The 144,179-nt window shown below is 42.5% G+C and overlaps 1 long non-coding RNA gene across 1 annotated transcript; it reads right to left on the reverse strand.

Annotated features, from left to right (window-relative positions):
- Positions 1–22,455: 22,455 nt before the first annotated feature.
- Positions 22,456–117,008, reverse strand: LOC142494378 (uncharacterized). The gene is made up of 3 exons (XR_012801404.1): positions 116,949–117,008; positions 104,200–104,297; positions 22,456–22,584 (listed from the first exon to the last, which is right to left on the reverse strand). It is a non-coding gene; the product is annotated as an uncharacterized LOC142494378 (long non-coding RNA).
- Positions 117,009–144,179: the final 27,171 nt, after the last annotated feature.

The raw sequence follows: 144,179 nt of genomic DNA on the forward strand, positions 1-144,179 counted from the left end.
CTCTCGGGTGGTGTCGCGCTGCCGTCTGGGGTTTGGCTGCTTGTATCCTGGCATCCTGCTGGGAGTCAGCTTCCTCCCTCCTGCCACTCCACTACGCACTTCCATTGTCAGGGGGCGGGCTACCGGATGCTCGGAACTCCCCTCGTTGTGTCCACCCAGTCAAACAGGCTAGAGTCCCTGGTTTATGCAATCTTTATCTTGACGCTCAGCGGGCATCTACCCACTAGTAGAGCCTCAGGTGTATTAAAAATCATTATTCAATAATCCAACGTGTTTCGGCGTACCTACGCCTTCTTCAGGGATCATTTTGGAACAGTGCTCTGCAAACCTTAAATGTCTGCAATCAATTCAGATAGAGTCTTGCTGATTGGCCAAGATCTTAATGAGTAAATTACTACCAGCCGTTTAACCCTATTAAGGTATTGATGGCTCAGTAGTTTCCAATAGGGATTATGACTAGACAAACAGATTAAAAGAGCAGTGTCCCAATTTACCAGTCCATATCATTGCACCCAGTAAATTAAAACATTTTATTGATATCACATAGTGCAATCCTATAGACCAACATAAACAACTTTATACATGATACATATTACACATTTATTAAAATCCTAACTGCTATAGGGCTACCTGCATTAAAATCCTAACGGATATAGGGATAGATGCCCCTCCTATTTTACTACTGTTATTGAAACGCCAGTAAATCTAGCTCTTCATTCAAGCCTTCAGGTGCCATGGTGTGTAGTTTGAAAATCCAGTAAGATTCCCTCTGTCTTAACCTCAGGAACCTATCCCCTCTCATAGAACTTATGCTGACACTCTCAATTTCCAAAAGTTTTAACCCATGGGGATCCCGTGCATGCTCCAACGTAAAATGTTTGGATATACCATGACCCATGAACCCCTTGGTGATATTGCGTTTATGCTCAAGGAATCTTTCCCTCAATTTTCTTAGTACGCCCAACGTATTGTCGCCCGCAGGGGCACTCTAGAAGGTATATAACATGAGTACTGTTACAGTTAATAAATTGTTTTATTGGGAACTTGTCTTGTGTCATTTTTTAAGTGAATGTATTTACTTTATTGCTGATATGGTGACAGGTTAAACATCTATTCCCTCCACATTTGTGGCAACCCTTCGGGTTTCTCCTATTCCAGAAATGCTTCTTGTCCAATCTTTATTCCTACGTAGCATACTAGGTGCAATAATGTTTTTCAGTGCTTTAGCTTTTCTAAAAATTATTGATGGTCTTTCCTCGAGTCTATTTTTTAGAAGATTATCATTCATCAGGATCCCCCAGTGTCTGTTAACTATTTTTTTGATGGTGTTAGCCGACCTGTTGTAATTTGTGATAAACATTGTCTTGCTTTCTATTTCTTTGGTTTTATTTTTTACCTTATTATTCACAAGTGTGTTTCTATTCATATTTCTTACTTTCCCTAGGGCTTGTTCTAGATCTTCAGTCCTATAACCCTTATCCACAATTTTTTTCTTTAATATAATAGCCTGTTCTTCAAAGTCTGCTTCTTTGGTGCAGTTTCTCTTAATACGCAGGAATTGTCTATAAGGGATATTTAATTTCCACTTTTTCAAATGATTGCTCTTTGAGTGTAGATAACTATTGGCATCAACTGTTTTGAAGTATGTTTTGGTGCAAATTTTAGCACTCTCACTGAATAGATTAAGATCTAAGAAATTTATAGATTTTACATCATATGTCACCGTGAATTAAGATTCATGTAATTAGTGTTAGTAAAAACAATAAAATCATTAAGACTATCCACTCCCCCCTTCCAAATAAAAACAGGTCATCAATAAATCGCTTATAAAAAATATATATTATCTAAAAATAGGTTATACATTGTGCTGCCAGTGTACACAGCACTTTACATGCAGTCACAATGAGTCCATGCCCTGTATAGCTTACAATTTAATTTTGGTAACTTTGTTAGAAATGTGGTGTTAAATAGAGATGTTTCAGGAGGAGAGAAAGGGAGACTGATTAAGAGTGTGAAATTACACTCACAGCATTATTTTTAATAGACAGAAGAGTAGAAAGCTGTGGGACAGGGAGGCAGTAAAGAGATAGTTGAAGTCTCAGTTGTCAACAGGGCATGCATTCCCATTTTAGTTGTAGGGAAAAGTTTGTATTTTAACAATGTTAAGAAGAAATAAGAGGCAAGATGTTGCAATAGCATTACAGTGAAGGGAGAATGAAACCAAAATAATGGACTTGGGAAAGTAGATGGGTTGTATGATGGACTATGATGGAAATGGACCCAATAGGGTTAGATGTAGGTGGGTTTATAAGCAGCTCAGTTTTTAACATACTGAGTTTGAGGCGGCAAGTTGCCATCGAAGATGAGTTTGCCAAGAGACAGTTGCAGACCTGGGACTCTACTGCAGGTGAGAAGTTTGATGTGGATAGATACAGGTGTGTAATCTGCAAGTGATACTTAAAGCCACATGAAAATAGATTGGAGACATATTTGCTAAAGTTGGTGAACTAGACAAGATTTGCCATTTTTTATCAGTTGAGCAAATCAGTTATCTGAGGTCACTGCCATTTCCATGTACAGTATCATCTCACATTGTTGTGCATGTATTACATTTTGCAACATTTTGGAAAATTTTGAAATTTAAGAAAAATTGGCAAAAAATTCACAACGTACATTTGAAAATATTCACTTATCTCTACATACCGGTATGAATTAATAAAGTTACCAATGTAGAGTGTGCTCAGAACAAAGGCTTGATATACACCAACATATAGATCAACAGAAGAAGAATAGTTAGCAATAGGTCCCCTAAAGGAATGATGAAACAGGTAGAAATAAAGCCTGGAGAGGGCTTTATCAAGAATTCCAAGGGAGAGGAGAGTGCATAGGAGAAGTGTGTGGTCAAGAGTATCAAGTGTTGCCGCTAGGTTGAATAAAATGAGAGTAGAGAAAAGGCCTTGGAATTTAGATATGTGTAAGTCCTGTTCTACTATGAGTGCTGTTTCGGTGTGTGACTAGTGCAAACACTGAATTGGGGGGGGGCTCTAGGAGAGCATCTGAGCTGAGGAAAGAAAGCATGTGGAAAGATATAGTACAAGCCATTCCAGAGGTTTTAAGGAAAAAGTCAAAGGGAGTCAGCGAAAGTTGAGTTAATGGTAAGACGAGTTAAGGGTGTTGTTTTTAAGAATAGGTCTCACAACCAATGTTTAAAGGGGTAGATTGGAGGAAGGGTTTACACCCATAGCATTTATGCTACAACGATGCAGATAAGTGGACGTATAATAAGCAGTAGAGTAATACACCGCAGCAACAAAATATAATGTCCAATAATATCAAAAAACCTTCTATAATGAACCCATAAACCTAGATGGGGGGCTTTAAAGCATGGCTGGTAGAAGTACAGCGGAGCCCTGTCAGAACAGAGCCCCACAGTAGGTCAAAATCCAGCTACTGCTTGCCTCACCTGCATCTGGTAGTCGAAGGGTTAAGTCAGCTGGCCCACATTACCGATCAAGCTGTAGATCTGCCAGGTGCTGTTCGAGAGGAATATTGCTGTTGTTGCTGAGAGCGGTGGCGTGCTCCTGCTCGCAAGTGGTAAACAGGTGAGTGAGGAAAAACGGCGGTCACTGCTACTCCACAAAGAACTCCAACCAGGCGCGTAAAAACTAAATAATTATAATGATCAAAAACAAAAAAGAACTTCCACATGATATTATACCTCTGACACGTTTCGTTCTATTGTAGAACTTTATCAAAGAGTGATGGTAAGACGAGTTAAGGGTGTTGTTTTAAAGAATAGGTCTCACAACCAATGTTTAAAGGGGGAGTGAAAGATACCAAAGGACAGTGAAAGTTGAAAATGTGAGTGAGTGCAAATATCAGAGAGGGAGTGAGAGGTCTGAAAAGATGGGAAGCATTGGGATCAAGTTGCAGGTAGTAGAGAGGAAAGAGAAGCGAAACTGAGATACTTCCTCCTCTGTCACAGTGTAGAAAGCATCTAGAGTAGATGAAGGGAGATTCAGGAGAATAAGTGCATTTGAAGGCACAGAGGGGATCTCTTGTTAGATAGAATCCACTTTGTCTTTGAAGATGCCAGCAAGCGTTTGAGAGGAGAGACAGTTAGTAGAAAGTTTAAGGAGAGAATTAAACACAGAAAAAATGTGTCATGGATTAAACCTGTAAGTGTTTATACGTGTAGAAAAATAACTGTGTTATGGTAGAGGGTTGTAGCGGAAATCGTGCCTAGAAGGGAAGTATGCTGGTCCAAGTAGTTGGAAAGGATGTATAGTTCTATGTCATGGCAAGATTATCAGGGGGAGGACAGAGGTAACTTGAGAGCACAGTAGGTATTACAGAGCTTGATACTCCATGAATTGTACATTTCTGCAATCATTTATGGACATAGTATGTGTGTTGGAAAAGAAATCAAGGATAGGAAAATAGATGAAGTGATGGTCTGTGAGTGGCAAATGGGAGATAAAGAAATCAGAAAAAGAACAGTATTTTAGTGAATACAAGGTCTAAGTAGTGGCCATCATTATGGATGCACGAATCAGTATATTGGTAAAGGGTAAAAGAGTAAGTAGGGGAGAAAAAACAGGAAGCCCAGGAGATAAGAGGATGTGTGTATCCATATGGAAATTTAAGTCCCTGGGGAGGAAGGTTGGAACGTTTAGTTAGGATTTAAACTCAGACAAAAAAGTGGAGGCAATGGAATTAGGAAAATAATAGATTACAGCAATTTGAAAAACTTTGGAGAAAGGAGACAGAATGAAACTGAAATGATAAGAGGGACAGAGAAGCAGGAACAAATAATGCCAAGAAATTACATTGGGGAGGTGTCACGGGAGACCAGGCAGTTACACCTTTTATACCGGGATTATAACACTCAGCAAAACGAGTTGATTAAATAAATTCCGGTTTATTCACTTAAATAGACAAACACACAGTGAAACACAAAATACATGAGAAATGCACACTTACTGGGGGTCTGGGGCAAATAACTAGACTATCCTAGTTGAAATAAAAGAAGAACCAAAGATTTTAGTTGACCGGGACTCAGCCCGAAATGTCCTGGAACTCAAATCGACATGAAGTTCCTGACGCCACAACTCTCTTTCTTCCGGAGGTGCTGAAATCCCTTGACCGGGAGGTAGCTCCAAACATCCTGGAACTGTTTTCGGTTTGCAATCCTAGCCACAACCGCTACGTTCAATTCTCAGAACTTGGCCCTGAAAAGTGGGACTTTTTCCGCCTTGAAATTTCTGAAGCTGGCTCGCTGCTATTTCTCCAAGAGCATCTTTTGGTACATTCAAATTTGCAGCTGATGTTCTGCCGCTTAGAATCTGCTCTCTGGACTGGCTGTGGGTTTCTTATAGTATTTCAGAGTTCATTCATGAAATACTTTGGCCAATACGAGTGTGGGAATTTTCTACCAACCAATCAGAGCGATGCCAATTTTTTCAAGCCGGGAAAGTGGATCTTCTGCATTAGTCAAGGGCATGCGCAAGCTTGCCACCTCAGCCACGTGGTATGCAGAAGCTACCCGCTGGTTTAGGCTCCCCACAGACTGGGAAGGGCAAATGGTAGTCCGAGGACTTCCATTCATCCCAGGACGTGAGTGCTAAAGCCTAACCCTCCTGCCCAAATGCTCTTCACAACCTGGCATCCTCTATGGCTTTCATGTCCGATGTCTCGGTAGACACAGAGTCACCAAGCTGGTAGTCCAGTGACTCACCCAGAACATCGGTCCGGAAAGATCCAGCTCATTATACTGTGCACAAGCATATATGTACTTTAAACACACTGTTTAATAAACCATACAATTTATACTTTCCTAAGTCTTATGTTTATGGAGAATAGAATAAGAAGTTTGCACTTTATTCCTTACTAGCCACATTCCCCACACACTATAACTAGACTTAGACTTAAAAATCCTCACAAACTTTTCTATGGTTGGAGCACACCCAGAACCACTATACCGGGTTCTGGGTGACCTGGGCATTAACTGGGAATCCCCCCTTAACCTAAGGACCCCTTTACCATTCTAGGGACACCTCACATCCCTGTGCCCCATTTACCTTTCTGGTCTGTGCTGAAGCAGGGAATCCTAGCGGTGAGTCGCGCAAGCATTATCAAGGGGAGATTTTGCCAGAGCAATGTGTCTATATGTATCCGGGATTTCGTGCTGCTTCCCGGGTACATTTTTGGGGTATTCAGCAACTCTGAACCCCGACTAGCTAGGCACATTCTGACAACACTTTCTCTGTAAAACCCCCCTTGAAACTCATAGCCTAGTAATCTCTGCTTACTGGCACTCCTGGAAAGGTAAAAACACATACATTCTTTATTGTCGCATAATTATTCACAATGCATATACAATCACTGGGCTCAAGAGCTGACACTCCTGAACCCCAATACATGGATCAGAGGTAACCAAATGGGCTTAAGCTTTATTATTGAGCATGGTTACCCCCTCACCGTCACAGGAGAAAGAGGAAATCTCATTTCTCCACCACAACAGTGCAGGCGAGGAGTATGAGGGAAGGAAATGCCACCTTATGAGAGTATCAGTAACACTATAATTAAATGCCCGTACTGAGTATGCAGAAAGAAAAAGAATTGGCCTAACATTTGTACCGCCCTCCTCCCTATACTGTATGTGGTATATAAAAGATATGTGTAAGTTTTAATATTTCACACTAGGGTGTTTGTGCACCCACAGTTCACCTTTATAATAAGGGAACTCTGATACTGGCTTTGGCCAGCTTTTAATGGCACTAAATCACAAAAGCATATGTTTCCTTTATTTAACCATACAACAGAGATGGTGCTGCACACCTATATAATGCAAATATGTAGCAATATAATACTTGTGTTTTATCACCGGTGCACCTGGTTCAGGGAAAACCTATCTGAAAAAATCCTGTATATAGAGGTAAGAAGGTGATCCAGGGCACAGCGGATTTCAGTAAAAAATGAAATGTATTTAGTCATAACACGACGTTTTGTCCCCTAAGAAGGCCTTTATCAAGCGACTGGCATGTGATACAGAGAGAAATGTCCAATATAAATAGTCCTCCAAATTAGTGAAATAAGCAAACACCCCCCCCCCCCCCCCCAGTGTGACACAAATCATCCCATGTGAGTCCAATGAAACAAGTTCCATCCTCTTCCATGCTGTACTTGGAACGCAGGTGCGTTCCAGCATCTGGTGACGTCATCATATCCTCTGCTGATCCTGATTGGTTCCTGTAGTCTTGCAAGACATCGGTCAGCATCTGCGTCATCAGGAGGATATGATGACGTCACAAGATGCTGGTTCGCATCTGCGTTCCACGTACAGCACGGAAGAGGATGGGACTTGCTTCATTGGACTCACATGGGGTGATTAGTGTCACTGGGGGGGTGTTTGCTTATTTCACTAATTTGGAGGACGATTTATATTGGACATTTCTCTCTGTATCACAGGCCAGTCGCTTGATAAAGGACTTGTTAGGGCCGAAAAGTCGTGTTATGACTAAATAAATTTCTTTTTTTACTGAAATTTGCTGTGCCTGGATCACCTTCTTACCTCCTTTATTTAACCCACATATTTTCCCATATTTTCACATATTTCACAACATTTAGGCCATAGGACAATAAGAAATTGCATATCCAGTGTAGGTACTTGCTAAACAGAGTCTACCTTGATGAGGTTTGCAGGCTAGAAACATGTTTTGGTCAATAAATACCACCAAATGACTCCTTTGTTACACCGACTTTGGTTCTAAATGTAAACATGTCACTAGTATATTTTAGCCCAATTTGGTAGGAGCGCAGGATTTGTTCTTTTGTTTTCCACATATGTCAGGCCAATCCTTTTACCAGCAGCAAACTTCTAGAGCGCGGTAATATGTACAGTCTTCCACCTTACGAGAGTGCAACCTCTGTAGCAGAATCAGAATCAATGATCAAGTTACAGTCAGAGCAAGAAGATTTAGGGGGCGATAGAGGTCAGGCGCCATTAGAACCTTGTTAAAAAGGGAGCAAGCATTGCAGAGGGCACATGAAAAAAGAGATAAGGGGGTGAGAGGCAGAAATAGAATAAATATGAGGTTATCAAGGTGACTTCAGAGACCCAATTAAAATCAACCAAGGCAAAAACAATACTACAAGTGTGCATTTCTCTTGCAGGCAATGTATCATTTCTTTCTGCAACCTGATTTTTTTCTGCAGTCTCTTTTTTTAAACAAACACATTTACCCTAACACATTTCATCACTACGAAGAAATACATTTTATCAGTACCCCCCTCTGAAGACGTAGCACAATGTCAAAACGAATGAGGGTAGAAATTCAATAGGGTCACACTGAAGAAAGATGTATGTATGTTAACCTTTTTGCTAATAATGTGTTTTAGTGTTTTAAGACCATATTACTTAAAGGTTTCACTGGGCAAGGTGCGCCTGTGGAGTGTGCATATGCATTGCACAGTGGGAGGGTCAAGAGCATGACTAAAATCAATATTGGGAAGTAAGACAGGAAAACACTATGTACAATAATAAATAACGAATGGGGTCAAGCAGCACTCTATAGTACATTAAAATCTCTGAGAGGTTGGATAACAATACTGTGGAATGGTAAATAGACAAATAGTGTGTATAAGAGATTGGGTCTCCAGCATTCAAAAGACATGTAATCACAATACACATTCTGTATGGAATGCATATTTTTTTTTATACGGTACTGTATATGGAAAAGTAACAAAACAAAATGATTGCATCCAACAGCCAATAGGATCACATGTTGTCACAACACAGAAAGCATAAAAGTATCCACTTACTACAGAACACCACATAAGTATGTTAAAAAAAAGAGGAACAAATCCAATTAAGTAGTTATGAGTCCCTGGGGAGGCAAAGTTTAGAGCACTTATTGGCTCTTTATCAATCCTTTTCCCAAAGTCAATAAATCAAGAAGATGGTATTTCCCTTGCTCCACGTCTGCTTAGCTGAACTCAGTCACTGCTGCTGACTGCTGCTGTAGCGTGATTGGCGTGAGGCATCCCTTTCGGGAATAAATGCAGAAAGTCCATAACATTATCGTGTCCCAAAGCACGCGCAAAAGATATGGCAAGACGCAAAGTCCATACGTTTGCCTAGATAATGACAGTTACACAGTTTTAAGTCACTCCCTTGGCCGAATATAACTAACTCTAAAGGACAAATAAACATAGCAACTCTAAATCCATAATAAAAGGGTGTTTATTTAAATAGATATATATATATATCTCAGTAATGTAGTACCCTGACTAATGAGAAGCTGTAAGGGGAATCCTTCCTACCAGACTCTATACTCTGAACTACAGTTCCATGTTTTAAGAAAAAGATGGAAAATTTGAATAATTCTCTAATTCTTCTGAGTGAATAGAATAGCGAGAGGTCTGAAAAGATGGGAAGCATTGCGATCAAGTTGCAGGTAGTAGATGAGATGAATCAAAGGATGCCACAATGTCATGATTAAGAGGTGCAAAAGACAGATCTCTGTTTCTCCTATAAAATAGATGTTAGGCTGTCAAATGTTAGATGCAAATGTGCATATTAAGTAAAAAGACATAAAAGTGAAGATGGCATGTGTCTAAGTACTGTGTGAAATAAGGGGAGCACTAACTAATATTATAGGCTAAAGCAGTAAAATTCCGGGCATTTTTGAAAATCCTGCTCTCTGATTGGATAATGCCCGGAATTTTAACCAATCAGTAATGTCCGGAATTTTAGCAGCTTGCAAACTGCAGTTTTCAATGTGTTTATTTCCAGCCAATCAGCTTTCAGAACAGCTGAGACAGGACAGGGGATTGGTTACAATGAAGTAACAGCTCTGAGACAGGGCAGGGGATTGGTCAGGATGTAACAGCCACGGGTTGACTCCTCCCCCTCCCGAGCTGACTGAGATTTTCTGAGCAGATTCAGTTGAATTGCGAGGGTCTGCAAATAAGTATGTGTCTGTCTGTAGTTTGTTTGTGGCTGCAGTTTGTGTGTGAGTGTGTCAGTAGCAGTGTGTGTGCTGTGCTGTGTGTTGTATATCTGTGTAGAGGTGGTGTGTGTGTGTGTGTGTGTGTGTGTGTGTGTGTGTGTGTGTGTGTGTGTGTGTGTGTGTGTGTGTGTGTGTGTGTGTGTGTGTGTGTGTGTGTGTGTGTGTGTGTAGAGGTGCTGTGTTGTGTGTAGAGGTGCTATGTTGTGTGTAGAGGTGCTATGTATAGAGATGCAGTGTTGTGTGTGTGTGTGTATGTGTGTGTATGTTGTGTGTGTAGAGGTGCTGTGTTGTGTATAGAGGTGCAGTGTTGTGTGTGTGCGTGTGGGGTGTGTGTGTAGAGGTGCTATGTTGTCGCCTCGGGCCTTCAACTCTTGCAGGGGAGAGAGAGAGAAGAGAGAGAGAGAAGAAAGAGAAGAGAAGAGAGAGAAGAGAGAGAAGAGAGAGAAGAAGAGAGAGAGAGAAGAGAGAGAAGAGAGAGGAGAGAGAGAGAGAGAGAGAGAGAGAGAGAGAGAGAGAGAGAGAGAGAGAGAGAGAGAGATGATATATATATAATTTTAAAAAGCAATTTATAAATATTATACGATATTACATATTAAGAAAGATGCAATCTCTCCATATATATTGTAATTAATATTCAAATGTATTTATATAAGATAATACTTAAAATCCTACTGTAAAAATTACATCAGTTCTATTGTATGTATAATAAACAATTACAGATTAATTAACCATTAATAACTTAATATTCATTTAAAAAAATTCTACATGGCAGTTATAACTTGTATTACTCCACATAATTTAAATATAACAGATGAACTCAATATAATATATGGGGAAGAAAACAAGGGGAGCATGAAACAATAGAAATTGATTAGCATATATAATACTTTAATATCATAATACAATGTGTTATAAGGAATTTTAAAATATTTAAAAATACCTTACAATTAAGAACCCTAAATAACAATAATGTATTTGCATTCGAAACATATACAAATAAGTTATATACAATACACTAATTTAAAATTTAAATAATTTAAAAACAATGTTTTAAAAGGACCAGGTTTCTATCTCAGTATTCAGAACATTAGGTATTAAAGTTTTTAATTTAAAAGTCCAAAATGTTTCCCTCTGAGAGAGTGTTTGAATTATATCGCCACCTCTCATTTTTTTGGGACTTTTTCAATAACTCTATATTTTAAACCTGTAGGGTCACCATTGTGTTTTTTTTTTCACGTGTCTAAGTATTATAGAAATAAAGTTATGAGGTCTTTTATATATTGAGTCAAATTTTAAAGTTGTAAAAATGTCAACCATGTAGCTGATATATGACAGGGGTGGGCTTATGTTGTTTCAATGAGAGACGAATAGTACATAAGTCTCAACAAGGTACAGTACAGGTAATAGGAAAATAGATTTCAACTAAGGGAGTGTGCGTGCTGGAGCACGTGCAATCTCAGTTTCCACTGGGAAAAGATCTGATCAATGTTAGATGGTAATGTAAGTTATATGTGTAGCCTCGCGCTCCTGCAGCTCCTTGAGACCCCCCTCCCCTTGAGCAGCTCGATCGCGGGTGCCGAAAGACCCGACGGCTGCTTCCAAGGGTGGGGGCTGGAGCAGGGAGCAGCGCGGCTTCCCCTGCCTGCGGCCGGTTGCCGGGGACGCGATCGGGCCGTTGCTAAGGCCGTGATCGCGTCTCTAAGGTCCCGGCGGCCGGTGAAGCAGGGCGCCGCCATTGGGATGCGGGTTGCGCATGCGCAGGGACGCGTAGGCGTAGGAAGAGCCCCAGAAACAGGGCAAAGTCGCGCGAGGTCGAGACAGCCCGGGAAAGCTTGCGCAAGCGCAGTGCAGGGTAGGAAAAGCCCGCGAACCCCTTGCCTACCAGGGAAGGCTCTGAGCTGGGACTACATATCCCATGAGCCTCTGTATGCCCCACGTGACACCAGGGAGCCAATAGGGCTTAGGAAGGCCAGGCAGGCAAAGAGATACATTGTTTGGGCTGCAGCACGTTTGTCAGTTGGAGCTGGGGAGCTGTGAGGGAAGGAAGGGTGCAGAGAGCATGTGCAGCTCCTGCATCGAGTAAGGTCCCCCACATCCCAAGTAAGGCCCCAACTCCCCACCAGGTTAGTGGGTAAGTGCTGAGGGACGGCCCAGATAGGGACGCTGCCATTAGTGCGTGTGTGTGTGCTGTCTTGTCAGGATCACGGCTGGCAGGGCTATGAGGCCTGACAAGAAGGCATAGTGCTAGTGTGCAGCAAGTTGCTGTACGCGTTACGAAGTTTGCAGTGCGTAGCTGCTAGTGCGTAGCTGCTAGTGTTAGCGAGTCACACCTAAGATGGCGGCTCCCGCCAAGTCGGGAGAGCACCAGGACTGTGCAAGAAATTGTTGCAGAGTATTGTCCGGGTTGGGCGCGAAAACCTGAACCCCGCCCCTGCACGGTGAGTGACTCAGCACAGAGCCACCACCACTCCCTTGTAGAAAGTGCCCCTCCTTCAGATTCCACCAGGGGGAGCAAGCACTGTGACTTTCAACCAAACGTGGATGAGACAGACTGTTCTAGGGAGGCATTGGCGTGGGAGCCTAAATGTGACTGTTGCGGTGCCCGGTTATTGAAGTCTATTGTGCCCCAGCCTGTAGAACCAGCAAAGGACGATGAGCCGGTCAGTATAGCTAACCTGTCTACCCCTCTCATAGAAAATTCTGAGGATCCGATCGTGATAGCCTCAAAACCGGAGGAGGAGCCTGACCTCTATATCACTATGAGTTGTGCTGAAGTTAAGTCTGTCTTCAGGGAGAAGTTACTTAGGGATTCCCGCTACCAACAACAGGTTGTGGAGGGCCCGTGTGCCCGAGTGAACATTTCAGATCCGGTTCCTGAGCGGGACGAGGTTGAAGTCCCATCGGTGGCGATGCGCCTACCGGCGAACCACCCCAGCGATGATACAGAGGAATCACAGGGTAAGGTGTATATACCCCCACCTTCTTCTAGTGAATCCAGCGACCAGTCACTTGTGGTGATGCGCCTGCCGGCGGACCACTTTAGTGACAGCAATGAACACCCTATCTTGGCGGATGTTGCGGACCCTGCTATGGGCCCGTGCGCCCTACAATGGTCAGTCCGACCTACTACCGAGGTACCATCGGTCCTAGAATGGGGACCAGTACCAAACGACGATGAGTGTGAGTCGACTGCCCCAGGGGTGTCGGGGGTGAGCCTCCAGGTGACCGCGGAGCACGATGGCTCCTTAAGTCTGGTCACCCGGGCAAAGGGCTCCCCTCTGCATCGCATCCTGGCGGAGGTGTCTTCCTTGGGAGAATCCATCCCAAGCCAGTGGAGTGGTAAGGAACTCCCTAACTCCCCACAATCTCTGATGGAGGTGGCCGTGAAGAAGGCCAGAGTTGCGGCTTCTGAACGGAGTATGAGCCCGTGCGCTCCGACACAAGTGGTCCCAGGACTGGGATCCAACGCTCCCGAGTTTTCCGCGCGTAAGCGGACTGCCCCAGAAGTGCCGGGGGCAAGTCCCAAGACAGCCGAGGTGGGAACTGACAGCATCCCCGAGGACCTGTTGGCCACCGTGAATCACCGCAGTGGTAAGGTGTCTACTCTTTACCCCCTGCCAGGTGAAACAGAGACATTGTCCAGTGCTCGCTTCTCAGTGGAAGCCTCGCAAGTCCGTATGGACAAGGACTGTGTAAAGGAAGATCCAGGGAGACTGGCCTCCTTTAAGCCCAAAAAGGAGCGTGCCATTCGCCAAGTAGTGGACCGCGGAAAAGGTCCTGGCCTCCTGGTCTACCGCATCCCTGCCGCGGGTGACCGGGTAACGGTCTGCTTCAGAGACATTGTGGTACTCCTTCCACCAGGGGGAGGAAGTAGCGAGGAACCAGTGACTTTTGCCCTCCGGTGTGCTCTTCAGGAAATTTTTCTGGGGGAGGCTCACGGACGCAAAAGTGAGGTACCCCCACATGATCAGTTAGGGGCACCCCACAAATGGTCTCAGCTAGCCTCGGGTATAGTATGGTGTGAAATGCATTGTAATCGGATGTTTAATGATCACATGATAAGTTGTATTTTCTACGCCCTGCATTTTGATTATATAACTATTATGCTGTGTGTTGTCGTTCCCCAAGCGGGGACGTTGGATTTTCCACCAGGGGGAGAGTGTAGCCTCGCGCTCCCGCAGCTCCTTGAGACCCCCCTCCCCTTGAGCAGCTCGATCGCGGGTGCCGAAAGACCCGACGGCTGCTTCCAAGGGTGGGGGCTGGAGCAGGGAGCAGCGCGGCTTCCCCTGCCTGCGGCCGGTTGCCGGGGACGCGATCGGGCCGTTGCTAAGGCCGTGATCGCGTCTCTAAGGTCCCGGCGGCCGGTGAAGCAGGGCGCCGCCATTGGGATGCGGGTTGCGCATGCGCAGGGACGCGTAGGCGCAGGAAGAGCCCCAGAAACAGGGCAAAGTCGCGCGAGGTCGAGACAGCCCGGGAAAGCTTGCGGAAGCGCAGTGCAGGGTAGGAAAAGCCCGCGAACCCCTAGCCTACCAGGGAAGGCTCTGAGCTGGGACTACATATCCCATGAGCCTCTGTATGACCCACGGAGAGCATGTGCAGCTCCTGCATCGAGTAAGGTCCCCCACATCCCAAGTAAGGCCCCAACTCCCCACCAGGTTAGTGGGTAAGTGCTGAGGGACGGCCCAGATAGGGACGCTGCCCTTAGTGCGTGTGTGTGTGCTGTCTTGTCAGGATCACGGCTGGCAGGGCTGTGAGGCCTGACAAGAAGGCATAGTGCTAGTGTGCAGCAAGTTGCTGTACGCGTTACGAAGTTTGCAGTGCGTAGCTGCTAGTGCGTAGCTGCTAGTGTTAGTGTTAGGGTTCAGTGAGTGTCAGGACTGGGATGAGTTAGGGGAGTGGGGCAGGTTATTACCCCGCAGGCCCTAGGAGTTTCCCCAAGCCACCCCAGGTTGCGGTTCATCAGGGACAGGCCTTAGGTTAGGGTTCCTGTCGCTTTAGGGTTAGTTAGGGATAGACAGGGATAGCGGCGGTTGCTGTTCCCATGATGCGGTTGGTGTTGCCGTGATTCGGTTGTGTTCCCGTGAAGTGGTGGGACCCTCGTTGGGGTTCCTGGAGAAGTACCTGGATAGGATCAGACGGATGCATCGCACGTTTGACCCTTTTAGAAGAGTGTTGCAGGCCCGAGCATCGGAGTGCTCGGAAGGTATTCAATATATATGTGCACCAACAGGCCTAACACATTAATTAGTGACTGCGCAGTCACCCACGTTCTCTACTAGAGTGCGGGACATTGGGTGGGGATTCTCGGGACACTGGGTGGGATCACCTGGTGTTGGGAAGCATCCTGCGCGACGCAGTAAGTGTCTCCTCTAGAGAGGGACACAGGTTATGATGATATTGCCGTGATCTGTTTCTTGCATGTTGAGTAAAGTCCCTAGTTAATATATATATCTGTGTGAGTATCGATTATTGTGATTGTCCTGCGAGGAAACACTCCCCCTATGGTGGGAGCCATCGCAGGTGGAGGCGCTGCATCGTTGGAAGTAAGTACCCCTAGTATAAATGCCCCAGGTTCCCCATGGCGGAAGCTCAGCCCTCCTGTGAGCCAACAGGTATAGCACCACACTAGAAGTAGTCAGATACACCTACACACCCCAATCTCACTTAGGGTGGGGGTAAGAGGGCTACATATGCTTTGTTTACATTCTTTAATTTTGCTGAAACTGTCTCCATTTATTTTAACTTCTACTGTGTGTTCTTGTCTGTAATCTAAGCACTGTATTTTATCATATTAAAGTTTTGTCTTTAATAAGTATTGCTTTGGGCTTTGTTAAACTTTTGCACGCTGTGTAGAGTAAAGTACATTTTTCGAAACACTGCTACAACAGATTTTTGTGGGTTTAGTGCACAGTTTTTCTTTATAAACAGGGACCTTAGACTTTTACATTTTTTTGGTGATGGCAGCAGTAGATATGAGTTCATCCGAGTATGGGTAAATGTTAACTCATTTGAAGTAACTTGCGAGAAAGGTGAAGAAGGAGAAAGGGGAGTTGGTTATTTTAGCTGTGTGTATTAACCCTGGTGTCATATACACTATACGTTGTGTATAAAGAGCACTCTGTCTCCTCCAACCTTTACAGACTTAGATACAGTTGTGTGAAAAAGAAAGTACACCCTCTTTGAATTCTATGGTTTTACATATCAGGACATAATAACAATCATCATTTCCTTAGCAGGTCTTAAAATTAGGTAAATACAACCTCAGATGAACAACAACACATGACATATTACACTGTGTCATGATTTATTTATCAAATATAAAGCCAAAATGGAGAAGCCATGTGTGAAAAACTAAGTACACCTTATTATTCAATAGCTTGTAGAACCACCTTTAGCAGCAATAACTTGAAGTAATCGTTTTCTGTATGACTTTATCAGTCTCTCACGTCGTTGTGGAGGAATTTTGTCCCACTCTTCTTTACAACGTTGCTTCAGTTCATTGAGGTTTGGGGCATTTGTTTATGCACAGCTCTCTTAAGGTCCAGCCACAGCATTTCAATCAGGTTGAGGTCTGGACTTTGACTGGGCCATTGCAACACCTTGATTCTTTTCTTTTTCAGCCATTCTGTTGTAGATTTGCTTGGGATCATTGTCCTGTTGCATGACCCAATTTCGACCAAGCTTTAGCTGTTGGACAGAAGGCCTCACATTTGACTCTAGAATACTTTGTTATACAGAGGAGTTCATGGTCGACTCAAGGACTGCAAGGTTCCCAGGTCCTGTGGCTGAAAAATCCCCTCCACCACCATGCTTGACAGTTGGCATGAGGTGTTTGTGCTGATATGCTGTGTTTGGTTTTCGCCAAACGTGGCGCTGTGCATTATGGCCAAACATCTCCACTTTGGTCTCGTCTGTCCATAGGACATTGTTCCAGAAGTCTTGTGGGTTGTTCAGATGCAACTTTGCAAACCTAAGCCGTGCTGCCATGTTCTTTTTAGAGAGAAGAGGCTTTCTCCTGGCCACCCTTCCAAACAAACCATACTTGTTCAGTCTTTTTCTAATTGTACTGTCATGAACTTTAACATTTAACAAGCTAACTGAGGCCTGTAGAGTCTGAGATGTAACTCTTAGGTATTTTGCAATTCTCTGAGCATTGCACGGTCTGAAGTTGGGGTGAATTTGCTGGGATGTCCACTCCTGGGAAGATTGGCAATTGTCTTGAATGTTTCCTACTTTTGAATAATCTTTCTCACTGTAGGATGATGGACTTAAAATTGTTTGTAAATGGCCTTATAACCCTTCCCAGATTGATGGGCAGCGACAATAGCTTCTCTAAGATCATTGCTGATGTCTTTCCTCCTTGGCATTGTGTTAACGCACACCTGAATGCTCCAGACCAGCAAACTGCTAAAACTTTGGCTTTTATAGAGGTGGTCACACTTGCTGATGATCAATTAATCAAGGACACTTGATTAGCAGCACCTGTCTGCTACTTAGCATCTTAATTCCTATGGAAGCAGTAAGGTTTACTTAGTTCTTCACACATAGCTTCTCCATTTTGGCTTTATTTTTGTTAAATAAATCATGACACGGTGTAATATGTCATGTGTTGTTGTTCATCTGAGGTTGTATTTACCTAATTTTTAGACCTGCTAAGGAACAGATGATTGTTATTATGTCTTGATATGTAAAGCCATGGATTTTAAAGAGGGTGCACTTTCTTTTTCATATGACTGTGTGTGTGTGTCTATAATATATATATATATATACAGTGGTTGACAAATCACCAAAAAATCTACTCGCCACACAAAAAAATCTACTCGCCACCTAGTACCAAACGTGTGCTGCTTGGGCCAATATTTACTCGCCCGGGGGTTAAATCCACTCGCCCGGGGCGAGCAAATGTATAGGTTTGTCGAACACTGTATATATATATATATATATATATATATATATATACATATATATATATATATATATATGTATATATATATATAGCAAATGGAAATACAACTGTATGCTCATTTGCATGTCTTAGGCAGGTCTGCAACCCCGCCTTTCAGCATTACCCAGCACACAGCACTTCCACTGCAGCAAGGGATTCTGGAAAATGACATGTAAATGAGCACACAGTGCCACTTTTTGCTTCAAAAACCATTTTTAACATGGTTCCCTATAGACATGCAAATGAGCATACAGTTGTTTTTCCATTTGCTATATGCTTTGCTGTGGAGGGTTTTTGTGACTTTTTTTACTCACCATAACTAAACTATATATATATATATACAGTGGTCGACAAATCACCAAACAATCTACTCGCCGAACAAAAAAATCTACTCGCCACCTAGTACCAAACGTGTGCTTCTTGGGCCAATAGGAGCTCGCCACGATGTTAAATCCACTCGCCCGGGGCGTGCAAATGTATAGGTTTGTCGAACACTGTATATATATATATATATATATATATATATATATATATATATATATATATATATATATATATACACACATATATATAGACACACACACACACACACACACATATACATATATATATACATATATATATATATATATATATATATATATATATATATATACACACACACACTTCTATTAATGATTTGATTTTATTGTTCACATATATGCTAATTGCATCTGACACAGATAATTAGATATCTGGTTTTAAGAGTACCTGGTGTTTTTTTCTGCTTTGTGTTCATATTAGAATTCTATAAGCATAATTTCCTAGGCATCTGTGTGGACTTTCTTTAGTGCTTACCGTTGCTCCGGCATGCACTTTGGGACATATGACATCATGGACTTTCTCCATTTTTACCCAAAAGAGATGACTTGCACCAATCAAGCTAAAACAGCAGTGGACAGAGTCCAGCTGAGCAGACAGAAAGCAAAGGAAATACTATCTTCGTGATTTAAGAACTGTGGGAAATGGCTCGGTAAAGAGCCAATAGGGGCAGGAAATGTTGGGTCCCTGGTTTTCTGTAGTGAGAGGATACTTTTTGCTTTCTCTGTTGTGACAACATGATTCTATTGGCTATAGAATGCATTGTTTTTGTTCCTTTTTCCTATTCCTTATATAATCAATGTTTTATTTGTGCATTACACACAGTATGTGTATTGTGATAACTTGACTTTTTGAGTGCTGGAGACCCCATGTCTATTGTGCATATCAATTTGTAATTTACTTACATTTACTCCTGTATTTGTATGTTTCCCTCTACTTCACTTTAAAAGTCATTGGAGCAAAGATTACCTTTACGTTCTGTTTATTTTTATGGCTTCTATCCAACATTGTATTGTAAACCCTGTAAATACAATACTGTATAGTAAACACTAACCAACTGTGTTTAAAAATTGTACTGTAAAGAATAACATCTATGGTTGACTTTACATAAAATTTAATCACAATAAGAAAAGAGTGATGTACCAGAGCCAGGACTTTTGTTTATAGAACACAAATAGTACATAAATGACTATAACACTCGTTAAATCTTGTAACATGAGCAGCAATCTCTCCTAGGAAGAAAATGAACCAATGACAGTGATATGTTTGAGTGGGTATTACATCTACAGTAGGTGATTAAAACCGAATAGATATTTTTTTACATATATTTCTTTAAGGTGGTTTCCAAACATCATAGGTTTACCTGTGGGAGAAGTTTGATTTCATCTAGCTGTTCTCTACTATCCAGTTTTGTGTGATATCACTAAGTGCTGAACAGTATTTATACACCTGCCTCCCTCCAGGGTCTTAACAAGTACTCCCAATTCAGAAGCAAAAGCTTTACTAATTTCCAAAAATATAAAAACAGACACTTGTTTAGTTTACATTTGACCACATTTGTTTAAGGAATACAATGACATAAAGTTGTTTTCAAAAAAAATTTTTTGTAAATCTACTGGGATTTTATTACATAAAAATGGAATCTTTGTTAAAGCGAAACCTTCCTGAATAAGCACAACTTTTGGAGCCATATTGGTCATTTCATAAAATTGTGATGAAGGCCTTTTTTGTGTGGAGGCAAAGACGATTACACAGAAATGAATCTTGTCGTAACACCCCTATCCCCCCATAAGAGAGATTTGTAGGTAAGGTGGTGTTAATGGTGCTGTGGTGCTCTGTATATACGGAGGTGAATCTCCAATGTAGCGCTCCAGAAGATCCCAGCTAATCCACACAGAGATACAGGATAATGATTTCCATAGATAGTAGTAGTCCGTCAGTATGAGTATTTCTAAATGATAGTTGTACAGTACCTCCGGATCAGAGTTATGAGTCTGCTAGAGATTAACACCAGGTAGAGCCCTGCAGCCAAGCTGGATGACAGATGGGGTAAGAAAAAACACCAGCAGCTCTAAATCCAGGTAAATAGCCACAAATAACACAGCCGCCATAGATAGAAAATCAGCACAGAAGGTAAATGATCTACTCACAGACCCATGTTGCTTGAAGTAGCAAGTAGATTTATCCCGGTGTGCATCCCGTTCCGGCATGCATCCTGTAAGGAGAGATCAGTAGTAGTAAACAAAATAGTGTGGAGCACAGCAAAAATAGAAAAGAAAACTAACTAAAGAGAACGTTTCCTGCCGTTACTGGCTCTTTGATAAAGCGCCAGTGACGGCGGGAAACGCGTCAGAGTTCCTTCTTCAGTTTTTGTACGGGCACTATGTGTTAATACATTTTTATTTTTTTCACTCTTGATCCTGCTCCCAGTTCTCTTTTCTATTTTTGCTGTGCTCCATGCTACTTTATTTACTTGGGCTGTGGTGATCACCTGGAGGACTGAGTCTCCGCGATGGTGTAGGCAGGAGCACACAGGCCATTCTCTTCTGGATGGTGCAACGCCTCCATTCTGCAGGGCTCTACCAGAGGCATGGGTTTCTCCCCACAGGAACACTCGTAGTAATTGCTGTCACAGGCCAGGAACAGTAAAACTGCATTTATTTGTGGTCCAGCATACAATTCATATTGCTCTCATGCAATAGAGGATGCATTCCCTGAATCTTTCCTCAGTTCAGGCCTCTGACACCTCGTAGCTTGCATACCTTTCAATGATCAGAGCTGTGCTCGCAGGACCATTTCCCTTGGCTAGGTCACCAGGGCTAGTTTTAACCTCCTTACCCCTTGATGGAGCAAGGTAGAACCATGCCTACTCCCTAAGGAGCAGGCTACATTGGGACAACCTCCTAAATTTGGAAGGGAGCCATCTTTTATACCAGGGGTGTGTCCCACTCCTCAGCCCCAGTAACTGGGCAGTACCACATGAGTGAGCCCAGCCCCCCCCCCCCCCGGCACATGCTCCAACATTTTCCAGACTAGCACCTTGAAAACACAACAAAATAACATCCCACTGGGGTGACTCACATGCTGGGCCACGTGCGAAGAGTTTAACCCCAGCACTGCCTGCACCTATCAGGATTTACAATACTGAGGCCAGGAATATATACCATTTTTAAAGATGCAATTTGATTCTGGCTATGCAATTCTGTGCAACATGCAAAGCTTTAAAAATTAGGTAACAAGACACTTCAATAAACTGTGCATATCTCGGATGGTCAACGGGAGGGAGAGTCCATTATATTAAACTCCCTATCTTTTGATTTAATCCTAACATAGTTAAACCCTTCAACTCTTGGTGAAAGTAACCAAATATTTCACAAGACCATTAATGCCATTATACACATTTTATATTATCTGTATTATGTACATTTTTATAACACCAATCTAAAGAGAGCGAAATGAGTAGCTCAGTGGCAATGTCACTGCATATAAAGTGTGAATCTGGTTCAGATCCCATTGTCAGTTCTCCTTTTGACCTTGGGCAACTCACTTAATCTCTCTGTGACAAAATTAGATTGCAACAGGGCAGAGAATCATTGTACTTGCGAAATCCATTGTATAGCACTATCAGTGCTATATACTGTATAAGAAAAAAGCTACACCCATTTATCTATTTTAATGAGATTCTGAATTTGTAATGGAAAATTGGAAGATACGGTGGTTGAGCTAACTAGATAAAAGGAAATAATTATAGATGAGCAGTCGCCCATGTCCTGATTCTTAAAGGAATCAGGCAGGTGTTTTGTACTGGACAGTAGTATTTATCATTGATGTTTCTGAGGCAATTCTTCCACATAGATATACAGATGTAGCAAGACTTACTGTCCTTCTGACCGCGAGAAGCTAACTCTAAATCCCTGGCATTTATTTGCATTTTGAAGTTTAAAGATGGTCGCAGTACTCTGCAGGAATGATAGGCGGCGCTAGTGTGTCTGTAATCTAAATATGATATAACCTATCCCTTATTCCCATTTATTTCATATGATATATCCCATTTATTTCAACGTAACCCACTACATTCCCCTAAAAACTTCAGATGACGAAACCTTATTTTTAAAGTATGAAATTTCTTTAATTAGAGTCCAGTACATAACCGTTTAGAGATAAATAACAGAATTTATGAAATAATAAAACCTTTGTCAATCTTTTTACAAAAATACAATCTTCTACAATCGACATCGTCTCCGGCTGGCTCTTTTCTGCTTTCACCTGTAAAAGAATTGTGAGAATGGTATTTATTAATAAGCGAGAAGAAATAGATGCATGAATTACACTGTGTGGCATGCATACTCTTGAATAGAATTCTTCAAGACTTTTTTGTTGTTGTCGTAGAATGGGTACTTCATGGAGATATACTGATAGATGTCAGAGAGAGTTGCCCTCTAATCTGTACTGTATTGAAAGGCAGAATATATCAAATAAACAGCTGAAAACAGGTCTCATCTTTCATTTACTGTATGTGACATCTTAAACACAGACTCAGACAAATTTGTTTAATGCATAATGTTTTGAGTAAAGTGTTAAACTGCTATTCAATGAAAAGTACAAGGTCATATTAAACAAAGAATGGCAGTGTTTAAAGCGAGACATTTGTACAATGTATATTGTATTGAAACATGTGAAGTTTCTTTGCATCCTTGGGCAAAGATAGAGTAGACCCTGTACAATTCTGTATGCCATCTGCAATAAATGCAATACATGAATCCTACTGTACATATCTAGCAAGACTTACTGTTTTTGTGCTCTACAAAACCAAGTGTAAATCCCTAGCATTTATTTGCAATTTGCGGCTCCCTTACTGTTACGGAGTATCATAGCCAAGATATTCAGTGTGCCCACACATGCTGAATTGTAATTACATAAATTACCGCACAAATAATTCTGCTGACTGACCGTAGCCGATCTGCGGGAGAGCCGCGGGCGAGCCACAGTTAACAAAGAGCTCATGCGGCTGTAATCTTGCACCCTGCTGCTGTCGTGCGGAAAGTAAGTCTTGCTACATCTATAATTCATATACTGTAGTTCAAACAACATAAATAATCATGATTTATACTCCAGTTTTAAAACTGTTTTGTGGTGTAGAGATGTTATCAGTTTAAAAAGATGAAAATATTGTATTTACATAGTACAGTAAATGGTCCATAAACATTTTCAGAACCGTTTTAAAATGGGAGTGAAAAGTAATAAGTCCAACTATTTATCCCAATATTCTCTCAGTTTTCTAACTACCAATATAACAACTGCATAAGTATTATTTGTTCACACTAGTGAATAAAGTTACAAAAAATACCAATCATACTGAATTTAATTTCATTTACTATACATGATTGTTTGGTATATGCCATGTGATTCCTTCCCTTTAAGGTGACCTCGTAGTGCCCAAGTTGATTGATGTACACACACACTCAGACACACACACACACACACACTCAGACACACACACTCACTCAGACACACACACTCACTCAGACACTCTCACATACACACAGGGGAAATCGGAACGGGGGAGTGAATCGGAGCAAGGGGGGAATCGGAGCCAGGGGTGGAAATCGGAACGGGGGGGGGGAGAGAAATCAGAACAGTGGGGGAATCGGAAGGGGGGGGGAAATCGGAACGGGGAAATCGGAACGGGGGAATCGGAACGGGAGGGGAATCGGAACGGGGCGGGGAATTGGAACGGTGGATAATCTGAGCAGGGGGGAATCGCAATGGGGGGAATCGGAGCGGGGGCAATCGGAGCAGGGGGGAGAATCGGAGCAGGGGAGCAAGAGGGAAGCAAGAGAGGCATGGAGCAGTACTTACCACTTGCTCCATGCAGGAAAGGGCGGGCCTCGCTTTGCAAGCTCGGATAGAGCTTGCTGCGGACCAAAATAAAATCCTGGCAGCGTGCCAACACGCGCCAGCCAATCAGGAGAGGGGGGAGGTTTTTTTTATCTTCTCTTTGCAGAGAAGCGAGCACTGCCTAGCACATCGCGAGCGCGCTAAATCCTGTCACCCCTGGTGACCGGGCGACAGAATTTATTGAGGGGCACGGCCACGAAGGGGGCCCAGGCGGCCCTGAATATGGGCATGATAAGCCACTATAGCAGTCAATGGCCAACCTATACAAAAAAATTATCAAGCACAACAGAACACAATTAAAGAAATATTCAAGCACCTAAACACCACAACAATAAAATAACTAAAAAGTCTCAACTACACATCAAAATAAAAACATGAAAACCGGAAAAGAATACAAATTATGTTATACCAAAATACTAGAATACAATTAAATAAACACAGAACAAACCAAACTATGCAAGAAATAAAACCGCTAACCAATCCTAAAATATAATAAAAACAAGCCATCCAAATACCAAACAATTTAGTGAAAACAATAAACAATAAACTATTGCAGGATTGGCAATAGTGCCCAAAGTCATGCAGTAGCTGCAAAGGCAAACAAGATCTTATCTTGCATTAAACGGACAATGGATGGAAGGGAAGTAAACATAATGTTGACCCTTTATAAAGCATTATTAAACCACACCTTGAATATGGAGTACAGATTTGTGCACTACTCCTTAGAAAAGACATTATGGAACCAGAGAGTGCAGAGAAGATTCACCAAATTAATAAAGGGGATGGACAATCTAACTTATGAGGAGAGGCATCTAAATTAGATGTATTTACATTAGAAAAGAGGCGTCTAAGAGGGGATATGATAACTATATACAAATATATTCGGGGACAATACAAGGAGCTTTCAAAAGAACTATTCATCCCACGGGCAGTACTAAGGACTCGGCGCCATCCCTTAAGGTTGGAGGAAAGGAAATTTCACCAGCAACAAAGGAAAGGGTTCTTTACAGTAAGGGCAGTTAAAATGTGGAATTCATTACCCATGGAGACTGTGATGGCAGATACAATAGATTTGTTCAAAAAAAGGTTGGACATCTTTTAGATGGGAAAGGTATACAGGGATATACCAAATAAGTATTCATGGGAAGGATGTTGATCCAGGGATTAATCCGATTGCCAATTCTTGGAGTCAGGAAGGAATTAATTTTTCCCCTTAATGGGTTTTTTTTGTTTGCCTTCCTCTGGATCAATAAGTTAGTAAAGATATAGGATAAAGTATCTGTTGTCTAAATTTAGCATAGGTTGAACTTGATGGACCTATGTCTTTTTTTCAACCTCATCTACTATGTAACTATGTAATTATGTAAGGGCAGTACAAATGCCACAGGTTGGCAAGAAAGGAGTTTTCACCAGCAACACAGGAAAGGGTTCTTTACAGTAAGGGCAGTTAAAACGTGGAATTAATTACCCATGGAGACTGTGATAGCAGATACAATAGATATCTTCAAAAAAAGGTTCGAGATTTTTGTAGAAAGGAAAGGTATACAGGGATATATCAAATAAGTAAACATGGGAAGAATGTTAATCCTGGGACTCCCTCTGGATCAAATTACTGAAAGTACAAATAAAGGATAAAGTATCTGTCTAAATTTAGCATAGGTTGAACTTGATGGACGTATGTCTTTTTTCAACCTCAGCTACTATGTAACTCTGTAAAATTAATTTATGGGTATTTGGCCTTTGTTAAAAAAAATAAAGAGAGAATATGATAATGATCAGATTCATTGTGAAATCTAACCATTTATTTCTAGAAAGGAGTCAAATTTCCAGTGAACCATATTCAATATGCTAATAACTGCTTTGACTGTATCCAGCACAATGACATTCAATGAATTTATAAATAACATAAAATACAATTTCCGCAGTCAAATCATATGGGCTAATGTTAAATTTTTATACATTTTGTCCCATGTGATAAGTTTATTAAAGCTTTACTATATTATTAATCCGGTGCAAGAATGACAGAAAATTATTATCTATTGTCAATAGTAACTGACACAGCCAGTTGATTTGAAATGTATGTTTTTTTCTTCAAACATTTTATGGCTATACCGAATACTATGTCCCCAGCATCTGCTGTGTGATGCTCTTTCTGTCCAAGTTGCTTAGGGAGGATTTATTCCTATAAAGTACACCTAGTTTACCATAGGTCTTGAATGTCGGGGTTTCAATGTGCATCCCAAATGTTAAATGTGAGTCAAACCATATGCCCAGATATTTAAAACTAGTTACAGGGGCTAGAAAGGTGTTAGATTTGGTTCTCAGTTAGAGTCTGACATAGATAGATGTTGGGATCTACCTGATGGGTAGGAGTTAAACCAGTTTAAAGCATGTTCCTCTATTCTAGAGCACTGGAGTGTGTTTAACAAGAAAACACAATTAACAGTATCAAAAGCCGTTGCAAGATCTATGAACATTGCACCAGTAAGTTGTCCCAGTTCCATTCCACACCTAGCCATATTGGAGTTGGCTAAGGATATTTGTCTTGGTATAGTAATCGCTTAAAATTAAGTGGACCCATTTTTCCATGACTGGATAGTATTGGGAGAGATTGGCCTGTAGTTTGAGACAGTGTTTTTGTCCCCAAGTTTTAAGATTGGAACAACTCTGGCAGTTTTCCAAGTCTCTGGGATATGGCCTATAGACAAAATAGAGTTGATTATGGAAGCAAGTGGTATGGCAATGCGGGGGCACAGAGTCATAAAGAGCCTTTTCCTTTCTTGCTGGTGAAATTTTCTTTCCTCCAACCTTAAGGAGTAACCACTTGTAGTTTGTACTGCCCATGGAGTGAATAGTGATTTTGAAAGATCCTTGTATTGTCCCCAAATATATTTGTATATTGTCACCATATCCCCTCTAAGATGCCTCTTTTCTAATGTAAACAGACCTAAATTAACTAGCCTCTTCTCATGGCAGAGTTGCCATTCTCTTTATTAATTTCGTTGCTCTTCTCTGCACTTTTTGTAGCTCCATGTCTTTTTTAGGAGTAGTGCCCAAATCGATACTCCATATTCAAGGTGTGGAAATACTAAATGCTTTATACAGTGGTATATTTATGCTTATTTCTCTTCCATCCAATCCCCATTTAATGCAATACAACATTTTATTTATCTTTGTAGCTACTGCCCGACATTGGGCACTATTGCTATGCCTGCTAACTACAAGAACTCCTAAATCCTTCATTAATGATTCACCTAATTTTGCCCCATTTAATATGTAAATCACCTGTATATTTTTGTTTCCCATATGCATAACCATACATTTATGTGTATTAAACCTCATCTGTCATTTACCTGACCAAGTTTCTAGTCTATCCAAGACCTTCTGGAGAGAAATTACATCCTGCTCTGATTGTACTGCCTTGCACAATATAGTATCATCAGCAAAGATGAAGACTTTGCTACCTCAAGGTCATTAATAAAGAAGTTAAAAAGCAGGGATCCCATTACAGATCCCTGAGATACTCCACTTACAAAATTAGCCCAACATGAAAAAGTTAAATCTATGACAACTCTCTGTTGTATCCATCAACCAGTTTTCAATTCAGGTGCAAATACTGGATATTTGCTGAGACCAATTTTTTTTATTTTGCTCACTAACCTCTTGTTTGGCACTTTATCAAAAACATTTGCAAAATCTAAGTAGGCCAAATCAATTAAACTAATACAGTTAGTTGGCATGACCTATCCTTCATAAATCCATAATGACTATTACTAATAATTTTGTTAACCATTAGGTATATTCCCCGGTTGTGATTTAGCTCCCTTTTTAACTATAGGCATAACATCTATTACTTCTATATTGTTTCATATTACCAAATCCAGTCTTGCCCTACTCTTGGTTGGTTCCTCAATAATTCAGGTCATGTAATTGTCTTTTAGCATCCTCAAAAACCTGTTTCCTTTAGTTGTAAGCCTAATATGATTGCTCCAGTCTGTCTGGATAGTTAAAATAACCCATTATGAAAACACGACTTAGTTTTGCTGCCTTCTCAGTTTGCAAAAGTATGTTGTCTTCCTCAATCTCACAGATATTTGGTGATTTATAGCATATCCCGACAAACATTTTCTATGTAATTTTACTTCCAATGCTATTTTCTATCCACAAAGTCTCTACATGTTCATCATTCTTTTAACTTACATCTTCCCTTATAATAGGATTTAAATCTTATTAAACATACACAAATATAAAGTTGTTTTGCTGAAATCTAATACTTTTTTTTTTTTTTTACATATTTTTACATATTTAGTACACTTTGGTTTTGTGTATTGGTATAGTTCTGGATTAGCATGACATTTCTTTTTGTCACCATAAAGATCTTTAAATAGATTTAGAACACTAGGATTATTTTTTTATTTTATTGTTGTAATGCGGGAACCGCTATGATACTGAAGGGGTTAACCAGTCCTGCTACACCCTGAAAGGCCTAAACACCCACCCTTGGGGCTACTACCCCCATCACCAACTACCTCTACCCCCAAGAAACAATTATAAACATAACAAGCCTACTACCCACCTCCTCTACCCTCAACAAACCCCCACAACACGTACAATACATTAATGGGCAACATAACTATTATCCAGATATGGATAATAGCTCATTTGACCATTATAAAATCAAACATTAGCCATCCAGCATAAATAATGTAAATAAAACTTTATTCTTACCCCTGCCATCATGAAGGGTGTTCTCATCAGCATACTCCAGGTCCATGTCCTCCGATGCCAGCAAGAATACACGAAAAATTCCAATCTAATGGCCCCTAACCACTTAATCAAGTTAGCGGTTAATAACCGCTATAGTAGTTAAGGGGTTACCCAATCTCCCTCGCTACCCACTTCAGAGACTTAACAACCCACCCCGGACCCACTATACCCACCCTCTACCCATTGATTGGTATAGTGGTATATTATACCCATATAATATGGGCATGATAAGTCACTATAGCAGTCAATGGTAAACCTAATAAAAAAGCATAAAGGCCAAAAATACACAATAATAAAATATATCCGCCAGCACCTAAACACCACAATTCAAGAAATAAAATAACTAGCCAACTTATCAATTAAAAAATAAAACCACTAGCACACAAAACAATTAATTAATTTAAACCACTAGCCAACAAAACAATTAATACATTTAAACAAATAGCCAACAAAACAAAGAATTAATTTAAACCAGTTGCCTACAAAACAAAGAATTTATTAAAACGAGTAGCCAACCAATCAATTAAAGAAATAAAACCAGTAGCCAACAAATTAATTAATTCATTAAAACCAGTAGCCAACAAAACAAAGAATTTATTTAAACGAGTAGCCAACCAATCAATTAAAGAAATAAAACCAGTAGCCAACAAATTAATTAATTCATTAAAATCAGTAGCCAACAAAACAAATAATAAATTAAAAACTCTAACCAATCCTAAAATGTACTAAAAACAAGCCATCCAAATTCACAAAAATTTAATCCAAGCAATAAACAGAAATAAAAAAAATAACAATAAATAGAAAACAAGCATTTTTCAAAAAATGCATTGACTGTCACTGTTTTGATCTGTCTAGTCTCAGGGCTACTGGCACCTGAGACACTGCCTCTTTTCCTGGTGTCCTGCTCCCTACTAGCGTGGTTGCTGATTCGCGCCAAACCTAACCCTGCTTTCTTGAATGAATCCAGGAACCCTATTGGCTCTCCTGCTCCACATGGTATACTGCCCAAAGTGTCCTGGAACGTGTAGTCCCGTGCGGAGCCAGTCTCAAGATGGCCGCCACACTTCTAACTGCAATGGGCATGCGCCCCCTTCCGATCACGCATGTGCGGCTATCAAAATGGCCGGGTCTGCCTGCAGCACCGGTTGCATCCGACACCTCTCTGCAGCTCTACCAGCATAAGCAGAGGGAATGTGGGACAATGTTGAAACAAACGTAAAGTGGCAGCTTACTGTGGATTGGAGTACACATCAAGTTGGAGTATGGTAAAGCCAGACAGCTGATCCCATTAAGGTTTGAGGATAGGGATATTAAGGATTGTTACCTAGCATGGAGATTGGTCAAGCCACACAGCTGGTCCCAATATGGTTGGAAAGGGGCTGAGCGGGGAGTTAGATGTTAAAGTTTGTCATGGGCAAAATATAGGGGGCATTTAGGGAGGGATAAGGGGGACCAGCATCATTCAGAGCTTTTTACAGTAAGTCAGCAAGGATTTCAATTTGATTCTGGAGGATATGGGAAGACAGTGTAGAGGTATGCATAATGGAACAGCAGAAGTGGAGCAGTGAGTGAAGTAGAGGAGTCTAGCAGCAGAATTTTGGATGGATTGTAGTTGGAACAGGTAGAAAAGGGGAAATCCAACTAGGAGAAGGTTGCAGTAGTCAATATTAGGAGCTACAGGAATTGCAGTTGTAAAAAAAAAATGCGAGCTGGTGCCTTTTTTGACAAACCGATCAGATTGACAGAGCCAGAGTGAAACCGCTTCTAAAAGAGCTTTCTGCACACGGATTGACCATGCAGTAAGGGTTTACAGAATAGCAAAGCCTGCCAATCCGATTTGAAATTCCTCTTTAGAAGAGACTTGACACACTTCGGAGCAATGAAAATAGCCCTCAATTGTACAGTATATCCCAAATAACCAATTTCATCAGTAATATCGTAGAAGTCTATACATCCAATCCCACTCCCAAGACCCTCTGGTTAAGCAGCTTGTGTGCAGTCCTTATATGCAGACATGGAAGACTCCCTCTCCGCCTTGTATATGAGCCTTAATTTTTATTAAAAGTCAGAAGGGGGAGGGGAAGAAAGAGGAAAGCTCCCGCATCAGCCAAAGTACAAAGCACAAATAGTATACAAGTCAATAAAACCGAACACTGGTGCAAAAGGGGACTAGAGTATGGACAAAAAATGTCACTTCTTCAGATCCAGTATCAGCAGCCTCCTATGCATGTAGACTGTTGATTTCTTAGTAATAAGGGCTATTGACTCATGATTGGGTTCTCTACTCTGAAGGTTTCTATATGTGAACTATCTTGCTATAAGGCCGATTGTTAGTTGATGTATCCAACTTTGCATCATCTTCCCTACGTAATTGTTTAGGAAGATCCTTTGGTGTGTCATCAAGGGCTGGCCAAGGACTTCTTGAACCATGCCCTTCTTTACAAATTATTTTATGACTTTATTTGTGATTAAAGGTTTTTTAATATATCAACCATATCATTTTCACTTACCGACCCGAGTGCATTCAAGGGGGAATCTTGTGTTTTGTTTTTTTGTCCTTAATTTTTATTCCACTTTGTGTGTGTGACTAATACAGTATGTGCTTTATATTAATACCTTTTTTCATATTACACTAGATATTCCTTTTCTTCCCTCATATATGTTCATATACATCGAATGAGGAATTAATTTGGAAGACTATTAAGGAGATCATGAGCCTATGGGATTATGTCCTGTTTGCTCATTTTTGGGCACTCCATGTGAGAAGGTTTCTATTCATATTGCATTTATTTTACCTTTTAAAAAATACTTCACTCTATACATTATATATATTTTTTTCACCCTTTTTTTTCTACTGGACAACCTAGGATTTGAGCAGATTTTGTTTACATTTTGTAAAATTTTTCTTTACATTTTGAGTTTGAACTAAGTGATTGTTCTCCTGTTGCAGGAATTCTTCACAATCTGCTAGGGATAGTTGATGGTTTAGTTTATTGTAGTTGATAGTTTATTTTCCTGTATAGTGTTCACATATGTACAATATTATATATAATAATAATAATAATAATAATAATAATATATCTAATATATAATATTAATTAGCCACTTTATAGTGATTTAAAGCACCTTCTTTTGATTGTGGTACTGAAGAATCTACAAGCCTCTTTTTAGGATTGCTTTCTCTTCCATAATAAACATGGAGCTTCCTATCTGTACTGTACTCACCCTTACTACACTAAAATTAGTATGGCATTAAACTCACATTAAAAACATATTGCAAAAGTGATCCTAAAACAGTTTTGTCATGAAAGAGAATCGATTGGAAATATCATCCAAAGCATTTGGTTATAATTAAAAACATGCATTGTATTGTATTGTATGTCTTTATTTATATAGCGCCATTAATGTACATAGCGCTTCACAGTGGTAATACATGTGGTAATCAAATAAATAACAGTATAAATAACAGGTCATGGGAATAAGTGCTACAGGCATAAAAGTAACATTAAGGAAGAAGAGTCCCTGCTCCGAGGAGCTTACAGTCTAATTGGTAGGTAGGGAGAACGTACAGAGACAGTAGGAGGGAATTCTGGTAAGTGCGTCTGCAGGGGGCCAAGCTTTATGTAACATGTCCAGTATTATACCCAGTGCTATTCATACGCTTCTTTAAGCAAGTGTGTCTTAAGGTGGGTCTTAAAGGTGGATAGAGAGGGTGCTAGTCGGGTACTGAGGGTTAGGGCATTCCAGAGGTGTGGGGCACTCAGTGAAAAAGGTTTAAGGCAGGAGAGGGCTTTAGATACAAAAGGTACCCCCTTTGAAAGAAGACATCCTTGAGAAGAACGCAAGAGTCTGGATGGTGCATAACGAGAAATTAGGGCTGAGATGTAAGGAAGGGCAGAAGAGTGTAAAGCTTTAAAAGTGAGAAGAATGGAGTGTGAGATGCGGGATTTGATCGGAAGTCAGGAGAGGGATTTCATGAGGGGAGATGCTGAGACAGATCTAGGAAAGAGTAGAGTGATTCTGGCAGCAGCGTTTAGGATAGATTGTAGGGGAGACAGGTGAGAGGTTGGAAGGCCGGACAGCAGGTGGTTACAGTAATCAAGACGGGAGAGAATGAGGGCCTGAGTCAGCGTTTTAGCAGTCGAGCAACAGAGGAAAGGGCGTATCTTTGTTATATTGCGGAGCAAAAAGCGACAGGTTTTATATATGTTTTGAATGTGAGGGGCGAATGTGAGAAAGGAGTCGAGTGTGACCCCTAGGCAGCGTGCTTGGGCTACTGAGTGAATGATCATAGTTCCAACAGTAATGTGGAAGGAGGTGGTAGGGCCAGGTTTGGGAGGAAGTATGAGGGGCTCTGTATTTGCCATGTTGAGTTTAAGGCGGCGGAGGGCCATCCAGGATGATATAGCAGAGAGACATTCAGAAACTTTGGTTTGTACAGCAGGTGTAAGGTCGGGTGTTGTGTGTCGTCAGCATAGAGGTGATATTTAAACCCAAAAGATGTTATTAGGTCACTGTGGCAGGACGGCCTGTAGCCGAGGTCAGGGAACAGTCCACACGTGTAGTTTCAGGATAATGAAAAATTTTCAATGGCTTTATTTCTCCACAGTAACATAACATGCGGGTACACTGTCCCTTTAACAAAAATAAATCCTGCTCCGTGATGGGAGAAAAACTGACTAACACAGCAGACCTATCTAGCAGGCTGGCTGGCTAAACCATAACCAAACCTTCAGAGTCTTTTAAGCAGTCATAAAAACAAATGAAACAAATCTTACTTTGGCTGCAGTAAGTAGTGTTGTATCCTTCTGGCTAGCAGCACATCTATCCATGTGCTCTTGTCTGAGAGAGCCAGCTACTGCTGGTAACAAGATCCTTTTCTACCTTTCTGGCTCTCAGGTGTCAGCTTACTTCCTGACTATCTAAGTTCCACCTGAGTTAACCCTTATGAGTGCTGGATGAAGCACTCAGACATATGTCTCCCAGGCGTAACTGATAGGAGTTGACTTCACTCTGTCACATACCTCCCCTGTTTGTGTGTGGCTAGTGTCCCACATGGCTGAAGCCCGACCCTCCACTCCTTCCCTTGACAAAAAATCAGCATTTCCATGGTCCTTTCCAGGTCTATGCTGAATATCTAACGAGAAGGGTTGGAGGGCAATATACCACCTGGTCAACCTTGGATTTGTGTCCTTCATGGTGTTTAACCACTTAGAGGGCGCATGGTCAGTGACCAGGGTGAAGTGTACTCCGGCGACATAATGTCTCAAGGCCTCAATTGCCCATTTTACAGCGAGGCACTCCTTTTCAATAACGGAATACCTCACTTCCCTTGGGAACAGCTTCCGGCTGATGAACAGTATGGGGTGTTCAACACCATCAAATTGCTGAGACAGCACTGCTCCCAGTCCTACCTCTGAGGCATCCGTCTGGATGATGAAGGGCTCTTTAAAATCTGGGCTCCGAAGAGCGGGGCCTTCTGATAGGCACTTTTTTAGCATGTCAAAGGCGTCTTGGCACTCCCAAGACCATTTAACTTGGGTTGGGGCACTCTTTTTTGTCAGATCTGTTAGGGGTGCAGAAATTTCCGAAAAATTGGGGATAAACCGTCGGTAATACCCTGCTAACCCCAAAAGGGAGCGGACCTGTGTCTTTGTCTGTGGGGTGGGGACTTCCTTTATGGCGGCCACCTTGCTAGCTAGTGGCCTTACTATCCCTCCCCCAACGGCATAGCCTAAGTACTTTGTAGTGGATTTACCCAGGGCACATTTTTTTGGATTTGCAGTGAGCCCTGCTTCTCTTAAGGACGTTAGGACTGCCCTTAACCTTTTTATATGAGACTGCCAGTGTCTGCTATAGATAACAAAGTCATCCAAGTAGGCCGCGGCATATGCCCTATGGGGTCGTAGTACCTTATCCATTAACCTTTGGAACGTGGCTGGAGCCCCATGTAACCCAAATGGCATAGTGACGAATTGGTATAAACCGAGAGGGGTGGCGAAGGCAGTTTTGCATTTGGATTCTTCCGCTAGAGGTATCTGCCAATATCCTTTTGTGAGATCTAGGGTGGAGATATACTCTGCTTTACCAAGCGAATCAAGCAATTCATCCACCCTAGGCATTGGATATGCATCAAATCTGGATACAGCATTTACCTTTCGCAGATCTACGCAAAACCTCACCTTCCCATCTGGTTTAGGGACCAACACGATAGGGCTACACCATTCGCTGTGGGACTCCTCGATCACGCCCAATTCCAACATGTCTATTATCTCCCTCTCTACCAGGTCTTTTCGGCGCTCTGGCAATCTATAGGGACGGGACCGTACTTTTACGCCAGGTTCTGTCTCAATCCTATGGGACACTAAATCAGTCTGCCCTGGCAGCTCAGAAAAAACATCTGAGAACTGGTCACATACATCAAGTAGGTCTGACCTTTGTTCCGTTGTTAACTGCTCTCCCATGGGAACCTGATGGTCAGTGTACATACTACCCTTTGGAAGCTTTGGACCCAAATCCGTCTCTCCTTCCCGAGGGTGAATGAACAGCGATCTCATCGTTTTCCAGGGTTTCGGGAGGTTCACGTGGTAGATTTGTTTACCCTTCCTGGACCCTGGTTGAGAGATCTCATAGTTCACCTCCCCGGTGCGGCGGAGAACTTGGAAAGAACCCTGCCACTTCGCAAGGAGTTTACTCTCTGATGTCGGTAGTAGTAGCATCACTTGGTCCCCAGGTTGGAAGACCCTCAAGCGAGCATTTTGGTTGTACTGCCTCTCTTGACGTTCTTGAGCAGATTTGAGGTTTTCCTTCGCAAACCGAACTATCATGTCTAGGCGGTTTCTAAGGTCTATGACATACTGAAGGGTACTCTTGGAGGGGGAGGGCTCCTCCTCCCAGGATTCCTTCAGTAGGTCGAGAATACCCCAAGGTTGGCGTCCATATAGGAGCTCAAACGGGGAGAAGCCTGTGGATGATTGGGGAACTTCTTGTACCGCAAACAACAGGAAAGGGAGAAGTTCATCCCAAGCTCGCTTTTCAGTGTCCACAAACTTCCTAAGCATAGATTTTAAAGTACGGTTAAACCTCTCTACCAATCCATCAGTCTGAGGATGGTAGACCGAGGTCCGGATGGATTTTACCTCCAATAACTTCAGGACATCCTGCATTAACTTTGCCATGAAATTTGTTCCCTGGTCAGTTAACATTACTTGGGGAAGTCCTACCCTAGAAAACAGTTCTAACAGCCTGTGAGCAACCAGTTTAGCAGTGGCTGATCTCAGAGGGAAGGCCTCCGGATATCTGGTGGCATAATCAACAACAACGAGTATAAATTTATGTCCCTTCACAGAGGGTTCTAAAGGTGCGACCAGATCTACCACAATTCTCTCGAATGGGATGGCTACCAAGGGCAGAGGAACCATGGGAGCTGGCTTCTGTCCTTTTTGGCTAGTTAACTGGCATTCAGGACATGTCTCACATAGTTTCATGATGTCACCATGTATGCCTGGCCAGTAAAACCGGGACGAGATGCGGTCCATGGTCTTATCTCTGCCCAAATGACCACCCCATGGGAGAGTATGGGCTAGGGTGAACACTGTTTTAATCAACCCTTTAGGGACTAGCACCTGTCGAATGACCTCCCCTGTTTGTGTAACCTTATTCACACGATATAGTATGTCATTCAACAGTTCAAAATGTGGATACACTTTTACACCTTGTTCATCTTTTATCTTGTTGTTGACCTGTACCACCTTCTCATATTGTCTAGCCAGAGCTGGGTCCTCCCTCTGCCTCTGACGGAAGTCAGGAAGATCCAGGGCTGGCAATACTCCCGTATCTATCTGTTCCCCACCCTGGTCACCCCCGGCCATGACCTGCAGTCCTTTGGGCTGACTAATGTTACCAAAAGTCCCAGCCTTTCTTAACCAGTCCTCTTTTTCCGCACGTCTCTGTTTACGTGTCTTTGGGACATGGTGTCTACGGGGGAAAATCTCTGGGGAAAAAGGGAACAAGTCTCCGGGCTTCTCCAGTACCAGAGAAGTAGGCTCTGTAGGAGTAGGGGCCAACAATGTTTCGAGGTAAGGCCAGTCTCGGCCAAGTAGAACAGGAGCAGGTAGCCAGGGGGCAACTCCCACTAGTAGGCTAGCCTCTTTATCCTGGATACGTAGTAGAACGTTCGCCGTCGGGTATCTCTTTGTATCCCCATGGATACACTCGATATTCCAAGGAGAATCATAAGATAGTCTATTGCTTGGAATTAGGCCCTCTAGGATCAGGGTTTTTCCAGAGCCCGAGTCCAGCATAGCGTTTAATTTTGTCCCCTCCAGAGATGCTGGGACTAACCACAGATTGTGGTCCCCTCGGAGACAAGCTGTGGCAGTGGTTCTGCCATATGAACAGTCCATCTCCTCATCTCCTGAGTCCACAAACTCGGTCGTCTGCGGAAGCTCTCGACGGGGCTCGGTGTTTGGACCTCTCCGCTGTTGGATGGGGTCCTCCCTTCTGGTTGGTGGGGTTATCCTCTCCACCGGGTGGGTGACAGGAGTCCAGGTTCTCAGGGAATACTGTGGGTGGCGGCCTCCCTTGAGTGATCCAGTGGCCTCGGACCCAGGATGGGCGTCTCTGCGGGAGTTTTTACCAGGAACCCTCCGAGATGGGAAAGGGTCTTCCGATCGGGTTGACTGGATCTCCCGAGCTGGCGGGTTGTAGACCCCTTGATTGTCTGCTATCCTGCCTCTAGCATCACCGGAAGCAACTGGTGTTTGCACGGACCGTTCCCAGCTATCCTGTTGGGTGTCGTCACCAAGGAAGTTTTCCACCAAGTGGACCGCTGAATTCAGGGAAAATGCAGCATGTCTTTTTACCCAGGAGCGGGAGGAGGGGGGCAGTACCTGTATGAACTGCTCGAGCACAAACTGTTCAAGGATCTCTTCCTTGGTATGCTTCTATGGTTGTATCCACCTGGTACATAAGTCTACTAAGCGGTGGGCTACGACCCAGAGTCTGTCTTTGTTTGCATATTTGACTGTCCGGAACCGCTGTCGGTAGGTCTCTGGAGTGAGGCCTAGGCGATCCAGAATAGCAGCCTTTAGTTTCTGATAGTCCATGGCCTCGTCTGCTGGAAGAGCCTGGTAGGCTGCCTGAGCTTCCCCTATGAGGAGTGGAGCCAGAGTCGTTACCCAGCGATCAACTGTCCAGCCGTGGGCCGTGGCTACCCTTTCAAAAGTGAGGAGAAATGCCTCTGGGTCTTCGGTTGGCTTCATTTTATGCAGCATCACCGGTGGGTTATTTGGAATAGCTGGTCTGCCTGGGGCTGGGCCTTCAACTAGCAGTTGGAGTAGCTTTTCTTCTTGCCGGGCCTGTTGCTCATCTTGCTGGACCTGTCGCTCATCTTGCTGGGCTTGTCGCTCAGCTTGCCGGGCTTGATGTTCTGCTTGCTTCTCTGCTAGCTGGAGCTGTTGCTCAAGGAACTGAGAAAAAAATTTCTCCATTTTTTTTTTCGTGTGGCCTTTCAGATACAGGGGCCGTCCGACATCCCACTTCTTACACCACTTGTGGCAGGACGGCCTGTAGCCGAGGTCAGGGAACAGTCCACACGTGTAGTTTCAGGATAATGAAAAATGTTCAATGGCTTTATTTCTCCACAGTAACATAACATGCGGGTACACTGTCCCTTTAACAAAAATAAATCCTGCTCCGTGATGGGAGAAAAACTGACTAACACAGCAGACCTATCTAGCAGGCTGGCTGGCTAAACCATAACCAAACCTTCAGAGTCTTTTAAGCAGTCATAAAAACAAATGAAACAAATCTTACTTTGGCTGCAGTAAATAGTGTTGTATCCTTCTGGCTAGCAGCACATCTATCCATGTGCTCTTGTCTGAAAGAGCCAGCTACTGTTGGAACAAGATCCTTTTCTACCTCTCTGGCTCTCAGGTGTCAGCTTACTTCCTGACTATCTAAGTTCCACCTGAGTTAACCCTCATGAGTGCTGGATGAAGCACTCAGACATATGTCTCCCAGGCGTAACTGATAGGAGTTGACTTCACTCTGTCACAGTCACCTATAGAGAGTATGTACAGAGGAAAGAGAAGAGGTCCCAGTACAGAGCCCTGTGGTACCCCCACAGAGAGATCAATAGAGGAGGAGAAGGAGGAGGAGGTGTTAGCAGAAGAGACACTGAAAGTACAATGGGAGAGGTAGGATGAGATCCAGGATAGAGTTTGTTCCGAATACCAAGAGTATGGAGAATGTGAAGGAGAAGAGGGTGGTCCATGGTGTCAAATGCTGCAGAGAGGTCGAGTAATATGAGCAGAGTGTAATGACCTCTGTCTTTAGCAGCATGGTGGTCATCAGTTATTTTAGTGAGGGCTGTTTCCGTGGAGTGAGCAGTGCGGAAGCCAGATTGTAGAGGGTCTAGGAGAGAATAGGTGTTGAGAAATTGGAGCAAGCGAGAGTATACAAGACGTTCAAGGTGTTTAGAGGCAAAAGGCAGGAGGGAGACAGGTCGATAGTTAGAAAGACATGTAGGGTCAAGCTTGCTGTTTGAGTAATGGTATAACTGTTGCATGTTTGAAGGAGGATGGAAAGGTTCCTGAGCAGAGGGAGGAGTTAAAAACGTGTGTGAGCATAGGGATTATAGTAGGACCAAGAGGTTTTAGGAGATGGGAGGGAATGGGGTCAAGAGAGCAAGGGGTAGAGGGAGAAGAGGCGATCAACAGCGACACATCCTCCTCTGAGACAGTGGAAAAAGAGTCAAAGAAGGCAGGAGGAGAGTGAGGAAGAGGTGTAGGATGGGAGGAAGAAACAGAGGGGATGTTCTGATGTATGGATTCCACCTTTTCCTTAAAATAGTCAGCAAAGTCCTGAGCGGAGATGGAGGAAGGAGAGGCAGGTGGGGGTGGTTTGAGTTGAGCATCAAAAACAGAGAACACTCTGTGTGGGTTAGACTTGTGCATGTTGATTAGTGAAGAAAAGTAGGCTTCTTTAGCTTGCGAGATGGCAGAGTTGAAACAGGATAGCATACATTTGTAGTGAAGGAAGTCTGCAAGAGTATGAGATTTCCTCCAGAGGCGTTCAGAGGAACGAGTGAAGGAGCGCAGCATGCTCGTGTGGGAATTTAGCCAGGCTCTAGGGTTAGAAGGGCGAGGGCGGCAGAGAGAAAGCGGGGCATGTAGATCAAGAGAAGAGGACAAGGCAGAGTTGTAGTTCCTGACCAGGTTGTCAGGGTCTGTAGCAGAGCTGAGAGAGGAGAGGGAGGAGCGTAAAGTGGACTCAAAGTCAGGTAAGTGAATAGAGCGCAGGTTTCTGCAGAACCGGGGGGTAGATGGAGGTGGAGAAGGGGAGAAGCGAGATAGAGAGAATGAGATGAGGTGATGGTCAAAGAGAGGAAAAGGGGAAATGGAGAAATCGGAGAGAGAGAAGTTTTTAGTGAAAACCAGGTCTAAGTAGTGGCCATCCTTGTGGGTGCTGGCTGCAGTCCACTGTTGAAGGCCAAAAGAAGAGGTTAGAGAGAGAAAGCGGGAAGCCCAAGGGAGAGAGGAGTCATCAATGTGACAATTGAAGTCGCCAAGGAGAAGAACAGGGGAGTCTGAGGAGAAAAAGAAAGAGAGCAAGGATTTAAAGTGAGAGAGAAAGGCAGAAGGAGGATGAGTAGAGGTAGGTGGGCGATAGATGACCGCCACATGGACAGGGAGAGGAGAGAAGATCTGGACAGTGTCAGCCTCAAAGGAGGGAAAAGCAAGAGATGGAGGAATAGGAAGGGTTCGGTAACGGCAGAAAGAGGAGAGCAGGAGACCCACGCCTCCACCCCTGCCATCAGGGCACGGAGTGTGGTAGAAAGAAAGGCCACCATAAGAGAGGGCAGCTTCGAGAGCAGAGTCAGACTGAGTGGGCCAGGTCTCAGTTCTAGCAAATAGGAGCAGAGAGTGAGAGAGAAAAAAGTAATGTACAGAGATGCACTTGTTAGAAAGGGAGTAAGCATTCCAAAGGGCACAGGAGAAAGGGAGAGAGGAGGGAGGGTGGCAGGGGATGGGTATGAGATTGGAGGGGTTGACAGAAGGAGTAGAGGTTGCAATTGGCAGGCGAGGATGAGAGCATGTAGGAATAAGGCAGGGACCAGGATTGGGAGAGATATCCCCAGGAGCAAGGAGGAGAAGCATGGATAGAAAGAGGATGTGTGAGGATGATTTGTAGGGATGTTTTTTATTGCAGGGGATATAGCTGTGTGGTGTCAGAGGACGCAGGTAAGAAAGGAGTTCATGTGAAAAGAGAAGTGGTGAAGGAAGGAGAGATGGAGATATATGAATAGAGTTAGAGACATACTGAGGCTGGTAAAAAAGAAGTGCATAATTTGAGAAGAAGTGAAGTCACAGCAAATATAAATGGTAAAGGCAGCATCACAGCAGTAATGATGCAGCCTGGTACAGATGATATCCTCCTTTCCAGCGTAGTTCAAATGCGGGAATCAGGGCCAGTTGGGGGTGTCCACTTCTTCTGAACTTCCTTTTAAACTACAGTTGTCCTGCCACTTATAATGTGCCACTTAGAGATGGGCTGCAGGCAGCATAAATCTGTTCTACCTGGGCTTATATGGGCCTAGCAAGTCACCTGAGTTAGGTTCTGTCTGCTTAATTAGCACATCTGAGGCACATTCAAACAGATGGTTTTCTACACAGGGTGTTCCCTGCCTAGGTGTCAACACTTAATTTAATTAAGGGTAGAATGAAACAAGATTTAGAGATGTTTTTTACCTAGCATTGTATCACTTGCATAAACTATAATACACACAGCAAAGGCTTCAATGAGAGGATTTAAAGATGGTTTTTACCTACAGCTGCGGCCGAGTTTATTCGAGCATTTGCCCGTTCTCGGCCGCAGCAGTAACCTGGCGCGCGCCGGAGGGTGCCGGGCGCGCGCCGAAGCAGCGGAGGAGCGCCCTCCGATCGGGCGCTCTCCCTCCCGCTGCCGGGTCCGCCGGGTCCCCCGGAACCCCCTGCCGCCGTCCCCCACATCGCGGGACACCAGGGCTCCCTCGGGGAGCCCTGGACGCGCGTGCAGGGGGCGCAGGCACCCGATGACGCGTGACCGCACAGGGAGTGCGGCTAGCACGCCGGGGCATCCCCCGGCTTGCGGTGCTAGCCGTGCTGCAATAAAGTGTGTCGGTAGTGTAGCATTGTATCACTTGCATATACTTTATGAAATGCATCACTCACCTACATGTATTCTATTAAACATCACAACTATTACTGTAGTTCACTCCGAAGTAAGACTGCCCCTTAACAAGTACTGTAGGTACCACATGTCCCACTTCTGCTTCTTTATATCATATGATTCCTGCAGCCCCTTCAATCTTCAAACAACACTTTAACAAATAATTCTACTTTTCATCCTCTCAAAAGAAAGCTCTGCCCCCATAATTGAAACTCATGGACAAGCTTTGCATGATTTCCCTGGCCTGCAGGAGTAACTGGTTGCTATTACAACTTCTGACTGCCTCTACTCTGCCCCTACTGTTATGGAACTTGAAAAAACTATAATAAAGCGCAACAAATATTGTGATATACTCAAGCTGCAGCCTAAACACCAGCGGTTTTCCCCAAAACCGCAAATTAAAAAAAAAACTTATTCTGCAAGCTGTGATAGCTCTGATACAGAAACTGTATGCAGTCTGTATGCAGTCTGTATGCAGTCATACAGAAACCTTAATTTAAGTCAAATAAAGTGGGCTACAACACTGCTGTGAAACCAAACATAAGCCCTTATTTTACAGTTTGAGATAGCGCTGATCCAGTGCTGTCGCACGGAAAGTCTCATTAATGTCAATTTCTGTGTGATAGCACCGGATTAGCTCTGTTGCAGCTTGCAGAATAAAGACCTACAGTATGTTGAGCTGCTCTGCAATGCCAAGGCCCACTTTACCACAGCTAAAATAACTGATGAGTATTTGTGACAATACAGTATGTACATATCCTTGTTGGCTAAGGTACTGTGCCAAATAAACAAAACTATTTTGTATCTTGAAAGAATAATATGGTAAATAATTTTTATATATAACCTTAGGATAACAATAGCATTGGTCACCAACACACGGCCTGGAACCACCATCAACATTTAGCCACTATTATTTGTACGAACAAATGCTGGAATAACAAGTGCTTCATACCTATATTTAGATATTAACTAGATGCCAACATCACAGCTCGACTTGTCTTGGGATAGTGGCCAACTTTCACACAGAGAAGAGCACATATTATCATGTCCAAGTCTACCTGGCAAAGAATGGAGCCAGAGAATGTCTCAGCTCATCAATCAAGAAGGTTCAAAAATCCTATAAATGACTAGGTGTAAAAGTCTGTGTATGTACACAGACAATTACAAAGAGGTACTAATGTCCCATTTGCTAAATGTATAATACTGCAGATCAATACTGTACTTTGAGCAGATGTATACAAAATGTACCTATGTTTGTGTAGCTACTCTAGTTGTTTTGGTGTACAGGCCCTTATACGGAATCATGTTATTTAGTGTTAGGGATGTTAGATTAACGTCTTTATTATTCCTGTAGTACATTATGTCTTATGGGGCAGCTAGACAATTTTGTACTTAGGATACTAAGGAGTTAATATAGCAAATTGTAATAAAATATTTATGCAGTGTATTTTTAGCCTTTATTCCAGGTTGCTTCATGTAATCTTGATATGTATATCACAGCCATGATATACAGTGCATAGTCAATAGGTCTAACACACGCCTCAGATATATAAGAGGTGATATTCTTTGGCAGAAGTCAGATTTTAGTTAATAGCATGAGAATGTAAAAGGTATTTGGAGATAAATTACTTATTTACATACTCATTTACATATGCCAATAAATAGATTGTTAAAATGAAATAGAGATTTTCTCCTTAGTTACAAGAGATGTATTGGGAATGTAATAAACAAGCTTTCAGGTGATGATACCCTTCACCTAACAAACAGGTAAGCTGACCCATGGAACATTGCTTTACTGAACTACTTATAATCTCCATAAACCTAATGTTAATTCTAGGTAAATGCATTTTGCGCACATGTAGAAGCAATACTTATGCTGTTCTGGACCATATAACTGCATGCTAGGTTTGTACATACTAACTCTCATTGCTTTGAGAGAGCTTTTAACACTACCAATATAAACCATTTACTGGTTTACATTTCAGCTTTCCTTTGTGTCAGTGACTTTATTTTTCATTGTTGAACGGGTTGCAGTCGTGCAATTATCTTTTTGCGGAAAACAGGACTGTTGTAATACTGTATTAATAAATAAACCAAGTGACAAATATTGAGAGCAGAAGTGGTTCCATTAAAAGCCATCAATATGGAAATCTATTATCCACTTTGACTATTAGAGCATTTGTGAAATTGCATGCTATTTTACCTGCAGAGATAATGATGCTAGGTCTGTTACTACAGTATATATTCACTTTAAGTGACTGGTTATCACGCAGTCCAGAAATACCATTTTTTTTTCATAGTGCATTATTCTGTTTAATTCACAGTAATATTTACAACAATACCAATTACATTTGAACTAATTGCATTGTTTATTCTTCTGTGCACTTTTATCAGTTTGTGAGCTATAAGGAACATATTTTGAAAAGTCATGTTAATGAGTTAAATAAATGTACAGAAATGTTTAATACATTTGCATTATCCTGCATAATAAACCAGTGCAGCTCAGGCCCGTTATTAAAGCACAAATTACTCCAAAAATATTAGTTGTCACTCAGTATTATCTGCCAGTGCTCTATTATGCTTAATTCAATTAATGAAGAAGCAATTGATAAAGTGCTGATGAAGCAAAAGCATCCGCTAAAGTTAAGTCAAGTCTTTGGAATAGAATTGCTTATAGTTTTACAATATTTATTTCCTTTCTTTGAAACTTGCATGGAAATGAGTAGGAATGGGAGAAACTGTCAAAACCGTTTCCCGAAATTCCACGGATCATTTTGACAAAATCCGTCCCGCCAAAAAGAAACACATGCACACCTTTCTAATTTTATTACCAGTCGCCAGTCGTATAAATATCCGCTCAAACGTCCCATCAAATAAATTAGGGAGACATGCCTGTGCTGAAAAAGGAGCACACCTGAGGTAACGAGCTGGGAGATATGCAAAGTATATTTAAATGAATCCTACAGTTCCTGAAAGGATTTCCATACCAACTATATAGAGTTGACAATAAGCCTAAGACACTAAACTAATGACTGGAATGGTGTCAAATGTAATTACTAGAATGGTGTCAGACCCAACAGTCCTAGAACCCATAACCATTGCTTTTCTAGGCCACAGCTCTATCAGTGTGAGCTAAAGCAGCTGATAGGTAGTATCACTGTCACATCCTACTTTTGAGCTGCTCGCCTCTGCTCTCTCATGTAGCTAATGTGGTACATTTAAACCACTATTTCGATAGCCCCACATAACCCCTTCTGTTACCAGCACCCCTTCCTGAGGTAAGTATCTTGGGAAGCAGTGGGCCCCGGAGCTGAAATGAATGCGATTCAGGTCCGCAGACCCCTAGCTTCAATTGTATAACTCTAAAAAAATAAAAAGGAAATGGAAAGCATGATTTCTGCTTTAAAACTTGTTGCACTTGTAACGGAGTTTCCCCCACCCTGTGGGAGATTCTGCCATTACTGGTCATGTGGTGCATGGTACCTGCTGGTAACTGGAGGGCTAAGTCATCTGCTGATGGTTGTGGGGACACAGGACTAGGCTTCTGGGGTCATACCAACATATCTTTAGCAATGTAGCCCCTCCATCTGCCGTAGGCTCCAGGGAATTGAAGATGATCTCCCACGGTAGAACCGATAACCTCTCCTCCCAGTAAGATCAAACACTGGGCCGGAGATATACCAATAGGAATGGTTTATTGTCTGTCCACCAACAGCAGAACACAGCAATCTTCTGCCCAATGCAGTCCCACTCTCAGCTACCCACTGAAGGATGGTCCCTGGACCTTCACTACAGGCGAAGGGAACCCGCAGCAGTCCCAGCTCTTCCATGCCCCTCTAGCAGAGGCAGAGGTATGGTACACACTCACTCTCCCCCGATGGGTAAAGGACCAGAGAAGGCCCAATAGTGAGGCTCTTGGCTGTGTGACCTGCCTCTCTCAAGGGGGTAGAGTCACACCGCCCTTAAGTACAGCTAGGAAGAGGGCTTCAGGTCTGTCCCATGATTGGACATGCTCAGGCCTGATGTCACCACCTCCCCCTGTCACTCAAGTGCAGCTCCAGTGAGTGTGGAAAATTCATATTGACAACTGGCAGAATACACAAAAGACACAGCGCACAATGCTCATAGTGCATTAAAAATTATATTAAAAGTAACCATCAAGTAAGGTAAGTATTGTGCGTACATAAAAAAGAAATTGAACAGGCATGTCAGGGGTTAATGTTAACCATGCACCAGACAGAACGCCAAGTCAGATGTCATCAATGGTGGTAGAAACAGTTCCTTGATCTCTCGATTCCACGTAGGGGTATAGGAGTCCTCAAAAATCCCACTCACATGGGTAGAGAGTCCAACAAGTTTGGGGTGCTCACGAGAGGTGTCGCAGCATCAAACAGGTCTTCACGACGGCTGGATGCACGCTCACAGCCCTCTGTTCCGGCGCTTCCGGGTCGGTGACGTCACTGGAAGGCGACACTGCAACTCGCGTCGCAATCTTCCCTCCGGTAGCCGAATGAGCCCACAATAATAGGACAAAGTATTCAATAGAGTAAAACAAATAGGACTAATCCAACACGTTTTGAAATCTTATGGTTTCTTCATCAGGGTCAATAATAAGTGGTTTAAAACATACAGCATTGAAATACCCCACGCTTGCATCCGATTGGCCCATCAATCAGATGCTCCAGCCAAAAAGGTGAAAGCGAGGGGGAGTCAATGACCCAGATCATTACAGCATATGGTTGCTATAAGCAACATTGACAACAATACAAACTTTATTCAAACAGGCAACAGTACAATGTTAAAAATATGAAAAAACGGCTCTAGAGTAAAAAAGAAAAAGAATGTTAGAGTATATTCGCACATAACTGTAATGAAATAAGAATAAAAGTAAAAATAAGAATAAACCGCCTATAGAATCAACTAAACATGAAAAAAATCGAAGATTACAAATAAACCTTGAAGAAGAAGCATGAAGCATATCATTAAAAATAACAAATGACATAGGCACTAGGAAAGGCATAAATAAATAGATTAATAGAGTGATAGGCGGATTTTACCCCAAAATGGGACCATAGATCATAATGGTAAAGATAATCAATAAAGGAACCAGATATCGATGTCCTCATTTAGACCCCCCGGATACAGAGTTCTCAACTTATGTATCCAGAAGGTCTCTTTTACAGATAACTCTTTAACCCTATCACCTCCCCTTCTATTTGCTTTTTAAGGGTATCAAATATATCCCTAGAAATAAAAGGGGAGGTGATAGGGTTAAAGAGTTATCTGTACAAGAGACCTTCTGGATAAATAAGTTGAGAACTCTGTATCCCGGGGGTCTAAATGAGGACATCGATATCTGGTCCCTTTATTGATTGTCTTTACCATTATGATCTTTGGTCCCATTTGGGAGTAAAATCCCCCTATCACTCTATTAATCTATTTATTTATGCCTTTCCTAGTGCCTATGTCATTTGTTTTTTTTAATGATATGCTTCATGCTTTTTCTTCAAGGTTTATTTGTAATCTTCGATTTTTTTCATATTTAGTTGATTCTATAGGCAGTTTATTCTTATTTTTACTTTTATTCTTATTTCATTACACTTATGTGCGAATATACTCTAACACTCTTTTTCTTTTTTACTCTAGAGCCGTTTTTTCATATTTTTAACATTGTACTGTTGTCTGTTTGAATAAAGTTTGTATTGTTGTCAATGTTGCTTATAGCAACCATATGCTGTAATGATCTGGGTCATTGACTCCCCCTCGCTTTCACCTTATTGGCTGGAGCATCTGATTGATGGGCCAATCGGATGCAAGCGTGGGGTATTTCAATGCTGTATGTTTTAAACCACTTATTAAACCCTGATGAAGAAACCGTAAGGTTTCAAAACGCGTTGGACTAGTCCTATTTTTTTTACTCTATTGAATACTTCGCCCTATTATTGTGGGCTCACTCGGCTACCGGAGGGAAGATTGCGACGCGAGTTGCAGTGTCGCCTTCCAGTGACGTCACCGACCCGGAAGCGCCGGAACAGAGGGCTGTGAGCGTGCATCCAGCCGCCGTGAAGACCTGTTTGATGGTGCAACACCTCTCGTGAGCACCCCAAACTTGTTGGACTCTCTACCCATGTGAGTGGGATTTTTGAGGACTCCTATACCCCTACGTGGAATCGAGAGATCAAGGAACTGCTTCTACCACCACTGATGACATCTGACTTGGCGTTCTGTCTGGTGCATGGGTAACATTAACCCCTGACATGCCTGTTCAATTTCTTTTTTATGTACGCACAATACTTACCTTACTTGATGGTTACGTTTAATATAATTTTTAATGCATTATGAGCGTTGTGCGCTGTGTCTTTTGTGTATTTTCTCTAAACTTCTAGGGGGTGTTTTGAGCCATCCCTGGTATCAGAGCTGCAGATGCTCCAATTACCTAGTGTCCACAAGGTCACATATTAATTATATTTTTCACTGAATATCACTTCCCGTTGTGTATTGATTGTAGTTGCACACTTTATTTTTTCACCTCTTGACAACTGGCAGGCCTGCTTTACCAGGGCTTACTGCCAGGAGTAGGGCAGGGTAGTAGCCAGAGGTGGCATGGCTACACACAATTTTTTGTTTTTCTTTCGCTCCATATCTGACCTTTGGGAGTTGCACTCTGTTTTTGGCTCAAGTGTTAAAGGGAGTCAATTATGTTCTGGAATATGAGTTATGATAAGGTGAGCAAAAATCTGTAAATTTAAAGGACACAAATATTCAATGAGGTTGGGAAATGTGAGTCATTATGTTTTAACCTCTGTAGTTTACTGATAATAAGATGAACACATATTTTTTTTGTTTTTGTAAAATAAATATTGTAAAATATAATCTTTCATTGTTACCAGTTTTTGAAAAAGAAAATTAGATATAAATACACTAAAGCAAAACATGCATTCTTTCAATTAAATATCATGCTGTTTTTACCCCTCAATATTTGCTGGGTACCTAAATGATGCAATTTTCATATATACTGTAGAGTTCCATTGAAACTGCTTAGTCCATTTTTTTTTGTTACAAATGATTAAGCATCAATCAGTATTATTTGTTACTTATATTGCATAATATACAGCACATGCTTTTAAGGAGATAAGGCACGCACTGGAATTTTAGTTGTAGAATGACAAAACAATGGGTGGATTCTGGCAATTTTGTAGAAGAAAAAATCAGCAAGATTTAGCAATGACATGAACGTGAGAGGAGAAGGAGAGGGAAGAGTCAAATGTTACATTCAGAGAGTGTGCTTTGGAGCAGAAAACAAAGGCCCGGATAAATCAAGCTGTGCTAACTTAAAAATGCCGTATCTTCGCCAAATAAAGTGCTTTTTTTTATCGTGGTGTTAAAATTTTAATAAAACCCCCACGATCGCCTGTGATAGGCGCACAGTTGGAGTGACTGATTCAGCCTCTTACTGCACGTCTCTTACAGACAGGCAGACCCCGGTAGGACTCACAAAGCAGGGACCCCTGCTCTGTTAATCCGATGGGCCATTATGTCTGCAACGGAACATCTCGCAACACCACGTGGCATAACGCATGTTTCAACGCGTGAAATGTTCGAATAACGGCCGCTGCATCTGTACATTATCTTATTTTCACTCATGCTTTTTAAAGCTGCAGACCAAGCAATATCCTACATGCGTGTTTTTTTTTAATAAATCAGTTCTGTACTATGAGAAAATACTTGTAGTTATCAAATTTTTTATGTATTATAATGCAACAAGCATTATTTGTTTCTGTAGCAACCTTTTACAAAGTCACACCCCTTTCCTTTTCTGAAAAAGGCTCTAGCACACCTCTTTTTGAGCCCTGCCCTCTCTCTAGCAGTGCACCACTTGGAGCAGCTTGGGCTTCTGCTCTAAGCCACATTATGTAGTCACATGTGCCACTGGCCTTCACTACTGTGTACATTTAGTACGCTGCAACCCTACTTTTTTTCTTTTAGCACCTTTTAACTGTTACAGCAAATAGAGCAATTACTGTATGTCTGATTTAAAGAAGGTGGAATTATGATGAGCTCCGTTTTAGACATTGTGAAACCCAGTGATTTAGAGTGGCGCTATAACACAGTAATTGTGATCTTAGATAATATAAATTATATTAATTGTGAAACTGAAAAAACTCTCAACCTTCCAGGGAATATACACTGATTCCCTCACGAAACGTTAGGATCCAGGGCAGGAAGGGAGCAGGATCGTCAGGATACTGACGATCCCGCTCCCTCCGTTTTAGACATGTCATGTTTAAGGCGACAGAGAGCCATCCAGCATGAAATAGCAAAGAGAAAATCAATGGCATGGGACTGGATGTCAGGAGTTAGCTTACGGTTTGAAAAATACAGTTGTGTGTCATCTACACAGGGGTAATATTTGAAACCAAATAAGAAAATGAGATCACCAAGTGACAGTTTACAGTATATGGTGAGAAAAGGAGTAGCCCCAGGAAAGAGCCCTGAGGCACGCCGACAGACAGATCAGCAGGAAAAGAGGAAAAGTTAGCAATTGATACACTGATCGAATGATTAGGAAGGTAAGAGGATAACAAGGTACTTGTTACAGATAACAAGGGAGTGAAGAATTTGCAGGAGTAGAGGGGGGTCAACAGTATCAATAGCAGCAGAGAGGACAAGCTAAATTGGAAGGGAGAAGAGCCATTTAACCTGCCCAAGCTGCAATTTTATCGGTCCTTCTATAGAGAAGTACATCCTGCTCTTGTTTTACTATCTTATATAATTTACTGTTGAAAGCAAATATGGAGACTTTGCTATCTATACCAAACACTAGGTCATAAAAAAAAAAGTACTGAACCTTGATGTACCCCAATCTTAAGAGGTTCCATTTATGACAACTCCCTGCTGCCAATAACTACCCTTGAACCCGTTTTGAATTCATATGCAAATATTTTAATCAAGACCAATATCCATTTTGTACACTGACCTCTTGCGTGGCACAGTATCAAAAGCCATTGCAAAAACTAAGTAGACCACATCAACTGCATTGTGTCTATTTCAGGCTCCAACTCTATCATTTTGGATATTACCATTGGTGTTTCCCAAAGCTCTGTTTTGGGGCCCTTACCTTTTTCTGTCTTTATAAATGACCTGCCCACAGTTTGTAAGGCAACGTTTTTCCATATGTACAGGATGCTGATGATACTATCTTATACTATCTTATATGTACGCCGTCAAAGCCTCTCTAACCTTAAAAATGTGCTGCAATCTGATTTTTCAAAGGTTGAAAGCTGGATCACTAAAAACAAACTGTTTTTATACACTGACAAAACAGTAACTTGGGACAAAGGTTACATTTTTAAGGCTTCCCATGACAGAGATACTGAGAAGAATCAGCTCTAACACTAATCTTGCCTCAGTTACTAGTTATAAATTTTTCCATATGTGGCTAGACTCCCATATAACATTTGGTTTGCATATTAACAAACTGACATCCAAAATCTATTCTAAACTAATTCTAAAGATTTAAATCCTACATGAGCCCATTAGTCACAAAGTTCATTGCACAGCAGATGCTACGGCCAATTATTGACAATGGGGATATAGTGTAAGGTACAGCACCCCAAATTCACCTCAGCAAACTTGACATTCTTTAAATTAAATATTCAGTTTTGTTTAATTATGTATCGTTGAACTAGGTTGGCTATCCCTTGACTGTAGATGCAGACATTGGGCAGTCTTTAAAAAAAAAAAATAGGAAAGCACACTTACTGTTTCAGTGTATACCTTTGGACAATAAATATAAAAGAAACAAGTACAAACCAAACTAGCTAAAAAAACAGGTAGGGGAGGAAATGTAAAAGGGGGAGGCATTTAGAGTCTTAGGGACCTATTCAAGTAGCCTTCATTTAAAAAAATCACTGGGCCGGTTACACCGCCAGTTTTTCAGTGTATTTATCACGGTATTCAGAAATCTCCAAATACCTGTGATTGCACAATGACCAAAACTGGCGAGTAGCCAGCGATGTGATGTTCGCCTCTCTCGAAAGTACTTACCCGGCAATCTTCAGCGATATGGGTGGGCCAGCTGCACAGAGAGAGTTACCTCTCCCTGCGCATATGTCACCAGCGATCGCAGGCTTTTAATGAAAAATGTTATACTGGTGTACATGAGCAGGTGGCTGGAGCAGAACCATATTGATTTCAGGTCCAGGGACCCCCTGCTCCCTGAGATACAGACCCTGTTATAGTGTGCCGTTATCTCCTATGCATTTAAATGTCTTGCGTCAAGTGACCGTGGTATTTAAATGCATAGGAGATACCGGCACCCCATAATGGGGCCTGTATCTCGGAAAGCAGGGGGTCCCTGGACCTCAAATCAATGTGGTTCTGCTCCAGAGTCCCCCTGCTCAGGCACACTAGCATTAACATTTTTTTATAAAACAGCTTCATTACCTTAGTGGCTAGCCGCTAAGACAATGATGGGGTTCAACCTCAATAGCCTGTTTATTGGGGGCAGAGAGGGTGAATGAAGGGTGTAATAGCCCCAGGGTGAGTGGTTAAGCCTGCCTAGAAGGTTGAGGGAGGAGTTAACCCCTTCACTACCATAGCGGTGGGAACTGCTATTATAATGAAGGGGTTAAAAAGTCCTGCTACTCCCCGGTAGGCCTAAAAACCCACCCTTGAGGCAACTACCCACTTCACCCAATCCTTCTACCGCCAAGAAACATTAAAAAACAAAACAATTATACCCACCTCCTCTATCCCCAACAACCCCCCCAACACATAAAGTACATTATGGGCAAAATTACTATTATCCACATATGGATAATAGCGCATTTGCCCATGATAAAATCAAACATTAGCCAGCCAGCATAAATAAAGCAAGAGTACAAGAAAAAATACAATCTAATGGCCCCCAACCCCTTAATCACCTTAGCGGTTAATAACTGCTGTAGTAATTAAGGGGTGAACCAACCCTCCCTGCTACCCACCCGGGAGGCCTAACCACCCACCCCACGGCCCCACTATACCCACTGATTTGCACAGTGGTAAAACATACCCATATAATATGGGCATGATAAGCCACTATAGCACTCAATGGTCAACATAATACAAATCATTAAGGCCCAAAATACACAATAGCAAAATAAATACACAAGCACCTAAACACCCCAACAATGAAATAACTAAAAAGCCTAATAGTACACATGAATAAAATTTATCTATCACCAAAACAGCAAAATAATTCAAATTATGTTATTCCAAACCATAAGAATTCAATTAAAAAAACACCTATCCAACCAATTCAAGAAATAAAAGCACTAGCCAACAAAACTATTAATTAATATAAACCGCTAACCAACCCTAACATGTACTAAAAACAAGCCATCCAAATTCCAAACAATTTAAGCAAAACAATAAACAGAAATACTGTAGAAAAAAATAACAATCAATTCAATACAAGCATTTGCCAAAAAATGCATTGCTTGTCACTGTATTTTTTTACCCGAAAGGGGCACAGATTAATACATTAGCAGTCAATGGGCAATCAAAAACATAAAAAATAAATAAATACAATATAAAAACCTGATTTTTTTTTTTTACATACATTCAATATTTATCTTTCCTTTGGAAGTCTTCACCCTCAGAATCCTGGCGTATCAGGAAGCTCTCGACCTGCAACGTCATCCACTGCAATCCGTCTCCATCCACCTTGAAGATCAGCATCAGGTACAAAGATCTTCTTTCTTTCATCTTCTTTCTCCTTCTTCTATCTTCTTCTGTCATTCTTTTCTTCTTTTCTTTAATCTCCTATCTTCTTTCTTTCAATCCAAAACCCCATGGTAAATCCAAAACGGATGTTGCCACGTCGAGATATTCCGCTAAAATGAGACGTACAGGCCTTATATAGAGCCTGTGACGTCACATTTTAGGGTCAGATGGTACAGCCCCAATCCGATTATGGTACCACCTTCGCCCACCCCCGCTACCCATAATAAACATGTCACTGGTAGTTAACCCCTTCATTGCCTTAGCAAATAGCCGCACAGGTAATAAAGTTGCCTGTAAATGCATTTTTATTGCATGGGATTCATGCCGGGGCCCCCGGTGCTGATATTAATGGGTATCAGCTCCAGAGACTCCCGGCATTAATCTGATGCTAGAAAAAAGCATTTTGGTTTTGGGTCTGCCTTGTCGTGGCTCGCAGGCTTACAATGCTTTGGCCAAAGGGTTAAACTAAATTACCCTTTTTCAAGAGAATATATAAATATTTTACTGTGTATTTTTGTCATATTGGATGTAGCATTGGGCTTCTCTGTTGCTTGTTGAGTATCTGTTTGCTATTATTTTGAGTAAGGAAGGACTTATTTTTTCCCCTTGAGAGACATCATTGGATGATGTTTCACTGTGGTTTTTTTGTTTGCCTTCCTCTGGATCAAAATACTCTAATTACAAATATAGCATAAGTATCTGTCATCTAAATTTAACATAGCTTGAACTTGATGTTCAAAACATGTTTTTTTTTCAACCTTATCTACTATGTAACTAATGTATGTAACTTACTGCACATCTTTCCTGTCTTACCTTTCTAGACACATTACCCAATTATCAGATGAGGCTTCTTACCCCCAGTGTACGGAGCACTTATCTCCTTAGATCCACCTCCAGAAACCTAATTATGGTTCCAAGGGTCAATATAGGATCTGGTCGCTCTTCCTTCTCTTACCGAACACCTTCCTGTCTATGTTCTTTCAAGATTTTGGCTGGTTCCTACTTTGAACATGTTTGTAACTTGTAATGTTGTGAATATATTACAGTATATTGTACCCAGGGCATACTTGAAAATAAGAGGTAACACTGATTTTTTTTTTTTTTTCTGGTAAAATATTTTATAAATAAAAAAATGTTTTTATTGCCTTGGTCTGAGTTCCTACTTACAGATGTAGCTAACATTACTACTCCCATTGACATGATAGTTCACTTTAAGGCTGCTGCAATATTTCCAGATTTGAGGCGGCTCTATTTAAACAAATAGTAATACTGTATGTGTCATCAAAGTGACTCAGCAATAGTGGAATAGTGTTGGCTATATTTGTACCTCCTCAAAGTAGCAAATACAGTTAGTTTGGTATGACTTATCCCTCATAAATCTACAGGACTATTGGTTATAATGTTGTTATCCAAAATGTTTTCCTGAATATTATCTTAAACCTTCAAGTAACTGCTACATACTGTAAGAATACATGTCTATAATTCCCTGGTTGTGATCTAGCTCCCATTTTAAATATAGGCATCATAACTGCTTTACACCAGTTTTGTGATATTGAGCCTGTAGAAATGGAATCCTAGAATATTATAAATATATTATGGTCTGGCTTTGACAGATATTAGCTCTTTAAGAACTCTTGGGTGCCTGCCACCGGGCCAGGTTCTTGCCTTATCTTTACCATGCCACCTTTGCACTTCTTCCTATGTTAGCAAATGTTAGCAAATGTTGAGGTTGTGGCTTCCTCTTGTCATTTTTTTTTGCAATTGGCTCCTCCTTTGTACATACAGAGGCAAACAATGTAATTATTTCTCCTGTTTCTCCTTATTACCAATAATGTGCCTGTCTATCTCAAACTGAAATGGTCCTACTTTCTCTTTTCTATTCGTTTTGCAATTATTCTATGTGAATAACTTTTAGAATTGATTTTACTTTACATTGCAATCCATTTTCTCCCTACAGTAATTTGAGTGCCCTTTTGCAAGCTTTGTTAGATGTCTCTGTCCCTTCTGGATTCAACAATCTAAATTACTGCCATTTTCTTTCAGTTTAATCCCATAACTCTTTATTTAGCCCAGTATAACCATTCCCCCATTGATGAGATCCAAAAGGGTGAAACAGCTTGCTGCGAGTAGGTTTTATTGGTTATGCTGAAAAACTGTGTAATATGGCAGGTATATATTTATAGGGGTCCATGTTAAAATGGACATGAAGCAGAAGAGGACACTGTGTTCTCATTTGCATGTCATTTCCCAGAATCCCTGGCTGCAGTTGAAGCATTGTATGCTTAGAGATAATGTTGATAAGCAGGATTACACACCTGTCTGAAACATGTGAATGTGCTCCCAGTTGATATTTACTCAAGTATTCACTGTTTAGTATACTCATCTAACAATTACTTGAAGGCTGCCCATTTATCTTCTGTATTTTTTCTTCATTAGTTGACTAAAAGTTGCCAATCAAAAATTGATTCGTTTTTGTTGCTTGCTCCTATATAATACTGTTGTTGATCAATTATTTCAAATGAGATCCTGTTATGATCACTGTTTCCAAAATATTCCCTCACTTATATATTATAATTAGTAATGCCTCTTTCCTGTTTGGTTCATCAATAATTTGGCTTACTGTATGTAAGTGTCTTTTAGCACACCTTAAAACCTGTTTCCTTTAACTGTAATGCTAAACTTATTCATTCAATTGATGTTCGGACAATTAAAATCCCTCATAATTAAAACCTAACCTTTTCTTTCTGCCTTTTCGGTAACCATTTCTCATTGTTTTACACAGTTTATATCTCCTTACAGTAAGTAATTCACTTTTTTTTCTCCCCTCCTACTGTATTCCAGATCCCCAGATTTTAATTCCATCGAAATGGTATGGCACGAGTTCAAGGATTATATCAGAAAAGTGTGGAAACCGTCAAAAAAGGATGAATTGGAAAAAGGGATACTGAATTTCTGGAACAACATACTCACTGTAGCCAGATGTAATAAATATATCGATCATATTGCGACTGTGTTGCCTATTGTTTTATAACGTAATAGCCAGGCCTTAGGAAAGTAATAAAGCACAGGTAAGTATGATACAGGTAAGTATGGCCGTAAAAATAACCATGTCTGCATTAATTGTTTCTTTTCATTTTCAGAACTGCAGCAGTGAAAAAAGGAAGGGGTGGGGGATGTGTAAGATTATAGTCCTGTGTTCATGTACAAACCACCCTCTCTCCCCCCTCTCCTATCAGTAGTTACTGTATATAAATTGGTTTGGGAAAAAATATATATAAAAACAAAAAATATGTTTTATAAAAATTATTATATTTTTATTGTTTTAATCAATTATTTCTGTTAATAATGATACAGGTACAGTAAGTATGGCTGTAAAAATAACCATGTCTGCAGTAATTGTTTTCATTTTCAGAACTGCAGCAGTGAATTCGTTTGTGCAAAAAACAAACAAAAAAAACATGTGTTTTTCTTTCTCTTTCTGTTTTGCATGTCTGTACAGTATTTTCAGAGCTGCAGCCCCCTCTCCCCCCGATCTCCCCCACATCTCGCAATGCCATAACGAAGAGAAAGACAAGAGCTACTGTATTTTTGTACTGTATTAGGCATTAAAACATAAAATGTATTTTTTAACCGACCCCTTATTGCAGACCTGAAATTCTTATGAACAGTTCAACAAAGCATTGCACTTCACATTAGTTTGGGAAAAAATATATATAAAAACAAAAAATATGTTTTATAAAAATTATTATATTTAATAAGCTGTGAACTTCAAGTTGACTTGTTTTGTTACAGTACAATAGCAGTTTAGAAGGGCTTATCGCACTTGCGCAGCGCAGCCTGTATCTCACACAACATGTTAATCTTATTACTAGTGGGGGGGAGGTGTGTTGTGTTACAGTAAGTTGTTGTTAAGTCCACCGCTTAAGAAAAGGCAAGTTTATCGCACTTGCGCATGCGTGGCGGGCAGAAATGTGACAGCAGGCTCGGGAAGATTAAAGCCACAACGCCAACAATTTGAAAATGAATGGTTTGTGAGAGGTGTCGATAAGAAGTTGAAATCCTTGAGCCCTGTGTGTGCGGGGGGGGGGGGGGGGAGAGGGAAGCTGTAGAAGGATTACCTGTAGTTCAAAGACATATTTTCTACAGGTCATAATAATGTTTTGATCCCCACACACCCAAATAAAAATCACAGTACTATGCCAGTACTATGTCAGCCCATGTCAATAACCAAAAAAAAAATAATATATTTTTAAAACTTGAACTAACTTCTAAATGAATGGGAAGTTATACACACATGCACATTAATAATCAATAAGGTCCCACCCAAAGAGAATTACACGCAGGCATAGAAATATGAGAGCAGGCTCGGGAAGATTAAAGCCACAAAGCCAACCATTTGAAAATGAATGGTTTGTGAGAGGTGTCGATAAGAAATTGTAATCCTTGAGCCTTGTGTGTGTGCGGGGGAGAGGGGCGGGAAGCTGTATGAAGGATTACCTGTAGTTCAAAGACATATTTTCTACAGGTCATCATAATGTTTTGATCCCCACACCCCCAAATAAAAATCACAGTAATATGCCACCCACCTCATAAAGAACGTACAGTACATGACTAGTGTGGAATTAAAAAGCAACAATACTGCTTGATTCTCATAATATCCAGAAGTGTTATGCAAGCCCATGTCGATAACCGAAAAAAATAGATATTTGTAAAACTTGAATCTCATAATATCCATAATTGCTATGCAAGCCCATGTCGATAACCAAAAAAAAAAATATATATATATTTTTAAAACTTGAACTAGCTTCTAAATGAATGGGAAGTTATACACGCATGCGCATTAATAATCAACAAGGTCCCACCCAAAGAGAATTACACGCAGGCGCAAAAATGTGAGCGCAGGCTCGGGAAAATTAAAGCCACAAAGCCAACCAATTGAAAATGAATGGTTTGTTAGAGGTGTCGATAAGAAGTTGAAATCCTTGAGCCTTGTATGTGTGCGGGGGGGGGGGGAGTTGTATGAAGGATTACCTGTAGTTCAAAGACATATTTTCTACAGGTCATCATAATGTTTTGATCTCCACACCCCCAAATAAAAATCATAGTACTATGCCACCCACCTCATAAAGAACGTACATGATTAGTGTGGAATTAAAAAGCAAAAGTACTGGTTGATTCTCATAATATCCAGAAGTGTTATGCAAGCCTATGTCGATAACTGAAAAAAATAGATATTTGTAAAACTTGAATCTCAAATTGCTATAAAAGCCCATGTCGATACCCCAAAAAATATATATTTGTAAAACTTGAATCTCATAATATCCATAATTACTATGCAAGCCCATGTCGATAACCAAAAATATATATATATATATTTTTAAAACTTGAACTAACTTCTAAATAAATGGGAAGATATACATGCATGCGCAGGAATGTGGTGCCACGCTCGGGAAGATTCAAGCCAGAAAGCCATCCATTACAAATAAATGGTGTGGGAGAGGTGTACAGTACAGTAGATAAGAAGTTGAAATCCTTGTGCCTTGTGTGTGTGCAGGGGCGAGGGGGAGAGCGCTGTATGATGGATTATCAGTTCAAAGAAATATTTTCAAAATGTTATCATGTTTAATGCGCAGAAATGTGATACTGTAACACGCCTATGCGTTTCAACGCTGCTCTGTATAATACAAACGCTGCTCTGTGTATAATACAGATACAGTAAACACGCTGCTCTGTGTATAATACAAATACAGTACACACGCTGCTCTGTGTATAATACAGATACAGATGCACACGCTGCTCCGTGTATAATATGGCTTATCGCACTGGCGCATGTGTGGCAGGCAGCTCAGCCGATTTCAGGCAACATGTTAATCGTGACATTGAATTGCTATTGGATTTTTATGACAACAACTCGGGATTACCTACTTGAGTTTCTCGACGGTATTGCAGGCAACGCTAAAATGCCCTTTTCTGATCCGGACAAAACGATAAAATAGCCGCGTGTTTAAGTCGGCACGATTCCAAAAAATTGCGCGCCATCGCATGGGTATTCCGATCTACACACCGCGCGAACTGTTCGAATAACGGTGGCTGCATCAGTAACTGGTATGGTTTAAAGGGATTAAAACACTTCCCATGCCCCACCACAATGGGCCTAACATCCTCTTCAGCGCTACAGCTTGTCATCCCTGCTGCTGCCGGACCTACAAACAAGCACATATTTTATGGATAGGCGGGGAAGCCTCCCTAAACTGAATAGTCCCAAAAGGGTGTGACCCATGGTATACCCACCATTACAGTTTATCTCTCCAAAATGTTGTACCCAGCCTGAAAAGTCAATTCTTCCACAAGCAAGGGCGTTACAACTCTTAAACTTGCCTTGTCGTCCCACCAAATGAAACAATTTCTTTCACTCTTAAAGTTTATCAAGGCAATTCAGGTCTTTTAAGCCAAAAATGTTTACTTTAATATACTCTTGTTCCAAATGTTATAGTAATATACTCCACCAATTCTCCAAAATTTTGGACATGGCCTGGTTTCACCGGCATCCTTAATACTATGACGTTTTACAATTCTTACGAATAATAATTTCAGACAAAACTGTGAAATTAAATGTAGGTAACTTCCATTCTCACAGCATGTAGCTGTATGTTATATCACAAACCATATGAATTCAGTTGTACAAGATCATTGCTTTCCATGTGGGGTAAATAAATTATATTCAGGTGATTAAAAGGTGCGTAAGGCTTAACATCTATGAATGTACCTCAATCCTGTCTAAATTGAGTTGACCTTTTTTTTACATAATTGGAACCTGGCTTTGGAGAATTCATTTTAGAAAAGCAAATTTTAGTCAATTAATAAAGAAATAATACAGAAGATAAATGGGCAGCCTTTTAAATCGTCTATGGGTGTTGAAGGGTACACCTTACCACTATCAAAAATGCTTTATCAAACGTTATCTTTCTACCAAATCAGGTAATAGATTTGGAATCATTAGCTTGTCGTCAGGCTGTGAAACCGACCTACAACCAAATGGGAGCTCAAAAAAATGTACAAGCATGTGAATGTAATAGTGACTAAAACAGAAAATGTGTAAAAGATCCAAACAATACAATAAATACTGGGTACTTAGGGGCCTTATTCTAGTAACTTCGATAAAATTGCTGCCATCTCGAAGGGTTTAGCATGCTCCCATCGAACGGTTTGACATTTGTGTTATCACAGTATTCAGAAAGAATCTGAAAGCATTTCCACAAGTTTCAAACTGTGAGGTAGGAAAGTGTGGGAAAGCAGCAATGGTATTTCAGCCTCTTTCTCAGTTCTCTCCCGTGCGATCTGCCCACAGTCTGTAAGAACGGCATAGAGAGCTGCACAGAGAGAGCTTCATCTCCCTGCACAGCTCTTACAGGCGATCACAGTATTTTTATTTAAATTGTGTTAACAGTGTACTGAAGCAAGGGGTCTCCGTAGCTGAATCACCTTAATTTCCGGTCCGGGGACCCCCTGCTTCCCACGTTTCAGGCCCCGGAATGGGGTGCCGGTATCTCCTGTGCGTTTAAATCTCCAGGTCAGGAGAAAATAATGAAGAAAGAAGAAAATAATGAAGAACTCAACGGGTACACATCTCTTCAATCAAGATTTGATCACAGATCTTTGCATCGGCTGTTGAGGATTATTGCGTTGAGGGTCAAGAGTTGCTGCTCACGTGGGACAGGGGGCAAGACATCATTGATAAGAAAAACATTTATTATTTTGCCCATTACTGTACTGTATTTGTTAGGGGTGGTGTTGTTGTAGCGGGTAGATACCCATTCATTGCCTTTGGGTAATTCAAGACTAGACATCTCCAACAGGCACAACTAAAGGAACCTACCGACTGGAAATGCAACACTTAAATATATCGTAACACAACCTCAATAACATGAATACGGATAATAAGGGGAGAAAAGAAAACAAATGTGTACATCTCATTATAAAAATAGTATATATATATTCCCCTCATTATAATATTTATAATGAGTTGCATACTTTAAATGCGAGGTGGATGCTATCCACAAGGACTTTAATTCTGTATACCCCTCCTCGCTGCTTGTACCTAAATTTCCATCTTCGACTTTGATTCCTTTTCCCCTATTACAGAGTTTCAAGTTTCTACTGTATGCTGATTTTCACTTCTCTCACTACTACATGCTCTGTTGATCCTATCCATTCACACCTTAACAGAAGTCTTACTCCTGTCTTAGTCCCCACTCTCACCACATCTTCAATTCCACCCTGTCCTCTGGCATTCTCCCCTCTTCCTTTAAGCATGCAGTGGTCACATCTATTCTCAAAAATAACCTAGACCCTACATGCCTTACTAACTACCGCCCTGTATCCCTCCTGCCCTTTGCCTCCAAACTGCTAGAATGTCTTGTGTTCTCCCGTATGATCAATTTTCTTACTTTCAATCTGGGTTTTGTACAGCTCACTCTACAGAGACTGTGCTGACTAAAATAGCTAATGATCTACATTAAGCCAAATTCATGGTAATTTTGCCTACTAATCCTGCTTGATCTCTCTGCTGCCTTTGATATTGTCAATCACCTTCGTCTCCTTCATATTCTAAACTCCCTTGGCAACCGCAACAAAGCTCTATCCTGGATCTCCTCATATGTCTCCCATTGCACATTTTCATTCTGTGTTGTTAAAATGTCTTTGTTTCCTGTTGATCTATCTGTTTGTGTACCTCTGGGCTCTGTTCTGGGACTTCTCCTTTTCTCTCTCTATACACTATCACTTGGTGACCTCATCAACTCGTTTGGCCTTAAATATAATCTCTATGCAGATGATACACAGATATATCTATCCACCCCTACCCTCACACCTGCAATCCAGTCCCGTCTCTGATTTCCTCCTGACTATATCCTCGCGGGTGGCATTCCACCACCTTAAACTTATTATGGCTAAAACTGAGCTCTCATATTTCCCCAAAAACCTGGTTACATTTCCCCTTTTTCCATCACAGTAAATTGTTCTACCATTTATCCGGTTGTAAAATCATGTTGCCTAGGAGTGACATTTGACTTCCATTTCCTTATCCATTTACATTCACAGCATGGCTAAAACCTGTTGCTTCTTCCTCCGTAATACTCGAATCCCCAATATTCAAGGTCCACTCTTTCTGCTCTGTCAGGCTAATGCTTAAACTCTAATGTATGCCCTTATCCTCTTCCGTCAGGATTATTGTAACATACTGATAACAGGTCACACTGCCACACAACTTTTTCCTTGGCAATCTATCCCAAATTCTGCTGCTAGAATAATTTCCCTTTCTCCCAAAACAGTCTCTACTCATCTCCTACTTAAACTCCCTCCTTGCTTCCCATCAAGTTTCTGGTCACCCACAAATTTCTCCTCCATACCTTCAAAGCTCTCCACACATCCACTCCTCTCTACATATCAGCTCTGATCTCTCGCTATTCCCTTGCTCGTCTTCTGCATTCTACCACCAACTGTCTCCTTTCCCCCCTTTCACCTCTACTGCTCTCTCTGCCTTAAACCTTTCTCCTCTTTGCCCCTTGAAGCCTTTCATTAACATAGGCCTCGTCCATAGTGCAAGATACGGAGCGAGCTACATAGCTAGCGCTACAAACAAACGTGTGTATTCCAAATCGCATGGTCATAGTGAGTGCAAGCTTGCACGTGCATGTGAGATACAAGGATACCAAAAGCTGAGGAGACAAACTTGTTTGCTATTGGAGCAAGACAGCCTGGTCATGTGAGCGGCTAACAGCCAATGAAAATGTAGTAAGCTATTCTGCCTGGATACTGTTCAAATTACTTTTTGTCAGTTGAGTTGTGCTTGCTTGCTGTGAGAATATGGACAACTCAACTATTGAAATTTTGATTTCTGAGGTTTACAAACATGAATCTTTAATTCATACAATGACAGAAATATGAATGATAATTTACAGAAAGAAATTTCTGATGTATTGTCCATTACTTGTATATAATTGTTAATGCTTATTTCAATGCATCACATTTTATAAAAAATGTTTAACAAGACATGATTTAATGCATGACAGTGTATATATATATATATATATATATATATATATATATATATATATATATATATATATATATATATATATATATATATATATATATATATATATATATATATCGGTACCATGTTAGCCGAGCTTTAAGTCACAGATAACATTCTTACAGTATATGGTACATTTTTTATTATCGTACTATTCTTGATTTATTAAATATTTAATAATAAATATATCAATTATTTACAATTTTTTATTTTTGATATATATATGTTATATATTTTTTCCTTTATTTGTATTTTTATTTATATTGCAAAACACAATTTTTTATTATTTATTGTATAAATTATTGGTGTTGTGTTGTTCCCATCACACACAGGAAGCTATAAAATGGTTATATATATATCTAATGGTATATTTATTTGAGCTATGTGATAGGGTTTAGTATATGTTAGCTTAGATTAATTATAGATATAGGTTCCAATTATATATGGTTTATTTTTTCATATTCGATGAATGTTAGATTGGAATCAGTATGCTATCTTTCTGGTACTGTTTAGTATTAGTAGAGATTAAATTCATTTAATAAATTAGTTGGGTAATTCTTAGTGTATGATGTGATCAACACAAATATTGATGAATTGCTGTGTAAATTTTATAATGTATTTGTGTTTTTTTGATGTTGCAAACCTCCGTTTTTTGGTGAATCAGTAATTTGGTTAAAGAATAGCTTTACATCACTCAGCCTATTTCATTGGCTGTCCCTGACCAATCAGACATCCCCTGACCAATCAGACACCCCTGACGAAGTTGCCTTTGTGTGACTTAACGCGTAGGTTTGGTGATGTCATTGCACTGTGGGTGTGTCTACACTGAGTCCTGGGCGTCCATGAGATCTTACTAGTTGAATTTTCCAGCGCTGGCAACTATCCTATGCAGGAGCAGAGGACGTGGAGGCACTTATTGACTCAGTCTCCTGGCGCCAACTTGTGACAGCAGTTGGTGGTGGCAACAAGCTGTGCAGATATACCTTGCCTACCTTGGACCCTCTCACCCCTGCAGATGACTACACACAGAGATTTCTCTCCCACGTATGGTTGCTTTTTTTAATCCTGTAAATGCATTTCCTTTGGGCTGCAGTTTTTTAATAAATGTACTCTTTTGTTTAAACAGTTACATGCTATGGAGCTTGCGCTTCTGTTTGTTTTTTGTTCTTAGATTCATAGTTGTTGGCTATACAACTTTTATCTGAAGCTGCAAAGACGCTCCGTGGATCATCAATTGGGACCTTTATCTCTCTGGATTTTTCAAGTGGAACATTTATTTTGGACTTTGTTTTTTTCACTATCACTTTATGGTTTGAAGTTATATGTAGTTAAAAGTGTGTTGATTTTTATTAGGATTTTTATTGATTCATATAATTTATTATCATTATTCTATATATATTGTCACTATTATCCACCTGAGCGCTACTTAATTTTGTGTTGGTCTTTGTTTTTAAGTTTATCCTTGCTTGCTTTATTCAATGTACCATTGCCGGAAGAAATCAGTGTATCTCGAAAGCTCGCACAAATAAAAGCATTTCGTTAGCCACAGAACGGTATCGTCTATTCATTTTTGAATTTTCTGTTCCTTCTGACTACACCTAGACTCCCTCCTTCCTTAGCTCATGCTCTGGAAGCATACATTCTTATCTTTCAGTTCTGCTTTGCTGAATGCCTGTCCTGATAATCTCATCAGTGCCTCCAAATGTAATCCTGTCCCCCCCCCCCCAATCGCAGATAGGGTCTAGTACTGGGAAAACTATACTGTTACCTGGAGTAGTATGGTGCATACTGTGACTCACTGAGCTGCAGAGGTGTGGGGAAAACCCATGATTACTCCTGGCAACCTGCCCTTACCAGGGATTACTGCCAGGAGGAGGGAAGACTGATAGCCCAAAACCAGCCAGGGCTATATATGTTTGCAGAATACTTCTGTAAATTGCATGGCATTATGCATTTTATTATTTGCTAAAGGCGTGTTTTCATGCATGACACTTCCTTGACACCCCACCCTCCCCCCCCCCCCCCCCCCCACAGTCATGACCGTGCCCCTACAGTCCACACATTGCCGGAGAGGAATGCTCATGCGAGGCATGTAGCACTTTAGCGCTCTCACTCGCTTTCACATGGACAAAGCCTTAGACTCATGGCTACTGTCACACACCAACAGTGACTCCTACCAATGACTGCCATCTACTGTGCTGCACTTATTCTCTCACCTGCTGTCTCTGTAAGTTTCCCATCATACAATTTAGATTATAAGATCTCTGGGGCAGGGATTTCCTTTCCTATTGAATGATCTTATTTGTTGCACTTATTGTATTATAATTCTCTGTACTGTATTTTCTCTGTTGGAAAGCACTAAATACAGCTGTGGACACTATATACATAAAAATATACATACCAAGCCTGGTGATAGAAATACTCTAGTTTTCACCCAATTCCCCTTAAAAGGGATTACCTTATTTGCAATTCCTTAAAGTGGCATGTGTAAGCAAAACAAAAGATAGAATCCAACAACTCGACACCATGGCTAACAAGTATATTGCTAAAGGATATATGAGAAAGGAAGTTGAAGCCATCGCATTGAAAGCTTTTAAACTCAATAGAGAAGATCTCCTACAGAAGGCTGTTGAATATCTGAATTACAACTGTTTTTGTAACTTCTGCCACTTGTCTCAGACATTGATATCCTTGCCATTTACACGTATTAGGTATTTGTACCAATAGTTTACCTCTTTCATAATATATCATTTTATTCTGTTTGACATTTGCCCTGTTGCACATCCTTTCAATATCACTATGACAAAATGTGACTTTTAACACACATTCATTTTTGAGAAAACTCTGCAGGTTCCGATATGGTGTGGGTTAAACTATAAATGTGTAAGTACTGTCTGAGACACTACTACAGCACATCACGTGACTAAAGTTACTTGATTTAATTGTCTGACGCCATTTGGATAAGTGCAATAGTATTGGTAGATATTAGTAACCTCAAATAAGTTACGTCGCTTGTAGACAACTTTACCTTTTCCCTTCTTGTGATGTTTGTTGTAGTCTTCAAAGACAACTAGTTATGCAATTTGATCCTCATTTACAATAGCCATTATGAGCAATTTATGAACTGTGGACAAAGACCTTAGAGTGTGGTATGCATTAGCTCACTTATACTATGGGCAAACAGTTGACGCTGTTACTTCAGTACCTTTTTTTTATTGTATTTTCCATGTGAAAAGAATATTGATGCAAAATCTGAAATAGGTATACTGTACGTTTCTGGGAAATATATAAAGACCATTTTTTCTGCAAGGATGCCCTGCTAGATATTTTTGTCTTGTTAGAAAGGCATGTTTTCAAGGTCCAAATTCCTTTGGGTGTGTACTTTTAGAAAATTTATACTCTTGGGTGATATTTTTATGCTAGAGGATAGTTTTGCCGTGCCAATGATAGGGTGTGCCTTTTGCATTCATCTCTGAAATATTCAGATGGGAACAGCCTTTCTAATTTGGAGTCTGCACTTGCCAAAACATTATGTTATCCTTTACATATCTGGGATGAGTGAACTAAAGGGACACAGGGAAATAACATTTAGTATTACAGGTAAACCACATTATAACGCGGTCCTCGGGGTCCACCCCGAGACCACCGCGGTAGTAATGGGGTCGCGCTAATTTTAAAAAAAAATGGCCGCCGCGCACCTGATCGGTAGGGAGGGAGTGAGGAGGGAAGGAAGATGTCTGCACAACATGCGGGCCGCATGCGGCCCGTCTGGCCTCTCTGTGCGGCCCGCGATGACTCTGGCCGGGAGCCAGTTAATTAAATAAATAAATAAAATAAAAAGTTAAAAAAAAATGGCGGCAATTCATCCCTCCTTCCTCCCTCTCCCTTCCTCCCAGCCCCCTCCCCCTCCCTCTCCCTTCCTCTTCAATAGCAGGCTGCCGGGGAGGAGAGGAGAGAGGAAAGCAAACTGCTGGTGTGAAACAGAAGATAGAGGGTAAAAAAGCTGATAGGAGACAGAGAGCAACAGCTGATGGGAGACAGGACATATGGGGAACAGCAGACATGTGAAATGAAAACCAAAGGCGCGACTGACAGCAGCTTAACTCCACACTACATCAGCTAAGAGGCTGTGATCAATTGCCCTGAATCACTTCCATTTCTATACTCGTGTCTACCGGCCCACGTGAATCTCTAAAGCAGGCAGATATACAGTTCTTCACTCATTTTCCCTGGAAGTATTTCTGCCACCACAATGTCATCGTTGAACCTTGCACCAGCTGCGACACTGTCACGAAAAGAAGCACGCACAAGCAGGCATGGTTTCCATGGGCATGGGGGGGGGGTTGGGCTGCTGACATGTATGGGGGGGGGGGGGGCTGGGCTGCTGACATGTGAGGGGCAGGGGGGGGGAAGTGATGTGAGGTGCAGGGGGAGTGTGTGCGTGCAGTGGGAGTTTGTGCGTGCAGTGTAGAGTGTGTGCGTGCAGTGTAGAGTGTGTGTAGTGTGCAGTGTGTGCAGTGAGAGTGTGTGCAGTGTGAGCAGTGATCAGTGTGTGTGCAGTGTGCAGTGTAGAGTGTGTGCGTGCAGTGTACAGTGTGTGCAGTGTGCAGTGTGTGCAGTGAGAGTGTGTGCAGTGAGAGTGTGTGCAGTGTGAGCAGTGTGTGTGCAGTGAGAGTGTGTGCAGTGTGTGCAGTGTGTGCAGTGTTTTTTTTTTTTTTTAAACGGGAGCCACGGGAAAACCGCGTTATAACCGATTCGCGTTATAACGGGGTTTATCTGTAATTTGAATTAACTTATTTACATGATATTGTCCCAGAGATATCTGGGACAACAGCAAGTAAATAAGTAGGGTTGTTTCATGTTTATGACATCATATCTTGGTCAAATCAAGCTCAACTTGTGCTGAAAAAAAACCCCAATATAAAGTTGTCATAGAAAGTCTCTCCCAGGAATCATGAGTCAACACGAATAGCATTTAAAATATATATATATATATATATATATTTGCCAATCAGGTGGTATCTACCCCTGGTAGCAAAGAGGTTAAAGGGTCTGCTCCCTCTGCCCCCAACCCCACACTCTCATGATATAGCTGTTATAATTGTGCAGCACCGTAGAAGAGTTTTAAGTCAATAACGACTGTGTGAGGCAACACAAAAGGGATTAAATAAAACTAACAGAGTTTAGTGAATCTGGCCTTAAGAGTGTGCAAGAGACAATTTAACAGAGGTTGAAACAATTAAGGAGCAATACTTACTACACATGCTTACAGGGCTGTTTTAAGACCCCTTCGTGGGCCCTAGGCACTTTTATTTCTAGAGGCCTGTGTGTCTGATATTTTTAATCATTTCTATGCTAATTTCATTGTTTGCTTGTTTCTTTCGATACTAGCGATATTTTGCATCGATACTTTTGTTTCGATATTTAAAGGTTTCGATACTTGCCAGCAAGGTTGGAATAGATTCAATGGGGTCTAGTCTATAAGCGTTCATAAGAAAAATCGCTGGGCCGTTTAATTGTCAGTTTTTTTAGCGTTGCTATCACGGTATTCAGACAGCCTCGATAACCTGTGATAGTAAAATTCCCAAAATGGGCGAGTAGCCAGCGACGTGATGATCGCCTCTCTGATCGTCTCTCCCTGTAAAAATCTCACCAGAGATCGATGTGTTTTAATATAAATTTTAATACTAGTGTAAATGAGCAGGGGGTCTCCAGAGCAGAACCGCGTTGATTTCAGGTCCGGTATCTCCTATGCATTATATTCACACGGTCATGTGACACGAGACATTTAAATGCATAGGAGATACCGGCACCCCATAACAGTGCCTGATCTTGGGAAGCAGGGGGTCCCCGGACCTCAAATCAACGTGGTTCTGCTGCGGAGACCCCTGCTCATCTACACTAGTATTAAAATGTATATTAAAATAGCTGCTATCCACAATAAACATTAAAAACACAACAACACTAATAGCCACCTCCTCCACCCACACATGATTGATGCCAGAGGCCGCAAGTGTCCTGGGATCCTCAGATGGTCCCCACGGGTGCTTAGGGGTCCCCAAGTAGTCCCCATGGGTGTCTGGGAGTTTTCAGGTGGTCCCCACATGTGTCTTGGAGCCTTCAGGTAGTCCCCCCAGGTCCCCGCTGGCCTGCAGTACCAATCCTGTGACAAAAAAAAAGTGGAATACATTGAAATAAATACACCCCCCCAACACAAACAATACAGTAATGGGCAAAATAACTATTATCCAGATGTGGATAATGGCTCATTTGCCCATTATAAAATAAGACATTAGCCAGCCAGCATAAATTAAATAAATACAACTTTCTACTTACCCCTGCCATCATGAAGGGCATCCTCATCAGTGTACTCCACGTCCATGTCCTCCGTTATCAGAAAGCATACAAGAAAAAATGCAATCTAATGGCCCCTAACCCCTAAATCACCTTAGCGGTTAATAACCGCTATGTAATTAAGGGGTTAACCCACCCTCCCCCGATACCCACCCGGGAGGCCTAACACCCACCCCGGGACCACTATACCCTTTGATGGCATAGTAGTAGATCATACCTATTTAATATGGGCAGGATAAGCCACTATAGCAGTCAATGGTCACCCTAATAAAAAAAGCATGAAGGCCAAAAATACACAATAATAAAATATATACACAAGCACCGAAACACCCTAATTCAAGAAATAAAAGCACTAGCCAATCAATTAAATAAATATAAGCACTAGCCAACCAAATTAATAAATTAAAGCACTAACAAAACAATTAATTAGCTTTAAACATTAGCCAACAAAACAATGAATAAATTTAAACCAGTAGCCAACAAAACAAATAATTAATTTATGGTTGGGGGACCACCCGAGGGTCACCACCCAAAGGCCCCCAGATCCCTGTGTGGACCACCTGATGGCCTCAGACACCCGCGGGGACCACCTGAGGACCCCCAGACACCCGCGGCCTCTGGTATCAATCATGTGGGGGAAGAGGAGGTGAGTATTAGTGTTGTTGTGTTTTTAATGTTTATTATGGGTAGCTGGGATGGGTGAAGGGGGTATTTGGCCCTTGGTGGGTGGGTAGTGGGAGGGGTTAAGCCCTTCATTGCCTTAGTGGTTAGCCACTAAGGTAATGAAGTTTCCTGGAAATGCATTTTTATTGCATGGAATTCATGCTGGGGGTCTCCGGCGCTGATATTAATGGGTATCAGCTCCAGAGACTCCTGGCATCAGTCCTGTCTCACCACCTCTCAGCAGCTTCTCACCAGCCTCACGCCAACTTTTCCTGGCGCGAGGATTTTGGGAGAAACTCGCCATTCTAGAGCCTCGATTCGCCTCGATAAGCTAATCACGGCTACTAGAATTGCATTAGTTTCAGAACTTGGCGATAAGTGGTTTATTGCCAGTCACCTGACGATTTTTTTAGGTGTGGGTGGGTCAGATGACTGAAAAATTTGGCGATTCATGCCTTTATCGCCCACTTGTTTAGGCTTACTAAATAGCTGTAGGCATTTTGGCCGATAAGTGCTTGATAAGTGGCTAATCCAGGCTTATAGAATAGGTCCCAATGTGTCTTAAATATGGCCGAGGTATTCCTATTTTTTTTTTTTGAATAGAACATAATTAATGAAATGCCTTGTTATAAGGACAAATTAGCTATTGAAAGTAGAAGGCCAAACACCTACAGCATAGGCTGGGCAGTTTTTCGAAATCTAGCTGTATGTAGAAGCAGTGATGGATATTACTGTGTCTCGCTAAAACACAAAATAAAATAAAAAACCATGATGATATTACAGCACATGTAATATTGCAAAAAAAAGCTGTGTGTGCTGTGCACGCGCATAGTAAGTGAAACTTCTTTGACTTTTGTCACAGAAATTGTATTTGTGTTGGTGATGTTTTAATTAAAAATCAAAATACAATTTCAGTGACAAAACGCAAATAAATTTGACTTAGAATGCGCGTGCTCGGCACACATCCCCTGTATTAGCTATTTGCACTAAGTGTGAATTCCTTGTGTGTATGTGTGTCAGTGTGTGTGTATGTGTGTCAGTCAGTGTGTGTGTATGTGTATGTCAGTCAGTGTGTGTGTGTGTGTGTGTGTGTGTGTGTGTGTGTGTGTGTGTGTGTGTGTGTGTGTGTGTGTGTGTGTGTGTGTGTGTGTGTGTGTCAGTCAGTGTGTGTGTGTGTGTGTGTATGTGTGTGTATGTGTGTCAGTCAGTCAGTGTGTATGTGTATCTGTGTCAGTCAGTGTGTATGTGTAAGTCAGTGTGTGTGTGTGTCAGTCAGTGTGTGTGTGTATGTGTGTCAGTCAGTGTGTATGTGTATTTGTGTCAGTCAGTGTGTATGTGTAAGTCAGTGTGTGTGTCAGTCAGTGTGTGGGGGGGGTGTGGGTGGGTGGGTCAGTCAGTGTGCGGGGAGGTGTAGGTGGGTCAGTCAGTGTGCGGGGAGGTGTGGGTGTGTGGGGAGGTGTGGGTGTATGGGGAGGTGTGGGTGTGTGGGGAGGTGTGGGTGTGTGGGGAGGTGTGGGTGGGTGGGTCAGTCAGTGTGTGGGGAGGTGTGGGTGGGTGGGTCAGTCAGTGTGTGGGGAGGTGTGGGTGGGTCAGTCAGTGTGTGGGGAGGTGTGGGTGGGTGGGTCAGTCAGTGTGGGTGGGTCAGTCAGTGTGTGGGGAGGTGTGGGTGGGTGGGTCAGTATGTGGGGAGGTGTGGGTGGGTGGGTCAGTGTGTGGGGAGGTGTGGGTGGGTGGGTCAGTGTGTGGGGAGGTGTGGGTGGGTGGGTCAGTGTGTGGGGAGGTGTGGGTGGGTGGGTCCATGTGTGGGTATGTCAGTGTGTGTGGAGGTGTGGGTGGGTGGGTCAGTGTGGGTGGGTCAGTCAGTGTGTGGGGAGGTGTGGGTGGGTCAGTCAGTGTGTGGGGAGGTGTGGGTGGGTCAGTCAGTGTGTGGGTCAGTCAGTGTGTGGGTCAGTCAGTGTGTGGGGAGGTGTGGGTGGGTCAGTCAGTGTGTGGGGAGGTGTGGGTGGATCAGTCAGTGTGTGGGGAGGTGTGGGTGGGTCAGTCAGTGTGTGGGGAGGTGTGGGTGGGTCAGTCAGTGTGTGGGGAGGTCAGTCAGTGTGTGGGGAGGTGTGTGTGTGGGTGGGTCAGTCAGTGTGTGGGGAGGTGGGTGTGTGTGTGTGTGTGTGTGTGTGTGTGTGTGTGTGTGTGTCCTGCTGCAGCCAGGGGCGGGGTGTAAAATTGCGCACCACTTCTCCCCCTCCCCTTCTGCGCCCCCCCTTCACAAATCCTGCGCACCCCCCCCCTTCACAAATCCTGCGCACACCCTTCCCCCCCCCCCGCGGGGTACATGCGCGCCGCCGGGTCACCCTTTCTTCCAGGAGCCGGCGCCGAGCCCCTGTGCCGCGCGTGTGTTGCGCCGTATGTCACCGCTTCCTGCGAGCGCATGGGGCCCGCGAACGCGTGTGGGGGGAACGACGCCGCTGCCAGCCGCTTCTGCGCATGTGTGGCATCCGTCAGTGGCGCCATCACAACTGCGCATGCGCGGCATGGCAGCGGCCGTTAGGAGCGGCGGCTATCGCCGCCGCATATGTCACGGTGTGTGGGGGGGTGTGGGGCTCGGTGGGGTGTGGGGCTCGGGGGGGGGTGTGGGGCTCGGGGGGGGCTAGGGGGTGCGGCGGCAATTATCAGCGGCGCCGTGTGACAGGGGCGGTGTGAGCGGAGTGGCGTCCATTACGTGACGTCACTTCCGTTTCACATTTCGCCCCACATCATCCAGTTTTATCCCATCAGAGGTGCCACTAAAGAAGTTTCACTTCAAAAAGGATCAGAAACAGGCCAACAGCAAACTTCAAACATCATATTGCCAATTACTGTGATAAGATATTTTAAGAAACATGCTAAACGCCCATACTTTTATTTTTTTATTTTCATTACTTCTCTTTTTACTATCTAAATGTTACGTAAAGAAACCTAACAAAAACAAAAGGACTCAATAATAATAATTATATATTGTAGTCATGCAAGAATAAAGCAGAGCAGAAATATCCCAATACTGAACCATTGTGTTTCGAATGAGTGACAACAATATTAATTAAAAACATTTTAAAATCATTTCTCTTATTGAAGCTAAATGAGTGAAAACAGAAACAGAGAGGGCCCCTGTTGCAATTTTTACAGTCACTAACCAATATGTACTGTAGTTAATAAAAGAGAATGAAAAATGTCTAATTTTTATACCTACAATTTTTTTCTGTTCTGTTACAGATACTGCTTCCCAAAACAGCATGTGCTTTTCCATTGTTCTGGTTGTGGGTGCATTTTAGTTTAGTGATTAAGTTAATCTGGGAGGTGAGTACACACAATGAATTGTGAAGATTCCCTTTGAGAGTGAACTAAGAATAGAAATCCAAGTCATGTTGCTCAAGTGTCTGAAAATAGACTGTGATTGAGTAAAAAAAGGATTTCAAGTTACAAGGAAGGAATACTATGTTTCCTACCTTTATTAGATTCCTACCCTCATCTCTGGAAATGGTTACTTAGTAACAGTCTACATTTAGCTTTGTTTATCACACATTAGAGAGCCCGATGCAATCCAGCCTTTCACTCAATGTGTGATGTTTTAGAATATGAAAGTCCTATAAAATTAATCATATAACAAGGAGCTGCTTATGGGTTGGGCCAGGGCAGGGGGATGGGGGGCAACTCCAGTCCTCAAGGGCCATCAACAGGCCAGGTTTTCAGAATATCCCGGTTTTAGCACAGGTGGCTCAATCACTGGCTCAGTCATAATAACTGACCCGATTGAGCCAACTGCGCTGAAGTAGGAACATCCTGAATTCCTGACCTGATGGGGTTCTTCCCCCCCCCCCCACCCCCGGTGTTCTCCCCCCTCCTGGGTTCTCCCCCCTCCTGGTTTAAGCAATGATGAAAGCATCTTTGTTATACATCTTTCATGCTGGTGGGAAGTTATTCTTTTTATATAATTTTTCCTATAGCTGACATTACTTTTGATGTCATTTTTTCAATAAAAAGTCATTTTGTTTGTAATTAACATTCATATGTTTAAAAGCAAAAAAAAACCTCTAAAAGACCATATGCAATTTAATTTAGGATGCAACCTTGCTTCTTAGCATAATTCTTGCATTATTTGAAGCATGAATGAGTGATTGATGTGTTTGTTATTCCTTATTTGGCTCCAGTGATTTCTATTTAAATCCCTCAATGTATATTTAATGTATTGCTCGAGCCTTGTTTTCTATGGCTTGTTATATAGTACGCGCTTGTGAGCGTGCACGTGGCGTGTATGTTTAGTTGATATAGCGCAAGTGGTGACGCGCGCGGCTATGGGGTGTGGCTCTGACATCACAGCATTAGGCCTCGCTATGATTGGCTCGCAGCGCGAGAATACAAATTTCTTGTATTTTCACAGATCTTCTGCGTGAGCTCTCACAGCCGTGCGCGCACGTGTCTCCAGTATAGCAACTGCAGGCTCGCACCCTGCAATTATCATTGATGCGTGCGCGCACGCGCGAGCACTATATTACAAGCCTATGGCTTGGTGTCTCACAAATGGAAAATTGCACCAAAAGAAGGTTAATTTATTTCTGGAACCCTGGTTACTAAGGCTTGGTATCTCACAAATGGAGAATGTTACAGATAGTTTGAGATGGTCGGAAAGTCAGTTTCAAAAACTCAAGCAGCATAAACAGCTGCTTTAAGTAACCTCTACATTACTTCACCAAGAGGATCATCACAGGTTTCATACATGTATCCCAGAAATTCAAACTGTAAAAATAAAAAATTTGTGCCATACCACACTTGCTTAAAACAAACATCATATATATATATATATATATATATATATATATATATATATATATATATATATATATATATATATATATATACACAAAAGATGCCTGTCGCTCACCAATCACAAGTATAAATGTGCTCACATGGTGCATATGGGAATAGATTATACTTATATACAGAGTCCAATTAAAAACAAAGTGCTGGCCGGAAAAGAATCCCAACACTAGTAACAGCAGACATTAAAAACTGTCACATCATGCTGGACAGAATAACCTAAGCTGGTCTGAACGTGCAGCTCTAAAAGATCTTGAAAATTATCCTAGTATAATAAAACGCTCAGACAAAGGGGGGAATGTGATCATTCTGGATAAAGAAGCATATTTAAATGAATATATTCGTCTCCTATCGGATCGTAAATGCTATGTCACTCTCAAGTCAGATCCCAATCAAACTTTCAAAAAAGAATTAAAAAATATACTAACTGGAGGCACTCTGTGCCCCGCTGCTGAACAATTTAATAAAAAAAACCTTTTAAAGCAGGCGAAAAAGCCCAGAAAGTGCACCACAAGCGTAGCAAGATAGGATGATGTCAAAGAAACTGACAAAGACCCCGAAAAAAAAGGGGTTACCGGAATATTTTGGAAGTTCTAGGAGAAGCAAACCGGGCCCTGCAATGGCACAGCTTTCAAACCAGGGGTCCGACACAGAACATGACGGGGAAGAAGAGGAGAGTGACAACCCTGAATTGATGCCAGTTAGGGTCTGTGACTTTAACCGTTTTGATACGGACTTAAAAACGTGTCTGCAGGCAGAAATCAGGGAGTTAAAGGAAGAAGTGGGATCCCTGTGGGAGCGGACCGGCCATATTGAGAAGCAGCTGGACCACAATATCAAAGCCACAAAGAAAGTTGACAAAAAAACCACCGATCTCCAACATCAAATTAACGAGATCAGGGAGCGCCAGGAGGATGCTGAAAATCGAGATCGGTGGAATAATGTGCGCATTAGAGGGGTCCCCGAGACGGAAGGTGACTGTGAAGCATACGTACTGCGCTGGCTGGAGTCCCTGCTGCCGGAGTTACCCAGGGAATGGCTGGAGATGGACCGCTGTCACCGGGCATTGCGGTCGAGGCCCCTACAATCAGAGCAGCCGCGGGATATAATAGTGCGGCTGCATTATTATGGCCCATATGGACGCCGCAAGACAGAAGGGTAAGTACCTGGGGCCCCAAATCGGAAGATGGCGGCTGCCACGAGGCTGATGGAGATGCCTGCTGAAACGCAAACCCCGGACATCCATGGAGTAGAGGAGGAGAGCGCGCGCTTCCCTTCAATTCGGCGCGAAATGAGAACCAAGATGGCGGATCCCGGACATCCGGTGACGTCAGGGGGCGGAGCGGGAGCGGCCATATTGGAGGTGGCGGAACTGCAAATGACAGTGGGAGACCGCAGCCACGGGAAGCAGGGAGAGGGGAGGACGCGGGCAGCAGCGACGGATATCAGCACAGGACGGGGGTTCCGACAAGGGGCATAGAAGAATGGCAGCTAGTGGGGAACCAGGCAAAGTGGTCATATGCTTAGATGGTTGGCGCTAGGGAGGTGGAAGGGGAGGAGGGTCAAAGGTACGTTAGTGAGAAGGTAGGGGGTAAGTAGATGGCATGGCCAAGGGAAGTAGGTGGGTAAAAGGAGACAATGGAGGTAAGGGAACTAAAGGGACGGTAAGTGGAGCTGGAGAAGGTAGGGGGAAGTTACAGAGAAAGTTAGGGGAATAGTGAGAGGAAGTTAAGAGAAGGAGAAGAGCTGGGCTAGGTAAGTAATAGAAGGAAGGGGGAAGTTACGCGGGAAGAGGAGGGTTAAGAAAGTCAGGTGGCGTGGCAGGCGGGTGCAGTAGGATGAGACGGGACACAAGGAAGTTAAGGGAAGACAGAGGGGGACAGTGATAGGAAATAGTAGGGTAGCAGCAGCAAGTGAGGAAAGAAGGAGGAGTGCAGGGTAAGGGATGAGCGAGTAGATAGGAGAGCTAATTCTAGAGGTATAATGAAGAGAGAGTGTGCAACATGCAGCAGGAAGGTGGAAGGGGAGTGGTGGTGGAAATGTGAAGGTACAGGGTTACCCCGAGATGGGATGCAGGCAACAAAGAAGTGGAGGGGAAACTAAAACCACGAGAGAGCGGATTCAGCTGACAGCACTGCGTGGACTTGCAAGGGACTAGGGGGGGTACCAAGTCTCAGCAAAAGGGAGGGAGAGGAAGGCGATATTTGAAGTTGGGGGGGAGGGTCTGTTTGGCATAAAGATAGCACAAAGGGAGGGTGCTACAGTTAGAAAAAGGTTTTATCTGTTATACTTGCATGTGTTAAAGGCGGGGCAGGGGTATCAAGACAGAGACCTGCTCCACGGTCCGCATGGGCCTCAAGCCTGAGCCGGGTGATATTCAGACCCACGGCTCTGACGAAGTCCTTTGGGGTGGGGGGAGGGGGAGGGTGGGGGATTGCTCGAGGTGAGCGGTACCTAGCCTGGCCCCTCCGGCACCCAAAGGCGATGAACTCGGTCCCCAGTTGGCGGGGCCAAGGATCCGAGGTCATTATGTGTGTGTTAATTGTGTAGTTATGTGTTTGTCTTTCCCCATATTTCCTCTTGTACTCCCCCAGCCCTAACCCTACCCAGGCTACGGACACCCAAAAGGAGAGACGACGGCCAGAGCCACCTCACCGCGAGGAACTACACAGAGGCACAGTCAAGGTACACTGAGGCAGTAGCTCAACAACACCCTACATATGAGTAAGGAAATAACAGTCATCTCACATAACGTGAAAGGCTTTAACAATCCCATCAAAAGGAAAATAGCATTCAAAGATTACATTCGCAAAAAGGCCGATATCGTCTTCCTACAAGAGACTAATTTTTCCCAAAACAATCACCCCAAATACCTAGATAAACATTTTAGGTCGTATTACTGCACAAGGCAGTATTCTGTTAGCGGGGGACTATAATAGAACACTAGACCCAGACTTGGACAGATGCACGGGGACTAATCAACCACAGAAACAGGACATACTAACAATCGCCCATGGTATGAGGGAGTGCCAATTAGTGGACATCTGGAGGGAGCAGAATCTTATAGCGAGGGAATACACCTTCTTCTCGCACCCCCATAACAGATACAGCAGGATAGATTACTTCCTGATATCAAACAGGGTGGTCCCAGTGGTCTCCCGCACAGGGATTCATGACATCTCTTGGTCAGACCACGCACTGATAGAGCTACGGTGCACACTGAGTTCGCTGGACAGACCCAGAGCTAACTGGAAACTAAACGAGTTCCTACTGAAAAACCCGATAACCGATAGGGGAAAAACTCAAAGAATACTTCGAAATCAATGAAGGGAGTTTTTCCTCACATTCGACACTGTGGGAAGCCCATAAGGCGACGATGAGAGGGATTTTGATGAATCTGGCTGCCAAAAAAAGAGAGAGAAAGAGACAAAGATAAAAGAACTGAGGGAGAGACTGGCAAAACTCTCAGAGACTCACACAGCCAATAAACAGGACGAGATCCTGAAGGAGATATTGGACACCAAAATTAAACTCAATCTGTTGCTAACCTCCCAGACCGAAAGGGAGTTGGCCTGGTCAAGGCGTTAGTTCTACGAAAAAGCCAACAAGCCAGATACCTTACTTGCCAACAAGCTACGAAATAGGCTTCCAAATTACAGCATTTCATCAATTCGAACCCAGGGGGGGGACCTTACCTCCAATCCTAGAATGATCGTTGAGGAATTTAAATGGTATTATGAAATTCTCTACGACGGAGATAAGGTCAGCCACACACAACAAACAGGAGAGAGACTAAAAGTTTTTTTAAAAGAGGCACGATTACCCAAATTGAGCAGAGGAGAGAGAGAAGCGCTACAGGGGGACTTTACCTCGGAGGAACTAGCTGAGGTAATAAAGTCACTTAAGCCAGCCAAGGCCCCAGGGCCTGATGGCTTCTCAAATCTATATTATAAAAAATACCTGAAAACCTTAGCCCCCCAACTACTGAAATTATTCAATGAAATTCTCGCAGGGGCCTCCTTCCCAACTCAGATGCTCCAAGCTTCCATCTCACTGATCCATAAGACGGGTAAGGACCCGGCAGACTGTAAGAGCTACCGGCCCATCTCCCTGATTAATTCGGATGTAAAAATCTTCTCTAAACTTTTAGCCAACAGGGTGGGTATCGTCCTTCCCAGACTAATACACCCGGATCAGGTGGGGTTTATCGGAGGTAGGCAAGCGGCAGACAATACCAGACGGATAATCGATCTGATTGATTTGGCCAAGAAACGTAATATCCCGTCAATGTTATTAAGTTTGGACGCGGAGAAGGCCTTCGATAGAATAGATTGGCCCTACTTGAAGGAGGCATTGAGAGCATTTGGCTTTGAAGGACTGATTCTCGAGGCCATCCTGGCATTATACAATGGCCCTACAGCTAGGGTCCGACACCAGGGCTTCCCCTCGGATCAATTTAAGATCTGTAGCGGGACAAGGCAGGGGTGCCCCCTGTCACTGCTGTTATTCGCCCTGTGTATCGAACCTCTAGCAGCACATATCCGTTTAAGTCCTGATATCTCAGGTATAGAGGTAAAGGACCAAGCTCATAAAGTGGCGCTGTATGCGGATGACGTGATCCTGACACTGTCTAAACCCCTCACCTCCCTGCCCAATGTCTTTGAGATTTTGGGAAAATTTAATCAAATTTCCGGGTTCAAAATCAATCAGACCAAATCAGAAGCCCTCAACATAAATCTACTACGACCGGTAGAAAAATTGATAGAAATAAATTTCAATTTCAAATGGCAAGCCTCCTCTATCAAATACCTTGGGGTATATATTACCAGAGATTATAATTCACTCTACAAAGCAAATTACCCGAAATTGTTCAGGACTCTAAGGGAGGATCTCAGAATATGGGCTGGTTATGGTATTTCATAGTTTGGGAGAATTCATAGTATTAAAATGAACCTCCTCCCCAGGGTGCTCTATCTATTCCAGACCCTCCCGGTACCTTTAGTTTACGCTGATGTCCTCTCCTTACAGTCTCGAATATTGAATTTTATTTGGAACAACAGAAGCCCGCGAATTGCGAAGAGCATATTAAAAAGGCCAGTTACAAAAGGGGGATTAGCGTTACCTTGCTTGTTGGCATATTACAAGGCAGCCCAATTGAGCCAAATTGTCCAGTGGCACGCAGACCCGGCCTTGCGGAGATGGGTGGCACTGGAGAGAGACTCCTGTGCACCAGTTGAGCTGCACGATTTAATCTGGCTTCCCAAACATTGTGGAAACACAATAAAGATGCGGCTGCAGGCCATGGCGAACTCGCTGCGGTATGGGAGAATTCCAAATTTAGACATAAGCTTACCACCAAACAATCCCTGATGACCCCATTACTCAAGAATCCAGTTTTCGTTCCGGGGATGCTTAGTAAAAACTTTTTAATCTGGTCCCAGTCGGGTTATAAACGACTCAAAGATCTGGAGGGGAGGAAATTTATTAAAACATTTGAGCAAATTAAATCGGAAAAAGGAGTACCAAATTCGGAATTATTTAGATACCTCCAGATCAGAGCTTTTTACAATAAATTCCCAATTCGACCCCCAAGAACGAATTTTGAGCAAATGTGTTCTAGACTCGAGGAACGGACACAAGGGGACTGACCTCTAGGATGTACATGGAAGTGATCTGTCCTGGGAGGACTGACGAACCCCGACTCAACTACATGACGAGATGGGAGACTGACTTAGAGGAGACACTAGAAGACGAAGACTGGGATCATATCCTTCAGGCTGCAGCCAAAAGCTCAGTCTGTGCCACGTTAAAGAAGAAGGCATATAAGGGCTCATGCGTTGGTATCACACCCCACTTAAACTATCTAAATTTGTTAAAGGATATTCGCCACTCTGCCCAAAGCAGTGTGGGGAATTGGCGGATTTAAAACATATGCTGTGGTCTTGCCCGAGGGTGGTCCCGATTTGGGAAAACATTAGGGAATGGTTACAGAGGATCCTCAACTTGGAGATCCCCCTCGACCTGTGGCTGTTCCTTTTGGGCAGGCGAATCCAGGGATTGCCAAAAGCAGCACACAAGCTGGTTGCGCATTTCGCAACCGCCACCCGATGCGAGATCGCAGCAGTATGGAAACAAGATGAAATTCCAGTTATCCCCAGAATCCGGAATAGAATTTGGCACGTGTGCCAAATGGAACAGTTGACTAGTTGGGTCAACGACTCTGGCTATTACTTCCTAAAAGTCTGGGCGCCATGGATTGCCAAACAGACATCCCAGGGGTAGATGCCGGCACAATCCTGCATTAATAGAGTTGAATGCGTTCTCCGATGATGGGGCAAGACTCATGCACTATCAATTAGGAGACAGGTAGGACAAGCCCCGAGGCTAGATGACAGGGCAGCGAAGCCTCCAAGCCTAGGAAGGATACAGCCGCAAGGATGAAATCAAGGATGCAACATCCATACAAGTTCAAGGCTGTCTCGCCCCATCCCACCCCCCCTCCCACACCTCCCCTTTTTTTCCCTTCCTGTGTATACCTACTGTTGTCTTGTCTGTGTCATGTGGGTTAGGTTTGTCAAGTCCAGTGTTTAAATGTTGTGAGTCAAAATTGACAAATGTTGGTGCTCTATCCCTGCACCTACAGGGATGGAGGCTGTACTTGTATGGGTAATGCGATACCAAACTATGGAATGTGGCACATTGTATGCTTTGTAAAACCCAATAAAAATTTAAGTTGAAAAAAAAGTCATTTCACAAAAAGAGCATGAATTCATACTAATTGAAAATTCGCAAATTGTGACGTTTTATCATCTCCCAAAAATACACAAGGGTAAAATACCCCCACCAGGGAGACCGATTGTCTAGGGGATTAACAAGATTAACAATTTAACATCCAATGCTTTCCAATATCTGGATACCGCCCTATGTATTACGCTCTTTTATCAATACACTTCCTTCCTTTCTTAAAGACACCAAGGATGTTTTACTCAAATTAGAGGATGTAGTGGTAGACAAAGAGACCTTACTGTTGGGTCTCGATGTTAAGGGACTGTACACCAGTATTCCCCATGTTTACGGAATGGAGGCTGTCACACACTTCTTGAGGTCAAGTGATGTTAACGCAGAAATGCATAATAGATTTATTATGCAATAACTGAATTTTGTTCTTACAAGGATTTTTTTCCTTTTCAATCATAAAATGTATCACCAAATCCAGGGCACCGCAATGGGGACCACTTGTGCTCCTACCTATGCTAATTTATATCTGGGCTGGTGGGAGGAAACGGTGGTCATCAGCGAGGCCCTGGATAGAACTATCGGCCCGCTATATAGACGACGTGATAGTGTTATGTGGAGGTTCTGAGAAACATCTATGTGAGTTCATAGAAACATTAAATAAAAATAACCATAACCTCAGACTAACATATGAAGTGAACAAAGAAACAATCCATTTCCTTGACCTGACAATAAGCAAGAAAGACGACGGCAGACTAGAGACGACCATCTATCGTAAAACCATCTCTACTAATAGCCTCTTCAGGGCAGACAGCCCCCACTCGCAACATATAACCAGTATACCAATGGGTTAATTCCTGAGGTTACGACGGAACTATTCAAATATGACGGAGTATAACATTCAGACAGAAACATGAGTAAACGATTCCAGGAGAGACGATATGGTAAAGGGTCCATCAAAAGAGCATACAATAAAGCTAAAATGACTTCTAGAGAAAAACGTCTTACCAGTGGACAGAGACTGAGCAAAAATGATGACTGTCATATTATAAGATACATCGGTACATTTAATAGTCAGTGGAATAGTATCAAAATCATTTTCCAGAAGAATTGGCATTTGTTAATGGAAGACCAGGATCTCAAAAAGGTCCTGAAGTCAACTCCAACTATGAGCTGTAGACGAGCAAAAAATTTTAAAGATAAACTCGTACACAGCCATTACCAGGAAAGCCAATCCAAGACTTGGCTCGGTGACAGAAAACCCATGGGATCATTCCCATGTGGTAGATGTAGAGCCTGCACCTGCATGATAAAAACCAAACACTTTATGAACTCAACTTCCAAAATACATCAGATCAAGGACTTTATTAATTGCCTTCCTACTGGGGTGATATACCTTATCACCTACAAATGCTGCAAGAGGTACATGGGAAAAACCCACAGACAACTAAAAGTATGAGTCCTCGAACATATTGGTCCATCAGGAACTGTAAAGACATGCCAGTGGATAGATTGTCACAGAAGCCCATTATGGAGACGACATGTCATTGAAATTCTGTAGTATTGAACATGTGCCATGGGGACCGAGGAAAGGCGACTGGGATCGTCGCCTTATGCAGAAAGAGTACAGGTACAGTACAGGTACAGTACAAGAGTACATACCTTACAGGCACTATATCCGGTGGCCTGTACGAAGGGTTTACATATACACCTTTTTTGTGAACACTACTTGGGATTATATGTTAATACACAAATTATTGTTAATATTTACATAGTATATTATTTAGTGTTCACACACAGCTGTTCATTCTTATCTAGGAAATGTGGATCCAGGTATTTGGTTATGAGTTCTACACCATTTTAACCCGTTTTGACGTTTAGTGGCGGGTTTCCTTACGGGTTGACATTTCTACACTTGACTATTTACATCTGTCCATTTACACTATATGTATGTATTTATTGTCGGTGAGCACAATATTTAATCTTAAATACACGTATATGTGTCTTTTAATACTCGGTATTCACATCTCATTTATGATGGGATCCAGGGATTTATTAATGAGTCTTATACTCTATTTGACCTATTTTGACTTTTAGAGGCAGGTCTCCTTATGGGTTTACATTCCAACATGAGTTTCACTATATCATATACGTGTATATGTATCTTTATGGGTGTTCACAACATTCCATATATCACCTTTGGAAATGATACTCCTATACTCACCGACATTAATACACAATTACCTATTGATGATAATGTTCTGTTAATATGTTATATGGAGCAATTATAACCTGTTGTGTCTAGGTCATTGCACATATACCTTTTGACGGAACCTATACCATACATCTCCAATTACAATTACAATTTTTTATAGCTAATATTTACCCCTGTGGCTACACACTGTTTTGCCAATTAAGAACTGTAAAAGAAGATATCACTGCTACTAATTGTATATTTCAATTCAAGTAAATAAATATGTTGATCCAGGGATTAATCTGATTGCCAATTCTTGGAGTCAGGAAGGAATTTATTTTTCCCCTTATGAGATACCATTGGATGATATGACTCTGGAGGTTTTTGTTTGCCTTCCTCTGGATCAATAAGTAAGTATAGATAAAGGATAAAGTATCTGTTGTCTAAATTTAGCATAGGTTGAACTTGATGGACGTACGTCTTTTTTCAACCTCATCTACTATGTAACTATGTAAGTATGGGATACTTGTTTACTAAGTTAGACTGAGCTTCTTGCATGTTTATCTGGATATACTTTATCCCACAATTCATACTAATAATAGGATAGTCGTACACACCTATTTCAATAATGATATGTCAATAGATCAAAAGAATAAAACACAATCAGTGTTTATCCAGATCGCTACTCTGAATATTAGGTCACCAGCATTAAGGAATAGGATCCATGAGATATCCACCTCCCCTTTACTTAGGGTATATAATGAAAGACAGGGATAACACATGTTACTCCTCCCACCCTGAAGAAGCATAATCGACCGTCAGTTTTAGATGACGTCACCTTGTTGATGTCGGCGGTGGGGACTGCTGTACCACAAGCTATTTGTCTGATACACAGGTTGTATGGCATTTGCAAACTTACATACTGTACAGTACTTGCTTACTTTGCTGCATTTAAATTATATGTGTTACCCACCTATACAATAGGGTGAACTATGTACACACTGTGAGACCCTTAAATACTATGTGTATCAGTCATTCTTCACCGTTTTGATCTTTACAATCAGTGACGTTTTCACTTGTTTTGATTATATCTCCAACTACTATAGAGGCTGCTCAGGATACAACATTGTATTCCTGTAGATAAAGGCAGTTAACCAATAGCCATATAATATCAGCTATTTTGTTGTGAAGAGTTACCATCAAGATACATTTTAGAGATACTGTTAATATTGGTACAAGGATACTATTATCTGCTGTTATTGCATAAGATACTGTGTATTCATACCATACTTTGCAAGATATTTACCTTTTTCTAAGCAGATATTTATCTCTATAGAAAGCCAACATGTCATATTTATAAACACACTTTTGTATCTGGAAGGTAGCCACATAGTATTGAGCTATTTGATGCATACATTTAAACATATTCTATTAATTGTGGCATTATACTCCTGATGGGATACAGTATTAACCCTATCAGTATACGTTGCTTAGTTTTGGCTTAGGAGGAGCCAAATATTCTCAACATACAGCCTACCCACCACCATTAGTCTTAGATTGTAAGCTCTTCGGAGCAGGGATTTCCTTTCCTATTGTCTGATTTTGCTGCACTTATTGTATAATTATAATTCCCTGCACTGTATTCTTTGTGAAGCGCAGAGTACACTTTTGGCGCTATATTAATAAAGGCATACAATACAATACACCATTATTTTGAATGCACTTTACGTACCCTTCACTTGATTTAGGATTATTATTATTTGAATAAAATTGTATTATTTTACGATATTTTGACATATACAGAGTTACTATGACCCTGGACTATACATTGTACAACCCATTTACGCCCCCAATGAGTGCAACATATTGGGATTCTTCCCCGGCCAGCAATTTGTGTTTGTCCAGCGTATCTCACTGCATCTCTCACTGAATTACCGTGTGTCGCGTGATTCGATACAGAATCCCCCTTTTGACTGGCTGGGGATTGGAGAGAGTGATCTGAGTGCTACAGCCACAGTCCCACCCACAGCGGTGCCTGGGACTGCGCCGGTGTGTATTGACATAACTTCCGAGTCATTGGCAAAGCGGGAGACGCACAACGCGAACTACACAAGGGGAGACAGTGAGGAATATACTGAGCCGAGCTGGGGACTGTCTGAGTATTATACTCAAAGCTGTGAGCTATAACCGTTGTTTGTGAGTTGAACCACAATTGTTTTTATTAGTGTAATAAATTGTTCAAGCAATATTACACCAGGAGAGCGCGCCTCTCTTCCCTTCCCATTTATCTTTTTACAGATTATCTTTGGGATCAGTTTCCCTTGTGGAGAAGGCTGCCAGGAACTCCCAAATCTCCACTTTGGATCATTGATTTTTTTTTTTTTTGCTTGGACTTTATACAAGGACTGAGTATATTTTATTGTGTTTAGTTATTTTTCTATTTACAGGATCAGCGTGTTATAGGTTCCTTCTGTTAATATTTTAGTCCTCTTAGAGTCATTTTTTTTAGATTTTGTTCATTCTAGCGCTGTTTTTTATTTTTTTGTCTATATATATACATATATATATATACATATATATGTATATATATATGTATATATATATATATATATATATACAGTGTTCGACAAACCTATACATTTGCTCGCCCTGGGCGAGTGGATTTAACCCCCGGGCGAGTAAATATTGGCCCAAGCAGCACACGTTTGGTACTAGGTGGCGAGTAGATTTTTTTGTGTGGCGAGTAGATTTTTTGGTGATTTGTCAACCACTGTATATATATATATATATATATATATATATATATATATATATACATATATATGGTCCTTTGTCTTGCTTGCTCTTCTTATTGCTCTCACGAGCAGGGTCCTCATTACCTCTTTGTATCTGTTTGTGTGTGTTTGTCCTCACTTGTATGTACTGTAACTGTTTATGTAATGTACATAACTCTGTACCTCATTGTACCATGCTGCAGAATATGTTGGCGTTTCACAAATGTAGCCCCTGTAAGAAATAGTGGGCTACCAATCCTTCTCCTACTGGAGTAAGCCCTGGTAAGGGCAGGCGCCAGTAGTAATCATGGGATTTCCCCCCACATCAAGCCCTGCCTTGCTGTGATAGAGGTAGGCCCCTGACTCTGTAGCAGGCCTGAGACAGAGGGGAGGTCCTGCTGACATAATAAGGGGCAGGGCTGTATATATTTAGTGGGCTGTTCCTGTGTGTGTGTGTTGTTATGTCCTGGGAGCTGAAGAGTGAGGTTCAGTCTGAGAGCTCTGCCTGGGAGCAAGAGATTTCTGTGACAGTCTGTTGCAGTGGAGAGAAAGATGTGTCAGTCTGGAGAGTGGAGGCTGTGGGAGTTGTGAGAGTGGAGAGTGCTGGAAACAGGAGCAAAGACACTCAGCCGTACTGATTAGAGCTGATAGCACTGTAGTGCGTGGACCAATGCCCCTCACCCTGCTGAGGGGGTGAGGGGGGAGATCTACCCTCACCCAGAGAGTATATCCTGGAGGTGGGGGTTGGGGTATTGAAGCCCCTAACCAGCCCATCCTGCTAGGGTACAGCCTGGAGGAGAGGAGAGGAGGAAAGGCCTGTACACATTTGGAATGCACTGCTGTATATAAACTGCTGTGGGCCGCTGTGCATGAAGTGCTGCTGTATCATTGGGCAAGGACAATTAAGAGTGCTGCTATTTTATATCAGAGACTGTGTGAGTTTAAGATCACTCGCCCTGGGACCAGGGCTTCTTCTGGGAGGATCTTAACCTATCCCTATAGGTCTCGTCAGAAGATGGAGGCGCTGCACCGTTGCTAAAGAAGATGGAGGCATATACCCCAGAAGCCTGGCCCTGTTATCCCCCATACCACCGCGGGAGACTCAGGCCCTCCTGTTTCAAGCAGGTATGCACCACCCAATTACATGTAGCCAGCCCTCAATACACCTTAGAGGCACAATCTGTGTCGGGGGGGGGGGACATGGGCTACATTTGGAGGCGAGCTGCTGAGATCCAGAACAGGACAGGTTTTCGGCAAGGCAGAGAGGGAAGAGTGAAGTGCACCTTCCGTGCAAGTACTGGAGATAGTAGGGCATGTAATACCAGGGGTAGTCAGGGGAGCGTGGATTCCCGCACAGTACGCCCTGGGTGCCCTAAGAGGGTGATGTAAGATGGGTGTATGGCTATTGCTGTCCTAGTCCCTTGAGGCAGATAGTGTGAGGCAACTTGGAGGTTAGCCTGGTAACTAGTCCAGGGACCATGGCCCAGGGCCCGCACTATGAGTGGCCAAAAGTAGGAGACGCCCGTACTTAGGGAGATGCCCGGTACACTAGCCAGCACCCACATAAAACACACCACAGAGTACTTGTAGGAACCGTCAGCGAGTGCGGTGCACAGAGAAGGAGTTCTGCCTAGCCTGGGGTATGCCACATCATACTAGTGGGTAAAGCACAGAGAGAAAGCATGCAGAGAGCATCAGAGAGTGTCAATGGGTACAGTCAGTGTCTAGGAACGAGTTTTGCACTAGACACTGAGAATAGCGGTGATATACATTTGGTGGGCTCATCAAAGATGGCGGCCGTCACTACATGTGCTCCGCAGAGCAAGAAAGAGTCCAAAATGGCGACAGCAGCACCATCCACGGCCCAGCAGTTAGCAGCCGAACTAAAATGCCGATTCCTGCCAATCCTGGAGCGCACACGTGAATCGTGCAAAGAGATTGTGAGAGAAATGTGGAGGGAGATGTGCAGGGGTTTGGTGCCAAACCCAGATCCCCTGGAAAAGGAGCGGAGCGGCGCGAAAGCCGAAAGCCCACCCACCTGTTCTGTGACTGGCCAACAGACCAGGCCATGTCACACTGAAAGAAGGAGTGCCCCTCCTCTTGTTTCCACCAGAGGGAGGGGGCACAAGGAGAACCAATCAGAAACGTTCCCCCCAGCGAAGGGAGGGACAGGAAGTGAGAGCGAGGAACTTCACTTTTGTCTGACTGTTGAAGAGCAAGGAGCTGAAACACTGAACTGTTCCACCACTGAACTAAAAATTTCAGAGCTAAGCATGACCACGTTCTAGTTCCCAGGAGACTTCCTGGTAGTGGAACTCGACGGCCGAGAGTACCTCCGGTCCCTGTGCATACACTGCAGGACACCCGGACCGGCCCCAAGCACGAAGGCACGATGCCCTCAATGTGGGACGTTCTACTTGTGGCCTACTGAGCCGTGGCCCATGATCAAGACCCCTCGGGGTGCCTCTCCGGGAACACTAACGGAGGTGGCGGAGACGACCGACGAGGCTGCCCTAGTTCCCTGCACCCCTGCCGAGGTGGGAACCAAGGCCCAGCCAACTACAAAGCCGAGCGGAGATCCGGCGGAGAAGAACGCGACCGCAGTGGAGGTACCGGAGCGGGCCCGTTTCGTACTACTAACCACTGGCGGGGCCACAAAAGACCCAGGTGACTCCCTAGCGGAGGATCTGACCAAGTCATCTTCAGAGGAAGAAGATGGCGTCTCATCGGTGGCGATGCGCCTACCGGCGAACCACCCCAGCTGTAAGAAAGATGGCAGTTCACTTACCGGAGAGAGGGAGCAGACGAGTCTGGACACCTCCCGACGGCGAGCGCTGGTGCGGCCTGAGGCCCGTAGAAGTTCCACGACCGTGGTGACTCCCAGTGCGGCGGAGACGGCGTCGGAGGCGGATCCAGAGGGACCCGAGTACATCAGCCTGCAGTGGAGTGGTAAGGAGACACCACCACCCCGTTACTCCCGCCAGGCGAAGACGGAACCTGCAGAGGACGGGAAGGAGAGGCGTGTGGCCTACTTACCCGTCCGCGGACCCGATGATCCACCACTGCCCATTCCGGTCCTCGATGCACTTCCGGTGTGTGACCACGGAGCGGATGGGGATTCCACGAGCGGCCATGATGACATCACTTCCGGGTCCGACTGGAAAAGAGGCCCGGGAGTGTTGTTCTCCCTGCGGAGAGCAGCTATGGCCGCTGCCATGGCCACCCTGCATAGCCAAGGTCCTTCCAGAGGATCGCGGGGCTCAGCAGAGAGGGCAAGCAAGAAACTGCCCACTGGTCACGGGATTACACGCTTACTGCACATGGAAACGGACATTGCCCCAGCCCCAGTCCCTAGCGCCCTTGCCCCGGCCACTGCCCCTGCCCTGTCACGAGTCATGACACCGGGACCTAGTGGGGATAAATTGAGTAAGAATCCCAAGTACTCCAAGGATTTGCGGGATTGGGAATTAAGTGACGAGGGATCTGATGGGGAGGTACCATATGATGCTGTGATACGTATGCCTAAACATGTACCTTTTTCTCCTGTGTCTAGAGGGAGGGCCCGAGGGTCCCATACTACTGCGGAGGCAGGGCCTGTAGGCCAGGTGGGTTCCAAAATGAATCCTACCAACTACATAAATGCCAAAGGTAGACGCAGCTGCTCGCACTCTACGGAGGCGGGTACGTCCGGTGTCTCATCACAGACCGAGTCAGAGACAGGTACTTCTAGCCCCATGTCAACATACGAGCACCGTGACAAGTGGTGGGCACCCCTGTACACTGGGTACCACAAAGGTATGGACCGCACCAGGTTCCTGTTGATAAGGAACAACATACAGTAGGGGCAACTCTTATTCGAACAAAAACCAGTGGCAATTCCCCAAAAAATCCAGGAAACACCCAGGTACATTCTGAATACATGCCTTAAACTTTCCTTAAACTAGCCCCAGCATTTCTGCATTGATTAATGGCCTATCAAATTAACAGCGAGGGTCCCTGGCAGTCCCATTCAAACTGAATTGGACTGCCAGGGATCCCTGCTGTGTTAATCCTATGGGTCGTTAGTCAATGCAAAAATACCTTAAACGTGCCTCAAACTAGCCCAGAACATACCCAGCACATACCCAGCACATACCCAGAATGTAACCCGGCTAGTTTACGGCAAATGTTAGAATAAACGTTGCCTCTACTGTAGTTGATCATTGGTGGACGGTAGGTGCCTATACTCCACAGGAGGTGGCGGATGAATTAGAACACCGGTACCAGGAGATAGAGCAGAAGATTATTCTTCCTAAGGGGCCTAGTATTCTGTATGACGATATTGCTCTGGTAGAACCAGAGTTTTGGGTACTGCCAAGCAGGATGGGCCATAAGAAACTGACCAAGTTGAGCCGGGCAGATAGAGCCATAGTGTTCCGGTATAGACAGTCCCACGGGTATGAGTATCCTTATGTGCCTGAACCCATAATGAGAGAAATTGAAGAGAATCGAGACAGTTGGCTCAGGGAGGCCGTACAAGAATACTTAAGAAAAAGTTTGGTAAGGCGGGTTACCACAATGAGGACCGAATCAGTGAGGTGGTCCGGGTCTGGAGTATAGGACGGTACATATACATGCACAGTGTAATCTACCGGCCAGAATCTGGGTCGGTACAGCCCTACTATATAACTGTAACTGACCATAATGCGAGAAAGGTGCGGAAGCCTGACCCAAAACACTATTACTAGTTGGTTCTCCCCGTTGGGAGTACCCGGCTACTGTTGTTGTTACGCCATCCGGTGGATGGCTTGCTATGTCCTAACCTGCAATGTGTTGTTTCCCAGGTTTGTTCTCCGTAGGATTGTGCTGCTAAAGCTAGGTCCAAGTAGGGACCATTGGATTTCACCAGATGGAGAGTGTAGCCCCTGTAAGAAATAGTGGGCTACCAATCCTTCTCCTAAGCTCTGGTAAGGGCAGGCGCCAGTAGTAATCATGGGTTTTCCCCCCACATCAAGCCCTGCCTTGGTGTGATAGAGGTAGGCCCCTGACTCTGTAGCAGGCCTGAGACAGAGGGGAGGTCCTGCTGATATCATAAGGGGCAGGGCTGTATCTATTTAGTGGGCTGCTCCTGTGTGTGTCGTTATGTCCTGGGAGCTGAAGAGTGAGGTTCGGTCTGAGAGTTCTGCCTGGGAGCAGGAGAGTTCTGTGACAGTCTGTTGCAGTGGAGAGAAAGATGTGTCAGTCTGGAGAGTGGAGGCTGTGGGAGTTGTGAGAGTGGAGAGTGCTGGAAACAGGAGCAAAGACACTCAGCCGTACTGATTAGAGCTGATAGCACTGTAGTGCGTGGACCAATGCCCCTCACCCTGCTGAGCGGGTGAGGGGGGAGATCTACCCTCACCCAGAGAGTATATCCTGGAGATGGGGGTTGGGGTATTGAAGCCCCTAACCAGCCCATCCTGCCAGGGTACTGCCTGGAGGAGAGGAGAGGAGGAAAGGCCTGTACACATTTGGAATGCACTGCTGTATATGAACTGCTGTGGGCCGCTGTGCATGAAGTGCTGCTGTATCATTGGGCAAGGACAATTAAGAGTGCTGCTATTTTATATCAGAGACTGTGTGAGTTTAAGATCACTCGCCCTGGGACCAGGGCTTCTTCTGGGAGGATCTTAACCTATCCCTATAGGTCTCGTCAGAAGATGGAGGCGCTGCACCGTTGCTAAAGAAGATGGAGGCATATACCCCAGAAGCCTGGCCCTGTTATTCCTCATACCACCGCGGGAGACTCAGGCCCTCCTGTTCCAAGCAGGTATGCACCACCCAATTATATGTAGCCAGCCCTCAATACACCTTAGAGGCACGATCTGTGTCTGGGGGTGGGGGGGTGGGGGGGGGGGGAACATGGGCTACACAAATAAACAATGATAATAATAATAATAATAATGCATGATCTTACTTATGGTTAATTTTCTCCTTGGGATGTTCATTGAGAGGTTAGCATAACATTTAACACAGTTCCCAGTTGTACCATATTCGCCTTTTTGCATTTGCATTTTAATTTATTTACTAAATTTTGGCATGAAAACTGTGGATTGGCCTTTGTTTGAGACTGTAGAATTTTTTTGATCTTTTGGCTTTTTTGGGGAGTCCCCTTATTTTTTTTGGGGTAGTCCTTGAGGCCTGAAAATGCACAATTAATTAGTTCTGAGAGAGAAGGAAATGAAATCGCTTCCCTACAGGTCCAGAAGGGACCACACAATTGGGAAAATTGGTGACATTGTAAGATTATTTTGATGCATCACTGTTTTTCTAACAGTTTATTTTTATATATATATATATATATATATATATATATATATATATATAGCAGTTTGAAAGAACCACAAGCACTCCGTCTGAATCAACAAAATACACATCACCTTGATAAAGGTCCCGTTTGTGTACCGAAACGTTGGAATGATGTCTTGTTGATTCAATACAATATTTTGATTACCATTACCATTTGGAGTGCTGCCTCTGATATTTCATCTTGATGCGGTATCGTATTTCCTATATATATATATATATATATATATATGTATATATATATATATATATATATATATATACATATATATACATATATACATATATATACATATATACATATATATATATATATATGTATATATATATATATATATACATATATATATATATATATATATATATATATATATATATATATCGTGATACAATCACTGGCCCCTAGGTGCTGGAAAAGGGCAGCTATGGGACCTTTCCAGCTCATAGAGAGTTAATCCTCCCTGAAATGGCTAATGCAACTGCTGCCTAATTAATCAGGCTGGGCTCCTCCGTGCATAAGGAAGTGTTTAAGGCAGATACAGAGCTGCAATGCCAGAGAGATGCCATGTGTGAGAGACACATGCTGAGAAATACAGTGAGAGATTGCTGTCCCAGAGAGGGGGACAGAGACGTGCTCCCCAGCAAAAGAAGGAAGGCTGGCACAGCCCTTGACAATGGACCTACAGTGGACCAACAGAGGCGTTTCTCTGAGCTCCCGTGGGGCCGAGTTCAGGCGCACTTACAATGAATAAAATTAAAACAAGCATTTGTGCATATATATCACCGCCAACGAGTTAGAAGAACTGTCCCAATACTGCATACACAGCTCTTTGAATGTAGATCACCCGTCGTAAGGTAGGGAATGCCCCAATGTAGATAGACAACTTCACAGCTACCGGCCAGAGCGGTATTCACGGCAAGATCTGGCCATGATCGTGTTGCCACTTGATGACGTAGTGCCGGGTGTAACACACTTCCTTACGCGTTTCGTCGCAATCTGAGACTTCTTCAGAGGGTTTGTGGGTAGCGTCAGACCCCCGCAACTGAAATACTCTCCCGTAGTCAGGCTAAACTAATTTTAACCAATGAGGCTGCCTCACAACCATGAACCAATAACTATTCTAATATTGAATAGCCAATGAGAGAGCTCTCCACCGCTGTGTCTGAGGCTGAACCACAGAGAATAAATATATATTTATATTACTCAAATGCACATATGACCGAATACATAAATATAAACAACAAAAAAATACAACTTTAATATCTATACATACACTAAATTAAGAATTTCATCGGGGAACATGTGCCTGAGGGGGGGAGGGTACAAACAGAATCATGTTAGAGGGAGGAGAGACCTAATAACATAGCACGCATTAAGGTGAACCTGGTAAAAAGATAAAAACTAAATATATAAATAGCTGTATCAATATACAGCTCAACCGTTATAGCGCAATCCGTTTGAGCGTGGACCTTGAATTTAAAACATTTTACACACACACTGCACACAGTACACTGCACACTGCACACACTGCACACACTGCACACACTGCACACACACACCACACACACAGCATACACTGCATACTGCACACACACCACACAGCACCAGCACACACACAGCATACACTGCACACTGCACACAGCACCAGCACACACTGCACACACATAGCACACACGCACACACAGCCCCTCCTCCCTCCTACCTCTGGTGTCATGGCTGCTGGGGGAATCGTTTGGATGCTGGGGGGGATTGGTGCGGGGCTGCTAGGGGCATCGTGGAGCTGATGGGGGGGATCGGTGCAGGGCTGCTGGGGGGATTGATGCAGAGCTGCTGGGGGGATGGGTGCGGGGGTGCTAGGGGATTGGTGCGGAGCTGCTGGGGGGGGGATCGGTGCGGGGCTGATGGGGGGGGATCGGTGCTGGGCTACTGGGGGAAGTGTGGCTGCTGGGGGGATCGGTGCGGGCTGGGGGGGATCGCTGGGGCAAGTACGTGGCTGCTGGGGGATCGTGTAGGGCTGCAGGCGCCTCACTCCACCTCCTCCCCCCTCCTCCCGATCAGGCGTGCGGCAGCCATTTTTCTTTTTTTTAATTATTGCGACCCCGGTAATAGCGAGGTCAGATCGGGTGGCCCCCGAGGACCGCGCTATAATGGGATTGAGCTGTACCTATAAATATATTTATCTATAAAAATGATACTATAATGTAATGGGTATTCCCCCACCCAATCGCATATAGAGTGTATGTGAGGGGGAACCTATATGTTACCAGGTGTGGTGCTATACCTGCAGGTTCACAGGAGGCCTGAGCCTCCGCTTGCTGGGAACCTAGGGTGCTTCTCTGTAACGTTTCTTCAATCAGCGCCTCCACCTATGTGAGATTCTAGGAGTGTAGAATGGCCCTCACATAGGAACATCCATAAAGTAACCAGCCCACACCAAAGGTTAGGGCTAAAAGGGTTTACTATAGGGATCAGTAACATAACACACAGTATCATAATATAGAGTATCAACAGCTCTATGCATAACAAACATACATGGGGTGCAAGGGCACCAATATCCCTTTGTACAGGCCCTTGGCCTCTCCACCCAATAGTAACCCAACCATACAGTGCCCACAATAATTGGGTGCTCTGCACCAGCGTCCCAGTGTCCTGGACCCCCACCCAGATGTGTGGCAGCGCTGCTCACGTGTGTATAGTTGGTGCACTTATAGATACCTGCCCGGGCACACGTCCATGCCGGGTGTAAAGCTCTTCAAAAAGGGTCTGACGCAGGAACAGGAATCCGCCTCCGCGTGAGGTGTCTCCCTCGTGGAGCGTCTCACCCGCAGAATGTCTCTTGCAGTAGAGCCTGTCTGAGCCCAGATGCAGGCCGCGATCACCACATGCAACTGGCACCGGTGATATCACATAACACTGTACTGTAGAAAGCAACACCCCTCGCACTGAAAGGGGCCTTTCCTGAAACTGCCAAACTAACTGCTGTGGCTGCACTGCAAGCCACACTGTCTCTTCTTGTCAGAGCACACAGCACTGCAGCTGTATCCCTAACTAAACGGAATGCTAACAGGGCCTTCCCTATGAACTTACCCACTAAACCTAGTGGGGAGTGGGGCCTACCTGGGGCCTGGGGTTTCTCTGGCCTAGTACAGTAGAGCACTGCTCTCTGTACACTACCTTCCCCAATCTCTTCCTGGATCCAACTGACTCACTGTTCGCAACAATGTATGTCTCTCTGCTCAGGAGAATCTCACTCTTACATTGGCTCCCTGGTGTCACCTGGGTTCCAGCCCCTGGGGCTGCTGGGAACTGCAGTCCCTGGAGAGCCTTTCTATTATTGGGGCCGCGTGTGCTATGTCGGCTATGTGCGCAATGCTGTAATGGCCGCCACTGTTCTCTTCTGCACATGCGCGACCTTGGAGAGTCCCTGCGCTACGGAGCACCATCTCTGCCCCTTCGCGCTCACTATAATGGCCGCCGCAACTCTTCTGCGCACGCGCGAACCTCCGCGCATGCACGATTGCCCCCGCAGCTCCCCGACATACCACGGGGGTCCCCGTTCTCCTGCAGAGGTAAGGGGGGCCAGAGGGAAGCCTGCTAAAATAAAAATGGTAATAAAAACATTGATATAAAAATGGATAAAATATGGATAAAAAATCTTAAAGGGTCTCGGAATGGATGAGAGCGAGGAAAGAGGCAGAACTAGCAAACAACCACAGCAATCCTGACTAATAATAATAATGGCCAATTATGTCTTTTATATAGGTATATTGATAGGGTGCCCAGATTTTCAAAATGAAAATCCGGGACACATTAAAAAATTATTTATAAAACAAATTACATCACGTGATGCAACACGTTTCCATGACAACAAGACACTGATGTCAGGCGGTGACATGTTGCCATGACAATGTGGCATCACTTGATGCCTCTGCGCCATAATAAGTCCCGTTGTCATGTCAACTTGATGCCGCCTGACGTCATGAGTGTCTCTTTGTTATGGCAATGTGCATGATGTGACGTCGCGCAGCCATGTTGATGGAATTTGGAGGGCAGGATACAGCCTCACACAGACAGTGGCACACAGACAGACACACACAGTGACACACACACACACACAGAGACAGACACACACAGTGACACACACACACACAGAGACAGTGACATACATACACACACACACACACACACACACACACACAGACACACACAGACAGTGACATACACACACACAGACAGTGACAAACACACACACACACAGTGACAAACACACACACACAGACAGTGAGAAACACACACACACACAGACAGTGACAAAAACACACACACAGAGACAGTGACAAACACACACACACACACACAGACACACAGAGAGTGACATACACACACACACACGCACAGTGACACACACACACAGTGACACACAGACAGTGACACACACACACAGTGACACACAGACAGTGACACACACACACACAGACAGTGACACGCACACAGTGAAACAGTGACACACACAGACAGTGACACACAGACAGTGACACACACACACGCATACAGTGACACACACACACAGACAGTGACACACAGACAGTGACAGTGACACACACAGTGACACACACACACACACACACACACACACACAGTGACACACACACACACACAATGACACACAGACACACAGTGACACAGTGACACACACACACACAGACAGTGACACAAACACACACAGACAGTGACACACACACACAGTGACACAGTGACACACACACACAGTGACACACACACACACACAGTGACACACACACACAGTGACGCACGCACACAGTGACACACACACACACACAGTGACAGACACACACACAGTGACAGACACACATAGACACACACACACACACACTCTGACACACACAATCAGCCCACCTCTGCAAACGCACACAAAAATAAGGCCTCTCCCCCCTTGGGGTGGGTAAGGTGCCTGAGAGGGTAAGGGGGCATGAGGGTTACCTGGGGCCCGTGGATGGGCTGCTGGAGCAGCATAGGTTGCCAGTGCAGATGAGACTGGCAGGCCCGCGGAGCCTAAAGGGAGGGACAGAGAGCCGGAGCCTAAGTAAGGGGAGGACCCGGCATTACTGGAGGAGAGAAGCAGGGGGCAGTGCTGAGGGAAGCAGAGGCCCAGCTTGCAGCACCTCGTCAAAACTCCGCCCCCCGCCCGGCATTCTCCAATCACAGCCGACATCTCCTGCTTTCTCTCCCCCCCCCTCGCCCGCCCTCCCGCTTGGGAGGGCAGCCAGCATCCTCCACTCCCCGCAGCCCCAAAAGCCAGGACCGCAAGTAAAAACCGGGACATTTTGAGAATCAATTGAAAACCGGGACAGCACATAAAAAACCGGGACAGCACATGAAAAACCGGGACTGTCCCGGCTAAACAGGGACGACTGGTCACCCTATATATTGATAAAGCGCTTGCAGTGCGAAACATGTTGGCCCGTTTTTGCCTCTTTTTCATGGTCGATTAAACTTAATTTTGGAGTTACGCTCTCTACTTTGCCTTTGTTCGGGTGGTGCGACGCAAACTCTCTTTTACTCAATGCCAAACCAGCGGACTGCACACCGGAGGCTCCTTACCTTTTCCAGAGGCAGCAGAGAAAAACATCAACACATAAGTGAGTTTCCTCTCTCTTTTTTCTTCAATATTGTAAAGATCCAGGGGGAGTGTTAAATATATACTATAAGGGTTTAGGAGTATAACTCTGCATATTTCACGTCCTGGGAGTTTTACTCTCAGTGAGAGTTTGTCAGGATTAATGCTAACTCCAAGTATTTAACCCTTTCATCAACCCCCCCTCTACAATCAAGCTCTTATCAGGACTGGGAAAGGATTACCTCTTTCATTATTTTATAAATATTTGAACACTGTTCATTAACTCTGATTGAGCCCCAGTTTCCATCTGGACTCTCACACTGATCCTGGGACTGTTTAGTCCAGTTTTTCTATGAATCCAATAATGGATATGCCAGTATTTTATTAGATAATAACACTTATAGTCTACTGCCAACACTTTATATCTGTGGATATGATGAGTTAGTAACTGGATACAATGGAGGTTATTAATTAAACTGTGATAGTGACGTTTGGGGTACTATCGCATGGAAACTCCTATTGATTTCAATGGGAATTTCCCTGCAATTGATCCAATGAACAAGCAAGCCAAAAAGTTCAATCCCAACCCCTTTTTTTTGCTGGGGATGGTTTTGGGACACCACTTTCCAAATGGCAAGTTATCAGAGTTTGTGAGGTTTTTTTTCTGCCTGGGTATTTGCGTAAGTGAATTGTTATGGCTCATGATATGTATCTATACACAAGACCATCCAGGGATATATATCATTATATAGTAATGACTGCATTGTCTCCCTCTTAGCTTTAAAAATATTTTCTCACCAATACTGTATCTGTTTTTTATGTCCTGTACATTTTATTTATTTTTATAAAATGTTTTACCAGGAAGTAATACATTGAGAGTCACCTCTTGTTTTCAAGTATGTCCTGTGCATAGAGTTATGATGACAGAAACATGGTTACAAATTCATGGTTACTGTACATAGGAGAACAAGGTTATACATTATATATAAAGACATTTATTTATAAAATGTTTTACCAGGAAGTAATACATTAAGAGTTACCTCTCGTTTTCACGTATGTCCTGGGCACAGAGTTATAACAATAAGTGGTTACATTAAATGAACAGAGGTTATACAGTCAATTCACATACATTTCATGGACAGATTGAGTTGAGAAATTGGGTACAGGGGATAAAAGGGCTGGTGAGTTTCAGATTGAAATAGAGAAGATTTAACATCACCACAAATCAGTGAACGGTAGCAAATAGCTCACGCCATTTGGCTGCCCTTTCTGCTGCGCCAACGACTGTCTGTCTGAAGGGGTTCAGATTGGATACTGCTGTAGATTCAAAGTTCGTTGTCCTCCTGGCTCATTAACATTCCAGTTGGTGGAATTGATGTTCCACATAGCACAAGCAAATGTTAACCCTTCACACACTGGTTCTGTGCTGAGGGAAAAAGCTATCGGGGAGCCCCATCAGGCATCCGCCTTTGGGGCGATGCAGGTGTACACTGAAGGGGTTCAGATTGAATGCAGCTGTGGATTCAAAGTCCTTTGTCTTGCTTGCTCTTACTATTGCTCTCATGAGCAGGGTACTCATTACCTCTTTGTATCTGTTTGTGTGTGTTTGTCCTCACTTGTATGTAACTGTTTATGTAATGTACATAACTCTGTACCCCATTGTACCATGCTGCAGAATATGTTGGCGTTTCACAAATAAACCATAATAATAATAATGCATGATCTTACTTATGGTTAATTTTCTCCTTAGGATGTTCATTGATAGGTTAGCATAACATTTAACACAGTTCCCAGTTGTACCACATTCGCCTTTTGGCATTTTAATTTATTTGCTAATTTTTGGCTTGAAAACTGTGGATTGGGCTTTGCTTGAGACAGCAGAATTTTTTTGATATTTTGGCTTGTGGCTTATTTGGGGATTCCCCTTATTTTTTTGGGTGGTCCTTGAGGATGGAATATGCAGAATTGATTAGTTCTGAGAGAGAAGGAAATGAAATCGCTTCCCTACAGGTCCAGATTGGTGACATTGTAAGATTATGTTGATGTATCACTGTTTTTCTAACAGTTTATTTGCTGGTCTATTAACCTCTATAGCCAAATAAACAATTAGGTTAATTACAGTGAAGTAAAATAAGGGGTAGTGGGATAGGGGGCAGTACCCTTGGTTGTGGTGTCAGTCTTCCTGTGTAGGTTTAGGCGTGTGTTAATCTCTTTCATGCTTAAACATTAGTGCTGTATCCACCCCTCAGGATGCCTAACTATCCTTGTTGGTGTGGGTATATAGGCTATTGTTAGCGCTTATAACCCTATCTTGAATAGGTTGAAGGTTTCTTTTTTTACACATGCTTCAAATATGCTGAGAAATATAGCATTTGGACTTTACTGCATATGGGTCAATGACAGTGTTCTGTGGGACTGTGGATGTGGTGCAAAAAAATGCAGTATTTACAGCATTGTGCAAAAGTGCAACAGGGCAATCATGGAAAGAGGAGTGGAGTGGTATCAGCCAGCAGATACAAACAATCATATGCTTAGGTAGAAGTGACTTTATTTTCTTTCATCACCATCTAAGCTGCTGTCTCAGTCATGTGCCTAAGCACATGTTCATTGTGGTGTCAGATTGCAGACAGCTGAAGCATCCAGTTTAACTCTTTAAAGGTATGAAGGAGTAATACAAAAACATATAGGTCTATGTCAGACGTGTACAAATCTGATGTCTTTGATGCCAGAGTAAATGGATTATTGCCCAACAATCCATTTAAAGAATATGAAATAAATATTAAATATTTTTTGCATTTGGCAAATGATTGTAAGTGAATGACCAAATATACTTCATATTTCCTTTTTCAGTCCTGGGAAGATAAATGATTTGGGAAGTTCCCAGTTAAATATATTATATAATTGTGAAGTTTTCTTTTGGAGACAGGATGGAGAAAAATAAAATGCATTGAAAGAAAAGTTCATACGTACAGTACAGTAAGTCTGCAATGTTTACTGCAACTTGATATCCCTATCCGTAGTTATTCCCTGACAAAAGCAAAATGCATAGTGCATTCTGTGATATTGTTGCTGTGCCACCCAAAGGGATCTATTGTTGCCTACATTTTGTAAAAAAAAACTGTTAAACAGATCATGGAATGCAAAACAAAGGCTTTTGTTTCATTACAACTCTAACATGAAAAGGAACTAAAGGAACTGCACAATTTTAATGTTAAACTTCACACAAAAAAACTTTTTTTAATAGTTTTTTTATTGGGTTTACAAGCAATAAGCAACAACATTACAATACAGAAAAAACAATATGATACACAGAAAAACACACTTACACAAAATTATAATTTCAAAATTCAACACATTAACACAATAATAAAAAGAAAAAAACAGATAATAGCATTTTCAAAGTTTAACATCAAAGCTATAACCACAAAGCCTCCAAACAGAATCTGGCATAAGATTCCCCAATTACAATCTCCCCCAACAACAATATACTATCATATTTCATTCACAGATTTTTAATAACACTATTCACTATTTTTTATCAACTATTCACTTTTGTTTTAGCTACAATGGAAATTACATCAAGATCAACATAAGGAATTGCCCTATCCATTTGGGTAGAATAACTCCTAAAGTATTACCAAATAGATACATAGGGGCCTATGTTAGTAAGGTTTTAATTTTAATACTAGTGTATTGTAGCAGGGGGTCTCCATAGCAGAACCATGTTGATTTCAGGTCCTGGGACCCCCTAGTTCCTGAGATACAGGCCCCAGTATGGGGTGCCGGTATCTCCTTTGCATTTAAAGATGTCTCGCTTCACGTGATCGGGACATTTCAATGCATAGGAGATACCGGCACCCCATAACGAGGCCTGTATCCCGGGAAGCAGGGGGTCCCCAGATCTGAAACCAACGCAGTTCTGCTCCGGAGACCCCCTGCTACAATATACTAGTATTAAAATCCAAATAAAAAAATCACAAAAATTAATTAAAGTAGCAGCTATCCACTAAAGTAATGAAACTGCTTTAATGTCATTTTTATTAATAGTGTGCGGGAGCAGGGGGTCTCATAAGATGAACCGCATTGATTTCAGCCTTGGGGACCCCCTGTTTCCGAGTTACAGGCCCAGATATGGGGTGCCGGTATCTCCTTCATTGTTTAAATCCCCCAGTCACGTGACGCGGACGATTTAAAAATGGCGGCGAAACCAGCACCCGATGCCCCATACCAGGGCCTGTAGCTCGTGACCAATCACATGGTACAGCAAACAATGGGATTGTCTTCAATCCCATTGGCTGTAATACCATGTGATTAGCCATGTGGTTTTAAGGATGTGACGTCACATCCTTTAAAAAAAAAAAGAATGTGGGTACATTATCCAGCGTCCAATCGGATTGGAGCTGTACCAGCTGACCATAAAATGTGATGTCACAGGCCATATATAAGGCCTGTATGTCTCATTTTACCTCAACAAGCCAACGTAACAACATCCTGTTGTTGATTTACCATGGGGCTTTGGATTGACAGATGAAGAAAGAAGATGAAAGAAAAGAAGAAAATAATTACAGATGAAGGAAGAAGATGGTGATAGAAGATAAAAGAAAGAAGATTTTTTTTTACCTGTTCCTGATCTTCAAGGTGGATGGCGTTGCATTGCTGGTGATGACGTCGCGGTTTGAACCCTAGCAGAATCGCCTGGAGTCAGAGGGTGATGACTTCTAAAGGTAAGAGAAATATTGAATTATGTAAATGTCTTTTTTCAGGTTTTTTGATAGTATTTATGTATTTTTATGTTTGTTATTGACCTGTATTAATCTGTGCCCCTTGGTACAGATAAATACAGTGACAGGCAATGCATTTTTTGGCAAATGCTTGTTTTCTATTGTTTGTAATTTTTGCAATTTCTGTTTATTGTTTGGATTAAATTGTTTTGATTTTGGATGGCTTTTTTTTAGTACATTTTAGGATTGGTTAGCTTTTTAAATTAATTCTTTGATTTGTTGGCTACTGGTTTAAATTAATAAATTGATTTGTTGGCTACTGGTTTTATTTCTTTATTTGATTGGTTGGCTAGTGGTTTTATTTGTTTAATAGTTTGCTTGGATAGTTGTTTACTTAATTGTATTGTTTTGGAATAACATAATTGTAATAATTTTGCTATTTGGTGATAGAGAATCATTTGTGATATGTACTATTAGGCTATTTAGTTCTTTTATTGTTGGGGTATTTAGGTGCTTGTGTATTTCTTTGATTATTGTTTTTTTTGGCCTTGATTACTTATATTAACATTATTTTATTAGCATTTTTATGACCATTATGTGACATATTATATGGGTATGATATACTACTGTGCTAATAAATGGGAAGAAGGTGAGTATAATGGGTCCAGGGTGGGTAGTTAGGCCTTCAGGGTGGGTAGCGGGGCACAGGGGTTAGCACCTTTAATACTATAGCCGTTATTAATCGATAAGGTGATTAAGGGCTTAGGGGCCATTAGATTGTATTTTTTCATGTATTCTTACTGGCAACGGAGGACATGGACCTGGAGTATGCTGATGAGGATGCCCTTCATGATTGCAGGGTTAAGTAGAACGTTTTATTTACTTTATTTATGCTAGTTGGCAAATATTTGATTTTGAATGAGCAATGATCTATTATCCAGATCTGGATATTAGTTATTTTGCCCATTAATGTACTGTATGTGTTATGTGTTGGGGGGTGTGTATTTATTTCAATGTATTGCAAAAAATTATTTGTGCACAGGATTGGTACCACAGGCTAATGGGGACCACCTGAGGGGACCACCTGAGGACCCCCAGACATCCGCAGGGACCACCCGAGGGCCCCCAGATACCCGCGAGAACCAGTTAAGGACCCCCGGACACCCGCGGGGAGATCCCGTGGGCCCCCAGACCTCTGGGTGGACTACCCGAGGGCCCCCTGACACCCAAATGGACCACCCGAGGGCCCTTGGACACCCGTGGGGACCACCAAGGGCCCCTGGACACCCACAGAGACCACCTGAGAACCCCCAGACACCCACAGCTTCTGGTATCAATCATGTGGGGGTATAGGAGGTGGTATTAGTGTTCATTGTGGGTAGCAAGGGGTGGGTGAAGGGGTATTTGGCCCTTGGTGGGTGGGTAGCAGGAAGGGTTAAGTCTTTGATTGCCATAGCGGTTAGCCGCTAAGCTAATAAAGTTGCCTGTAAAAGCATTTTTATTGCATGTGATTCATGCCAGGGGCCTCTGGTGCTGACATTAATGGATTTCAGCTTCGGAAACTCCCGGCATCAATCTGAGGCAGGAAAATTTCGTTTTTCTTTTTCTAAGTCCTGTCTCGCCGGCTTATCGACAGGTTCTCACCACTTTCACGACAACTTTTCCTGGCGGGAGGTTTTTCTGTGTGAAAACACCATTCTAGAGCCTCGATTAGTCCCAATAACCTACTTGAGGCTACTAGAATTGAACGAATGTGGAAACCTGCCGATAAGTGGCTTATCGCGGCTCGCCTGGCGATTTTATTTATTTATTTTTTTAAATGCCAATAAAGGCTTTTATCGGCCACTTATTGGGGCTTACTGAATAGCAGTAGGCCCTTTTGGTGAAAAGGCCTCGATAAGTGCCTTATCGAGGCTTATAGCATAGGCCCCATACTCTGTTTATAATGGTCATTTGCTTGTAAGATATTCACTAATTTCCATAGCCACTATAAATAGAGGACTCAGATGGCTTATGTTCAAAGTGGGTATAGCTGTTTAAATATTTGATGATGACTGTAAGAGGTCAGCTGCCAGTAAATGTGTTAGTCAGTGAGTATGTTTGGTAGATGTGCTAAATGCAGCTGACTCACTCCTATTTTCCTTCAGCAGGCAGTGTTTTTTTCTTCTTGTCCCCATATCTTTTGTGAATTTGGAGCTGAATAAAGCTGCATGGTTTACAGTTATGGGGACTGATTTTGATGTGCAAGGGGGTGGTTTCACATTCCATACTATAATGATACCTTGATTCAGATTATGGCATCTACAGTACAGCATTGACACTAAAAAAGGCATCTTGCATCTCTATGTATTAATGTATAAAAGATACATTATACGTTGACCAGAATGCACAAGGAAATATATAGGTGGCTTTGTATCTCATGTGTAATTAAGGAGCAGTCTGATGAAAAAGACTCATTTTTTCCCCTTGTATGAGAAGGAGGGGGTCTCCAGAGCTGAGCTCAATTTCAACTCCGAGGATCTCATGCTTCTGAGATACATTCCTCCAAATGTGCTACTGGTTCTTTGTGCAGGTTTAAATCCCCCGTGCCATGCAGGGGCAAATAGGCAGAAACAATGGATTATGTCACGGCTTCCTACTGGCCTAAGTGACACTTTAAAGCTCCATTTTGTTTCCCCTGGGTGTTGGGAAAGTACTGGGGGGAAATTCAGTGATATGTATCGTAGGACCCATTGTGTCCCTTTAATAAAATTAACATTGTTCAGCTCCGGAACCCCCCTCCCCTAGCCACAATGTTTTGAAAGACTCACCCACTATATCAGATATATATTTATCTGTGAAAAAGAGTAGATGTCTCCAAAAATATGTTTAAACATGCTTATGTTTTATTTATTATTTGTATTTCCTTTTATGAAGCGGATTTTCTTATGTTTACAGGGGAGTGTATCATTTTGAAAATCACATTCTAGGTAGTGTATATTTGACTAATGATAGTAAACTGATAAGTATACATAAAATATATAGTTCATATAGTATTTCATGTCTGTACAATCATATAATCAAAATGAGGTAAATGCACAGTTGGTATCACACTGCAACTAAAGTTATATATTTATACATTTATATAAAGGAATCCGAACACACTTTTAGACTATAAAACATTTTGTCCCCTATCATAAACAGTCTGGATCTCACTTGCCTACACCCTCAAACAACCAGAATTCATACTTTCCTTCCTCAAATATGCATGTGCTAACAAAATTAATACAACCTCATACTTTTCATATTTCACCACTCATAATGTAGCCACTGTTTTGAAAAGGTCATCATGTTCATTTGAAATGTTTAACTCAACCAACCTCAATAACATTCAATATTAGATTTTCCAGTTTTAACATTGTGGGTGATAGTAATAGCTGGGCTCCCTTACTTGCTTATGTCTGTTTAACGTAACACTACAATAGAGTTTTTATACTTTAAAGGCTCATTACTGTTTATTTTTCTTCAGTTCTTCTAATCAAACAAAAATATGGAATTTTTAGAGAATCATAATGTAACTGCCAAGTCAAGCTATTGTTACAGTGCCAACTAAATGAGTGCTTGTGACACTTTCTCTAAGCATGTTCTACAACTGGGGTAGACCTGTAGAGGGAACCTTGTCAGTTTAACAGTGTGGGTAAGTAATTGTAACCCATAAAACATTACATTTGTCATTAGTGCACTTGGAATCATATAGCTCTACTAAGCATTGCAAAGAAATGTATTTGTGATCATACTTTTCAAACCTATCCTTGTGGATATCAGCTACACCAGGTTTTAGAAACAACCAATACATATGTACATGTGAAAATACATACTGTAGGTATTGATATTCTGTTCCAGAGATCTGGTGTTTTTCATTGCCCTGAGGTATCAAAACCCACTGCTCTGGAAGACCAAATGAAAAAACCATGGTAATAAGAACTCAAGGATGTGCATTGTCTTATTGTATGTGAGGGTTTTATACTCTTATCTTGTAATAAATTGTTAAAAGTTCTATGTGCATCCTATCTTAGCTCATATTTGTTTGAAAAAATAGGATATTTTTTTCCACCTGGTATTCTGTACAGTATAGGAGGCTTATCTAAGTGAAGGGATATCTCCATCCTTAACCCACTTCCTGCATATAATACCCCTATCTCCCCCACCACCCCCACCCCCCAGCATGAGGGATAGGGAGGAAATAGTGAAAAGGAGGAAATATTATACAGTCTCTAGTGTCTCTTTAAACAGGTTTGGTACCTGAATAAAGAATGTGGGTGAATAGCTCAGTGGTTACCTTAATCTTCTCATGGTTGAGGATCCGCACTGGCTCTTGCTGAGCAGTGTAATAATAGAACAGGACGCCAGGAACTTTAAACTGGTTTATTGGTCAACAACAGGACTGGGTTTCAGCATTCTAAAATAGTGCTAATCAGCCTCTCTCACTGGCAAGTCACATAGTGGCTCCACTCTTGCCCTGCCAAGTTACAGATCCAGACCAGTGTCCAGAAATCACTGGCAGTCCACCCCAGGACCCTTCTTAGCCCTGAGGATGGAACTACTCCCTACAGCCATGTAGATACTTTTCTGCACCTTTCCTAGGGATCCCATAACACTGGGATACAGTCCCTATGCTGAACATAATAAACATGCTTGCCTGCTTTACAGGCTAGGAGAACCTGGAGACCTCCTTGAAATCCTCTTAGGTGGTACAGGATCTTCCCTGATGAAGGTTAATTGGGATCTTCCCTGATGTTATTTGGATCCTCCCTGGGGCCAAGTCTTCCCTGGGGGTCTGGAGGTCTGAAAACAAAATGATGGATCCCCACCTTTTATACCCAGGGTGTGGCAAATGTTCTGCCCCAGTATCTGGGCAGATTCATTGTGGCAACAGGATCATCTATAACAGGTGACCCTTCCAGCAATCTAGAACTAACACAAGGCCAAACATGTGCCTGGAAAGTGCAACATTATATGAACATAATTGTGGTTAACTCACATGTCAGAGCCTTGTGAGGACTTATCCCCGGCACTGCCTGCAGCTACCAGGACTGACATGCAGGGTAAAGGGAAATTCCTAGCAGTGTGCTACAGTCATATAAAATCTCAGGAACAACAGGAGGTAGGCTACAATGTGCACTTTACCTGTACAAGATAATGCTGAAAACACATTGATCAAAAAGAAGGAGCTTGTGGCAATCAAATCCCTCCCTGCCATGATTCAGCTTACCATGTTGTGACGAAATGGGAAGCAGGGTTACAAAAATAAAGGTGAAGCCCTTCTAGCAAGTTTCTATGGAAGCAACAAAGGGTTAATGTTGGGTACAGGGTGAATGCCTATGTATTTATACAGTATGTTCAAATGCTTAAAAGCAGTGCTACCGCTAGGTGCAGGAAATTGTGGACACTCAAGGGTTAACCTGGACTTTCTCTGCAAAGGGGCTTTTAATCACTGTAAGCAGTGTGTGAATATCAGGCATTTTATTCCTGGAGAGGGGAGCCCATTATATGGACATGAAGCCTTGTGTTATGTATGTTTTTGGGTGAGGAAGAGGTTGACCGCCTTTGGGAGAACAAACAGAACAAAATGGGAGCTTTGTTCTGCTCCGACAGCATGGCACCAAACACAGTATGGCACCAAACACAGCAGGACGCCTGGAGCCGTGGAAAGGTTTGATGCAGTTGAGAAAGGGGCTTGTTGGCTCTCATTGGATTGGCCAAATTCAAAGTTGCAGTACCTCCCATATGTGGTACTCCTCCTGGGCAGGTTCTTGGCTATAGCCATGTCCCCTCATCTGATTGGCCTGTTTTAGCCACCCACCTCTCTCCTGATTGGTGGAGTGATTTTAAATGGGACCAGGAAGGCTACACCTGCCTACTCAATCAGGAGTAGCAGCTGCTAGAGAGCACTCAGGGAGGATCCTTGCCTTGTGGAAGCTTAGTCTAAAGCAGGGGCACGCAAACTTTTTTTGCTGCGACCCCCCATGCCTGCTCTCCTCCTTGGTGCGCTCCGACCTCCTTACCTCATGTGGCTTCAAATGACACCGCGAGGTTGTGTGACATCACGTCACATGACCCTGTGGCGGCATTTGACCCCGCGTTGCCATGGTAACGCGTCCTGGAGCCGACTGAACCTCAGTAAGTAGAGGTTGCAGAGGCCTCCTGTGATCCCCCGGCATTTAATTTAAATGCATGGGGGAAGAGTGTGGGACCTCTGCAACTGCCCACGCCCCCCCTCCAAAAAAAAATCTTGTGACCCCAGTTTGCGCACCGCTGGTCTACAGCATCGTCAGGAGCTAATTGGAGTATCAGAATGTCAGGGTTCCCCGGGGTTGAGAGTAAAACAATTTGGCATTGATAGTGATAGATGCGTTCTCCCCTAGGAGTGGGTGATCATGGGGACCCCAATATATCCATCCGTCATATCTGGCAGGAGCTAGCCCACACATATTGCTGCCAACAGCTGGAATATTTCACTTGACCCGGTGATTCCAACATCTAGTAATAAGATACCATCCTTTCCCATCCCCTCTCCCAACTCCTAATCCTCCTTCCTCTACCCCATCTCCCTCCCCCCTTTTTTTTTCCCTCCCATTACCCCCAATCCCTGTTTTACCTCATTCACCACGGCTCTGTAGGGCACAAAAAGTCGTAGAACCCCCACTTTATATACAGTACAATATGTTTCAAAGATTGTATTTATTTTATTGCGATGCACAAAGTAACTATACAACGTATGTTTTATTGTATTTCATGTACAAATATTTCAATAAAATACAAGTTATAAAAAAAAAAAAGTATGTCAGCGTGAGTCTTTATGTGGATTATATCAGAGTGGAGGAGGATATCAACGATCTCTCCCATAGTAGAGCTACCTAGAGCTTCAAGATTTGGCGGCCTCCAGAGGGATTTTATTGGGGTTTTGTTAAACTATTTGAGGCATCCAGGTTTAGTGGGTGGTGGTCCCCACCACACAGGGCTAGGTAGCCAGGAGGGTACATGCAACGTTTGGCCATGGTTCCCCTGGATGTCTGTGATGTGGCCAGAGATCTCTGTTCTTCTGGACTGAACTTTGGGATCAGCTTAAGTCACTCACATGGACTAACGGAGCCCAGGGTTGCTTAACCTTGGTGCATCCGTGAAGGGTGGCATTCCCTGGAAGGGATCCCCTTCCCTTTTCCCTGGAAGGGGTCTTCTTAATTTAGGGCATCCAGCTTCGGCGCGTGGCATTACCCACCACAATGGGCTAGGTAGCCAGGAAGCTATAAGCAACTTTTGCACAATGTTCCCCTAGTAATCAGGCAAGTGGCCAGAGGACTCTTTCTGTTCTCGTGGAGTAAACTTTGGGCTCAGTTTAAGACACTAACATGAACTAACAGAGCCCAGGATTTCTAAGCCTTGGTGGTATCCTGGAAAGAAGTTACTAACCCCTTTTTGGGATTATTTGCACGTTCATGTTTTATCTGTACTTGGATGTTCGATTAACCTGCTGGTGTACCCTGCGAATAAGACATCAAAAGTTTATTAGCTTCCTGTGTCTGGTTAATGAAGACCTATGTCTCTGGGAAGCCAATAGAGGATATAGAAGGTTGAGCCTACACTACGGGCTCTGGGGGCAGTGGACACTAACCTTTCTGGGCACAGGTCGGAGATCTCTGGTAGTGAGGTGCCCTGTGATGTGACACGTTAACAAAGAAACATTGAAAAGTAGAAAAAAACACCTTTTAGGTGTCTAATTTTCTATAATAACATTAATCCCTTAGACATAACCCCTTAGACATGTCACTGCCATTCTATTCTGGTTCTTGAATGGACTACAGCTTTAATGTTACACCAAAGACAAAATAGTCTTACTTAAAGAAACATCTTGATGAAATTTTGATGTATTAAAAAAAGAAATAATGATTTCCCAAACATAGAAAGGTACTTGGCTCACTTAGTCTGCCCCATTTTTTATCCTCTGTGAAACCTCAGACCCGATTATGTTGATTTCCTCATCAGTCTTTCCTGATAAGTTATATGATGAAGACCATGCACCTATTTATGAACTCTTCTTTCATACTTCAGGAAATATTGGACTTTGAAACTCGTTGAGCAGCAGTTACTAGCAAATATTTCCAGCAGTTCTCTTGTCCTGTCTACTAGAATCTTTTTAGTACCACTTCATTTAAGACTTTCAATTATTCTCTGGTGAAATGCGTAACTTCTTCACCAAAGAGAAAAGAGACACTGCTTAAATGGCAAAAGGTAGGAAATATAATTACTCACATTTGATTATAAATTAATCACCTTTATATGGTATCATATTGCTGTTTAAATCTGTATGTAACACTAATTACTTCAGGTTTGAATCCGTGTTTTGGTGCCAAAACTGTTAGTACAGTACATTGGAAATCTTTTTGCAAGTAATCCTGTAAATTGCAAACAGGAACTCCTCCCACAGGAGGCAGGAAATGATGCACAGCCGTCAAGATGAAGAAGCAGGAGGAGGCTGAACTGGTGACTGATAAACTTTATTGAACGAGTGTAGTGCTGACGGATCTACTTCTGACGCGTTTCAGCCCATGAGGCCTTTGTCAAAGAATGATCCGTCAGTCATACTGAACCACATTATATAGCCCGTTCAAACCCAAACACCTGTGGTGCAGCTAATCAGCCGATAAGCCACAGGCGTGGGGCAGCCCGTGCCAATGTCAGAAACACAATTAAAATACATTAAAATTGAAATTGGGACCAGAAACAAATAGGATTATTGTACATCATATATACATACAATGAAATATTACATAGATTCCTGGTCAACAAATTAAAAATGAAAGTTAAAAACATCAATCTCAGCAAATACACTACTATCAAGAATTGAACAATGAAAGAAAGTATATGACACTATACCCAATGAATGGCTAAGAAACTGAACTGTCACTGAAAATATTGCTACATGAAATACTGTAAGTATACATCATTTTATGTTTAACCAAATCAGTCCGGTTCATTGAGTCTGCATTCAAAAAAGCGTCATGTACATCATGTCTAGAATAACCTCTTGTTAAGAACTTTGTTCTCAATGTTTCAGAGTGCTGTAAGAAAGTATCTTGATTTGAGCATAGTCTTTTATACCTTAAAAAACTGTCCCTTGGGGATCCCACGAATCAGGGATTTGGGCACTCTGTTACAGCACTCTGAAACATTGAGTACAAAGTTCTTATCAAGAGGTTATTCTAGACATGATGTACATGACGCTTTTTTGAATGCAGACTCAAGGAACCGGACTGATTTGGTTAAACATAAAAAACAACAAAAGAAGAACAAATTTTCTGATAGTCCTTTATTTATCACTAAATATAGTAAACAGACATCACAAATACAAAAAATTGTTTCCAAACACTGGAGCATTCTTCAATTGGATCCTGACTTGAAATCCATTACAGAATCCGGTCCTAGTTTCGCATTTAGAAAGGCGAATACCCTTGCTACTTCTATTTCCAGAAGTTTGTTCCAGTCACAACAACAGCCACGTTTAAGACATATACCTAAAGGCTTTCATAAATGCGGTTTCTGTAGGACCTGCAAATATGCGTTGCCAACCAAACATATACATTCACTTTATCCCTATACTAAATACAGAATTAGTACTTTCATCAATTGCCACACGAGTTATGTGGTTTATGTTATTGTCTGTGGTTGCAACCGCAAATATGTGGGGAGGACCATCAGACCACTACATGTTAGAATTTCTGAACACATCAGACTAATTAGTAAACAGGATACATTTCATCCAGTGTCCAAACACTTCACTAACTGCCCGTCAGGTGGGCTTCAAAACTTTAGATTTTTTGGTATTGAACATGTTGCTCTCCAAATCAGGGGTGGCAATAGGCTTAACTATCTCAATAGAAAAGAGATGCAGTGGATTTTCTCCCTCAATACTTTACAACCACATGGTCTGAATATTGAATGGGAACTACAACACTTTCTTCATGATTGATTTATTATCTGTTTATTCATTTTTTTTCTTCTTTAGCATTCCCTTATACCCTATTCTCTCTCCCCCTCTTCTTCCCTTCCCCCTCCCTCCTCTTCCTCTTTTCCTTCCCATTTCTTCTTATTATTAGGTATTAATTATGTATACTTGCAGTATTTCATGTAGCAATATTTTCAGTGACAGTTCAGTTTCTTAGCCATTCATTGGGTATAGTGTCATATACTTTCTTTCATTGTTCAATTCTTGATAGTAGTGTATTTGCTGAGATTGATGTTTTTAACTTTCATTTTTAATTTGTTGACCAGGAATCTATGTAATATTTCATTGTATGTATATATGATGTACAATAATCCTATTTGTTTCTGGTCCCAATTCCAATTTTAATGTATTTTAATTGTGTTTCTGACATTGGCACGGGCTGCCCCACGCCTGTGGCTTATCGGCTGATTAGCTGCACCACAGGTGTTTGGGTTTGAACGGGCTATATAATGTGGTTCAGTATGACTAACGGATCATTCTTTGACAAAGGCCTCACGGGCTGCAACGCGTCAGAAGTAGATCCGTCAGCACTACACTCGTTCAATAAAGTTTATCAGTCACCAGTTCAGCCTCCTCCTGCTTCTTCATCTTGACGGCTGTGCATCATTTCCTGCCTCCTGTGGGAGGAGTTCCTGTTTGTTCCTGCTTCTGGTAGCACGCCGGGCTGTAGTAATTGCGGCGTTCATTCACGCAGTCACCGCCGGTCATGTGACCACCCCTCGCGACGTCGCGTTGCTGGAGGGGTTGGCGGTTCTTCATACAGCATTCTACACGGAGGATTTCCCTACACGGTGCAATATACTTCAAGAAACGTGAGTCTCTTTATCTCAACCCTATTAGTGCTCTTATGTGAGCCAGTTGCTGGAAGAGACTATCACACAGTTATTCATTTGAAGTGACCGTGATTCAGTATCTGTTAGCAATTACAGCTACCTATTTTCTTCTGGAGCCCTGCGTGGGTTAACCACTTGTTTACCCGTTTGCATGTCTAATCCTGTAAATTGTGCTCCTCTTCTCATGTTGGGGAAGACTGTTATACCCGCATTTGGTGTATTTTCCCAAAGATGTGTGGCCACACAAGAATATAAAGGGGAGTGTGACCAATTCTGTCACACTTAAAGCAGCAGGGGGTTTTATTTTACAGGATTTAAGCAGGGGCTCCTCTTTCAGTCCCTGGTTCAAGAGATACTCACTGATAAAGTTACCTGTGTTCTTGCTGGGGATGTAAATTGCCTTCCAGTAGGAAGCAGCAAATTATGATGTTTATTTGTCCAACATTTTTTTTTCTCTGGAGGGAGTTTTAAAACTGGTAACTTTATTGACAAGTATATTGGGAGCTGGGTATCTCCGGAGCTTACAAAACAGCGCAGTTTGTCTCCGTAGAAACCTGGTTTTAATCCTGAAAAAAATAGATAGATTAAAAAAAAAACATGCGTTTTGGATTAGGGCAGACTCGTTAATAATCTGTGAATCAGATTCCCTTCGATTTCACCCAGTAAAAGGCTAAAGTGTTCACTAGAGATGTGCAAAATGTACTCTGAAGTTTGCAAAACCAGGTGAAATGTCTCTTTTTTTTTCCAATCATTTTTGTCTACATGGGCAAACGTCGCCAAAATTCACCAAGCATTAAAAGTCAGTTAACACTGTATCTATTATGAGGTTGTATATATATCCTCTCAAATGTCCCTCAAGATAAATTAAAGAGACATGCCTGTGCTGAAAAAGGAGCACACCTGTACTGCCATTATCGTTACATGTGCTGAAATTTGGACAAACTTAACAAAATTTTGGTTCAAGGAATGTGACCTGTTGCAAAAATCTTATGTAAAACATGAAAAAAAATTGAATTTTGAAGACATTTGTACAGCTCTAATGTTTACAAACAGGCACCCTGCAATTATTTGTTCACATGCAAGATGCAATATGGATAGACAAAGCATAACAACTACTTTAAGTATCTCCCTCTTTCAGCCATTGAATCTTACAAATATACAGATATATTTCTTTTATTGTGAAAGTCATAAACTATTGACATGCAATTGTGCATTTAGACATAACCACACACACACCTTTTGTCTATTTTATGCATGATTTTGACTCCAGAGGTAAAGGATCTAAAACACCAGCTGCTACCAGCTGTATTACCAATACATGTCCTGTTTTCAACTGAGAGCTGAGGTTGTGATTTCCCCTAGAAACTAGCAAAACATCAGTGATGTTGGGGTGACGTCACAGGGCGCTCAAAGAGATAGAAAAGGAAATTGAAGCTGAAAATAATGGCCTACAGTGGTTCCCAGGAGAATGGATAGAGACAGAAACTCTTGTAGGGGTAAGACTCTGCCACGAGGAGAAACAGTTATGTTAATGGAAAGTTGCCCAGCCATCACATTTAATTATGTTTAGATCAGTCACCTTTAAAAGTAAAATTCTATTACATATGAGTCACTTAAAGAATGAAATGTAAATTGTTCTCAAGACAGAAGACCCCTTAAATGTGTCTAGAAATGTGTTTACATTGCTCAATTTGAAAATGAGACATTTTTAACTTGCTTGACATGTAATGGAAAGGTTTGCATGTTCTTATTATTATAATGTCATAGACTCACCGTTAGAAGACTGGAGGGTTATTCTCCAATGCTTGACACGTTAGTTATGTTCTGCTTCTGTCTAGACAAAGCTCTTCTGGTAAGAAGGGAATTACCTCTCCCCTCTCCTGAACAAATCACTGTGTGCGTGTGGTAATACTCCTGCCATTTAGAAACATTGATTTGGTGCCTTTCTAAACATTCTGTAATCCTTCATCATAATTATACATGAAATAGTATTACTGAAGTGTTCTATGTAAAACAGAGCCACAGATCTATTATTATTGAATGTCTTTCATGTATTTACAAACACTATTAAGACTTGGCAGATTTATTTGATTTAACCACTTTAAACTTTAACACTAATTAAAAACTTGTTTATTAATGGTGTATAACAAGTTTGATAAATGTAGAATCAATAGTTCTGTCATTGTATTTATTTGGTAAGTGCTAACACATATCTTGGGGGGTGTTTATCAATGTCTCTATGCTGTAAAACTGGTGTAATATGAATACAAAAAAGCAAACCGAAAACAAGATTTGTTTATGAACAGCACCAGATTTGTACATAACGGATATCCAGTTGAAAGTACAGTGGCGACCAACTTTATTCTTACTTGGCTAGCTCCGCGAATTTCAGAAGATCCCAGTGATGTGCGGTTTTGTGTCGTTTTCTCCCGGGGTGTATAGCGTTATTTTCGCGGCTGTGATTTAAGCATTTTAGTCCCGCTGGCTGCAATACTGCAATGCCGTGTAAAAACGCATGGGGGCATTTGCGAGCTGTTGTCTCTGAAGTCTAATACCTTCGCGGTTCAACCTACAGTACACAGTCTGTACGTGCGCGCGCAGTAATAGTAAAATTGCATATTTAATTTATTTTAAAGTACAGTACTGTACTGTACATGCTCGGACCCTGTTGGGGTGAAGTGAGGGGGTTCCTAACATCTGGGGGGAAATTAATTTTAATTCTATGGTGAGTACTGTCTTGTTGCCGTATTATTTTGGTGGGGCTGGCTGGGTACTTCTTTAGGGGGCTGACCATTACTGTACATTAAAACTTTTCTTTTTGTTTTTCATCAGAAAAGAAAACGGCTAATGGGAGGATTTCGATGGATAATATTGTACTGTATGCTGATGTTTTCCGGCCGTACAGTATACTGTGTAATAAACCCGAATAAATAAAACTATGCATTTATTCTACATGTTCAGTATCGTGTCATTATGTGTCTTCTACAGTATACTGTACAGTGGTATACAGTGCCTAACATCTATGGGCAAAAAGAATTTTATTCCTAGGTGCCCTAGAACAGAAGTTCCCACGCCAATTGCCCGTGAACTTGACTGCTGCCCTAAGTAGTTCCCACGCCAATTGCGCGAATATAATGTAAAATAACCCGTTCTGTGGGTCTGAGCGGGTTGAAATTTACCTGGTCCTCATGCGGGAGGACCCTTGCCATAGTGGCAAAATATCAGCCTTGCACGACCCCCGGAACCGGAGGTACCAAAAGACAGTTTAAAAGCACATTACCAAAGTGGCTTTTTTTCTGCCATGCAAGTCAATGGCAGAAACCTAAACTTTAACATCACCCTGACTCCGTTCTGTTGCAACGAGAGGGTCGCAATTTGCCATGCAATCCTAACGCAACTAGGACTACATGGTCACCGAATCTGAGCCCTCTAGGTCGAACAGAAGCGGAGTTGTGGGTTCCAGGTTTCTGCTCATTCTGACTTAGCCGGTTCAAAGCTTTCTCCGCCATTACGCTCAATGGTATGACCCTCGTCGCCGGCGTGACCCTTTCTCGTCGCCATTACTGCTCGGACCCTGTTGGGGTCAAGTGAGGGGGTTCCTAACATCTAGGGGCAAAAGGAATTTTATTTCTAGGTGCCCTAGAACAGAAGTTCCCACGCCAATTGACCTAGTTCCCACGCCAATTGCCGTAGTTCCTACGCCAATTGCGCGACCAGGCAGTAAAAAAACAGTGCAGCAAGCCTCTACATTTGTTACACTGTCAAAGGAGCAAATGGAAATAATGTGAGGCAATTCAACATGTTTTTTTATTGGTGGAGTCAGTACAAAAACATTTATTTACAAATACTGTACAATGTTGAAGCATTTTAAGTAACATCTCCTTTATTAAAGAAACCCAGTACTGTATACATTACAGTACAGTGGGATGGTGCGCAACACTGTCAGTCAGACCTGCACCAGTTCAGTCCTAGAGGGCAGCAAACAGGGCAGGTTTTCAGGGCAACATTGAAAACCGTGCCTGTTTGCGGCCCTCAGGGACTGGAGTTGTACATGTCCTGTGAAAAAAAACACACAACAACATCTCCTTTGTTTAAGTACAGCAGGTACTGTAGGGCAAAACATGTACAGTACAATACAGTTCAGCACAACAGTATGATCTCACTGACAGTCCTCCACATTGTCCATCCATGGCCGATTCCTTGCATGGCGCAAAACGCCATTAATGCAGTCTCGAACGCAAGACAAGATTGCCGCGGCCCCAACCTCTGAAGCGTCCATCTCGAGCGTGAAGGGTAGTCCTGGATCAGGATGCACCAACACGGGCGCCGACACAAAGGCTGTTTTTAGCTTCTCGAATGCTTGAAGGGCTGCAGGAGACCAAGTGCTGGGTCAGCTTCTTTCTGTGTCAATGCCGTAATGGGTACTACTACGGATGAAAAGTTTTGTATGTACCTTCAGTAGTAGTTTGCGAAGCCTAAGAACTGTTGTACGGCCTTCAGGGTCGTAGGGCGAGGCCAATCCAAAACTGCTTTCACTTTGGCTGGATCCATGGCAAGGCCAGTATCGGAGACGATGTAGCCCAGAAAGGACATCGTAGTCTGATGAAAGAGACACTTCTCAAATTTTGCAAATAAGTGATTCTCCTGTAGTCATTGGAGTACCTGTTGGACATGACCCGGGTGTTCACATACGGTCTTGGAGAAGATTAGGATGTCATCTACATAGACAATGATGTATTGGTCCAGGAGAACTCAGAAAACCTCATTGATAAAGTCCTGGAATACCGCGGGAGCATTCAAAGGCCGAAAGGTATGACAAGGTTTTCGAAATGTCCATCCCGGGTGTTAAACGCTGTTTTCCACTCATCCTCCTGTTGGATTCTTACGATTGTAAGCTCTTCATAAGTCCAGTTTGGTAAAGATGGTAGCACCCTGTAGTCTGTCAAAGAGTTCGGTGATGAGAGGTAAGGGGTAGTGGTTCTTGATTGTGATTTTATTAAGTCCCCGATAATCAATACATGGTCTGAGGGATCCATCCTTTTTCTTTACAAAGAGGAACCCCGCGCCTGCAGGAGATGAAGACTTACGGATGAAGCCCCTTTGCAGGTTCTCTTGGATGTATTCCTTCATGGCCTTGGTCTCTGGAGGTGACAGTGGATAAGATCATCCTCGCAGAGGCACTGAGCCAGGTAGAAGGTAAATGGGGCAGTCGAATGATCGGTGGGGTGGAAGCTCCTCGGATTGAGACCTGTTGAATACGTCCTGAAATGCAGAGTAGATTTGAGGCAGATGAGAAGTTACCTGCTTTGGTACTGAAACCCCACATAGGCCTTTGGACAGCATAGAGCAGTTCTATAGGCTGTATGAACTCCATTGAAAAGGCTGTTCTTCTGTCCAGTCGAACCGAGGGTTATGTAGTTGAAGCCATGGAAGGTCCAAGATGATGTTGACGGTAGGAGAAAAATTGACGTCAAATTGGATCCTTTCAGTATGGACCTCTCCTTTCTGTAACTGGAAAGGGATAGTTTGAAGACAAATAAAGGCGGGTTGTAAAAGTCGACCATCAATCGCCTCAAGCCCTACCGGTTGACTTTACGTGCCCAAGGGATTTTGTTTCTTTCCGCGAACCCCTGGTCCATGAAATTTACCCCTGACCCAGAGTCCAGGAAGCCCTGAGTTGTGGCCTTGAAGGTGTCACCGGTTAAGGTTATAGGTATCAAAAAAATGGTTGGCATCTTTGGAGGAGAAGTAGCTAATGTTCCCAGTGTGATCCTCCCAGCTCACACTGGGGACTTGGCATTTCCCGACTTCTGGGAGCAAGCAGTTACCTGGAGTCCAGCATTACATCTGCGCTGATTGTCACCGGGCGATAGCTTGTTGCCTCTGACCTGCATGGGTTCTTCCAGGTCCAGAAATGGAGAGTTCAGGGCCTCTGTGAAGTGGCTGCGGGGAGACTGCATACCTTGCTTGCGTCAATTTCTCTTGGCCCCTGTTTCCTGTAATCTTAAATCCACTCAGATGCATAGGCCAATGAGCTCCTCCAGTTCTGTGGGGCGTTCCTGTGCAGTAAGTTAATCCTTATGGTTCTTGGAGAGACGTTGCCAGAGTACTGCCGCCAATGTCTCATCGCTCCGTTTCAGCGGCTATGGTCTGAAATTCAACTGCGTACCGGGCCACGGGACGACTGCCTTGGGAAATATGGAAGAAATATGGAAGAAATATGGCAGCGGTTACCTTGCATCCGAGCGTGTCTGTCTAGCTTGTGCGAGCCCACAGACAAGACCTGACCCCAGCACTGAGGAGGGAAGGACAAATCCACACACCCACAGTAGCGAAGGCGGGCCCAGTAGGTGGTTTGTAGCGTTGCTGGGTCTGGGTATGAAGAAAAAGGGTTAATCCAATACTCGCCAGGTTCCAAGGGTAGGAGAGGTACACGTAGTCGTTATCCATAAGCCAGGGGTAAAGAGTCAGAGAGAATCCAAATGCAAAGCCAGGTCGGTACACGAGAGGTTAATCCATAAGCCAGGGTTCAAGAGCCAGAGAGAATCCAAATGCAAAGCCAGGTCGGTACAAGAGAGGTAACTGTAGAAATCAAAGCAAGACAGGGCTGGACAAGCCAGGCACACACAAGGCTACACAAAGTCTATGTTCAGTAAGGTATGCCAGGAAGAGGAAGTCTTATATAGGAGACAGGAACCAGTAGGGGAGGGAGCAGAGGCGGGGACTCCGCAGATGCCAAGGATAGACTGCAGGAGACAAGGGCTTTTAGCAAAACTTGACACGTAGCTGGGGCTCGTTGCGCGTCATCATGCGCGTGCACCGCAGAGGTGCGGCGCGTTCCGAGGGGGCGGAGCTATGCTCAGTGACCGTGCATAGAAGGAGCGGGTGCGCGCACGCTCTGTAACAGGAACGGTGATGCGCACATCAGCGGGGGGCGAATCTTCGGCAGCTGCCGCTGCAGTACTATAGGTAAGCGAGGAGGGAACGCGCCGCAAGGGACGCGCTCCCCGATTCCTCACAGTGTCAAATACTCTGCGGAACTCCTTGATGAAGCGGCCAATGTCACAGGTGATGTCCGGTCTTTGTTCCCAGATGGGTGAAACCCATGCCATCATCGACTACCAGGGATACGATATAGGCACCTTAGATCGCTGAGATAGAAAACGTGACGGCAACAATTCAAACTGAATAGAACACTGGTTAAGAAACCCGCGACAATCAAGAGGTTCGCCGCCGTAGTGGTTGGGTGTAGGGAGTCGGGGTTCGGAGGCTCCGTTCATGGGAATGGTTGTGGGAGCAGACACTGCTGAGGGGATAGGGTCCACAGGGGCATTTTTAGCCTGGTCAGTCTCACTATTCTGGTCAAGCTGTTTCTCCCTTTGGACAAACATGTCAAAGTGCATGCAAAGAGCATACTGTAATGAGTTCTCACAACAAACAGTACAGGACTGCAGGGCTGAGCTGGGTATGTTAGAGTACACCGTCCAACAACTGCGCAATCGTGTCCGGATTGCAGAGTCGTAGTCGTGTAGCTGGGTAAGGGTAGGAGAGGTCAGATTAGTCGTGATACTCTCCGTGGTCTAGCATTGGAGAAGTCGAATGGCCATTGTGGTAATCGGGGTCCAGGAGGTCAGAATGGTCATTGTGCGTAGCCAAGGTCCAGGGGTCAGAGAAGGGAGAAACCCGGGTACAAGCTGAGGTCAAAGGTAACAGATAAACAAGGCAGAATGCAAAGGCAATAGCAGAGCAGCAGGATGCTAGTGGCAAGCATTAGAAACATAAACAAGGTTCATGCTCAGCCAATTTGCCTAGGGGCTGGCTGAGCATATAGAGGAGCCAATGGGAAGGCTGCAAGCAGTGAGTCATCACACATAGACTATGTACTGATAGGCAGGGGCAGAGTGTATCCCAGCTGTGGAGTAATGAAGGGAGTTAGCATTAACCCATCGAGTGCCCCTGGCATTGCAGCGCCGACGTGAAGTGGGAACAGCGACGTTCTCCGTTGCGTCACGGGATGTGGCGTGAGGGCGGAGACTAGGACCGGTGCCGGCCAGAGTACTGCAGCACTTGCGCGCAGTGCACGTGCGAGGGGCATCACCCAATGCATCATGGGACGTGTCACGGGGAGGGACCGAGGTCCAATCCTCACAAGATGGCTTAATCAGGTCTAGATGGCACCAGTAAAGTATAAGACTTAATAAATATGATTGAAAAAACAGGGAAGACGAAAGAAAGAAAGAAAGAAAGAAACACCAGCACTACAAGCTCATGGGGGCTTGTTGTGAGGTTACCACATGGAGGTCTGTTCAAAGGGCTGAGATTCAAAGTCCAGTGTCCCAAAAACTCAGCGATCTCGGGCAAAGCTGCTTTTCCCACCATCATAAGTCAGTGATCCGTCTGTTACAATGCAGCATGAAAAAGGAAAGTAGGATGCCCTGATGCATGTTTTGCTGTGAGGCTTCTTGAGAGAGCGCATACTGATGATGTCGGAGATGAGACTTTTATGTGCTCTATCTCTAATTGGTGCTGTGATGTTTTCATTTGTGCTGTGGTGAAATCATTCCGCACACAACTCGTCTATACCATTATCATCTCACAGAATAAAAGGAAAATTTTATTGTAGATAGATATGCATGGTGAGGGGAAAAAACAGAAGGATCTAAAATACATTACAGAGACATAGAGAAAACTACTGTTTCATTAAGCCCTGCTGGCATGGAGGACACTAGGCCAATGATACACTTGCATTATCTTTGTAATAGATGCTTTTTAAAGTCCCCCCTCTGATATCAAGTGACTTTGTTTATAGCGAACGCAGTGTGAGTTAAATGGTCAGACTTGTCATACTTGAGAAAGTGTCTCGCAACAGATGGATCTTCTTAAATGTTGCCAAATCCTGTTGTGTATTTTTAATGTTTAGAACATGTTCAAGAACTCGGAAATCTAAGTTCTCTGGTGGTCATTCCTATGTATATCTTATGACATGACCAGGAAATATAATAGATTGCACCCTTGTTTTTGCAAGCCAAGAACATTCTGATCATAAATTCCTTTGTTCCAGTGATATTGCCATATGTGTTGTGTTTTCATATATCGGCATGTACTGCAGTTACCACAATTATAGAATCCTTTCTGATTTTTTCTTCCATGGGGAAATGTCCTGCATCTGGGTATATAATGGCTATGGACAAACATGTCCTGTAAATTAGGTGCTCTTCTGCTAGTCATGTTGACTTTATCTCCCAGCACATATTTCAGATCCTCATCTCAGCACAATATGTGCCAATGTTTTTGTAATATACAATGCAATCTTTGCCATTGGGCATTATAGATTCTAATGTATCTAATGGTAGAGTAATTTGTTATTTGCTTTTTTTTAAGGATGTGAATGATTAACTCTATGTGCTTTTTGGTCCCTAAGAAGACCATTATTAATTCATCCATCACTGTATCCTTTAGATTGTAGTCTCTCCTTAAGTTCAGTAGCACGGTTCTCAAGTGTCCTCCATAGAACAGTTTCTCTTAGTTCTTAGTTCTTAAGAAATCACTAACGGGAATCTCCTTAATCTATGAGTGTGGATTTGCACTAGTAGCATGCATCAGTGAATTGTGGATGTCTTTTTTCGATGAACATCTATCTCCAGATGACCTTGAAGGGTAACAGATATCCTAAGGTCAAGAAAATTAACAAGTCAGACTGTGAGTGGAAGTGAACCTAATGTTGAGATCGTTGTTGTTGAGACCATCGATGCAACCCGGATATTCCTGTGGAGAACCATCCGACAGGATCAGAATATCATTGGTGTATCTCAACCACATCAATACATAACTGGCGCTCCATTGAGTGGCTTCCGAGAAGTCCACCTCCCTTTCTCAGCACCCCAAAAATAAATTTGCATTGGAGGGTGCGCAAGTCACCCCCATAGCCGTACCTCTTTTTTGTACATAGAATTTATCTTTAAATGTAAAGTAATTGTGGTTCAATACAGAAAACAAGATTAATCTGAAAGTTGGTTTCTGTCTGACTGAAGTCTCCCATGGATAGAAATTATTTAGCCACATAAATACCATCTTTGTTTTTAATGTTAATATATAGTGATTCAACATCACATGTTTCAATTAAGATGTTATTGTCAACACAAAGATCAGATGTGTCACTTATGTAGGATGGCAAAGGTTCTACATATAGGCAAATACAAAAAAGTCTAGGTAACTGCACATGGGTTTGCACAGCCCCCCTATTCCAGAAAAATTGGGGGGGAGAGGTTTTTTGTGGATCTTGGAGAGCAGATTAAAGGTGGGTATGACCAAAAGTTTAGAGGGCAAGCTATTGAGACTCTGGCGTGTGATAATGCCAAGTGCCAAAGGATCCTTAAAGCTGCAGTTCAGTCAATATCCTGCATGTATGTTTTTTTTAATAAATCAGTTCTGTAGTAAGAAAAAATACTTTTAGCATTTTCTGTTTAAAAAAAAACAACTTTTAAAGACCAATTTTCTTGTATTCTATTTTAACAGCCATTTGCTAAGGCACTGCCCCTTCATGTCCTGTCAAAAGCCCTGGCACACCCCTTTGTCAGCCCTGCCCTCCCTCTAGCACATGTCAGTGCAAGATTGCTCATGAATATTCATGAGCTTCCACTGACAGACAAGCAGAATATAAACAGATCCCTTCACTAATTATGTCACCAAATTTCGACCTATCAATACATGGAGAACAAATTGACCTGCAGTTATACAGTTCTTTAGGTAATTAGAGATTGCACACATAAAACTATTGAAGTAAAAAAATAAATAAAATAAAAAAAAGACTGAACTGCAGCTTTAAGTACACTATCCAATTTGCTCTTAAATTTGGTAGTGGGGTCAAATAATTATTCAGTTAAGCACTTCTTATCTTTAAGCTGTTTTGAAACCTCTTTTTCCTACATTACATTTGGCCAAATTATCACATTCCTGCCTTTATCCAAAGGCTTGATCTCAACCTACATCATAACTCTCAACTTCTGTATGGCCTTCTTTTCAGTCCTGGATAAATTTCTCAGAGGTATATACTGTTTAATCTGTGAGAACTCACATGATGCCATGCTGGAAAACACCTCCACATGTAAGCAAATCTAGGGGGACCAAACACAGATTTAGGTTTACATATAGGCACAGTTTATAGGTATTCTGTGCTAGCCCTTCCTGTTCATCTATGGGAGAAACTAAGGGGCCTAGTCTATAAGGCTTCATAAAAATGGGTATGATATACCACTGTGTCAATTAATGGGTAGAGGGTGGTTATAGTGGGCCCAGCATTGGTGGTTAGGCCTCCCGGGTGGATAGCGGGGGATGGGGGTGAACCCCTTAATTTCCATAACGATTATTAATAGCTAAGGTGATTAAGGGTTAGGGGCATTTAGATTGTATTTTTTTTTGTACTATTGCTGGCTACGGAGAACATGGACCTGCAGTTTGCCGATGAGGACGCCCTTCATGATGGCAGGGGTAAGAAGAAAGTTTTATTTACTTTATCTAAATGCAGTGTGTGTGCAGCGCACAGCAAAAAAGTGAGAGAGAGCAGGTCTGGCAAAATACACTTTAATGGAAAGCCATAAAATAGAGGGTTGCAACCCTTCTACGCGTTTCGTGCAGGTTGTGCACTTTATCACTTGATAAACCGCTATGGTAATGAAGGGGTTAACTCAACGCGCAACACCCCCGCAAGGCCTAAACACCCACCAAGGGCCAAATATCATCTTCACCCACCCCCTCTACCCACAATAAGCTGGGCACTGATGGTTAACCCCTTCATTGCCTTAGCAGTTAGCCGCTAAGGTAATAAAGTTGTCTATAAATGCATTTTTATTGCATGGAATTAATGCTGGGAGTCTCCAGTGCTAATATTAATGTGTATCAGCTCCAGAGACTCCCGGCATCAATACGATGCAGGAAAAAAGCATTTTTTTTTCTAAGTCCTCTCTCGCCGCCTTCTCAGCAGCTTCTCCCAAGCCTCACTTTTCCTGACGTGATCATTTTGGGAGAAACTCGCCATTCTAGAGCCGCGATTAGCCTCGAAAAACTAATCTAGGCTACTAGAATTGCACGATTTTCTGAATCTGCCGATACGTGGCTTATTGCTGCTCACCCGGCGATATGTTTTTGACGGCTTCAAAAATGGGCGATTTATGCCTTTATCACCCACTTATCGAGGCGTACAGAATAGCAGTAGGCATTTTGGCCGAAAAGGCCTCGATAAGTGGATTATCGAGGCTTATAGAATAGGCCCCTAACTCTTGGATGGTATTGCTTTCAGTGGATGTTAAATTGTCATCAGAGGGGATCCCGCTATCAGTATCCTGACCTTTCATTTTGGAGTAAGATTTGTGTAAAACCAACTTTCTACAGAATCAATGTAAATATTTTACCCACTCAACATGGCCATAAAAGTTGGTGGTGGGAAAGCCTCATTTTAGGACAGAGAGCTGCTCATTAGTAAAGACTGTTTCTGAAAGATTCACCACTGTTAGTTCATCGTGCGTGAACGAAATTAGGTTTGCATAGGATGTATGTTCAGTATGTCTTCTATATTACTCTACCATTTTTTCTGACCAGCCAGTTATGCTATCAAATGTTTTTCTCTACCTGATGAATTTTTGATAGAGGAGATTTGTTTCCCATCGTTACCTAGAATATTAGACAGCCTGTGTTACCCTTTTCTGCTTCGTTTGGAACTATGAATTGTGTCCTTTTGGGTTTTTTTATTGTGATTTTAAATTAGTATTTTTTTTATAATACATTTTTGGTATGCCAGAGCGCTCTGTCTGGGTCCTTTTTCTTTTGGGTGTATACATATCCTTTACCCCGAGCACCATCATTAGCATTATTATATGTTGCATATTTTGTGGCTTTTTTACATATATACATACATATACATCATTAGTATATTTTATTAAATGTGCATATATCAGTTTTATCTTTTTCCATATATAATCCTTATTTAAATATGTATCCCAATGTCTCATCAAACTATCTCTCTCTTCCTAAACCTTGAGAATGGCATTTGCACATATTTACTAGCTGTCTATTATCTATTTTGCTCTTTCATATTCATATCTCATCTCTCTCACCAATTTAAAAAATGCTGAAAGCTTTTTTTTCCCTCTTAATGCAGATATAAAGCTCTTGCCATATCAACTTCCCTTTCTTTATCTTTGGAATGTTTGACAACCTCAAACTTGGGAAAGATTAAAGGACCTTGACATGTACAGCTTGGAGGAGAGAAAGAAGGTAGATATGATGGGTTTCATCAAAGTGCATGAGGTGAAGCACATTTAATTGAAAGAAAAATGCTGAAACAAGAGGCCATCATCTGAAACTGGTGGGCTTGAAGCCCAGGGGAAATGTGAATACTATTTTACTGAAGGAGTGCTAGTTTCCTGGGATAGTAACCAATACAGTTGGAGAATTCAACATTTCTTGGAGTAGACACAAGGCTATGCTAAATAAGAAAGAAACCAAAGGATCTAATGGGCCCTAAAGTTTTACAACTGATATGTTCTTTTTCCTATTAGGTGGACCAAATGGTTTTTATTTGCAGTCAATTTTTATATCTCTATATTTCTTCTTCAAAGTTAACACCATTTAACTTTTTTTAGTCTTCCTGCAGGAAGTTGTCATTTATCGGTCTACTGCCCTCTTAATTTTTCTCCATGACTTTGAATCCTTTTTTTCCTTCTTACTTTCATCGCCTCATTTCATTTCCATTCTTACACATTTCTGACACTACACCTCTGTTCACATCTCAGTATACCAGAAACCTACTCTCTATTGACCCACATACCCTTGCATTAACAATAAACTCATATATTTCTAACCCCATAACACCGATGATTTTGTTAATATCAATAAGATCAGATCTAGACAATATGCCTACTCAACTATGCCACACATATCCTTACAATCCCCAAACCTAGTTAGAATCACTTACATGCTTATTATTCTTGTGTGCCTAATTTTCTTTATTCACACAATGTTCCATCTCCCACTCTACTCATTGTTCTAAGACTACCCTTATTTAAAACAGCGTCACAGGAGACCAGGTTCTACAACACCTTTTTATAATTGGGATCATTTGATTGAGCAAAACAAGATGGTAAAATAAATGGTAATTTATTTCTTATATAAGACGACACACAATGTTACACAATTCAAGATAAACACACTTACTGGGGATGGGGCTAACAAATAAATCCATTTCCGGAACGAAATTCCTTCACATCACCTTTTTAGAGCACTTTCCAGTGACCGGTAGTTACTCACAAAAAGTCCTGGACAGCTGTTACTTTGCCGCTGTTGGTGTGGCGCTTGGAATTTTCTTGGAATCTTGGAAAACTGACAAATCTGAGCTGTGTCAGAGTTTTTAAAACCTCTCGTATATCTTCCCAGAAACCCTGCAGCCCAATCAAAAAACCTTAGCAACTTACCAAGCAACCAAACTTAGACAATCAGACAGGGTTTTCCACCCCTGAGCCTTTTCCAGGGGCAGGTGAACTATCCCTCTCTGCCCTTTCGCCCCCCACGATGCGAGGCTCCACAGAGTCTGCATCTTGGGCAAAGGGTGTGATGTTGCCTTGTGTCAGGCCAGGATATGGGTGCTCCAGAATAATGGCAGGGCCCCATCTGGCCTAACACCTAAGCATCTCTGAGCCCTTTCAAGTATGGCTCTTGGATAGACACAGCGGTGCCAAGCCTGGTAGCCATCTGTGCCTTGTGGAATCCATGACTTAGAAAGCCCTCAGCTCATATACAGGTCAGCAATATCTATACGTATTAAACTATTCCCTTTAAATTAAAGATGTGGTGTCCTGTCTGCTGCGTGCAAACAGTTATGAGTTCTTATTCTGGTGTCAGGAATGGAGTGAGTGTAAATATTCCCTACAAATCACTAGCCTCATTCCTGGCACACATGAGAAAAATACTTTAAACTTTTTAAAACACTGCAAATCGGTTCAGCTTCATAACCTTAGCGTGAGCACCTTCGTTAACCCCTACTCTAGGCTCAGGATACCTGGGCATGTATGTGGGTACCTCTGCTATACTGGGGAGCCCCTTGCTAAACTAAGGACTCCATGGAGATCCTGGAGATATATTTTAACCCCTTCATACCCATTTACCTTGTCTGGAAGATGCTGCAGCGGGAACTCTGGTGGTGAGTCGCAAGAGCGTTTTCAGGGTACGAGGTTGGCGGAGTAAGGCGTTTAGCTGTATCCGAGGACATCACTCAATCTCCGGATTCAACTCTTGGGGTATCCCATAACCTGGAACCCCACTACATAGACACATTCTGCAAAGATTTTCTCCACCAAACCCACCCTGAAACTTACAGCCTAGAAATCTCCCGATCCCAGCATCTCCGGAAAGGCAAAAAGTCACACAAATCTTTAATGTTGCAGAATTAGTATACAGTTGCAGTAATACATTCTCGACATCTGGGTCCCAGAGTTGACTCTAACACCCTAACACACGGGTCAGGGTTAACCAAGTGGGCTTAAGCCTAGTTATTCCCTTCACCGTCACAAGCAGTTCCCCCTACTCAATTTTTTTTTTTTTTTTAACATATTTGCTACGCAGGAGGTCTCTTAAACTGAAACGCATTAATTTCAGCTTTGGTGGTTCCAGTGTACATTTAAAGAAGAAATCTATGAGGTTTTGAAGGCTTCGGTTTACTATAACTTCATCTATGAAAAACTCTAATGTTGATCCACTAAAAGGTATCACGACCAACATCAAATCAACTTTTCCTTAGGAGCAATACGGTTTCTAGAATTTTGAACTGGAGTGTCTTGCTGACAAGACACCTATTTCCTCTGCCTCTTTTCAACCACTACTCACCTATACCACTCAGATTTATGGAGCCTTGCACATTTGTGAAAAGCACGTTTATCTTTAATAAACAGTATTTTTAGAAAATATATATTTTAAAAAAATTGGCTAGGTATTTCAAACTCTTTTAGCTCTTCCACATGGCCGTTGATAAAGAATCAAAAATATATTTTTCTTTATAAACTTCATAACACCGATTTTCAATTTTGTAATTAAATATAGTAACTTCTAAGAGATCTGAATTACAGATTAAACCTGTTCTATCTTTTTGGTTTATCCATAAAAATCTCTCTCTAGCTAATTCTTTAAAAAACAAAAAAAATGCCACCACTCTTTGCTTTTCTAATTTTCTACTTTAGTCACCCCTAAATAGATTTCATTGCAACTGCATATTAGTGAACACATTACTTTGTCTGTATCACAGATAATAAAGGCATTTGTTTTATAAGCTCTCTTTGCTTTAGGATGCACAGTGTAAATGTATTTCTATATTTGGTTCCTTTATATTGAATATGTTTTCCACATTTAAAGATGCCTTATGGTTTTTTTTTAGTTAGAAGATCAGAACTAGTTGATTGTTTTTTTTATTATTATTATTTTAATTTAATTTTGCTTCTAAAAATTAACTCTTTATCAATAAATTCTGTGAATTTTTTTTTATTTTCAAGCCTTCAAAATCCTATGTGTTTTTATTTTTTTTTAAATAAATCAGATGTGTAGTATTAAACAATATTTACTGCATTTTTTTTCATTCTTTATGCTCTTTTTAAGTAGTTTTATTATATTAAGCTGCCTTGCATTTCTATAGCAACCATTTAGGAAGTCACAATACTTCCTGTTTTGAAATAGGCGGCCATATTGCCTTTGAAAGCAGAATCTCCACTGATCGATCAGAGTAGAATAGATTGATGAGCAGCTTGGTAATTACATTGCCGTGAAGTTAAGCAACTGTAATCCAAATATATTAAAACAAAACAAACAACAAGAAAAAAAGGCAGAAGCCAATGCCACTTAACGTAATTTTCAGCTTGTCATCTACATATTGCGATATTGATTAATCATTTTTTTTTTAAATAGGACAAATTCTTTTAAATACTTTTTTTTTTAAATATATTTTTGATATAGCTGGTGTATGTCATACAGAATTAGACTTTAATGCAATTATTCCAAATCATTTTTTTCTAATAAGCACTAGAGACATTTTATACAATTGTAGAAAAATACATTTTAACAATGAAACAACCAATGTCTTAAAATTGACTTTAATCTACCATAAATGAAAGAACAGCAATAGAAGAATTGAGATTTAATGAAAGTATCATCAGTAAAAGAAGAAAGTAAAGGGAAATCGATAGTTGTGATGATTACAGTGGATTATGAAAATAAAGTACATCGAAAATTGAAAAATTAACAGTTATAAAACCAAATTGAAAGAAAATCATGTTGCCACATCAAAATCAAATTTCACATGGAAACTAGAAATACTATAGCTTATAAAAATAATTTGATTTCTAAAAATACATGCAGCAAATTAAAACATCACTTGTGAGCACATTCACATAGGGGTCCATGTTAAAATGGATTTGAAGCAAAAGGTGACACTGTGTGCTCATGGGCGTGTAATTTCCCAGAATCACTAGCTGCAGTGGAAGCATTGTATGCTAGCAGATAATGTGAAAAGCAGGGTTGCAAACCTGTATGAGACATGAATGTGTTAACGGATATTTTTATATGCTACATGCTGTACGGTTTTTGTCCCTTTTTTCTACCCACCTTATTAGTAGAATATCCATTCCTACCTACTTTTAATATAGTTCAGAAATTCATACAAATATGACAAATCTGCCAGGACGCCTCATAGTGAGGGAAATAGGCCAGTTAACAGAGAATATTTCAGTATTTGAAACATATGTAGCTGCAATCTTTTCTACCAGACTCATAGAGAAATGTACAGATGTAAAAATAGAAAAAAAGAATATTTGTAAACAGTAAATATAGAAAATTGATAAACTGTAATTGCACATGAAGAAGGGTTACAAGCTATTGCATATTATTTACAAAAATGACAAGAAAAGCCCTGTGAGTGCCCCATGATATAGGCACTGGCACTCCAGAGCCCCCCATGATATAGTGGGTACATCATACACTGTGTACACTTTCAGCACTACACAAGACAAAACTATTATTATTATTAATTATCATGGGCTTTAAGTTAATCTTTTAAGAAAGATTGCGTTCTGAGCTCCTGTAGAGCGCTAAATACAATCTGACCAGAGCAGGAAAGGAAGAGGAGACTCCAGAGATGCCAGAGTCATCTACTGTATGAGACGTCACATGATCACCATGTACTCGAGATGCTGTGGTCCTATGTGGCCTCTCCAGCATACACTGTATTAATACTCAATACCATGTCCAAACAAAGTGACAGCAATTGAAGCTGCATTCTACAAACATACATGTAGATAAATAACAGGAGTCTTTTATTTTTACAGTTGAAAATAAATTTTCACTCACCATTAAAAATGGAAAGATTTAAAGATGGTGTACTGTTAATATGGAATGTTAGTCAACAGGATTTTCTGAAATTCTTACATAGGACTAACAACAATGTAAGATTGAAATATGACATATGCAGGAAAACAATTAATCTTCTGTATTTTTTTTATAATTCTGCACGGGGGGGAGGTGGCTAAAATGGCTAATGCCCAATAGCAACACAATAAACATACACCATAAAAAACTGTTAAATGGTTAAAAATAAGTGTTTGAGGGGGCGTGGCCTGGACGTGGAGCAGGAAAGTCGCATGGTAGATAGGCTCTGTCCAGAAAGCTAGTTAAAAAGGGGGGAAAAGCTTGGAATAGCTTAAAAAACACCACATAAAACTGCCTAACCATTAAGGCCGGCTAACCCGACTCCCCAGACACTATTGGGGGCACATTTGTGAGCTTCATGGGATCACCGGCAGCTGGAGATCCTTCTCCCCTCTGTCCAAAACACTAAAATGGCCGTCGGAACCACGCTGTTTACATAGAGAGGATCGGCGGGGCTGTGGGGGGCCAGCGGCGATCAGCTAAGGAGCCAAGTCTATGCTAATAAATTACGGGGAACACAGCGAGAGTCCGACCATGCCATGTACCAAGACCAAAAACCCTCAGTTTTACAAGAACTTAAGGAATACTTCAAGCGGCGAGAAGCCACCAGCAGTGCAATGGAGCGGAGTGACTTCCAAAGCACCAAAATAGAACCCGAAACAGAGGTCGCAGTCCCCTGCCTTTTACACAATAAACAAGATCTTAAAGGGCTTTTCGACAACATTAAATGACTCTTTCACTTGGAACAGGATGCCGCTCAGAGGAATCCATCAAGACATTAATAAACTAGGTGAAAGAACAGATACAATTGAGACACAAGTTGATGAACTTCTAGAAGCCCAGAACCTTGATGACCAGGAGAGAAAGTTCCTCAGAGATCGCGTGGAAGAATTAACAGGAGGATCTTGAAAATAGGTGTAATAGGTTCCCAGTTGTTGAATGTGTGCAAAAAACAAAAGCCTATTCACTTACATTTCCCAAATAAAATAATAGCTTTTTACAACTGTGGCAACGTCAATACCCAGATGTAGTCCTCTGTCTCTTTCAGGATTCTGACTTGATGATACTGCCAGCAATCCCGATGTTTTACACTTGATGTGGGTGTTTCTCAGGAGTAAAAAAAGATCAAATACAATAGTGCAGAAGGTTTTATCTTGTATACAGAGAAGTATAAAAAAAGTACTCCAGGATACGCGCATAAGAAATATACAAAAATAGTAAGGGTGAGTTGCATTGCATGCTCAGTAGTAATCTTACCGCTACCGACACTGGTTTCTATGTCTCCCGCAGTCTCGCTACGTCACTACCGGTCGGCTCGCTTCTGGAAGTGAAAACACCGAAACTGGTCTCCTCTGATGTTCCTGCAACTCAATGCGTTTCTCTAGGATAGCTTCGTCAGGATTATTATTCTACATCTGTCCTCTTACTCCTATATAATGCATACACCCTTCAATGAAACAGCAACTTGAATCTGTCAACAGTTTAAAGTCTTAATTCTCTAACGTCCCAAATATAGAAACATACCACTACAATTAAATCAATATATTTACACTAATTGTTACTATTTAACATTGCAACAACTCATTTTTGAGCAGTGATATAACAAAATGTATCTTTCTGATAGATGTCATTTGATCATTTTTTCCACAGTTCTTGGCTGTCACATTAAAGGAGAATTTCATTATGAACTTGTGAGTAGAGCTCTACTTTGTATCTCTGTCTTTCGGCAGACCTACACCTTGAAGAAATTGTTTGTCTGTTGTGTTGGCTGCACAAGCAGGATTCTCCTCGCCCGAGGCTGTTTCCCTGTACCTCTGGAATTGTACAATTTAATTGAACCAACAGCGTCCCACCGCTCAGCCAGGAAAGGGGGGTAATGACCGCAACATGTCCAGATTAGAATAGACCCAAAAAGCGGATCATGCAAGTAAACGGAGTATCCAAAACTGTAGCTGAATATATATCTATATATATATATATAGATATATATATATATATCTATATAGATATATATATATATATATATATATATATATCTATATAGATATATCTTATTATATATTTGTGAAAGCACTGTATGCCTGTCTGCATCTTCCTGTGTCCCTAGGGGAAATCTCATTGGTCCCTTGGCCCGCCCGTCCCCGCACCTCTGATTGGCCTGAGGCAGAGTGACGACACACACACACACAGACACACACCTCTCTCTCTCTGTCCTCTCCCACCCCCCATCACACTCACCTCCCCCCCTCAGTTCCCCCGGTGCTCCGCTCAGCTCCCCGCTCAGCTCCCACCCCCGGTGCTCCGCTCAGCTCCCCGCTCAGCTCCCCCCCGGTGCTCCGCTCAGCTCCCCGCTTAGCTCCCCCCCGGTGCTCCGCTCAGCTCCCCCCCCCGGTGCTCCGCTCCCCCCCGGTGCTCTGCTCAGCTCCCCCCCGGTGCTCCGCTCAGCTCCCCGCTCAGCTCCCCCCCGGTGCTCCGCTCAGCTCCCCACTCAGCTCCCCCCCGGTGCTCCGCTCAGCTCCCCCCCGGTGCTCCGCTCAGCTCCCCCCCGGTGCTCCGCTCCCCTCCCCCCCGGTGCTCCGCTCCCCTCCCCCCCGGTGCTCCGCTCAGCTCCCCGCTCAGCTCCCCCCCGGGGCTCCACTCAGCTCCCCCCCGGTGCTCCGCTCACCTCCCCCCTGGTGCTCCGCTCAGCTCCCCGCTCAGCTCCCCCCCCCAGGTGCTCTGCTCACCTCCCCCCCGGTGCTCCGACAGGCAGTGGGCAGGCAGCCTGCAGATGCCACGCGGGGCACCTAAGATGGCGGCGCCCGGAAGGACCCCCTTCCTCCCTCGCGAGGGAGTGCTCCGCTCAGCTCCCCGCTCAGCTCCCCCCCAGTGCTCCGCTCAGCTCCCCCCCCCGGTGCTCCGCTCAGCTCCCCACTCAGCTCCCCCCCCGGTGCTCCACTAACCTCCCCCTTGGTGCTCCGACAGGCAGTGGGCAGGCAACCTGAAGATGCCACGTGGGGCGCCTAAGATGGCGGCCCCGGAAGGACCCCCTTCCTCCCTCGAGGTGACATGTGTGTGTGTGTGTGTGTCTCACTGTGTGTCTCAGTGTGTGTGTGTGTGTGTGTGTGTGTGTGTGTGTGTGTGTGTGTGTGTGTGTGTGTGTGTGTGTGTGTGTGTGTGTGTGTGTGTGTGTGTGTGTGTGTGTGTGTGTGTGTGTGACAATGTGTGTGTGTGTGTGACAATGTGTGTGTGTGTGTGACAATGTGTGTGTTACACTGTGTGTGTGACACTGTGTGTGAGTGTGTGTGTGTGTGAGTCACTGTGTGTGTGTCAGACACTCCGGAGCTACGCATGGGGGGGTCCCATCCACTGTCCCCCCCCTCCCGTCCACTGTCCCCCCCCTCCCGTCCACTGTCCCCCCCTCCCATCCACTGTCCCCCCCCTCCCGTCCACTGTCGTCCCCCCCAGTCCACTGTCCACTGTCCCTCCCCCCTCCTCCTGTCCACTGTCCCTCCCCCTCCCCTCCTCCTGTTCACTGTCCCTCCCCCCTCCCCTCCTCCTGTCCACTGTCCCTCCCCCCTCCCCTCCTCCTGTCCACTGTCCCTCCCCCCTCCCCTCCTCCTGTCCACTGTCCCTCCCCCCTCCCCTCCTCCTGTCCACTGTCTCCCCTTTCCCCCCCCTTTCCCCCCTAGCGGGAAATTTAACTCACGGGCAACGCCGGGTCTCTCAGCTAGTATATATATATAACAAGAAACAAAGAAGAGCAACATCCAATGTGACAAAAATACACAGTGAAATACCTATATATTTCTTGAAAAAGGGTCATTTGGTTAACCCTTTGGCCAAAGCGTATAATCCTGCGAGCCACATCACCTAACACTAACTGATTACAATTCTTATTTACCTCTATAATTAGAGGAAGAATGGTCCTAGCATTGAACCTGTCACAACCAGCTGCATGAAAAGAAAACCTGCTTACTTGGAAAGTGGGGAGGGGCGATCTTAAACCCTGTAAGGGAGGAGCCACTGACCTCCAAAACAGCTGAGACCAGCTGGACAAAGTTAATAAACACACAGATACCAAGCAAGCTCTAAAAAACCACAAGGCTCTTATGTGATTGGTTTAGGTGGCTTGGTTTGTGACCTATCGCAGCCCTGGTCTACCTATTTAAGAGCTTCATGCAGGTGAGGTGATATACACCTTGACAAAGTCTTTTGAGATGAAACGCGTAGGGCTACGGTAGTCCACTCACTGATTTTTATCAGTCTACATTTGCTGCATGCCTTATTCAAGGCAATTGGGACAGTTGATACCGCATTCCTCATATTGACCTAACCGACAGAGACACTTCCGGGTACTGACGTCACGATCCGGCATCATCGCGCTATCATTGCGAGATTTGTAAATCGAGGAGGAAGGCGCCTGGAGCACAAGCGTCGGAGAGCATACAGCGTTCTCCTTGGGCAGTGAAAATAGATCCTGTGGTTCATGTTTCCAGTATTGCGGCTAAAGATTAGGATTTTATCCTGAAATGCTCATTTTTATCTGCCACATCATAAGTAGCATCTGTACTTGTGCTGTGTGTTACTAAATATACGTATTGGCTATCTCTGTCTCGTTTTTAGGTTCTATCCAGTCCCGGATACCACTCTTTGGACTTTCATTGTACCTTATCCCTGCAGGTGTTATATCTATACAACTGCTTTGCATTGGTTTACACCCTTTGTTCTTTTTTTCCTTTATATTAATTGGTGTTGTGTGCATCCTACATATTGTGGCAGCATCCATTGCTTATTATTCTTATATTGTTTGTTTAAATTTTTTGCGCACCTTATAATTTTTCCCATATATATATATATATATATATATATATATATATATATATATATATATACACTGTATCGTACTAAAAAATGAGTAAGCATCAGGATTACCAATATGTTACAATATATCTAGTAGTTGGTGATAGAGATGTGTTTCCAACAGAGTAAAAACAATTGTCAATCCGCAATAAAATGAACTTCTCTGGCAGCAAAAGGATTCGCTTCTAGTGGGTTACAAAATCTTTAAAAACAAATGATCTGTAACATACATAAGAACAGAACATATCATTAGACCACTTGAACCATCAAAGTCTTTGCTAATTCCCTTACAGTTTGTTTATACAGTATTTAATTGTATCTTCCTGCAGTGCTCATCTGCTGCACAGATCATATATAGCAGTACAGCATCTTCAGTTTGCAGTATTGGAGCTACTGTACTACATATTTATTTTGCATGGAGGACAGCCTGAGACAGTTACACTCGTTACTCTGACGAGAAAATAAATATTCAGCCATTCGCACAGCTAAATGAGAAGAGAGATCCCAATACCAGACATTTTACATGTGTAACTGCTGGTGTATGGGAATCTGCAATGCATTGCTTTGCTCAGTGAAAATAAAGGAGATTGGGGTAAAAAAAATGCAGGGTCACTAAGTGACAGGTAGTTATAAAAATAACATCGTACAAAATGTATACTTATGTCCTTGAGTTCATATTGTGACTGACTGACAGCTGAAAATGTTACACTAAAGATGTCAGGAATAAACAATGTTAAATTAATATACACTACAGTAGCTTAGGTTAATGTAATGTTTTTTTTTAAATTACAGGTTGAAGATGTTTCATCCAATGTAGTGTACCTTTTGTATTTTTTGAGCCTATTGGTTTTCATTTAATTTCGTTTACATTCAATGACGAGTCCAGTCATGGGCGAAAGTAAATGAGCCCTTCTGAAGCAGAATGTTGGTTATGTGCATGTCTGAATGCTATCATTGCTCAGTAAGTAATTTGGTTAAAAACTGTAATGTTTTAATGTTTTACAGGCATTCCATTGTGAGACTTATTTGGGAAATGTTATTCTCTGCTTCTTCGGATCCAATGTTACTTCACTCTACTATGGAAAACCACATAACCTGTACTGACACCTAAACTACACATTTGTTTCCCCTTCCTACATTTTACCATGCATTTTGCGCTTGTCAGTAGTTCTTCATTCTTCAGAACTATTGACGCAATCCATTACTTGAGAGACTCAGTTTCCCATCATGGACGATCAAGCACGTATTTGGTCGACCAGGACAGTGTCTGCCACGGTGGAGCTGCTGGGGGGTCCATGCTTCTGAATGGGGCCACCCTCTGCGTTAATCTTACGGTGCCGCAACTGCCATACTTGCGTGACTGTGGCACTGAAGACAATAAGTCTTGCTTCAAATGTATTCTTAATATATGACAAATTAACTAATAGAGAAGCTTAAGGGAATGGGAACAAATAATAATATCTGGTGCCATGTTTTTGCAGTATTATCTGTGTTTGCATTTAGTTGATCAACTGTGTTGTATACTAGCAACTGAAAACATCAAGCCCTGACCTAGAGGTTCGGTGACCATGAAACATTACTCTTACCATTTGCTTTCTTTGTGACATTCTTTGCCTTACCATCGTATGTATTTAATATATAATTTTTTTCCGTAACAAAATGTTGTCATGCGGCATTGATTTGGTGTGCTGTGTGTGCTTTACTTTCTGCCTTTTAGCATGCTGTGGTTGAAAGAGTAGAAGAGACATTTTTCAGTGTGAGAGACGACATGTATTCCACACACATTTTTTGTGTGTGTTGGATGGTTGTCAGCAGTTATAGTGTGTGAGTTTTTACTCTGTTACTTTTTGCCATACACAGATACAATGCATGGCTTGCTTCATTTTGAGAATCATTATAAAGAAAGCAACCACAAAAATATATGTGAATGAGCTGATCAAGATATAGTTTCATACCCTCCAACTATACCTTTTCAGCAGGTACTGCACCTGTTGGTTTTGTCCTGTACCTATTAAATGCAGCTGTACTCTGTGTACCTATTTCTGCCAATGGTTGAAACTCAGAACCTTCAGCTAATCAAAGCATTCGGAGATTGATTATGCTAATCAGCTGATTGTGGGCGATTTGACACTTCTATTGTATGTGTGTGTATTTATATATATATGTTATATAAAACAAAATGGGGCAGCCGGCACTCCCAATACCATAAATAGTTTGCGGTGCATGTCCTATACCAATAGTAAGAGAAAAGTAATCCATTCCAGCAGGAGCAGACACAAGACAGCACTCAAAGGTAAGTAAGAAAACGTGTATTCAAAAATAAACATAGCACAAACATGACCAACGTTTCGGTTCTCGTGGGACCTTCCTCAGGGTGGTGCTTGAGACTAATGGCCAATGGATCCCTCAAATACCCCCATATCCCCACCAAGCCAGAGCTGGCACGATATAACATCTCCCCAATTTGCAATTACAGTTTCATGTAGAACCAAATCCAGAATGATAGCAGGGTAAAAGAACTCACTTTTTTAAGCCTTAGCATTCCTTATCCGTCCTGGAGGTTCTGTAGTGTGCAGCCCGCTGGGTAGATAGGTAACAGAAATAACAGTGGAAAAATGGAGAAATGGAGGAAATAGGGTGCTCCACCCGAGTATAACTTCATCCAGATATCAAAGCATCGTAGAAAAGCCCCATAGTAGAACAAGTGGGAGTGGGTATAAATGGAAATGACCTGTGAGTCACTCAAAAGGACATAAACAATAAAGTTTCCAATGGGAATCATCCAAATAAGAGTACTCAGCTATAGTACTCATAAGAAATGAAGATAAGTCTCTTACCCACTCCCACAATCTCTGGGGATCCATAGTGGCGTGCCAGCCATGGAAGGGAGATCCAATAATTGTAGAAAACAAAGCAAATAGCGCACAGCCAGGGAGTCAGGTGGTGGATAAAAAAGTAAATTCCATTTATTTCAATGCATGACTGATAAAATCATCACCCCAGGGGGGGAAAAATGGAGCACTACCGAAGTGAAAAAGGGATCCAGAGGGAGTTCACTTATAAAAATATAAACAGCTTTATTGGACATTCAGAGACCCCTAATGAAGTAAAAACAACACACAACGCGTTTCGCACATGTAGAGCTTCACCATGATGAAACGCTACATGCGCAAAACGCATTGTGTGTTTTTACCTCGTGAGGGGTCTCTGATGATCCAATAAAAATGTTTATATTTTTGTAAGAGAACCCCTTCTGGATTCTTTTTTCACATTGGCAGTACTCCATTTTTTCCAGGTATTTCTAAAAAAAAAAAAAAAAAAAAAAAAAAAAGAGTAGTTTATTTCAGAATCACTGATTCAGTTCTTCAATCTGACTTTTTCTTAGGTCCGTTTCCCTGAATCGGACATTCTGCCCCGACCAAGTCAGGGGCCGGTGTTTGGGCACCGAGGAATCCTTCCCCGCAGCCCCGAGACACTAAGCCGTCGCCCGTTTCCCCAATAACGTAAGGTAACTTAAGGGGTTTTAGCGGTTAGGGTGGGGGCTTAAGGAATGGGGTTTTAGGGTAAGGGGATAGGTTTTTAAGGTAGTGAATTAGGTAAAGGGGTTTTAAAGAAAGGGTTTAGGGTAAAGGGTTACAGGTTTTAGGGTAGGGGTAGCATTAGTATTAGGGTTTTTTAGGGTAAGGGGTAAGGTTAGGGGTTAACCTTGGCAGCGCAACAGCTGTCGGAGAGGTGACTGGGGGATAAACGCCAGCCACAACCAAGTGTCCAAGTGTCTGTTTCCTACCTATGTCTACTTGTGGCATTTATCCTTCAAGTGATCGGGAGTACTCCATATATCCTTCTTATTCTAATGTACTGAGAGCATTAGAACATATAGTAGGATTATAAAACGGAGGAAATGGGCAAGATCATAATAAATATAGGCTTCTGACACCTATATTATATTGTAACTCATTCAGGACATGGCATTGTTGTACTTGATCTACAGTATGTATATCTTTATGTTTATATAGCGCCATCCTTGTACATAGCGCTTAACAGCAGTCACACGTGACATAAGCGCTTCATACGAAAAAGTAGATATTAGGAAAATGAATCTCTGTCCTGAAAAGTTTACAATCTAAGTACGCTGTTTACACAGCAGTATTATACAATATATATAATAATATATATATATATATATATATATATATATATATATATATATAATTGATTAAATAAATATTTATACATAGCATACTATGGTAATGTACATTCTGCTTAGGGGAGCATCAATGCAGAATCTCTTCTACATTTAATATCAGGTTTTTTTTTTTCCCCATACTTGCCAATCTACACAAATGTTCCTTTTATGTTCTGTCAAAATTATATTTGACATTCATTGTAAGGTACACAGGTTACATGTAATTTTTGCCAATAGAGGGCGCTAGATGTCCACAAATTGACCGGCACTTGCATAGATCAGAAGACTCACATTGTGCTTGCTTAAATAAGCACTCAGCTGATTCTTATGCACATTTAAACTTTGTATTACTTTTAGGAACATTATTTGAATTGTGTTAAACGAATTGCAAAATGAATTAAATTAAGCAAGATATGAAACTGTAAATCCTTATAAACCAATTACCACTGTATGATGCAAAGGAACCAGTAATATTGTATTACTGCTTGACAGAATCCTTTGCATTTTTATCAATATGCCTCTAAATATAATATTTACGACTTGCAATGCACAATTTTTACTATGGCATACATAAATAATCTCAATGAAGGTTTTAAAGAATTAAGGCCATTGTGACAGAGATGGTTACACTAATACCCCTGTGGATAGCTTATCAGCATTTGCATACCTGAAACCTTGTCCTTCCTAATGAATGTAGTAACTTGACAGTTACACAAGCAATACATTGATTAAATGCTGACGTTTGTGTTGCATTCATTTATGTAGCAATGTCACGTCAATTGTCAGTAACATGCTTGCCTGAAATGTACGTTTGCAACGTACTGGTGACACAAATCTAGACTACATGTGGTAAGCATTGATCAAAGCATTGTGCAAGGAAAGCAACAGCATACACATCTTTTTCAAGGTGCTTTCCACGTTCAACGCATACCTTTTATTTAGGTTTATTTTAACACGGGTGGTTAGTATGGGGTCTCCAGACCGGGACTTCGTTCATTTCAGCTCCAGGAACCCCCATGCTCTTGAGATACTTACCGGGGAAGATGCGATCAGTACTGGTTGTTAAAATCGTCTGTGTTTCGCGAATCACGTCGCAGCTTTCTATTGCCCAGCATTCCATGGGAGATTAAACCTCCATTTTGTTTCCCCCTCAAGGGGAGATACCAGCTGCATCTTTCCCACTAGGTCTCTCAGTAACCAGGGGGTTACCTCAAGTTGAAATTGGACCCCCTGCTCCCCTCCCCATGTTACAAATAAGAGGGAAAGAGGCATTGCAACAGGAGCAAATACTCCTTTAAAAATAACCTGTATGTCATCTCTAACAACATCTGATTCAGTTTCTTTCATTGTGAAAAACTGGGAAAAGATTATAAATAAATATACCCTTTATTACTACTATACCTGTTCTTAATTGAACGTATTTTGGACACTTCATTTAATCAACATGTACTTCTTTCAAAGTTGAATCTCTGAAGCAGTATTGTTAAAGAGCCACAAGATTCACCATCACTGCAATTAAC

Source organism: Ascaphus truei, chromosome 5 (assembly GCF_040206685.1).
Source record: "Ascaphus truei isolate aAscTru1 chromosome 5, aAscTru1.hap1, whole genome shotgun sequence".
NCBI classification, from domain to species: Eukaryota; Metazoa; Chordata; class Amphibia; order Anura; family Ascaphidae; genus Ascaphus; species Ascaphus truei.